The 136577-nt window shown below is 30.4% G+C and overlaps 9 protein-coding genes and 1 pseudogene across 9 annotated transcripts; 6 read left to right on the top strand and 4 right to left on the bottom strand.

Moving 5' to 3' along the window:
• The first annotated feature begins 1768 nt into the window (after positions 1–1768).
• LOC133030158 (alanine--tRNA ligase) lies at positions 1769–17836 on the top strand. The gene is made up of 23 exons (XM_061102416.1): positions 1769–2204; positions 2344–2582; positions 3114–3254; positions 3626–3772; positions 4058–4210; positions 4398–4527; positions 5268–5364; positions 5727–5847; positions 6330–6389; positions 6593–6643; positions 6714–6809; positions 6950–7051; positions 7207–7329; positions 14855–14998; positions 15124–15195; positions 15280–15355; positions 15540–15682; positions 15765–15873; positions 15998–16185; positions 16669–16758; positions 16863–17045; positions 17180–17359; positions 17492–17836. Exons 1-23 carry the CDS (start codon positions 1898–1900, stop codon positions 17561–17563), a joined length of 3024 nt encoding a protein of 1007 aa, XP_060958399.1. The 5' UTR covers positions 1769–1897; the 3' UTR covers positions 17564–17836.
• Positions 17837–22704: 4868 nt separating this feature from the next.
• On the top strand, positions 22705–26835 carry LOC133030409 (uncharacterized). Its single transcript, XM_061103146.1, has one exon. The coding sequence runs from the start codon at positions 22705–22707 to the stop codon at positions 26833–26835; it is 4131 nt and encodes a 1376-aa protein (XP_060959129.1).
• Positions 26836–28683: 1848 nt separating this feature from the next.
• On the bottom strand, positions 28684–30908 carry LOC133030159 (elongation factor 1-delta-like). The gene is made up of 8 exons (XM_061102417.1): positions 30705–30908; positions 30119–30233; positions 29892–30008; positions 29660–29753; positions 29447–29567; positions 29228–29341; positions 28976–29137; positions 28684–28865 (listed from the first exon to the last, which is right to left on the bottom strand). Coding segments are annotated over exons 2-8 (696 nt in total). The 5' UTR covers positions 30205–30233; positions 30705–30908; the 3' UTR covers positions 28684–28863.
• Positions 30909–32115: 1207 nt separating this feature from the next.
• Positions 32116–33507, bottom strand: LOC133030410 (vegetative cell wall protein gp1-like). Its single transcript, XM_061103147.1, has one exon. The coding sequence runs from the start codon at positions 33505–33507 to the stop codon at positions 32116–32118; it is 1392 nt and encodes a 463-aa protein (XP_060959130.1).
• Positions 33508–56701: 23194 nt separating this feature from the next.
• On the top strand, positions 56702–83076 carry LOC115698087 (staphylococcal-like nuclease CAN1). Its single transcript, XM_061102419.1, has 4 exons — positions 56702–56942; positions 57034–57208; positions 57300–57365; positions 82941–83076. The coding sequence occupies exons 1-4, from the start codon at positions 56737–56739 to the stop codon at positions 82941–82943; spliced, it is 450 nt and encodes a 149-aa protein (XP_060958402.1). The 5' UTR covers positions 56702–56736; the 3' UTR covers positions 82944–83076.
• Positions 83077–83764: 688 nt separating this feature from the next.
• Positions 83765–86339, bottom strand: LOC133030411 (eukaryotic initiation factor 4A-III homolog A-like). Its single transcript, XM_061103148.1, has 8 exons — positions 86304–86339; positions 86166–86222; positions 85835–86098; positions 85652–85733; positions 85496–85602; positions 85322–85399; positions 84738–84836; positions 83765–84321 (listed from the first exon to the last, which is right to left on the bottom strand). The coding sequence occupies exons 1-8, from the start codon at positions 86337–86339 to the stop codon at positions 84208–84210; spliced, it is 837 nt and encodes a 278-aa protein (XP_060959131.1). The 3' UTR covers positions 83765–84207.
• Positions 86261–87941, top strand: LOC133030160 (vegetative cell wall protein gp1-like). The gene has a single exon (XM_061102418.1). The coding sequence runs from the start codon at positions 86523–86525 to the stop codon at positions 87846–87848; it is 1326 nt and encodes a 441-aa protein (XP_060958401.1). The 5' UTR covers positions 86261–86522; the 3' UTR covers positions 87849–87941.
• Positions 87942–97516: 9575 nt separating this feature from the next.
• Positions 97517–97882, top strand: LOC133030412 (ESCRT-related protein CHMP1A-like). The gene has a single exon (XM_061103149.1). It carries the CDS (start codon positions 97517–97519, stop codon positions 97880–97882), a length of 366 nt encoding a protein of 121 aa, XP_060959132.1.
• A 10017-nt stretch (positions 97883–107899) lies between these two features.
• On the bottom strand, positions 107900–110673 carry LOC115696232 (eukaryotic initiation factor 4A-III homolog B-like; annotated as a pseudogene).
• Positions 110674–110758: 85 nt separating this feature from the next.
• Positions 110759–112318, top strand: LOC133030162 (vegetative cell wall protein gp1-like). Its single transcript, XM_061102420.1, has one exon. The coding sequence runs from the start codon at positions 110847–110849 to the stop codon at positions 112173–112175; it is 1329 nt and encodes a 442-aa protein (XP_060958403.1). The 5' UTR covers positions 110759–110846; the 3' UTR covers positions 112176–112318.
• Positions 112319–136577: the final 24259 nt, after the last annotated feature.

Consider the following 136577-nt stretch of genomic DNA (forward strand, 5'->3'; position numbering starts at 1 on the left):
ACCACCTCCGACCACCCGCACCAAATCACCCAAACGCCGCACCACCACCTCCGACCCAACCCCCTCTCTCGGACCACCCAAACGCCGCACTAAATCACCGCACCACCACCTCCGACCCAGCCCCCTCTCTCAGACCACCCAAACGCACCACCACGGCTCACCTCCACCACCTCCGACCACCTCCGACCCAGCCCCCCTCTCTCGGACCCAGCCCCTCTCTCTCTTCGTCTCTCTGAAATTGAAAAGAAAAAAAAAGCCCAGGTCTGATGGTCGGACCATGGGGTCCGACCAATCGGACCCATCGGATCCCATGGTCCGACCATCGGACCCCCCCCCCCCCCCTCTCTTCGTCTTTCTCAAACTGAAAGGAAAAAAAAAATCGGACCCCATGGTCCGACCATCGGACCTGGGGTTGTGGGATGCCGAGATAGAGAGAGAAAGAGAGATGCAGGGAGAGTTTGAGGGGTATTTATGAGGTTTTGAAAAAAATGTCATATTTCTTTTTAGTTTAAAATGCATTGGTTTAAGAATAAAATATTTTAGTTTTTTAAGTATAGAAAATCAAATTTCCCTTTACTTATTGTCTCAAATTACTACAATATAACAGATAAAAAAATAGACTAAAAAATTCTCTTCAATGATAAAACAGATTGGAGTGTATTAGAATAATCCTTTTAAGGGACCTCAACTTAGACATGGATCTCAACCTAAACCCTTAACTTGCACTCAAATCTCACTCCCAACCCTTAACCCATTTTGTCTTAGCTAACTTAAAAAAAAAAAAAAAATTTACGAGACATTTATATGGATTTTTTTTATATAAAAAATTGAAAAATAAAAAAAGTTACGGAACACATTTTTATTTTTTAAAATAAAAAAACTAAAAGAGTGTTTAACTATATCACTTAAATATTATTTTCACTTTTAAAAAATAAAAATTATTTCTAAAAGCCAATAGGCAGAGTTTGACCAATTATTTTGAAAATTAAGTTATTTTTTTAATTAAAAAGCAATTTTTTTGATACTTTCTTTCACATACTCGAGCCCAGGATGAGGTCATGTCCAAAGTCTGAGTTCGGGGTCCAAATCCAGGTTCATGTCCATGGTTGATGCCTAAGGGTCAACACTGTGGTCAGGGTTCAAGTCTAGGTCCTTGTCCGGTTTCGAGATGGGTTTGGGATTGAGACCAAATTCAAATCCATACCAGGGTTAGGGTAGGATTGAATTCGTGTCGAAGTGTGTAATATTAAAATTTTTTATAAAGTAAAAAAAATTAAAAATAATTTTTAGAAAACATTAACCAAACATATAATTGCATTTTGAAAACTACAAAAATTATTTTCTAATAACAAAAAATAAAAAAATAATGCCAAAACTCCTAAAATTCTATTTTGGCTAAGCACATCAATATAACGTTTTTGCTTCAAGTCTCTATTGAGCCTCATACTAGCTCTATAGACCAATAAATTTCTAGGGTATTTTGTCCTCACTAGCACACTTTTTTCCAAGAAATCATCTATCTTGAAATTACCCCAGATCAAGCACACTTAACCGTAAAGTTATTTTAAAACAAGATGTTGATATAGGTAGTACCAATACCTCTTCAACTATACAATTCTATATCTACACAATTTTAAATATGAAATTGCACAACTCCTAATCTTTCCCTTTGCGAATCACGAAGTCTAACAGTCACAATTAAGTATTTATTTATGACACAAATTTCTCATTTAGAAAATCCCTAAAAAAACCTCCATTTAGGAGACATATTAAATTGTGTAGTTGATGAGATAATATTCGTGTGAGGTGTGACATAATAGGGGCATAAATCCAAAGAACGAAGTTTAGCGTTGAAGTTAAAAACAAAACAAATAAGAAAGAAAGGAAGAATGAATGAATGAATGAGGTGGTGAGACGAGGATTTCGTGGAATAGCCATAGCCATAGCTAACCCTTCTTCTTTGCCGCCGCCGCCTTTCTCACTCTTCTTCTCATCCTCCTCTTCTTCACTTCTCTCATCTTCCCCCTCGCTTCACCCTCCCATGGGGTCCCAACTCCCTGGCCTCGATTCCCAGGTCGCTGACTGGCCTGCCAACCGCGTCAGGGACACCTTCATCAGCTTCTTTCAGGCCAAGGATCACGTTTTCTGGAAGTCCAGTCCTGTTGTTCCTCACAACGATCCAACCCTCCTGTTCGCCAATGCCGGTCAGTTCAATTTATTTCGATGATTGGAAGTTTGATTTATTTTGCTCGGAACATTTGGTTATTGGGAAAATGAGGGAAAGTGTTGTTTTTTTTATTGGTTTATTAATCGTCTTGTTTGACGGAAGAATTGAAATGGCAGGGATGAATCAATACAAGCCGATATTTTTGGGGACTGCTGATCCCAATACTGCCTTGAGTAAGCTGACTCGAGCTTGCAATACTCAGAAATGTATTCGAGCTGGTGGGAAACACAATGACCTCGACGACGTAGGGAAAGACACTTACCACCACACCTTCTTTGAGATGCTTGGAAATTGGTCTTTTGGGGATTATTTTAAGAAAGAAGCTATTGGTTGGGCTTGGGAACTTCTTACTGAGGCAAGTGCATCTGCTTACACAACCACTTACTTTTTGTTACTAAAGAAAATTGATGAAATTTGTCAGTTTGGATAACTGAATTTAGACTAGTTAAATAATACTGTTGTTCTTCAACATATGAAGGCATAATATTGATTACTCATGCTGTATAAGTTTGTGTTGTTTCAATCATTAACTGGACTGTATTGTATGAATATAAAAGTAAGAATATAAACCTCACTCAATAAACTTTCGCTGGAAGAATGGTAGGGAGTAGTAGAGACCGCTTCATATCGAACAACTTCGACCTTGCAGCCATAGATGGATCTAAAGAGACCAGCATGTACAATTACATGTTGCCAAAATAACTTACAAAAGCTTGTACAAAGCACGAAAACGTTGATAACAAACTCGTATTGAATTCAAGACCAATAACTGCTTAGATTCCTGCTTTTATTGGCTTTAAACTTGCACTACCCTTTTGTTGCTTAATAATGAAAATGGGAATTTAAATATATTTTTGAAAACAATAATTTTTTCTTATACTTACAGGTTTATAAACTTCCTACTGAACGGATTTATGCTACCTATTTTGGTGGTGATGAGAAAGCTGGTCTAGCCCCTGACAACGAAGCCAGAGATATATGGCTCCAATTTTTACCATCTGAACGTGTTCTACCATTTGGCTGTAAAGTATGCTATTATACATATAATGTTTCTTGCATTTTAAGAAGAGAAGAGCCTTTTCACATGCATTGCAATAGATTCTTGATAGCATTTTGCAACTTCAGAATATATGTTTATTTCATTGCTTTCTGAATTAAAACATTAAAGAGCCAAAAGAAAGAGAAATATTAAATCATAAAGGATTAGGCTATGCTCAAGCTTGTTCCAACTCATGGATCTATAAATAGAAAGGGAAAGGACAGCCTCCTTTTTTAGTTATATCATCAATAATGTGTAATTGTCTTTGTCTCCTCTAACTAATGATGAAGGAGCACATTAATTTGAAACTAGTGCCGCAATTTATTTCTATTTGATTCTCAAATCTTTTCACTTGATAGGACAATTTCTGGGAGATGGGTGACACTGGTCCATGCGGACCATGCACTGAGATACACTATGATAGAATTGGTAATCGTGATGCCGCCTCCCTAGTTAACAACGATGATCCTACATGCATTGAGATTTGGAACCTTGTCTTTATACAGGTATATTGGTGATATTTGTTTTGAAGGCGACTTTATTTTTTTTGGTATAAATTACGATTTCTGGTTTAGTAGAATTCAGCAATTAAATATTTGAGCTGTTTTTGAAAGCTTATACAAATGAAGTTATGTTTCATTTTTCTTCTGATGATACTTTGTGAGTCTGTGCACGATTTGCTGAAATAGCATTGCATTTTTTTTTTACTGCGTGATTGATTATATTTCGAGGCATTGTACAGAAAAAACCAATTGATTTGTTTTTTCTTTTGTTTTGTCATTCTTCAATAGTTCAATCGGGAAAGTGATGGCTCACTAAAGCCTTTGCCTGCTAAGCATGTTGATACTGGGATGGGTTTTGAGAGATTGACTTCTATACTCCAAAACAAGATGAGCAATTATGATACTGATGTTTTCTTACCCATATTTGATGCCATTCAAAAGGTAAAATCTATTATGTTTTCTTCTATTATTTTGTAGCATTTTATTTTTCCTTCTCTTCAGGTTCATTTGTGGTTTATGGTAAAGTTTGTTTTTCAACAGCTACATCATATATACATGGTGTAAGTTGGAATGTTACATTTATTCATGTGTATTTGAATACACTATTTTCCTTTCTACTTATTTGTAGACAACTGGGGCTCGACCATATAGTGGGAAAGTTGGAGCAGAAGATGTAGACAAAATTGACATGGCATACAGAGTTGTGGCGGATCACATAAGAACACTTTCTTTTGCCATAGCTGATGGCTCTTGCCCTGGTACAACAAATCTTATTTGCTCATTGTATTTTTAATTTTACATTTGAGATCACATATCTTAAACCTTAATATTAGATGTGGTTGTGCATTTTATTAGTTGCTTATTTATACACCTATTCAATTTTATTGTCCTTCTCTATCGATTTACTTTGGATGACCAGTGCAGAAGGGGATATGAAAGTTAAGATAAGTAATTATATAAAAATCAATGAAGAGAAAATTTAAAAAGAAAGGAAAATAAAGTTTTTAAAAACCAATATTATGTATATCATAGATAGTGGGAAAAAAACATAAAAACTACTAGGGGAGGATCCTGTCTAAGACAAGAGGATCTCTTCTCTTTTTTTCAAAAAAAAAAAAAACATAAAAACTACTAAACAAATTCTATTGTAAACATCTTTCCAGTCCACTTAAACTATTCTTTCTACGGAATATTTTGTTTCTTATGTTGGCATTGTTTCCTAGAGAAATAAAAAGGAAAGATTTAGTTAATGTCAATTTCAAATGAAAGTTGATGTATGAATTTGCCAGTTAAAATACGTTTTTTTTTTTGGTTTGCTATCCGTTTTTCCCTTTCATAGAGTAAATTCTTCACTACATGCCGTCTCTTGTTCTTTAGTCATTTGAGCTATTTTTACTTCTCATGATATTCAAATAACATTCATCAATTTAGAGTGTTCTTAGGCAATGATTTCTGATTGATTTCTAGTTTTGACATGGGACATTTTACTTACTACCAGGCAATGAGGGTCGTGAATATGTTCTTAGGCGTATTCTTCGACGAGCTGTTCGTTATGGAAGTGAGGTTCTCAAAGCGCAAGAAGGATTTTTTCATGGGTAAAAACCGATACTTCTCGCTTCACTAAGAATAAGATGACTACCATTATTTCCCAAGTAGCTATCTAGAGTATCCTGTCACCCAGAGATTTTGGGTTCAGTGTGAAGAATCTATTATTAAAATCCTTTGCTTTATGCAGTTGATTGAATTTTTGTGTATGGGGGAGTCTTTGTTGTGTTGTATTTTTTTGTGTTCCGCTATTGTTTGTAGTTTATTCATTTGAAGGACCATTTTCCTAAGATTACTGCTATTTTTTTATGCTCTTTTTCTATTTCTATCTCTTCAACATGCCATACGAGATATGAATTTTTTCTTCTACCTTTCAAATTTGCTTTGTTGTTAACATGATTTTTGATTGCAGGCTTGTAGACATTCTTGTGAAAGTAATGGGTGATGTATTTCCAGAGCTAAAACAACATGAAGTGCGCATTAGGGAGATCATTGCTGACGAGGAAGCTAGTTTTGGGAAGACCTTACTTAAGGTGAGCATTTTTATTATCTTTATACTAGAGGCCAAACATCTGAAAAGGAAAAAAAATGCTTAAATTTTGGTTTTTGTCTTTCAAATAAACAAGAACTGAAGTTTTCCATCAAAAACTCAATGGTTGTTGCTCCTCTTAATTAGTGGTTGATCAGTCTTTTGGGCTGTTGCTATAGTAATTCTAGTCACTTTTGTTGCAAGCTATACACTTCACTGATTAATGCTATATGCAAACTACTATGATCTCTTTGTGTGAGGCATTATAATTATTTTCAGAGTCTACTTTTATTTGCTGTCTATTACATCATCTGAAGCTTGGAAACAATTCCATATAGGTTGTATTTATGTGAGGTGGCATCTTGAGGGGATTAAATAAATGATGGTTTTTCTTGATTTTCTTTCTAGAGTTCATACCATATCCACCATAGTAACATTTTTTTTATGTGCAACAAAGCTAATTCAATCACCCACTTGTCTTTTTAGGGAATTGAGAAGTTTAAGAAAGCTGCTCAGGATGTAGAAGGGAAGACATTAAGTGGACAGGCAAGTAATATCCAAAAAAAAGTTCTTATTTTCTTTTTGTTACAAATTGTTTCTTACAAGGAAACAATTACGGGAGAAATAATTCTCTCTTATTTTCTTTTGCTTACAAAGTTTGTTTCTTACTGCAACAAAAGTCATGTGGCTTTTACTTATCCTTCATTTTGTTCATTGTTGTATTAACTCTGTTATTGTTCGTGGTGTAGGATGCTTTTGTCTTGTGGGACACATTTGGTTTCCCACTAGATTTGACTCAGGTACACGGAGTTCATAATTGTTTTCTGGTGAGTGTTTTAAGTATCATATCCTGATAACTTTGTCTTGCAGTTAATGGCAGAAGAAAGGGGCTTACAAGTTAATGTTGATGGTTTTAATAAAGCCATGGATGAGGCAAGGGAAAGATCAAGAAATGCTCAAAATAAGGTATTATTTCTTCCCCGTGTTCTCTGTAATACATCCAATTAACATAATTTTTGTTTGTCATTAAATACTTCAAATTTCAAGAATTTTGGTGAATGGAGTAGAGTAGTTCTTTTAAGAATTTTGTAATGATATTTTTGCAGCAATCTGGTGGTGCTATAGTTATGGATGCTGATGCTACTGCAGCGTTGCATCACAGGGGGATTGCAGCAACAGATGATAGCTTCAAATTTACTTGGTTCAAGGTTAATGCCACTGATTGTTACTATTTTCTTATGTATATATAGCTGATATCTTTAGATATTTGACTACTGTTACACCACTGGCAAGCATTAGTTTTACTTCTAGTGCACAAGAGTAACAAATGTTGTTTACACTGGTTCTGTGCCCATCATTTCAGGACCACAAGACTACAGTAAAAGCAATTTATACGGGTTCTGAATTTGTTGATAGTGTTTCTGCGGATGTCGAAGTTGGTATAGTTTTAAGCTCGACAAGTTTCTATGCCGAGCAAGGTGGTCAGGTAATATAGTCCTGTTTTTATTTTTTTTTCTATTGGTACTACACTAATTAAGTATGATAAATTTTTTTCCTGTTATTAATTGTTTATAAGAAAAAAGACTCAATTGTTTTCATTTAGGATAAAAAAATGCTCTCTTCTCTCTCCTACTTTTGAGAGAACTCATGCACGTACGATCCTTCAATGGCCTTCCTGGCCATGACAAGTATTGGTCGTCCCGGCACTGTGGCCCCACTGGTCATGGGAAGAAAACATCCATGACCCCACTGGTTTTGGAGGTGAGAAGTGTTCTGAGTCTGTTAGTCCAAGGCCACATAGGTATTGGAGCTTCAGAACTGAACACAAAGTGTTCATGCTAACATTATCCAATGATGGTGGAATGGTGAGAATTTGCGAGAGGACTAGAATAGCAGGATTCGAGATAGCTGTAACAATTGATGCAGCTGCTTGGATTCTGGAAAATTTGGAGGAGATACAGAAAAAAGATGGAAGGCAGCGGAACTCATTCAAAAGATCCTTTCGGAACTATACAATCAGCTGCTTCTTGGAGGTCTTCCAGAATACGAAGGGTGTATTTCTTAAGATCTCTGTACTGAGAAACAACATGGTAAAGATGGTGATCGTACCTGAAGAAAAGGAGGCGAGAGGCTGGAGGGAGTTCGAAGATTGTCTTAGCAGCTTATTGAGAAGAAAGCCCATGGGGCGAATAGAAGATATCCCTGTGGCAAGCAATAAAGCTTCATGGGCTAATGTGGTAAAACAGTCAGTGGATAAAGAGGTAGCACCACAAAAATATGGAAGCAAAGCCAGGGAAGAGAGTGGACGACACCAGAAGCAACAGAGGAATATGAAATATGGCAATCTTGGTGAATGGGATTTTTTACCATCCTTCAAGCCAGGATTTTGGTTTAAAAATAATTTTCCAGCAAAGCGGCTCAACCAGAAAAATTTCACAGAATATTTAAGTGCTAAACAATGCACTAAAGACTGGAAGTTGGCGGTTATTATGTTCAGAGACAACAGTGAAAGTTCTTGGAGTTGTATTTTCTTTAATTTATCTATGGAATTGGGGAAAAAACTCGAAGTAAGTCAGTTGTTTGATGATAGGACAATTATATGGTGCAAGGATGAAAATGAAAAGGAGGAATTGCTGAAGTTAAAACAGAAGAAAGTGGCAGGTGCGTGTGCAGTAGTGACCTTTGTCAATTGGTCGCTCGAAAAACAGAGCAAAGATGTGAAGATTGATTGTAGGGGATCTTGGATTGGGATCGAAGGTTCTCCCATAAGCCTTTGGAGGATGAAAACGATGAGGAAGATTGGTGCTCTATGCGGAGGCCTATTAGACGTTGATAAGGAGACGGCTGAAATGAATTTTTTGCCCCACTTAAGATTGAAATCGGAGGGACACTCCGATGGTTTTATTCCTGAGATCTTAGCAGTAACAATTGACAATCTTCATCTGGTTTTGAAATTTTTCAAACTCAACTATAGAAACTACAGATTTAATGGAGGGTTCAGCACCCTCTGGTTTCAAGATACGGCTATGTGTCGGTTGATTGAAAATGATGATGAGGGGTTTGAAGAGGGTCTGACTGAGGGAACGACGAGGGAAGATGCAGGAGCTGATCGATATACGGAGGTAATGAAGGACGGTGAGGCCATTAATGTTCAGAACGAAGATGGTGCTCAGATGTCGGAGAACCAGACGTCGGTGGAGTCCAACTACATTGAGAAAGAAGCCGAGAAGACGGTGGGGGCAGACAATTGATGTCACATCAGTTCTCGAGGTGGATAGCTGCTGTAATCTTAACGCATTTAATGAGAGTTCGACTCCCGAGGCAGGCGAAGTCGAAAAGTCATTTAGTGTGCAGAGAAAAGCTGCTGTGGAGGCCGTAGGACACGAACAAGGACATTTAAGTCGTACGGCTGAGAGTTTTGAGGAGGAGTGCCGTTCGGTCTTCATTGATGTGCCTTGTGTTGGAAAAGCCAAAAAGAAAGAAGAAGTGACTCTTAAGAGAATTTTTGGTCGGTTATTTCAAAATTTATGTGGTAAGTATGTGGATAAAGCACCAGTTGTGATGATTCTTCTCCACCCTTATGACACGTGGATTAATGGTGTTAGTGGGACAAACCCTCTATGTGTCCCAAAGAGGTTGTTGGGCCTGGATTCAATTGGATTTAATCAATTAATGATTAAGTCATTTAATAAAAGGGGCCAAATATTAATGATTTTAATGATTTTAATGGAGATGGGCCGTATATGTGTTAGGGAGTGGCCAAATATTAATTATTTGGAGTGTTTGGGGCCAAAGGTTAGTATGGGCCAGATTTTAAGTGGGTCAGTGAGGGAAATTGTCCCTTTAATGGGATTGGAGGTGATGAGAAGTGACATGGGCCAATTTAATTACAAACACTTGGGCCCTTTTACTATTTTACTGGACCAAAAGCAAGTTCGGGTGCCTTCTTCAAGACAAGTAAAAGCTACTATGGATAATATAAACATCATTTTTGAAGGTATTCTCAAGATAGTTAGACCGAAGAGAAGAGAAGAGTTTAGAAGTGCAGATATTAATTTATGGGAAGACTTCAATGCTAGAGGAAGAATAAGGTCGAACTCAGTGATACAAGAATCGGAACAAGTTCTACTTGAGGAGGAAGCCATCAGTGAAAGAAAGCTGAAAGTATACCTTAGGAAAAGAAAATCCATTTCTTTTGACAGCGAGGTAGTATTTGAGCCTATAGTCGGGGAAGATCATTTTGAGGAATTGGAGAAGGATGAAGACCCAAGTGTGGAAGGAATTAATGAATTCAGTTCAGCAGAGGATGATTCGGAAGAAGAAGATGATTCTTGTACAGAAGAAGATGAAAAAATTGAAGATATTGTATGTCATATCAAGGAGCTTTGGCCAGAGGATGATAGTCTTAAAAGAGGCTCAGAACCCCGTGAGCTTGCTGCTAAGACTGCAAGAGTGGATTTGGCCGACCCAGAAGAGAGAGAGACTTTGTTATTTTCTGAAATAGATTTAGTTAAATCCATGGCAGATTTGGGCATGAATCTAATACTTAATGAGAATGTAGAGAAACATAAAATTCAGTGCCTCAAGAGTGGAAGGAAGAGCAATAGAGAACTCAAAAACTTGACTTTTAATATAAATTATGAGAAAGGTCAGAAAAAAGAAGGGCTTCCAAAAAGATCAATATGAGAATCCTAACTTGGAATGTTAGAGGAAGTGGAGACAAGATGAAGAGAAAGGCGATCAAGGCTACAATCAGTAAGGTGAATCCGGATTTGGTGGTGTTACAAGAAGTGAAGAAGACAGCTGTTGACAGGAAGTTCATTGGCAGTATTTGGAGATCCCGTTTTAAAGCGTGGATTTTGATGCCTGCCATAGGAAGATCAGGAGGTACGTTGTTAGTATGGGATACTAGACGTATCAAGGTTTTGGAGTCCATGGTCGGCGAATTTTCAATTTCAGTATTGATTGAAGCCGAAGATCGAAGACCGTGGTGGTTCTCTGGGGTCTATGGTCCATGTTCATACAAAGATAGGTTAGCTTTTTGGGATGAGATGGCTGGCCTAAGTGCAATTTGTGGTGATATGTGGTGTTTAGGAGGGGATTTTAATGTGGTTAGGAGGCTGCAAGAGAAACTAAATAGTAACTCTTGGACTAAGAGTATGAAGATGTTCGATCAATTGGTGCGAGAATTGAAGCTAATGGACCCAAATTTGAATAATGGAAAGTTTACTTGGTCGAACTTTCGAAGTAAGCCGATCTGTTGTAGGCTGGACAGATTCCTTTTCACCAACAATTGGAGCAATGCGTTCACTTTTGTGAGACAAGAGATGTTGGTTAGGATTGTATCGGATCATAGTCCAGTTGTACTCGACTCCAACCCCCCTTCTTGGGGTCCTAGTCCTTTTCGTTTTGATAATCAATGGCTAGAGCATAATATGTTCTCCAGGAGTTTTGAGAGTTGGTGGCAGAAGACTGAAGGATCCGGTTGGGAGGGCACTAAGTTTATGAGTAAATTGAGGGAAGTCAAAGGAAAAATTAAGGAATGGAGCAAAAAGACATTCGGCAACAAACACTTGATAAAAACTGCTATGGAAAGAAGACTAATGTATTTAGACAGTTTGGAAGCTTCTGATGAGTGGAACCATTCATTAATGGAGGAAAGAAGGGCAATCAAAAAAGAATGGCAGCAATTGGTCTTTGAAGAGGAAAGGGGTGTATGGCTGAAATCAAAGTGCAAATGGGCTAAGGAAGGCGATGCAAATTCAAGGTTCTTTCATAATCTGTTGAATGCAAGGAAATCCAGGAACACAATATCAAGAATTGAAAGAGAAGATGGATCAATTATTGAGGAGAAGGAGGAAATAGTCAAGGAGATAACTTCTTTCTTCTCAAGCCTGTACACTTCTGAAAGAAGGGTGGGTAGGAGTGTTGAAGGAATTGACTGGCACGCAATACCAGATGACTCCGCTAGGCACTTAGAAAGACCGTTTGATGAGAGCGAAGTCAGAGAGGCAGTTTTCAGCTGTGAAGGCAGTAAAGCCCCGGGACCAGATGGCTTCAGTTTGGCCTTGTTTCAGTCTCAATGGGAGGTAATCAAAGAAGATTTGATGAAAGTTGTTAAGTCGTTTGAAAAAGATGGCATAATTCAAGGAAGCATCAACGAAACATTTATTTGCCTAATTCCTAAGAAGCTTAGCAGTTGTAGGGTTAGAGACTACAGACCAATCAGCCTTATAACAAGTGTTTATAAGATTATTGCTAAGATGCTCTCAATCAGACTCAGGGATGTTTTGGGTGAGACTATCCTTGAAACTCAGTCGGCCTTTGTTGAAGGTCGACAAATATTGGATTCAGTTCTCATTGCTAATGAGACAGTAGAAGACTATAGAAGCAGAGGCAGAAGCGGCTTGGTTTTCAAAATTGACTTTGAAAAAGCTTATGACCGAGTCGAATGGGAATTCGTGGACTTAGTTTTGTGCAAGAAAGGATTTGGGGAAACTTGGAGAAAATGGATCAAAGGTTGTATATCATCTACCTCTTTCTCAGTCTTTGTCAATGGCGCACCTAGGGGAAAGTTTTCTGGGTCGCGAGGACTCAGACAAGGTGACCCACTTTCGCCCTTTCTATTTACCCTGGTGGCAGATGTGCTGGGGAGAATGACGAATAAGGCTGTTAGCTCAGGTAATATTTCTGGATTTTTGGTAGGAAAGGAGAGAGTCCAAGTTAGTCACCTTCAATTTGCAGATGATACGTTATTTTTTATCGATAATGAGCAATCATTACACAAGTTGTTGAGGCTAGTAGAAGCATTTTGTGCTATATCTGGACTAAAGATTAATATGAGCAAAAGTCAATTGTTGGGAATATGTACGGATGAGGAGATTGTTTCAAGGCTTGCAAGGAGGATTGGATGTGAAATAGGAAGTTGGCCATTGCAATATCTAGGATTGCCCTTGGGGGGTTCGCCTAGGAAATGGAGTTTCTGGGAACCAGTGCTGGACAAGTGTGCCAAAAGACTCGATGGATGGAAATGTGCATTTTTATCGAAAGGGGGTAGGTTGACTCTCATTCAGTCAGTCCTATCCTCTCTTCCCTTATATTTCCTATCATTATTTAAAGCACCTAAGTCAGTAACTAAAGCATTGGAGAAGATGATGAGAGATTTTTTCTGGGAAGGTAGTGAGTCTACAAGTGGGGATCATCTAGTGGCTTGGGACGAGGTTTGTAGGCCTCGACATGAGGGAGGCTTAGGCATTGGGAGGTTAGATTTAAGGAACAAAAGTTTGCTTATGAAGTGGTTGTGGAGATTTCCCTTAGAGCAGAATTTGTTGTGGCATAGGGTGGTGGTCAGTAGATATGGTAAGGCTGATAATTTCTGGGACTCTAAGAAAGGAAGTCGTCTGTCTCCTAAAGGTCCGTGGAGAGATATCTCAGATTTGTATGACGAGTTTCTGGGTTTGGTACATTTTAAAATTGGAAGAGGGGATAGAATTCGGTTTTGGGAAGACGTCTGGATTGACGATTATCCTTTGGTCACTGCATTCCCTGATTTAGCAGTGATTTCAAAGGGGAGGAACACCCCTATAAATGAAATGATAGTTGACGAGGGGTTACCAGGTGGATGGGTGGAGAGTTGGAACTTCAAATTCAGAAGGCACTTAATGGATAGAGAGTTACCAAGCCTTATTTCATTGATGCAAAAGGTGGAACATGTAAAAGTGTTGAGTATCTCGGAGGATAGCCGTATTTGGAAACCAGATCCATCTGGAGTTTTCACTTGTAAATCAGCTTTCTCCTGGCTGACATCAAATCCATCAACTAGGGGTTTGGATTGGACAAAAACCCTTTGGAAAAGTTGTGTTCCTTCAAAGGTTAAAGTGTTTGGTTGGCTTGTGGCTTTGGACAAAGTAAATGTCCATGACAAGGTGCAAAAAAGGAAGCCTTTTCTTTACATTTCCCCGGGGTGGTGCGTTTGCTGCAAAGGCAGCGGAGAAGATGTTGGCCACCTGTTCTTGGATTGCAAATATATCCGACGATTATGGAGATATGTGTTGGCAGAGTTTGAATTGTCCTGGGTTATGCCAGGGTCTGTTTCACAATTGATAGCGTCCAAGCTAACCGGAGGCAAACGCAGATTAAAGCTTTGGAAAACAGTGATCTTAGCAACAATCTGGGCCGTATGGTTAGAAAGAAATGCCAGAATCTTTGAAGGGACTACTAAATCAGAAGCGGATGTGTGGGAGCAAGTTAAATTTTGGACAGCTACTTGGGTCTTTAGAACCAAACATTTTGAGGATTTATCATTTTTAGATTTATGTAGAGAATGGAAGACAATTATTTAGGGGCTGTAGGTGGTTTTGTTTAGCTTTTCCCTTTTCTGAGGCAAAGCAGGGGAGTACTATTGCCTTAGAATTTCTGTTTTGTTATTAATTGTAACCATGGTTTTCCTCCACCACAAGTGAGGCTTTTAATATATATCGGGGAGGATCCTGTCTAAGACAAGAGGATCTCTTCTCTTTTTCAAAAAAAAAAAAATTGTTTATAAGAAAAAGAAGCAGCAAAGTAATTATTAGAAGGAAACAAGGAAAGTTCCAAACAACAGAGGTACAAATCCACCTACAAAGAAAAAACAGACAATTGGGAAAGGCAAATAGCATATTTTATAAGCTATACATGCAGATCCGAAACTACTACGAAGAAGAATTCAAAACTATTCATGTAGAATGATCAAATGCTATCACTGTTCAATGATATTAAATGGGCTTTTAGCAATTCAGATTATTAGCTATTGTGTATTTGTAGTCACCAAAGATGGTTATTTTTAGCTAAATGAAGGGAAAGTTGTCTGAGTGTACTCATGCACATGTATGCGCTCGTAGTATTATATTTTGCTACATCAAAAAAACTAGAAAGGCAGAGTCGCTAGAAGTTGGAATATGTAACTTGAATATGAGTATTGTAAGCAATCTTCGTTTTTGTATGCTGCATCTTACTTTGCTGTTCTGCTGTAGATTTTTGATACTGGAGTACTTGAAGGTTCCTTTGGGTCATTTCAAGTTGTTAATGTTCAAATATTTGGAGGATTCATCCTTCATATTGGTTATTGCTCTGGAAAGAATGGCAGATTGTCTGTAGGGGACGAATCAATTTGCAAGGTAATTCTGTTTTTGTGATGTGTATCTAGTAGTTATTATCGCTAGTAAATCACTGTCTGTGATACAATGAGTTGTATTTTGATACAATTATGGGTGTGCTAATTATTTTCTATTCTCTGTTACAGGTTGACTATGAAAGACGTAAGTTAATAGCTCCAAATCATACCTGCACACACATGCTGAACTTTGCATTGAGGGTAATACTGAAATATTTTTCATTGCTACAAAGAGTTGATTTTCTTTTAGAAGTGTTCTCAAATTATTATGTAATGTGACTGCAGGAAGTACTTGGGAATCATGTTGACCAGAAGGGTTCTATTGTTCTTCCCGAAAAGCTTAGGTTTGATTTTTCTCATGGTAAGATTGGCCTTCTCTATTGCTATTGATAGAACTTCTATTTTCAGGTTCCTCAGCATTTGTTATGTCTTATTCTTGCTTTTCGTTAAGAATCAAACAATCTTCAAGAATGCTATTTAGATTGATGTGTATATCTTAGGTTATCTGTTGCCTACTTCTTAAATACTCTGCTTGAACTTTTCAGGGAAGCCAGTAGATCCTAATGATTTGAGAAAAATTGAGAATATTGTGAATGAACAAATTGAAGCAAAATTAGATGTCTTTTCAAAGGAGGTTAATCTGGCAGATGCTAAGCGCATCAATAGTTTGCGAGCAGTTTTTGGAGAAGTAAGTTGATTATGTCGACACTTTTTTTTCCTTTTCTTTTGACGTGTTCTGTGCAGTCTTGCTAAAAATAGTATATTTGTAGGTCTACCCAGATCCAGTTAGAGTGGTTGCCATTGGGAAGAAAGTTGATGACCTTCTGGCTGACCCAGAAAATGATGAATGGTCCTCAATTTCTGCAGAACTTTGTGGAGGTTAATATCTGGCTTTTTATTTTATATATGAGTGTGTGTATGTATATTATATTAGTTTTTCTGCAGCGATATAATCCTCCATGGAGTTATCGGTGTTAAGGTTTACTCGTTTGGTTATGTCTAGGGACCCATATATCAAATACAAAAGAAGCCAAGGCTTTTGCACTTCTATCTGAGGAGGGAATTGCTAAAGGGATCAGAAGAATAACTGCTGTTACAACTGATATGGCTTCTGAAGCAAGAGACTTAGCCAACTCACTTGAGAAGGAAGTAGATGATGCATCCAGGGAAGAAGGCAGCTCGCTGGAAAAGGTACTATTTTCCCTATCCGATTATGTACTATAATTTTATATAGGGATACTTATGTCATGAAAAATGTTATATAGGCCAAGAAGTGTCAAAATAGCCCGTTTTAACCGCTCCAATTCAAACTTTCCTCTCAGTGTGTTTCGAAACTTCAGAAATAAAACCCACACCATAATTAGTTAAGGAGTTTGCTTTGAACCATCATTGGAAAACATAAGCAATGTTTTTTCTTTCTTCCAGTCTTGTACTTGGGGAAAAAGGTATCTTCAAATCTCAATTGAAATATTTTGAGTTTTCGACTGTCTTATCTGAGATTGTTCAAGTTTTAAGACAAGACTCTTCTTCAATAATGACTATATTACTTTACATCATAAAACACTTTTCTGTGTTGGTAATGTCTATAAGTATATTGACATCAAAATGAAGGTATGATTCATCAGATCTTGCAATATCTAGTCGTGAATTTATGCATTTATTTTATATTTGCAGGTAGTGGCATCTTTGAAAAATCGTGTGGATTCTGCACCGATCCCAGCTGCTAAGAAAGCTGATATTAGGACCAAGATTGCCCTGCTTCAGGTATTTCCAACTAGGCTTATCATTGTATTCCCTTTTTGTCTATTTATTTATTCATAATCTTTCTTCATTGTTCTTGTTTAAATAAATTTGCTCTGTTGCTGTAGAGTCAAGTGAGAAAAGCACAGAAGAAGATCGCTGAACAAAATTTACAGAAAGCTATCGAGGTTACGATTATGTTTGCTGAGAATGCATTGTCAGAGGGAAAGACATACTGTATATGCAATGTCGATGTTGGCTTGGATGTAACTGCAGTTCGTGAAGCAGTCTCAAAAGTTATGAAGGACAAGGTTATTGGCAAAGTTTTCACTTTTTATTTTCTGTGGATTATTCTTAACTTAGGTAGACAACTTAAAAACTTGACGAGCGAACTTTAGTTTAAGACTCGGTAAATTCTAAAACAATAATGATGGATGTACAACAGGGGATATCTGCAATGGTATTCAGCACAGATGAAACCACAAATAAAGCTGTGGTGTGCGCGGGAGTTCCCGAGAAAGGAGACAAAAGTAAGCTATTGGAGGTGACAGACTGGTTGGCGGCAGCTTTGGAGCCCCTTAAAGGAAGGTGCGGCAAGGGAAAAGGTGGTCTTGCTACTGGCCAGGTTAGTTAATTAGTTATCTTTGGACGACATAATCGCTTAAAGTTAAGTCTCTCTCTTTATAAAAGTGAATCAAGAAGTCTGATTGTGATGTCCGTACATCTTATGGTATACATTTGTTTTTTGAATTTTCAGGGAACAGATGCATCACATGTACAAGAGGCCATGTCTCTTGCAGCATCATTTGCAGGGATGAAATTGAAATGAGGAACGCCATGGCACACGACCTTTTTCTTTTCGGAACAAACAATAGGGGGTTGTCTCTAGGCTGGACTGGCCTATAGGAATTGGTGAGGAAATTCCCATGATAATTTATTTGAGAAGCATTGTCTTCAATTGACATAGGTGTTTTTTTGTTGAAGTACAACAATAATATTAGAGATACAAGAGCTATTTCATTGTTAAATTTATAAATTATACCATTATTGAACAAAATGTAACTTATTTACATAATGATGATGGTCTGTTGATTTTCTCTAAGCTTGTCTAACTGCTTATGGGTTGAACACTTCAACTACTACCATGTAGTGTATTTATATTTATATATATATATATACTAGGTGAATGTACGTGCCGAGCCACGTATTGCTAGTTTTATTTAAGATTTTGGTATTTTTAAGATTTTGAATGTATTTTATTTTTAAAGATTACAAATTTTTTGTTTGAAAAAATTAAATATTTATATTTGAAATATTATTTAATAATGTATTAAAAATAATATTAGTGTAATTATAAAATTGTAAATAAATTTATTATTGGAGTAGTAGATTATTCTATTTAGTTCTTTTTTTAACATAGCATTGTAATGTAAGTTTATATTTATAAATATTCTGTAAAGTGTTAATATTATATGAACATCTCTATTTATAAAGCTAAAAAGTGGGTCAATGACAGAAGTGGTATATCTGCAATCACACAAAGATAGAAGTGGTATTTCTGCTTCCTATGCTTATCCAGAGAAAATATTAGATAACGTAATGTTAACTTTAATATATAAAGATTTTTCTTTTTTAAAAAATAAATAAAAAAAAATATTAATATTCTCTCAAAATAGGTTTGTTAGAGAGATATGTGGGTAAAATGATTTTTTTCATTTAAAAAAAGATTATTAATATTTAAAAGATTGTTTAATTTTTTGGGTTTAATTATTGGGTTTATTTGTTAACGGGAGATCAAACCTAATCGTTAAATTTAACAGAATATTCTTTTTATTTTTAAGAATATTCTGTTAAACCAAGAATTGCCGTTAGATAGGCACTTATATGGGTATGTGGGTATTATCCATGTATGGGTATTTTATTCTTGACCATTGGATCAAATATCTAATGGTTAATATTTATAATCATTAATTAAATATTAAAAAAATTAATATTTCCTATTTTGTTATTCTCTATATTCCTAAAATAGATAAAACTATTAATATAAATAAAAAATTTATAAATGGAATTGTTATTTAAAAAATAAAACACACTAAAAAAATTAACAAACTATTTTTTTTAATAAAAATTATTTTAAAGATTAAAAAGAAAAAAAGTGTATATTTATCTTTTTATAAAATTTCTTCATACTAGAATTCTAAATTGCATTACTGAAAATAAAAAAATAATAATTTTAAGCTTTAAACTGTAATACACTATAAGATTTTTTTTAAAACCTAAAATCTTGAATTTTATAATAATTAACAATTATTTATATGTTTTTGTTTTTGTTTTTTTTTTTTTAAAATACTTGAGCTTACCAAATCTATAAGAACAAAACCAATGAAGAAAATTTTAACAAAAAAAAAATGAAGGAAGAAAAAAGTGTCATAAATATTATTGAATAATGGCAATTGCCAACACAAGAATTTCAGCACAAAAAATTATATTTGACCCCTAGACAAGATTATCATCTTCCAATCCTAAAAATATAAATAATGAACAACACCTCATTAGTTATTCTAGGAGAATGATTCATGGTAATATCAAAAAAATCATTGGATGGTAATAATATTTTTCTAACAATGATAGCCTAAGTAAGAACTAAGAAGTATTGTAGCGTTTTATTTTTAAGAATATGAATAAATTGGATTCCACAATCAAGCTCTTATTCTTCTAAAAAAAAAACACATTAATATATATGTAAATAATTTTTAGTTTTACAATAATAAATTGTTAATAAACTCATAATTTCATAAAATAATAAAATAGTAATTTTAATTAATTTTTAAAAATAATTTATAATTTTTTTTTTCAAATTATTAGTTGTAATTATTTTTCCAATTTCATAAAAAATAAATATAATTTTTTTTTAAAAAAAATAATTTTTAGAAACTTGCCATAAAAAGGTTATTAGATTATTACCTTATTAATTTTTTTAGTTCCCATCAATGGGTATTACCCATTAAAAAGTGTTCCATATATATATATAATTGAATATATATAAATAGGGACAACATGCATGTTGCGGAAATTTTGCAATGATAAAATTAGGAAGAGCAGATTGAACAACCAAAACCACACATTTACTATAATAGATTGAACATAGTATGACTTTGTTATTTTAATAACACAACCCTATATAATTAATTAATTTTCAGTATTTTGTTAGAATATAAATGACATGATTATCAAAATAATACTATACATCCAAAAAAAATATGAATATTCATATCTAGCCAAACAAGTTGTTAATCCGTCCGAATAGCATGCGCAACTAATTTATGAGCAACACAGATTAGGGACACTCTTGAAAATTTAGATAACAAACTTGTAAAAACTCTAACAATGATCTTAAAATCATTAGCGTAGAAAACTCTGAAAGTAAAACAATAACAGTTGTAAGATCTTGGTAATAGACTGCAATCCAATGTCATCATTAACGTTAAGCAATTTGTTTTGAAAACTCGCTATCATTTCTCTAAAAGCTTGAAGGGACAATAGCGTTTAAACTGCAAATAAATAAAATATACATTAGTGAGATGAAAAATAAAATAATAAATAAATAAATATTATTGTAAATTTATAATTTATTTTCCCAATAAATAAACAAAAAAATATCAATAAATAGAAATTATAGAGAAAACTAACAATATAAACAATATTAAGAAAATATTTGCTACATGAAAAAATATAAAAAAAAAAATATAAAAAGACTTATCTTGTTAATCGTAATTAAAGTCGGAAGAACCATAGCACTAATTCAACCATTTAAATAACTATTATAACTACAATAACTAATAACTTTAAATTGTTTAATAATAAAAATAATAAAATAATAGCTACCTCATGTTGTAACAATACAAAATATATTTTAATTAGATAATTTATGAAAAAATATATCATGTAATATTATTAAACAAATAAGGATTAAACTAGGTCGAAAGAAAAATAATTAAAAGAGCGTCTGCCCATGTTCATGCTCTGTGGCAGTTTTCAACGGTTTATTTGTATTTGTGCGGTTTCTGCTCATGTTCTTCGTGGTTTAGGGGTCTTTCTTCCTGCTTGATTACATTAGATTTGATAAGTTTTATCCTTTTCTTTCAATCTCATGGATCCTTTTATACATAAGATGAAGGGGGCTATCTCTTTAACTGAAAAAGAAAGTGATGTTCTTGCTATTACTGATGATAGCACAGACATTGGGGAGTCTCAAGAATTTATTCTGGTTGCTCGGATCCTTACGAACAAGAAAGTGTGGCTACATACTTTTCAAAACCAGATGGCCGAGCATTGGGATGGTCGATTTAAGGTAAATATTAAGGAACACCATTCGGGTCTATTTCTTCTCTGTTTTGGCTGTGAAGGAGATCAATTACGTGCGCTGGAAAAGGAACCATGGCATTTTCAGAATCATCATATTGTGCTTCTTCAACCAACTCTGTTACTGAATGTTACCCCAGATATTATGATCTATACTCCTTTTTGGGTGCAAGCATACAGGCTGCCTTTCTTAAGCAAATCGAAAGCACTGGCCAAGGCTTTGGCCTCTATTCTGGGTGAATTTGTGGCAGTACATGAGGACTCTTTGAATGAAGGATGGGGTCCTTTTTTGAGATTTAGAGTTCGACTTGATATTACCAGGCCCCTCTTGAGAGGTAGAATGGTTACTCTACCTAGAATTAAGGATGAGTTTTGGGTGGAATTTCGCTATGAACGATTGCCGGATTATTGTATGGAATGTGGTATCATTGGTCATCTCTATCAGAAATGCCCAATCTTTTTGGAAAAACTTGATTTAGGGGTGGAACCGGAATTGGCTTATGGTCCATCTTTGAAGGGTTCTCGACTTCCAACATCATCCTATGACCGTTACAGAACAGATTTTGCCAAAGGAAATGCATGGCCATTACTTACGAGACTTGCAAGGAGATCGATGACTGATACTATCCCAAAATTGAAGACACAAAGTCTGCCTCAACCTTCAGTTTTGTTAACGGGAGAATCATCTAAACAGGGCCAACAAAGCATAACTGCTTCTCAATTCAATTTGCAACATTCTGTATATCTTGATGTCTCTACTCCACCACTGACTTACTCTCACAACAATGTTCCACTTGGTCCTGCTTTGAATTTTAATCCACCAGTTCTTAATGATGTTTCCTTTCCACAAGGGGTCCATAATAAATCAATTCCACAACTAAAGATTGATAATGACTCTTTTGATTCTCATCATTCAAAGGGAAAGAAAGCGTTAGGAGTTTTTGAGGCAAAGGAAGGAATTTTTGCAACATATCCGCCCTTAATTTCTCCAATTTCTGCGGGATATCCACACCAGCCGGTCACTTCGAATTTGAACCCCTTCTCATATTCCTCCACTGTTGATTCAACCAACTGCTCAATAAAAAGATCGTTTCTCACTACTGATTTGAATGAGACTCAAATCAATATTCCGAAAAAGGCACCCTCAAACAAAGATGTAGGTGATACTCTTCAGAGTATGCAGTCTACTGTCCAATCTCCAATTACTCTGATGGCTGCTGGTTCTTCTTCCAGAGTTAACACTCCTCTGCATGACATGACAGTCAGTTTAAATTCATTAAAGACTACTTCAATCACTGGACCGGTTGCTGGTATGAGTTCTTTGAAGACTTTTTCTGCTCCTGGGGTGTCTGTTGGTGTGAAAAGGGAGAAGGATAATATATCTCCTTCAGTCAAGGAAAATGCTAATCCTAATCGTGTTTTCAAGCGTCAAATTGATCCTAATTCCATGAGGGAAACACTGAAGAGATGTCGTGCAACAAACACTGAAGTTGCTTCAGCTATGTCAACTGAAGTTCACTTGGATCATTCGGTTTCTGCAAAGGTTATGGATTCCAATGATCAGATTGACAATTCTGCGGAGATTGCTATGCAATCCCGCAAGTCCTCATGAAAATCATTAGTTGGAATGCACGGGGTTTGGGGAACCCGAGGGCATTCCGTCGATTACGTTTGCTTGTTCAAGAGCAAATTCCTCATGTGTTGTTTCTCATGGAAACAAAAGTTCTGGTTAATTCTCTTTCTCGTTTTAAGCAATCTTTAAATTTTAATAATGGACTTGAAGTCCCTCGTGTTGGATTAAAAGGAGGAATTATGTTGTTGTGGAAAGATGATGTAAATGTAACCCTTCTTTCAATGAATACAAATCACTTTGATTGTTACTTGTTGTTTGACAATGGACCAAGATGGCATTTTTCTGCGGTTTATGGTTTTCCTGAATCTGAAAATAAAAAACTGACTTGGGCACTTATTAAGAGACTTGCGGATGTCGCTCCACAAGATCCTTGGTTGTTAGTTGGAGATCTCAATGAAATTTTTTCAAATGAGCATAAAAATGGTGGACCGTTGAGGAATGAAGCTCATATGAGAGACTTTCGTACAACAATGGACAAATGTTTTTTAAATGAATTACCATATACTGGGGAGGATTATACATGGGCCAAAAACAAGAAAAATAATGCTGCTTTAAAGGAGAGACTCGATTGGTGTCTAATTAATAATGTGTGGAAGGATCATCTTCCACTTCCAACTATCACTCATTTAGATTACTTTGGGTCAGACCACAGAGCTATCTCAGTGGATGTTCTCCTCAATGATCAGTACTCAACACAGGACACAAATAAGAGAAGATCAAGGTTTAGATTTGAACAAATATGGTTGAAGGAACCCGACTGTACTGACATTATTTCTGCTAATTGGTTTGTAGCTGATGGCATGGATCCTTCTCAAAATCTAAAGACTTGTTTAGATCAATGTGCTGTTAATCTTCAACAATGGCATGTTAAGAAGTTTGGTAGCATGAAGAAGGACATAAAAAAAGCACAAAAGACAGTAACAATATTGAATAATTCGGCTGCAACTGACTCTGCTCACTGTCAAAAAGTAGTCTCGGCTGAGATGATATTGGATGAGTTATTAGCAACTGAGGAGCAATATTGGAAGCAGCGATCAAGGATTGATTGGATGAAATCTGGTGATCGAAATACAAAGTTTTTTCATGCAAAAGCATCAGCCAGGAAGTCCAACAACTCAATTAAACAATTGCAAGATGCTAATGGAACTATGGTTGCAAATAAGGATGGCATTTGTAATATTGTTACATCATATTTTCAAGAACTTTTCACTGCTGCCGATGAAGACCACTGGGCACTTTCTCATGTCCTTTCAACGATTCCAACAACCATTACATCAGCTCATAATGACTTCCTTCTACAGGAATTTCGAAGTGATGAAGTATTTCAGGCCTTGAAGACAATGGGGAGTGATAAAAGTCCTGGGATTGATGGAATGTCAGCAATGTTTTACCAACATAATTGGAATATAGTTGGTGATTTGGTTTCAAAAGTGGTTCTTGATGTGTTGAACAATGGTTCTACCCCAGAGGCTTTTAATCAAACTTTGATCACCTTGATTCCTAAGATCAAAAAGCCCACTTCAATGAAGGATTTTAGACCTATAAGCTTGTGTAATGTTGTATACAAGTTGGTTTCTAAAATGTTAGCTCTACGTTTGAAGGAGGTTCTACCATGTGTTATTTCAGAAACACAGAGTGCCTTTCTCCCAAGTAGGCAAATTACGGATAATATTCTAGTGGCTTTTGAGCTTATTCACAGTATTAAGCATAGGAAAAGGGGTTCTAAGGGTTTTGCGGCACTTAAATTAGACATGAGTAAGGCGTTTGATCGTGTGGAATGGTCCTATTTAGCTGCTGTAATGGGTAAGATGGGATTTAATATCAGATGGATCACACTCGTTATGAATTGTTTGCATTCTAACACGTTCTCCTTTATAATTAATGGCTCTGTCACTGGTTCTGTTATCCCTCAACGCGGGCTTAGACAAGGGGATCCTCTCTCGCCTTATTTATTTTTAATCTGTTCGGAGGGGCTTTCTCGACTTTTGCAATATGAGGAAGCTGTTGGTCGGCTCAAGGGGTTGGCCATTTCAAGATCTGCTCCAACGGTTTCTCATCTACTCTTTGCTGACGATAGTTTGCTATTCTGTCAAGCAAATGATAGATCTTGTGGTGCCATCAAAAGGGCTTTGGATATTTATCATCGCGCTTCAGGACAACTTTTGAATGAAGATAAATCGGTTATGTCTTTCTCTCCAAATACACCTCAAAATGTGAAAAACTCTTTTTCTCAAATATTAGGTATGCCTATTAGTGAGTGTCATGAAAAATACTTGGGCCTTCCTGCTTATTCTGAGCAAAATAAGAGTCAATTATTCTCTGAGATTAAAGATCGTATTTGGAAATTGTTACATGCTTGGAATGATAAGCTTTTCTCAATTGGAGGAAAAGAAGTATTGCTCAAAGCTGTAGTTCAATCGATACCTACTTATGCTATGAGCTGTTTCAAATTATCAGCTAAGTTTTGTAAAGAGTTAGATGCTATGATGGCTCAGTTTTGGTGGGGTTCAACTCATGATAAGAAACGAACTCATTGGAAAAAATGGAAATTTCTTTGTACATCAAAAATGGAAGGGGGAATGGGATTTCGTTCTTATGTACACTTCAATCAAGCTTTGCTAGCTAAGCAAGCTTGGCGTATTCTACAAAATCCTGATTCTCTTCTTGCTCGGGTTTTAAAGGCAAGGTACTTCAGAACTCATGACTTCTTGACAGCCTCCTCGGCTGGGGTATCATCTCTCACTTGGCAAGGTATTTGTTTTGGCAAAGAATTACTGATTAAAGGTTTAAGACTCCATGTTGGAAATGGTATGCACATTAGATGTGGAAGTGATCCTTGGATACCTGCTCAAACTCGTTTCACACCAGTTTTTTTCTCTGGTTTGGAGGGTAATATAGTGGCTGACTATATTTCTGCTGATCACCAGTGGGATATTGATAAACTAACATCTGATTTTTCAGCACTTGATGTGGAAAATATACTCAAAATCCCTCTTTCACACAATGCTGGTACTGATTCTTGGGTGTGGCACTATACGGATGCTGAGTCTTACACAGTAAATTCAGGATATCATTTGGCCTGTTCTATGGCTTCTCAGGAAGATTCATCTTGTTCAAGTGCCTCTTCTACTTGGTGGAAGCAATTTTGGAATTTGAATTTGCCTTCAAAAGTCAAAATTTTTGCGTGGAGGGTGATGCACAATGCTTTACCTTCTGCATCAAACTTGCATCACAGGAGAATAATCAATTCTAGCACTTGCAGTTTATGCACAAATGCGTGGGAATCGATAGGGCATGCTTTGTTTAGTTGTAAGCATGCTAAAGCAGTTTGGAGGTGCTCAGATTTTTCATTTGATTTTACTGCTGCTAGCCGAATGTTTGAGGGCGACTTTCTAATCCAACTGTCTCAATTACATACCAAATCTGATCTTGAAATGATTATATGCACTATGTGGTTTATTTGGTCGGACAGGAATAATATTATTCACCAAAAGCAACACAAGAAACCAGCTGATCTTTTGGCAAGTTCGAAGGCTTATTACTGCAATTTTCTGCAGCAAAGTGCCATTACTGCCTCCTTGAAGCAGGTTGATCCTGCAGTTGCTGCACATTGCCCTTGGACACCACCAACAGAGGGGAAGATTAAACTAAATGTAGATGCAGCTGTTCTTTCTTCTCAAAATAAATTGGGTTACGGGGCTTTAATTCGAGACTCTACAGGGACTGTTTTGGCTGCTTGTTCCTCACCAGCGAATGGCAATTTCAAGTCAAAACATATGGAGGCCAAGGCTTTATTTCATGCATTACGATGGGCAAATCAACTTAATTATCAAGTGAACAATGTAGAAACAGATTCCTTGGTGCTGGTTAATGCCATCCATGCCTCTTCATTGAGTGATTTGTCTTATCGTGACTTAATTCTCGATGTTAAAAATCAATTATCCTACTTCCCTAATGTTTGTGTATCTCATGTTCGTAGAGATGCAAACCAAGCTGCTCACGGTTTGGCTAAACAAGCTTTAGCGATGGATTTTGATTCTGTTTGGATAGGAGAGATTCCTCCTCCTATATTTTCTGTTATTGTAAATGACTCTTTGAATTTATAATAGCAGAACTTATTCTCAAAAAAAAAAAAAAGGATTAAACTAATATTTTTTAAAGACTAATAATTAAAGCAAATTATAAGCATTTTGTGGTAACAACCGCACAACATATTAGTTTTTATCATGAAATGAGAAAAAGATAATATTATTATTCCATCAAAATACAAAAAATGTGATGATATGATATAATATTATAAAATAATTGCTCAAAAATAAATAAAATTATAATAATAATTAATATTATAAAAACTAAGCAACAAAAACTAAAAAATTTAAAATAAATAAATAAAATAACTGCTGCAAATCAACAGATCAAAATCACCTATACACCAACCACGACACCACCATAAATTCCACAACCTCCAATGACCACCACAAAACCACCAACTACACCAGATCTGAAACCAACACACCACCACAATGCCTAAATCTGAAAAACTCAACCACCACCACTAACCCCAAACCCACACACCATCACAATGCCCATATCAAAAGATTAAGGGATCCAAATATAATATATATATTTATATATAAATTTGATTGTATAAAAATTAAATAAAAATACTTATGCCAAAATTTTTGCAACAAAAAAACTTTGGCGTGAAATTCGCACACCACCACTACTATTGCATTGCTGCCTGAAACGCGCTACCTCACTCAGCCATGACCGTCTTGTATCACTGTCTTCAACTAGGATGGACCGAACAAAATCTACCTTAGATGGGAGAAAATTGATTGGACTAAGAACCGAAAGAAAACATTCCAGTTTGTGATCGGAATGTAAGAAAAGAACAAGACACATACTATAGATATAGAACATAAAACCAAATCATCTGTATAAACACATAAAGAAACTAAACAAACTGCCATTAAAAATCATCTCTAAAACTCTAAGAAATCAAAACTTTTATTAATGTAATTTGAAAAGGAAAAAAAGAAAAAGAACAAGAAAAGAACAACTTACAAATCGAAGCTTCAAAAAATATTAATAGTAGCAAAAAAAAGTTTGAAAAAGAGAGATATGGCTTGATCAAGAGGGAAATAAATCTGAAGTGTCTCTCTTTCTCCCTAGACCACAACATAGAAGGTTGAGTAGAAATTTTACATGACATCGAGGGGCTGTGGACGAGAGAGTTGGAGACGAAAGAGGTTTGATGCGAGATGGAAATGGTGGAGGTGGTTGTCTTTTGAGGTGGATCTGTGTGAATAGGAAGAAGAAGAAGAAATAGTGTTAACTGTATAATAAGAAAAGTTATGTATCCCTCACTAAAAGATAATACACAAAAACTAAACATGTCACAGTTGATTATGTTAAGTGATATAAAGCTTATTAATTTTTATGTAGTGGTCACGTATATTATAGCTTGTACATTTACCTTATCTTCGTCCCCCGATGAATCGAACATTTTAGTTTCGAAAAATTAATTGAAGAACATCATTGTTGCTCACGACCGTTCCCCAAATAATTCTTCAATCTATTGACGCCATCATTGTATTGTATGCTTCTCTATCTAAGAATATACTCACTCAAGAAAGACAGCTGAGAGATCTGGGAAGCTCTTGCAAGATCTACCAGTTCGGCATCAATGGCTCGTGTATCTAAACTACGAATACTATTGCAGATTCTCAAGAAAGTTGGACTCTCTATTTGTGACTATATTCTCAAGCTCAAATTATTGTTTAATATGTTTTTCATTCTGACCATCAGATTTATTTACTAAATTTCCAAATTGCATGTTAGGGAATTAGTTTGCATACATTAGCCATTTTTCTTACCACCTAGCACAAAGTTAATAGCTAATGCAAATTATGAAATTGTAATGGTACAGAGGTCATTAGAAAACAAGTAGATCACAACAAAGGCATATGCAAATCCTCATTTCTAGGACTGTAGATCCAAAATTTGACAAGATACCATCATATCCAAAAAAACCAAAATAGGAATATGAAAATTTGAAGCATAGGCACAATAAATAAAGATCTTCAACCCCGATGACAAACTCTCTGCAATCAAATCACAACGGGCTTAGATCCTGAAATAGGCAAACATAACAAATCAACAAAGGGGATATGATCACCAGAAACATTATAAGCATCAACATAATTTTGTACACTTTAGAACAAACTGCACTAATAGACTTACATATTTTGTTGAAGGCCACAATATCACAACTCTGGACATACTCATTAATTGGTTCAACGGTAAGACGTTCCTCAATGAGCGAGTCAACAGAGACCAGATCGTCCACAATGGTGAGCATTATCTGCAATTTCTTGATACCATACCCAACAGCTACAAGTTTGGCTGTGACACAAGAAGATGTAACCAAATAAGAAACATAACTCACTTATAGAATTTTGAAAAATATCTACAGAGCTAAAAATGTTGGCATACATGCTCCCCAAAATAAACCCTCCATCTCGACACTTCTAACTGCCTCTTCAAGCTTTTTCATGTCTGTCTCATCGTCCCATGGCTTCACATCCAACAGAACTGATGACTTTCCGGCTGATTTAACACAAGAAGTATATCTTCCAATGAGAAACAATTGAAAGGGCACATTTGAATTCGAATTTCAACGCATCTAAATGTAACCAAAACAAACAAACTCACACTCTTTCTTTTTTGTCGATGCCTTCATGGAGGCTGCACGCTCTTCAGAAGCCTTCTTCTCCTCTTCGGTTTCTTCTCCGAACAAATCAATATCATCATCGTCGTCCTCAGCAGCAGATGCCTGGAAGTTTCATAATGTTAATAGTCACTAAATACAAGATTCTGAACACTCATCTACCGAATTTTCAACCAAATGAAGGTTTCTGTACTTACCTTCGAGTCACCTGCTGGTGGGGTAGCAACTGCCTCCTCAGTGATGGGAGCAAATCCCTCCACAACGACACCGGCACCATCACCAGCCACACCACTGAAGAGCAATACAAAACAGAATAAGAAAAATTGTAATCATAAAAGAACAATCCAAGCTAGGCAGCAAGGCATAAATACATGGAAGATGATGAACCCAAACTTATAAAGAACAAATCTAAAAGTTGAAAACCCTCACGAGATCCTCAAAAGAGCCTCAATATGGTTGTACCAACGAGACACATTCACGTAGTCCTCTGATGGAGCTTTTGAAATAGCAGCATGAACAGTGATATCATCCTTGGAAGCCTGATACCTGTGATTACCGTAGAAATTTCAATTAGATCAGAAAAGGAAAACAAAACTACTGTATAAAACACTACGTAACAATACTAATCTAGATTCTTAGCAAAATACAGTACTAACCCAGAAATGTAACTGCGACTTAAAAGGTACTCATCAAGTTTCTTTAGGCCAGCAGCAGAGCCAAGGTCGTAGAATGTGACTGCCATTGATATCTGCTAGTGTGTTGAACTTGATCCTAAGCGCAAACAAAACTCTTTCATCAATCTCAACCCAAAACACAAAATTGCAAAATCAAACACAAAATACAAAGCTATAATACAAGCATATTACCAATATCAATGAATTCAGTTTCTGAAAAGCAAATATACCAAGTAAATCTAAAGCCTTAAAACCTCAATACTCAATAAATACCCAAATTAAGATTCAAACAAAATTGCACCAAACTAAATCACATCAAACCAACTTAAAAATTAAATAGTAATAATAACCAACACTTACAGTATATAAGACAGATCTTATGAAAATAACACAAACATATATAAAATTGAAGATTTTCAGGCAATTTAGTTAAAAAGTGAAAGGAGAATATAAGGAAAAGGGTGTAGAGTTTCACTTGATTGCAAGATGTTGTGTGTTTTATCAATTCATAATTCCATTGAGCAAACAAAAGGTAAAGAAAAAAGCTTGGCCCGTGGTTACTGTTTACCTCCGGAGCTTAGCAGAGCAGAGGAGAGCAGCCTTTGCCTGATTTTCGTCCACTGGAACTTGAGAATGGGTGCGTCTGGGAGAGAAGGTAGAGGGAGAGGGAGAGGGATAGGGAGAGGGAGTATATAAGACAGAGAGAGTGTTTAGGGCTAGGGAATCAAACTAGCAGGCCCAAACATGTCTTTTAAAGCCCAAATTATTTTATGAGCTATTTTTTTTTTTTTAAAAAAAGATAAATTTAGATATATATTAAGGCTGGGCTGTTCATTCCATTACGCAGTCAAACAACATCCAATTCGCACTAAGTTCGGATTATAAATTTTGGATTCACATGACAGTTTAAAACCAATCTAATTTTAAATCAGTTGTTTTGTATCTATTACTTTTTTTTTAATATTAAATTATTTAATATTTCATTAAATTACAAAAGAAAAAAAATACACACAACAATAGTAGCACAACCAGAATTTAACAAACACTAGAAACAAAATTAAGAAAAAAAACTCTTGTTTCTTAATCTTCAACTCCAACAACACATTACACTAACAGTAAAAAAAACCAAGCATCTTTCATATTCCGAATCCAACAACTGAACAACCCACAATAAAAAAACACAAACAGTAAGAATAAGAACTAACTAAAAACATGTTATTATTATCCAAAAAAAAAAAATACATGTTCCAAATCTATTTCAAAAAGAAAAATGTTCCAAATCCAAATCCAATACCCGATGTTTCAAATCCAATGCTTCATAGATTTTCTCAAATTAGGATTACACGCCCTTTTTGCCTATATTAACACATATAACAACAAAGTTGACACAAAACTTCTAACAATCTAGTTTCCAGAACAATCAAGGTACGGGTTGAGAAGGGAGATTAAAGTTAGATAAGCATTGAATGGGGAATATAGTCAATATACCATTAATAATAATAAAAAACCCACATCTCTAATGCACATAACAAATACTATGAAACTGCAATGTAAAATTCAATTTCTGCTATGACTCTAAACAACCGGTTAGGTTCTAAAATATATCTTTTGAATTTGAAGGATCAAGCAATCATTATTTTTGTTACAAATTCCCAAAAATTATATATCAAAATATAAGAGAATAATACATTTTACATAATGCAATTCTTAATAATAAAAACAAATTTTTCTCTAAAGAACAACTTCATATATAATTAAATAAAACAAAAAAATCCATAAATTACTAAATAAATAAATAATATAAGTAAACAGAAAATTGATAACGAAATCAAAACTCTCGTTTTGATGGAAGAACTAAACTAATAAGTAATGAAAAAAAGAAGAAAAAAAAAACTCTCTAATGTGCAAAATAAAAATTTCCTAACAAAATAAAATAACTAAATATGATAAGAAAACTAAAAAAGGGGTTAATATTGTAGCTAATAGTGTCGTGCACAATATTGTCTGACGAAATATGGATAGCCGTAACCAAAACGATGGCTAGGATGGTTGAAACAAAGCTTGTCGAGTTTGTTGATGGCCTCACAACAATCTTGACCAATTTCAATTTTGTTGTGGAAAAAACCTGAAATAGCTTCTGGCCTACAAATTGTTTTTGCTTGAATTATTGCTGAAATACAAGTAATCTTCTTATCATCTCTTTTCGAAGAAGGTGGTGACGGTACTTGGTGGTGATGATGGTGATGGTGATGGTGATGTTTGGGAGATGGGTTTGGAGTTTTTGATGATGGTGGTGAGGGAGGCACTGTTGGTGGGGATGATAACTTTGGTGATGACCCAAGCACCGGTGGTGGTGATGATGGTGTTGTTGGATGAGGCGATACTGATGGTGATGATGGTACTGGAGACACTATTGGTTTTGTTGGAGGTGATGGTGCTGTAGGGGAAGGCATAGCTACTGATGGTGTTGGAGGCATAAGTACTGTTGGTTCTGTTGGAGGCGATGGTGATGCAGCATGGAATAATGGGGGAGGTACAGACACCGATGGTGGTGGTGATGTAGTATCTGACGATGGGGGAGGCATAGATACTGATGGTGATGATGTTGGAGACACTGGCACTGATGGTGTTGGAGGAGGTATAGACACTGATGGTGATGGTGGTGGTGACACTGGCATCGATGGTGTTGGATGAGGTATAGACATTGACGGTGATGGTGGTGGTGGTGGTGACACTGTCACCGATGGTGCTGGAGGAGGTATAGACACTGACGGTGGTGGTGACACTGGCATTGATGGTGCTGGATGAGGTATAGACACTGACGGTGATGGTGGTGGTGACACTGGCATCGATGGTGTTGGATGAGGTATAGACACTGACGGTGATGGTGGTGGTGACACTGGCATCGATGGTGCTGGATGAGGTATAGACACTGACGGTGATGGTGGTGGTGACACTGTCACCGATGGTGCTGGATGAGGTTTAGACACTGACGATGATGGTGGTGGTGATGGCATTGGTGCTGGAGTATCCAATGATGGAGGAGGCATAGATACCGATGGTGATGGTGGCACTGACACCGATGGTGATGGAATACGAGGAGTGGTTGGGGGAGTAGTACCAAGGTTTTGACATTGTTTTCTAAAGTTAGGTAGCCATTGTGCAGACTTGATGCTATTAGAACAATTAACCATATTAAGAATGGTAATGCAGCATTGTGGTGTAACAACATAGTGTGTTGTAACATCATTAGCTCTTTGTGGAAGGCATGGTTGTAAATCTCGAAAGGTTACATGACATTGACTGAAGGCTAAAGAAGAAATTGATAATAGTAAAGTAACTACCATCAAACTTGAATTGAACTTCCTCATTATTATTTTTCTTTTCTGAGTCGATCAAATAGTATGTGAAGTAAATTAATCTCGATTGAGTACTTATATAGTCAATACAATACATCAGGTTTTAAATTTTGATTTTATTTTAAATATGTAGTCTTTTCTTTTTATCATAATATCTACTAGATATTTATGTTTCTGATTTTTTTTAATTTTTTTTTGATAAAGATTTTAAATTTTATGATACAAATAAAATTTATTTTTCTAGCCATAAATCTATATATCTATTAATTTATGAGACAGTGACATGGCGTTTTAAAATCACTTCATTCTACTTTATTTTTTTCTCATTTTTTCACATTAATTAATTTTAAAAAAAACTAATAAAAAAAATCTAATACACTAATTTATACGCAGTTACACATTATTATCATATTAATTAATTTTTTTAAAAAAAAACTAATAAAAAAATCTAATCACTAAGTCATAGTTTCATACGGCTACAGTCTAAAATTTTTCAAAAAAAAAAAAAATCTACAACAATTAATTAATCACTCCAAAATATCTATAATAACTAATAATTTTTAAAACCTAATTAACAAAACTAAAGTATCTATATATCTATATAAAGGAAAGTTTATTAGAGTTTATGTGGCAACTTAGTTGAGTTTCTTAATCATTTCTTTATTTTCTCAAATTTTCACATTTAAATATATTTTAATCAATTTTTTTAATATAGATAAATGTTGACCATTTAATGATTTAAATGATGACCTTTCAATTATTTAGCAAATTAAAACCACTTTTAATATAATGTAAGTTATATCACATTTAAACTATATGAATATATAGATATTAAAAAGAAAAAAAACGTAGGTAACTTATCATATTTATTTTTGAATTTCAGTTTTTCATTAATTACTAAAATAAAAACTTTATGGTTAATAATTATTATTATAAATAATATATCAGTTTTAACCACTTTTAATATAATGTAAGTTATATCACATTTAAACTATATGAATATATAGATATTAAAAAGAAAAAAAACGTAGGTAACTTATCATATTTATTTTTGAATTTCAGTTTTTCATTAATTACTAAAATAAAAACTTTATGGTTAATAATTATTATTATAAATAATATATCAGTTTTAATTTTATGAATTTCTTTAATTTCATTGGTTTTTACTATAAATAATTGTTAGACAAAGAAGAAATGTTGTCCATAAAACTAATGTGAGCAAAAAATAATTACTTAAGTGCTTTGAAGAAGCAAAATAGACATATGAAGAAGGACTAAAGTGAAGGTGGAGGCTTCTTGAGTTGATGTGCAAAGATACCATTACTGGTGTAAGAGATGTTAAGAAATATATCATTTTTCTTTCTTAATTTTATAAAGTATTTTGATTAGTATTACCAAAATTCATAAAAGTTATATTATAGTATTTACCAAAAGTTATATTGTTCCAATACTTCTTTAAAGTTTATGTCATATATTCACGTAATACATATTATTTGACACGGTATTTTTATATTTTCAAGAATCTGAAGTTCACTCACAAAAAAATCTTAAAAGCCTTCACTAATCTTCATGAATCTTTTTAAAACAAAGACATTATTATATATCATTTATTATCATTTTTTGATTAGTGTTTACACTTGCAATCGTTTGTCATTTTTTTTATACTCCATTAGAATTTTTTTATTGTTGTAATTATAAATTTCTTATAAAGAATAATATATTTTGGATGCAAAATAAATTTAATCTTATGTGAGCTTTTTAATGGCATACTCTCTTTCCAATCATCTATTTTTTTTTTTTTAATTTATGGTTTGTTTTTTCTTTCCAATCTTTTTATATTATTTTCTAAATTTTATTTTATATTATTTAATACAACAAAGACACCCCTATAACACCAATATAATTTGTTAAGACACCCCTATAATACCCATATAATTTGTTATCAAAAAAATAAAAAAGATAGCTTTTTTTGTTTGTTGTTATTGTATACATATATGGTTTTTGGAATATAAAAATTATTTTGTAGTGTCATTAATGTTCTTGCATTTATTTATTTATTTATTTATTTTATAATGGTTAACTTATAATGATATTTGCTGTCTCAATGTGTAATTGTCAATTTTAACATTTTCATTCTCTTTCTTATACATTGCCTTTATATTAGCAGAATTTATAAAAAATTATATAAGCTTTTACTTTATGATGTACTTCAAGATATAAATACTGATTTTAGGTTGCTTTTGGTTGGAGGTAATATAATATAATAGAATAAAAATAAAATAATTTTTATTTCATTTTTTTATTTAGTTGCATATTAAATTAAAGTATTGAAATGACCTTTCCACTATTTTGGTACAATGACTATTCAATTCTTTTATTCTATTTCATTCCTACTTTTATTTATTAAACTGATAGAATATTAAATATTTATTATATCATATTTAACCAATTATATATGCAAATCATAAATATAAAATATATTTGACAATAAAGAGCATTTGATTAAAGTACCATTTCATTATTTCTGGCCATTGAAGTGTAAATTCTCATAAGTTAAACATCATTTTTTGATCATATTTGTTTTCCTAAATAATAATAATATTGAATATAGACTTACGTAATTCATAAATAATTATTTTCCTTTTCAGTTTGGTACATGAGATAAATTGGTAATTTTTAAATTATTCAATTTTATCTTATTTTTATTATTATTTATTTTCGTACTTTATTATGTTCATTTTATTTCCACTTTCAAATAATTATATTAATTAATTTAAACTAATAATAAACTATTTAACATAGGTTTTTTAAGTGATATAATTAATAAATTTATTCATAAAAATAATTAATTATTTAATTGGTATAACATTTTAGATTTGAACCGAAGAATAACGAAATCCATTAAAAAATAAAATTTTATTAGTTACACATTTTTAATATGATATGCTAATTAAAGAATATTCTTTTTCAAAGCCTAATTAAAAAAAAAATTAGTAAACAATATTATGTAAAAAAATTAAGTGATGTAGTTATATCTAATATATAAATTTTACGCTAATAATTAGGGGTGTGCATAAATCGATCCAATCCAATGAGAACCGACCGATCCAATTACAACCGACCGCCAAATATTGGATATCCAATTGTGATCGGATCGGATTGGATGTTATTTTTAAATATCCAATTGGATCGGATCGGATGGTGGATGGGGTGTCTAAAAATCCAATATATCCAACATCCAATCGAACTAATTAGTATTTTCATTTAGTTTGGATGAATAATTAGATTTTATATTGTTATACGTCAAATCTATATGTATATATGAAAATTAACATTAAAGTTTTATTTTTCTTTTCTTGGATTGGATGGATCCAGTCCAATCCAATACATACTGGATCTAAAATATTGGATGGGTCCGATCCAATCCAAAAAATACTAGGTTTAAAATATTAGATAAACCCAAATTAAACAAAAAAATATATATGAAATACATCCAATGGATAGAACCGATTCAATCCAACATCCAATGGATGTTGGATCGATTGGATGACGAAATTAATTGGATCGGATCGGATGGTAAAATTTAACATCCAATATATGATTGGATCGGATCTGGATAGGCCTAAAAACATTGGATGTCATCCAATGAACACCCCTACTAATAATTGCACATGCAAAATATGGATTGAACTTTTGACATGATACGAAATCGATACGAGCCCAAAAGATACAAGCACGATTAGACATGAGAAATACAAGCTTCCAAGCTCCGGAGACACATTTTCGAAAAATCCCAAAGGCAACACTATAAAATATTAAATAAATTTGTATTGCAAATATTTTATATAGTTGTTCAATGTTAAATTTACGTAGGTCTAACTGTGAATTTCATGTGTTTATAATAATCAATTTAGAAAAATTGTATCTATATTATTCTAATTTTTTTTCTTCAAAAAATCCTTTCAAAGTTTAAATTTTATTATTTGTATATTTCAGTAATATCTTTTAGTAAGTATTTATGTAAAAGTCTCAATTTAGAAAGAAATATGCAATATATAAAATATTTTAAGTTTCTGTATCCATTAATATATATATATATAAATATTTATGTAAAGAAAATTACAAAGGAATATAAGGTACATCCTAAAATATTTTTTTATCTATTTTATTAGAATTTTAGTAAATTTATTTCATTTGACTCTAAAAATATTTTTCTTTGCGAAAATTCTATAATGAACAATTATTTATAACTTGATATTACCAATTAGTTATAATTTTATTTATTTATTTATTTGAATCATATTAAATTTATATCATTATTTGATATAACTATATATATAATTTTAAAAAGTGGACTATAATATTATTTTTAATAGTATATCTATATTGTTATTTAGTAATTTATTAATTTTTAATATTTGTTTTGTCACGATTTTTAATATTTGTTCTAAAATAATAATTTTTTTTATATATTTTAAAAATAAAAATATATTTTCAATTATAATAATACCAGTTTGTTTATAATACAGAATGAATACAAATATATATATATATAAAGATTACAAAAATTGGTCAACACCGCGCGAAGCGCGGCTAAGTTCTCTAGTTTATATATAAACTTAATTCTAAACCTAATTATATTTTACCATTCTCTTCCATTTTTTTTCCCTATCTCTATTATTTTGTTACTATTTTCAAGATATTTTTGTATGGGAAAAATTATTTTTTACTTCCATATTATTTTTATTTTCAAAGCACTTTAGTTAGAATTAATTAATTTTGTTTTTTTTTTTTGTTTACATGCACGTGATGATGTTTTTATATTGTATTGGTTTGTGTTGATAATGTATTCACTTGTGTTTATATAACTTTTTATATGCTAATAATTTTTTTTCTCTAGGCCCATCCATAAAGGCAATCTCGTTAATTTAATGCAACAAGTCTACTCCCCAAAGATATAAATAAGAATTCTACCTTTATTTATTTCGAGCAACTAGATTTTACTTTCTTTAATGTTATCTCTCTGATTTCTATAAATAAAGAAGCAGTAATTTCAATTTAAATGGATTACTTTCTTAGCAAGAAGAGGTAGTTTCTATTTTAAATATTTTAATTTTCTTCATGACAAATAATATTATTTAAATTTTGATATTTATGTTGTATATTGTTAATATTTTCTAACAATTCATGATCAAGGAAAGTAAATTTTGCATGGAGGTGGCTTTCAACTAAATCAACAATAAAATAATTAAACTAGCACTTAAAAAGAGAGAAAAGAAGAAGAAGAAGCTACCACTCAAAGTACAAGATTTGCCACAAAATACAAGTTTGCTTCAACTTAGTTTTAACAATATTTGAACAAATAATTATGTGATTAAAATTCACACTTAAAATTATTTTTATGGTAAGTTTATGAATTTTTATTTGAAAATTTTATTTTCTTTATGTGTTTTCTATATATTTATTAAGGAAAATTTTATTTATAATGTTTTTGCACATGTGAAATATATATATTTTATGTGAAGTGTTAGTTCACTTTTTCATTATATTTTTTAACATATATTAAACAATTTTTTTTTGTATAAAATATATAATTATCACAACAAACTATTGATTTGTTAATTATTTTAAAATAAATCTATTAATATTTTTTATTATGTATATATATTTTATGTGATTTTTAATTTTTCGGTAAAATTATTTTAAATTTTTTGTAGTTAGTCAGCTATATATCTAATAAGAAAATATTAATATTAATATTATAATAAGAAATTTTAAAAAAAAAATTCAAACGGTATGAAAATAATATAATAGTTATTATTTTTGAGTATTTAATAAAAAGAGTATTGTTATTTTTAATTTATTTTAATATTATTCGATTGGAACATTTTGAATTATTGTAATACACTTTTGTAGCAAAAAAAAAAAAACTATTCAAAATTTGTACATTGTTTGTTATGATAAAAAAAAAGCCTTCTTTTATTTTTTTTCTTTCCAAATTCATCTATTATTAATTTTTTTATAAAAAGATGCTTATAATTTCAATATTATAAATATCCTAACTAGCTAATCTATTATTAATTTTTTTAAGAAAAAAATAAAAATCCTTATAATTTCAAAAAAAAAATATATAATAGTATTGATAATTAATTAATGTTTTTAAAAAACTTTATCATTTATTTTGATAATTTATTATATTTATATTCTATTAGCAAATATAGCATTTTATTTATTGAAACTTGAAAGATAATAACAGTTACAATAGTTAGATGTAGTGGCAACTACAAATGAGAATACTGCGATTTTGAAATTATATAATGAGTTTTCTATAAATTTATATTCAAACTTATTAGGAAAAAAATCGGTAACGAAAAGTGAGATACAATATTGATGATAATGACTTTGAATGTAATAACAACAAGTGTGATAAGATAATGTCATCAATTTTGAAATGGCACAATAAATTTTCTATGAATTTATATCAATTGTTATATATATTTTTTTTAATTTCAATTTAATTTATTTAAACGATACATACTTTAAAAACTAATTTATATCATAATATGTCTATAATAAATTAATTAAAAAAGTAAACACATAAAAATATTCAAAAAGAAATACAAGTTTAGTAAATTCATTTATTCATTTTATAGCAAAAATATTATAAAAAAATATAAATTTTTTGAATGTAATATAATTTTATAACTCAATTATCATTACATAAAATACAACCGCATGCGAAGCGCGGTATATTTCCTAGTTTATCTATTATATGTTTCAAAAAAAAAATTACCTATTATAATAAAATAATATTTATAATATAGGGGGCTAGCAATTTATAGTCTTTATTTAATCTAAGGCCAACTCCAATGGGCATGCAAAAACCTAATAATATAGTGTTATATTACACAAAATAGTCAAAAACCTAATAATATAGTGTTATATGTAACCTCAATTTTGGGTTTGTCTACAGTGTCTCACCATATTTAGGTGGGCACTGTAGACAACACTAATTTTTTTATTTTACTTTTTAATAATTAAATAATAATTAAAAAAATTAAATAATTATAAATAAATATTAATCAAAACTTTTATAAATGTATTTGGTTGTATTTTTATATTTTTAAGTGTGCTAAAAAAATATTAGGAGTGTTCGCGGTGCAGGTAGTGCGATTTTTGACTATTTTTTTTTAAACCAATCCACACATGCGGTTTTTCCAATTTTTCAAACCGCACCCACACTGCGAAACTAAAAAACTGCAGGAACCGCGCCGCAAAATAAAATAATATTAACTAATATAATTTATTGGATTTAACAAATATTTAGTATTAAAATATTCTTATTCTATTAATAAAATAATAGAATAATAAAGAATATAATATTTGGTGTAATTTTTAGTGTTGAGGTTGGAATTGAAAAAAAAAATTAGTGTTGAAATAGTAGTTTTTTGGTGTTGATTTAACACCAAATTTGGGTTTCTCCATTGGAGATGCCCTAATACTCAAATTAACCTTGAAAATTACACCATAATTAATACATATTTTTTTTATTTATAATTAATCTGAATGTTATTTTTTTCGAATAAAAATCATAAGATCTATTAATTAATAAATTCGTTCAAAACAATAAAACGCACTTCAGATGAACAGTCGCATACGACCTGTAGAGAAACAAGAGTCTCTTGCCTGAGCCAACTTATTAATTATAGGTTCAATTAACAAACTCCAAATCTAATTTTAAACCTATTTTTTTAATGTCTATTCTAAATTTAGTTCTAATTATATATATATTTTTAATTTCGAATTTATATAGAAAAATATTTTAATTAAATTTATTTTAAAGCAATAATTGTACTTATAAAAAATTATAACATATTCAACTTATAATAATTTTATAATAATCACTTCTAAAATAATTAAAATGTCACGAGTTCAATCCTTTAGAAGTAATATTTTCTTTTCTTTTCTTTACTTATATTTAATTTAAGATTTCAATTAATTAAATAATTTCAAAATTCTATCATATTATATTAATTAATTTTATTTTTCATATTTTATTGTTCATTGTTATAATTTATGTAATACAACCGTCAACCACAATAATTACAAACTTTATAATTTTTATAGTATACGAATTGTTCTATATTAGTAAATATTAAAGAAATTTAAATTATTATTTAGAAAAAAAAATTGAAATTATTAAATTAATTTAAAAGCTTAAATTAAAAAAAAACCCATGTTTTTCTTAAAGGATTGAGCTCATGTCATTGGACTTGACATAAAATAATTTTACCACTTACACATGATTATATTATTGGTTGTATTGATTATTGTAGGATTAAATAATTTGAATATTTTGTACTTAATTTTCTAACTACAATTATTATGTTAAGTAGAAAATAAAAAATTAATTAAAAATAAATATATAAATTTAAAATTAAAAAAGTAATTAATTGAAAATTATAAATATTCATAAGGTGAGTAAGTAAAAAATATTAGAGTTTTGTTAGTTATAGCTAATTAATAATATTTAAAATTAATTTTCATGAGTACATTTTGGTGGCAATTCTCTGTTCATAAGAAACCAATTTATTGGATGAGTTGGAAAAGATTGTGGAAGCATAAACAGAGTGGAGGTATGGGTTTTCGGGATCTTAGAGATTATAACTTGGCTCTCTTTGAAAAGCAAGACTGGCAGCTATTAACAAAAGATGACAACCTTGTTAGTTAGTAAGGTCTTTAAGGCCAGAAGTGTAATATCCAGTTTAAAATAGTATTTAATTTTTCGTTTGGATATTAATTGTGCGAGGATAATTAATTCATTTATTTGTGTTGTTAGTGAGTTGATATTATTGCTTAGAGTAGTTGTACCATTTTTTTTTTTTAAAAAAGAAAGTTAAAGTTGTATTAACTACGAAAGTAAAATATTATGATATTTTCATAAGTAGGTAATCGTTTAATTAAAGCCCGATATGAAAGTCCATTAGGTTTTTATAATATATTTATTAGATTTAATTAATTGTATAAGTGGTATTAAATAATATTATTATTTGATTAATGTTAGAAAAATCGTAAGTTTAGAGAAATTTACAGGTTTAGAAACTGTTTTATGAAAATGACCATATCTGGAGTTTTATAACTCCGATTGAGGTGATTCCAGTGGCGTTGGAAAGATAATTCAAAGATCTATAAATTTTGTAGAAATAACCATATCATAATTCGTAATTTTTTAGGTAAAAACTAAGCCCTAAAGTTACGAGATTTAGAGGTTACAATTTAAATTTAAAAGTAAGATATTTGTTTATTTAATAATTTATCATATTGTTATTGCTATTATGTTAATATTATTATTATTCATAAAACTAAACATAATAAGAGTCAGAATAGTATAGGTTTTATTAACCCTAAAATTATATCGTTCTATTCTCCCCACCTATCTGAGCAAGACTAACCCTAAAATTTTCAAATCATCTTTCCATTACATCCTTAGCCAAATCTATACCACTCTTCACTCTCATCTTTGATCACCATCATCTTATGTCTATCGATCCAAGCAGCTCAATATATTTGAGGTAAGAAACTCTACATTTACTTATTTATTGATCACAATAGGAGAATATTCGTAGGTCTCCTTTTCTTATTTTTCAGAATGAAACATGTCTCAGTAAAACTGTTATATCTCTTTAAATACTCATCCGATTCTCGCAATCTTGGTGCCTATAGAAATCTTATTGAATTTCCCATAATTCTTATGAAGAAAGGTTTTACTGAATCGAAATTTATTTATATCAAAAATTAGTATTTCTACGCTGTTTGTTGTAAATCGTTTTTTTATATTTTCTATATAAGTTGTCTTAGTAAAATTCAAATATCTCTTAGAATAATGATCTGATTCTAGCGATCTTGGTACCGTTGAAAAGATAATTTAATTTTCTAAATGTTTTATGAAGAAACCATTCACTAATTATTGATTATTCTAAGTGAAAATTATTGTTTTATTGCTGTAGTTCGAAATCCATTTGTTTCAGGATTTCTAGAAAACTGTTTCGGTATAATATCTATATCTCTTACGTTATAACTCCGATTTTAAAGATTTTAGTTACATTAGAAAGGCAATTCGATTTTCTAAAACTTTTATGAAGAGAGTATTCTCTCATTTGGAATATTTCAGTATCAAAACTTTGGATTTCCGATGTCTATTGTGATTCGTTACTCCATATTCCTTCTCAGAAATAGTTTCAGTAAAACTATCATAACTCCCTCAGTTTTAATCCATTTTTAGTGATCTTTATATCATTGGAAAGATAATTGAAATTCTTATAATTTTTATGAAATAAACTTCCACTGAATTCGTGTAGTTATTGGTCAAAAATAGTATTCTTTTTGATGTACTGTAAGAGTGCGAATTTTAATGTTAGGGCCTTGACGCATGTGTTATTATAGGTAGTAGTGACGAGATAATAAGTTTAAGCAGCAGGATTTGAGGTAAGGAAATTAGATAGTTTTGTTTGTGTTTATTTGCATAAATTTAAATTCTTTATGTATTGGAATATGGTTTATGCTTTGTTATTATGAATATGTATGTGGTACTGAGAATGTGTGGTATGGACACAATATGAGTTTATGAATTGATATATTGATTAGGGTTGTTTTGACTTGTATATGTTGTATGTTGCATTCATATATTGTGTGTTGTCTGCTGCAAGTTGTATGCTAACGTCTCAGGTAAAGTGAGGGACCATGGTGGGGTATGATACGGGGTAAGGCCGTTGAATGTAGAGATACCATACCCTGAATTTTATGAGTCGTGTATGATATTATTATGGTGGGGTATGATACGGGATAAGGCCGTTGAATGTAGAGATACCCTACCCTACATTTATTCGATTTGTGTATGACATTATTATGGTAAGGTATGATACAGCGACAATGCTGTTGAATATAGAGATACCTTATTCCATAGCAACGGTAGGGCTAAATGTGCACATGTTATTGTAGGGCCAGTTAAGCCCAGGTTGTGTATGGAGTGGCTATGATACGCCACATTATGGTAAAGACATGATATGATTGAAATAATTACTATATGTTATTGCTATGAGTATGATGTCAGGGTTGTGATCCCTACATATATGTAATGGTTTCGTTTAGTACAAATATATGGTATTAATGGGTTTTATGCCCTAAATAAAACTCATTTCAATATAATCTGATTTACTTATTAATATAGATCAGAAATAATGTACATAATGTACATAATGTACATAATGTATTTATGTGCAAGTGGGAGTTTGTTCACATGATTTATTTCATGATTATATGTACATAATGTATAAATTCATCTGAAACCCTTTTCACATACTTGATCCTGTTTATTGTGCCGTCAACACATTGGAAAGTAAACATGACTATGTGAATAAAGTTTCCTAGATTTATCAGACATAGGGTTTTACTGATATGATAATCTACAACAGAGTTTACTTGCATTTGGAGAAGTGCTATGTTCTTTCCGGAGCATTGGTTAAAGTAAAGCTCAGGTTGGATGCATGGAGTATGCATCGGAAGGGACCGATATTGAACTTTGACTTAGATTTATTAAACTTACCGTAATATCTATTCAAGTCAATATCGCCTAGTTAATCCTAGATCAAATGTTCTTAATCTTGTTATGATTAGGCTCAATCTTGAAAGGCTATTCGTGTTCTTTGATTTGTTAGTTAAGCCTACTTTTAGGTCAGGGTGATACGTACATTTTGGGAACACGGTAGTGCAATTGAGTGGGAGCGCTATCATAAACATGGAATCTATAGCTTCTATCTGGTGAATAGTAAGCAAAGGATGATCTCCTTCGAGCTTGACCAAACGAACATAAATGGTGGAGTACTCATTTCACATAAGGTGAAATATCATTTATACGGGGTCAAGTGTTTTAAGGAATAAATACATTGTAGGGTGTAACGGTAATTTAATCCCTTTACAGTGTAGATCATTCATATAGAGGATCAGTGATCAAATTAGGATTATAACAATGGATAACTAATGATGTGTCTATATGGTGGAACATATAGAGCATTCTATATAACTGAGAGTGCAATTCTAAGTTCTATGCGTAGATTCAACGAAGAATTAATAAGTTAGTGAATTTTAGTGCTAAATTCTTGATCTACTTATTGGAAGCTCGGTTATATAGACCCATGGTCCCCCCACTAGTTGAGATAATATTGCTTGTAAGACTCATATAATTGGTTTTGATTAATCAATTATAATTCTCAAATTAGACTATGTCTATTTGTGAATTTTTCACTAAGTAAGGGTGAAATTGTAAAGAAAGAGTTTTCGGGCATATTTGTTAATTATGATACTTTGTATGGTTCAATTAATAAATATGATAAATGACAATATTATTTAATAATATTTATACTTATTAAATAGTTAGAATTGGCATTTAAATGGTTGAATTAGAAAATTGGCATTTTTGAGAAAATGAGATGCAGAAAAGATAAAACTGCAAAATTGCAAAAAGTGAGGCCCAAATCCACTAGTATAGGGCAGGCCACTTTTATAGGAATTTACCTCTGATATTTTTATTATTTTAATGCCAAATAATTCAAACATAACCCTAGTGGAATGCTATAAATAGATAGTGAAGGCTTAAGGAAAATTACACTTAAATTTCTACACTTTTGATTCAGAAAAAAAACTGAGCCTTCTCTCTCCCTATCTGGCTGACCACTCCCTCTCTTCTTTTCTTCTTCAATATTTCGAAATTCTTAGTGTATGAGTAGTGCCCACACACAGCAAGTGATACCTCAATCATAGTGAGGAAGATCGTGAAGAAAGACTTTCAGCAAGAAGGAGTTTCAGCATCAAAGATTCAGAGAAAGAGATCCAGGTTCAGATATTGATAATGCTCTGCTACAAAAAGGAATCAAGGGCTAGATATCTGAACGGAAGGAGTCATATTATTCCGCTGCACCCAATGTAAGGTTTCCTAAACTTTATATGTGTTTAATTTCATCGTTTTAGAAAGTTCATATTTAGGGTGTTAATCAACATACTTGTGAGTAGATCTAAGATCCTGGTAAAATAAATTCCAACAGGTATATGATATAGCTTTCCATATCTGGAGTTATTTAAGTTACAATTATGAGCTAAGGTATATAATATTGTTAAGACTGGATACGTTAATATTATAAAGAATCGTATTATTGTGAATTTTAAGATATATTTAGTGTATTGAATGCTATTGTATGTTAAGCATTTCCTTACTGGGCTTTTAGCTCACCCCCTTACTTTCCCTCTACAGGCAATAGACAGGGAATATTGAATGTAAGTTTGATGAGTTGGGTCAGTTCTGGTATGTATACTGCGAGGGGCTATGGACGAGCAAACGGTCTAGAACGCCGGTGGAGCCTTGGTTTTGTTTTTTTTTATATAGTAAAGTAATCTCAACTCAGTGGGGTGTTACAATTTTTTTTTTTGCACTCAACTACTTATTTTTTTTTTAATATGAATGATCATTCACCTTTTTGCATATTTATTGTAAAACCCACTGTGTATTTCCAAACAGCTTTGAATCTTTTTAATTAATGCATCAAAATTAGTATTTTGTAAAATAAGGCAAAATATTGGGGCGTTACAGTTGGTATCAGAGCCGATCGTTCCTTAGCCCGAAGGATACTCACAGTATACATACAGAAGACTGAAAAGATCCCTCTCACTATAACGTAAGTGTTAGTTTTAATATGCTTAGTATTGCTATTAATAGTTTTATATGTGATACATAGATTTTTGTTAAAATATGTTTCCTAGAATTAGAGCCTCATCTGTAGTGGGTGCTTAGAGAAATTAAGAGTATATTACCTCTTATGATTGATTACACATTTTACGAAGAAGATGAATAGGTTTTATATTTCTTTATTGCCTTGAATTGAAACTAGGAAGGACATTGTTCCTTTCTTGAAAATTTAGAATAAATTATATTAGGAATTCATAAGACTTTGTTTGATAAATAGAATATTACTAGTTAAGCTTGACAACATTAAGTTTAGATATGTTCATGGAATCTTCTCTCCCTATAATTGAACTCTTTTGTTTCTATTAAATCAACATTTCTTGTAAGAGCTCACACATGCAACTAGAAGATCAGTTAGAATCAATTTGAAAGGAACGACCAGTAGAGGTGAGGGCTAAGGATGTGTGTTCCGCTGACCCACAAATGGTTGATGTTCCAGATCGAACCCAATAGTAGTTAAGGCTAACGATCTAATAGAGGCATTGGAAGGAATGTGAGCATGACTAAGACGATTTGTTGAAGAGTTTTCACAGGCTCAGCGCAATAGATCACCAACACTAGTAGTGGAACTTGAAGCACATAATAAAAGGTACCAATAGCCAACTAAGTATCGATGCATAGAATTGCACCTGTCTACAAGTGGTTAAAGATGAAGTCTCTACACCTAGTTATGAAAGGAAGCCCAACCTATAGGGAGTAGGGAATGATTTAAGATAGTGAATGCTATACTAGACTAGATAGGGTATTTTATGAAACTCACTTATTAAGAAAGATGAAAGAATAGACCTATAAGGAGCAAGTACTGTCTTGATGGATATTCTATGGATACACACCCCTAAGTTAGATGGTAAGAAGTATGAATATTGTATATGAAGACTTTAGAGAAAAGTCTATTATACAAATTAGTCCAAAGAGGACTATGCCATCACGTAGAAAGGAGTGTAGCGTACTGAACAGAATCTAGAATAAGAAGTTAGAAAGAAACCTGATAATTTTTTTTTAAAGTAATGACTTATGAAGGTATCTTGAACACCAGGAGATAAGTAGAGCATCAACAAATACTAGATTACCGAAGGAAAATTGTAAGCTTCAAACTCAAGGTCAGCTACTTTGTGAGGAGACAATAAAGTAAAATGCGCATGGTTTCGATAAAGACAATTTCAAAGGAGGAAGAAAAAGAAGATTTAGACACGGCTAACAATTTGGGTACAACATGAATGAGAGGCAACACAGAGGACAACTATACAGAACAATTCAAACTGGACAACTTGGAGATCATAGATATAGCTTCGTAAAGGATGAAAAAAAAAATAAACAACTATAGAAAGTAGATCATAAATTCAAGACTTGAGGAAGAGGGGAAATTAATATTCAAGGGTGACATCCCTAGAGTCTAAATACCCATCGATACAACAACGGTGTAGATCATAACTCAAGGAGAAGAGGTTAGGAAAGCCTCACTCAAAGGCAAGAGACAAGTGAGACACAACTAGGACTAAACTGATACATCTAGAAGAATTTCATGGAACGACAAGGACCATACGAGTTTTTGGTGAAGTGTTGAGATTATAAAATGATCAAGCAACATAAAAGGCACAGAGTATGCAAATGATACTACAATCCACTCATGATTTTCTTTGTGGACAATAGTATGAGTATGTTTAAGTGAATAGAAGCAAATAAGAAAAAAAAACTTACAAAAGTGTTAATTTTGGTCAAGAGAGGTGGCATTTATATGCTATTTATATGCTATATATGCTATATATGACATCAGATCTGCCAAAAGTTAAAGTTGTCAAGAGCTAAGAATTCAGACAAATATTTGAAACTTTCTCGACCCAGAGGGCTAGTAATGGAGCAATATCCTAGAGGAACATGCTAAGATGGAATAAGACAATAGCCATTATTTGGAAAATAACTAAAGTTTATCTAATTGGAAGTGAGGAACTTATAAGGAAAGAGAAAAGGATGTATATATTGATAACATGATTGCATTCAGATATGGAATGAAGATGCTTAAGTGAAGTATGGACTTATTTTTAAAGGTAGTTTAGGAAGTACGAGTCAAAGAGCCCTGGCTAAATAATTATAAAAAGTGAGTCTCTAGTAGCAAATCAGATACAAGTGGGGTGTAGGAGGTATAGTAACGATGAACAGAGTAAGGTCTGTTCGGCATGATTTGCCAATTATGTATATAGTATCCTTACCCCGACAACTTGGTTGATTGATATATTATGAGATTACATGATTAACCTATGGTTAAATAGTAAATGATAAATAAATAATTGGGCTACCTAACCTATGTTAAGGTTGAACTCGTTTTAAAGGGTTACTAATGCACTTACGATATTTTAGCATATATGATCTTACTTAACTATAAGTAGATGGTCTGTACTCGAATGTAAGCTGGTTTTAGATTTTGGAGGTCTTAACAGTGCAATTAAGAAGTTGGGATTTATTTTGTGAACTATAGAGGTCTACAATATGTAAGACATAAATATGGTTAGAAAAATATATGGTATTATAAATATGAAAGTGATGTGATACCCAGAAGGTTAGTATAATAGAAGAAACAATCATTGAACACAATTACACAAATCTATCAGCATTGCAGATTTAGACTTCATCAGTATAGCAATGTAACACCACCTAATGAAATGTGGAGGAAAGTAGGACAAATGGCCGATACTACTGGAAGGATTCTTCTTTGGATAATAGGTACTGTAACTGGTGTTTTGGTGATCGGTTTACTTGGTATTTTCTTTTATGGTTCATATTCTGGATTAGGTTCATCTCTTAGTTAATATTTAGTTAATAAATGATAAAATGAAATTTAGATGCTTATGGGCGATATCTAATGAAACTGTCGCTGGAATTGAGATCTCATTCAAAGAGAAGGATACCAAATATCTGGAGTTTCTTTTTGTATATTATATGGATGATCTGATCCGCAAGGACCGTGATTGGGAATTGTTTGATCGTCTTTCTCCGAGGAAGAGGTGAAACATAATCAACTTGAGTTCGACATAGCTATTTGAAATCTTAGTGAAAGACTCAATTTGTTATCTCATGTTCGCCTAGCAGACAAAAGTTAATGGGGAAAACTAGATAATCTCATAATCAAGTCAACTTGATTGAAAGGAGTAATGGAGGACCAAGCACCATAGGAGAGATTAGCGAAGAAAATACAATAGAGTGATACAAGAAAGTGACTAAAAAAGAAACCAACAGCAGTTACCTAGGAAAATGGGAAGGCGTGACAAGTGCAATGAATACATGGATAAAGGATATCAAGAAGTGAATGTTAGACAAAAAAGTGGTCGAAATGGATCATTAAAATATTTATATATAGAAGACTTTTTTTAAGAGCTTACATGTTTATTTCCAAGTGTCATGGAACAAGTGTCTATCGATGAGTGAGTAACATCTATGAAATTGAAAGAATGACACTGTAGCCTTACAGTAGAAAATCAAGTAGAGAAGTAAGATTTTTATACGTAATAACATTTAACTAAAGAGTGGGAATGATTAAAGAGAAGTTTGCATAAGGTCTTCTACCCTACTCCTTGTGTTTATTATTTTGTATTGTATAATGTGTTCTCAAGTGACATGTAAGGATGTTCATTTAGAGAATATATAGTTTTACTCTTAATGGCATGTAAGGATGCTCATAGAAGAATAAATAGTTTCACTCTTAATGTCATGTAAGGATGGTCATAAGAGAAGAATTTTTTTTATAATATTACGAGCATGCTATTGCAAAACTTATGTATTTAAAGCATGTATATGTAATTTATTATGATAGAGTACGTTTTGATATTTAAGTAATGTATAGAGAAATAATAATGCTTAATTAATAAGTTATTTGTATTATATGTGTTATGGATTGATCGACAAGATATAGGTTAAACGCATATTTGTTGGCTCCATATAGTAGATAAGGAGGTAATGCGGTAAGTGGTGAAAGACATGAAGACTCAATACCCCGAGTGTTGGTAAGTTAAATTTCGAGGACGAAATTTCTTTTAAGGAGGGTAGAATGTAATATCCAGTTTAAAATAGTATTTAATTTTTCGTTTGGATATTAATTGTGCGAGTATAATTAATTCATTTATTTGTGTTGTTAGTGAGTTGATATTATTGCTTAGAGTAGTTGTACCATTTTTTTTAAAAAAGAAAGTTAAAGTTGTATTAACTACGAAAGTAAAATATTATGATATTTTCATAAGTAGGTAATCGTTTAATCAAAGCCCGATATGAAAGTCCATTAGGTTTTTATAATATATTTATTAGATTTAATTAATTGTATAAGTGGTATTAAATAATATTATTATTTGATTAATGTTAGAAAAATCGTAAGTTTAGAGAAATTCACAGGTTTAGAAACTGTTTTATGAAAATGACCATATCTGGAGTTTTATAACTCCGATTGAGGTGATTCTAGTGGCGTTGGAAAGATAATTCAAAGATCTATAAATTTTGTAGAAATAACCATATCATAATTCGTAATTTTTTTAGGTAAAAACTAAGCCCTAAAGTTACGAGATTTAGAGGTTACAATTTAAATTTAAAAGTAAGATATTTGTTTATTTAATAATTTATCATATTGTTATTGCTATTATGTTAATATTATTATTATTCATAAAACTAAACCTAATAAGAGTCAGAATAGTATAGGTTTTATTAACCCTAAAATTATATCGTTCTATTCTCCCCACCTATCTGAGCAAGACTAACCCTAAAATTTTCAAATCATCTTTCCATTACATCCTTAGCCAAATCTATACCACTCTTCACTCTCATCTTTGATCACCATCATCTTATGTCTATCGATCCAAGCAGCTCGATATATTTGAGGTAAGAAACTCTACATTTACTTATTTATTGATCACAATAGGAGAATATTCGTAGGTCTCCTTTTCTTATTTTTTAGAATGAAACATGTCTCAGTAAAACTGTCATATCTCTTTAAATACTCATCCGATTCTCGCAATCTTAGTGCCTATAGAAAGCTTATTGAATTTCCCATAATTCTTATGAAGAAAGGTTTTACTGAATCGAAATTTATCTATATCAAAAATTAGTATTTCTACGCTGTTTGTTGTAAATCGTTTTTTTATATTTTCTATATAAGTTGTCTCAGTAAAATTCAAATATCTCTCAGAATAATGATCTAATTCTAGTGATCTTGGTACCATTGAAAAGATAATTTAATTTTCTAAATGTTTTATGAAGAAACCATTCACTAATTATTGATTAATCTAAGTGAAAATTATTGTTTTATTGCTATAGTTCGAAATCCATTTGTTTCAGGATTTCTAGAAAACTGTTTCGGTATAATATCTATATCTCTTACATTATAACTCCGATTTTAAAGATTTTAGTTTCATTAGAAAGGCAATTCGATTTTCTAAAACTTTTATGAAGAGAGTATTCTCTCATTTGGAATATTTCAGTATCAAAACTTTAGATTTTTGATGTCTATTGTGATTCGTTACTCCATATTCCTTCTCAGAAATAGTTTCAGTAAAACTATCATAACTCCCTCAGTTTTAATCTATTTTTAGTGATCTTTATATCATTGGAAAGATAATTGAATTTCTTATAATTTTTATGAAAGAAACTTCCACTGAATTCGTGTAGTTATTGGTCAAAAATAGTATTCTTTCTGATGTACTGTAAGAGTGCGAATTTTAATGTTAGGGCATTGACCCATGTGTTATTATAGGTAGTAGTGACGAGATAACAAGTTTAAGCAGCATGATTTGAGGTAAGGAAATTAGATAGTTTTGTTTGTGTTTATTTGCATAAATTTAAATTCTTTATGTATTGGAATATGGTTTATGCTTTGTTATTATGAATATGTATGTGGTACTGAGAATGTGTGGTATGGACACAATATGAGTTTATGAATTGATATATTGATTAGGGTTGTTTTGACTTGTATATGTTGTATGTTGCATTCATATATTGTGTGTTGTCTGCTGCAAGTTGTATGCTAACGTCTCAGGTAAAGTGAGGGACCATGGTGGGGTATGATACGGGGTAAGGCCGTTGAATGTAGAGATACCCTACCCTGAATTTTATGAGTCGTGTATGATATTATTATGGTGGGGTATGATACGGGATAAGGCCGTTGAATGTAGAGATACCCTACCCTACATTTATCCGATTTGTGTATGACATTATTATGGTAAGGTATGATACAGCGACAATGCTGTTGAATATAGAGATACCTTATTCCATAGCAATGGTAGGGCTAAATGTGCCCATGTTATTGTATTGCCAGTTAAGCCCAGGTTGTGTATGGAGTGGCTACACATTATGGTAAAGACATGATATGATTGAAATAATTACAATATGTTATTGCTATGAGTATGATGTTAGGGTTGTGATCCCTACATATATGTAATTGTTTCGTTTAGTACAAATATATGGTATATGATATAGCTTTCCATATCTGGAGTTATTTAAGTTACAATTATGAGCTAAGGTATATAATATTGTTAAGACTGGATACGTTAATATTATAAAGAATCGTATTATTGTGAATTTTAAGATATATTTAGTGTATTGAATGCTATTGTATGTTAAGCATTTCCTTACTGGGCTTTTAGCTCACCCCCTTACTTTCCCCCTACAGGCAATAGACAGGGAACATTGAATGTAAGTTTGATGAGTTGGGTCAGTTCTGGTATGTATACTGCGAGGGGCTATGGACGAGCAAATGGTCTAGAACGCCGGTGGAGCCTTGGTTTTGTTTTGTTTTTTTTTTTTTCATATAGTAAAGTAATCTCAGCTCAGTGGGGTGTTACAAATTTTTCTTTTTTTTTTGCACTCAACTACTTATTTTGTTTTTAATATGAATGATCATTCACCTTTTTGCATATTTATTGTAAAACCCACTGTGTATTTCCAAATAGCTTTGAATTTTTTTAATTAATGCATCAAAATTAGTATTTTGTAAAATAAGGCAAAATATTGGGGCGTTACAAGAAGATATTATCCTAGACAAACTTATCTTTATTAGAAATAATCCAAGTTTCATTTGGCGAAGTGTTCATGAAGAGCAAGATCTGGTTAAAGCAGGTGCAAGAAGAGTTGTGGGGTCAGAAAAGTACATTAATATTTTAAGAGAACCTTAGTTACATGATGAAACCAACTAGCTTTGTTGGTAAACATGTTTCTTCTGTCATGTTGGTAGGAAAAAGAGAATGGGATACTGAGATTATTTCAGACATGTTTAATGACAGAGACAAAGCTCAGATACTTAATATCCCTTTGCGCTATAATAGCGTGGACTAGCTCTGGTTCATTTTCTGTTAAAAGTGCATATCAGTTTCTTGAGCATGAGAAAAAAAGATGGCAGCCTGATAACAATTCTGATTTTTGGAGGAAGTTATGGTAGTTGAAAATTCCTCCAAAAGTTAAAAAATTTATGTGAAGAGTTTTTGAAAATTAAACATGTGCCAATTAGTTAGAGTTGTCCAATGTGTAAGGTGGCTATCGAATCAGCTCTCCATTTGATTAGAGCTATGGTTTGTTAGGCCATCTGGAATGAACTGGTTTGGAAGTCAAAAACATCTTCTGCTGAGGAGATATGATCAATGATCAATCACAATCTTCACCATAGTTTCTGATATCAATAAGAATATTTGGTGATTACATCCTTGACTAAATCGGTGTTTATTAAGAGTTATTAATAAATCATATTTAAGGCATCAATTTTTTATTCACACATTAGCTTCAAATAACTATTTATTATAGATTAAATATAAAATTTTCAGCAATTAATTCTATATTAATATTTTTATATTATTTTATGGTATACAAAACTGACAATCTAAATAAATTAGTAATAAGAAAGTGTTTGAAAATTATGGTAGTATCTGGTTTGTGTCAAGGGGGGTTCTATTCATCATTCTTATAAGTTTAATGAATTTGTTGTTCTTTAAAAAAAAATATATATTATGAAAAATTCTAAATTTAATGAAAGTTTTATTCTTCCAGAAAAAAAACCAATTTAACAACCAAAAATACATTTTGGAAATAAATAAAGGATATATAGGACAAAACAACGTTAAATTATTAGATTTTCGACTATTTGATGTTATTGTTCACTCGAGAAAACCTTGTCCCATATTGATAGGGAGAAAATTGGTGTATCCTAAATAACAATATTAAAAGAGACTAGAATTAAGAAGCCATAATAATTCATATATAACCCCTTAAAACTACCAGAAATACCGGACATTAATTAACTATACACTTCAAATATTAATTTTAACGTTAATTTTCTCTTATATCATTTGATTTACTTTCAAACATTATATCAAAATCGAAAACAAAACAAACAGTAAAATTCATTATAAATTCACTTTCCGTGAAGAAAAAGAGTTTTTTGGTGGAGATATGTTCAAAAAAAAATGGTGATATAAAGTTTTATGTTATTTATAAAAAATCATTTAAAAATCAATTCAATACCGTTAAAACACATTAATTACTATATAAATACCCGATAATGATATATGTTTTACCCTAAAACTAATGCTTGCAAATTATTCACAAAATCTCCTATCTTTTCAAACACCTAACTAGACTGGACAAACCTATAGAGATAGCAAGGTAATTCTTTTGGGGCCACTAATATATTTTCATATCAATTATATTAAAATTTAACCACTATTAGTATTATATACATATTAATCTCTCATAACACACATGTTTAACACAAAAAAAAAAAAATACAAGGAAGATTAAGACGATGAGCTCCATCATTAATTTTCACAAATAATAAAAAATATAAAATTGTAAAATTTCATTTGCTTCTACATTAATTAAATGTGTAAATTGAATATTGTAAGTGCAACTATTTTTGTTTATGACTTAACTGCTACGTTAGGTTAATTTTTTCAAGTTTTATTTCATTGAATTATGATACAGAAATGCACATAAACAAATCAATAAAAAATTTAGATCATGAAGATACTATGAATACCACTTTTTTTTAGAAAAAAAAAACAAAATAATGTTGTTATTCACTCCATTTATTTTTGTGATTTGATGATGAATGTTTATATATTAATTATTCTTTTTTTTTCTTTAAAACTTCTTTTATATATATTTTTTTTTATAAAATCACACTAAATATAATATTTATTTCATTATCAAAAAACCCTATTATGACTTTTTTCATATTAGATTTGCAAGTGAATTGTGGTTCTATATTTATTTTGGAATATTGTAAATTTGTATCCAATTCTAACTTTGCACTATTTTTTTACATATATAAATATGAAATATACAATATATATTTGCACTAATCATATAATGATATAAAATGGTCACTTATATGTATTTTTATTTTTATATGGTAAATATTCTTAGAATAACTTTTTTTTTATTAATTTAACATTAGATAACTCTTCAATTATTTGATTATCTTCATCATGACAAAGCAAAATGAAAATTTTATTATAAATTCACTTCCTGTGAAAGAAGAAGACATTTTGGATGGTGATACGCTGTTGATATACATTGATTCGAAAAAATCAATTAACATACCAAACTATTACAACAAAACCAAGTATAGAACTTATATTTCTCACAAACTTAATATCACTATCAGAGCTCAAAGTCTTAAAATTCGTTTAAAGTAAGTAATAATTTTATTATAGTTCTATCTTTATTCTATGTCATTATTTCTAGAACATTAATCTTAATTATAAAATTATTATTTTTTTTAGAGGGATAGATGCACCTGAACACGGCATGCCATTTTCAGAGGAGCCCAAAAATAAACTAAAAAAATTGGTAATAGGAAAATGCTTGAAGATTATAACATATGGAATTGACAATTTTATTAAATCCGGTCAAAACCGTATCGTTGGAGATATATACTGCAATGGTATTTTTGTACAGGTAGAAACAATATCCTTATACATACATCTTTGATAAATCATATTTGATAATCTATTTCTACTCATTTAATTATTATTATTATTATGTGTAGGAAATATTATTGAAAGAAGGATACGTATGGCACCACCCACTTGAAGATAGGAAGAAATTTGATACGGTATATACTTTAGTTTATAAAATATTTCTTAAAGTTTAATTAATTTATTTATAAACTAAAGAATAATAACTAATAATTTTTTGTATAATCTATTCTATATAAAGTGTGCCTATATAACTAAATTCTTGGTTTATGAGAAATTCATGGGAGACTTTTTATTTATATTAAAAATAAAATGATTTATTATTAAAAATAAAATAGTTTATGAGAAATTCATGGGTGACTTTTTATTTATATTAAAAATAAAATAGTTTATTATTAAAAATAAAATAATTTATAAGAAATTCATGAGTCACTTTTTATTTATTTATAATAAAATAAATAAAATAAATCCCATTAAATCTAAAAAAATACGATTGGGTTTTTGCTGTTGTACATCTATGATTTTTCTCTTCTTCTCTTCTTCTCTTCTAGAATTACCATTTTCTTATAAAAACACTCATTAAAGAAAAAGTTATATTTTAGCACATACAGTATAATTAAGAAGTCATAAATTTATAATTTCGTCTTCTGTTAAATAAAAATAATAGCAACTTAAAGCATTATTATAATTATGCTGCTTTGTACATGCTGCGACAAAAAGGAATGTCAATCTTATTAATTTCTCCATGTTCTAGCTATTAATGCAAACCAGAAGAAGAAAAACATTTACTAAAACCCACCAAAACTTATCATAATTAAACATGAGGCATTAGATGCAAAAAAAAAGAAAAAAAAACAAATCAGAGAGTACATTACAGCATTATTTTTGATCATGTGCTCATAAATTAGAAGCACAATTAAATATATTAGCGAAATATATTAGAATATTTCTAATTAAGGAAATAAAATAATATTATTGATTCTGATAAATGAATATTTTATATTCATTGAATCTGGACAGAATCAATTACGTAATATTCTATATATGGTCAGATTTCTATATTCATTACCTGATTTGATTTCCTGAATTAATTGTCAAAATATTCTGACAATTAATGTGGCACAGATACTGATGGAGTATCTCACCTATAAATATAGGGTCTCGGTCCCCGAGCTCCTCACTCATTCTGTTCATAACAGCAAAATCCATCTAAAGAGAGTTGAGAGAGAGAGGAAGACCGATTACCCACATCAACCAGTTTCCCTTGCAGATCAAAGCTTATGTGGGTTTGAAGCTCAAGAATCAATGGCTGGAGGTATTTCGATCCTTAAATTATAGTGCATATATGATTTATTAATTCCGCACTTTATTCATAATCATGTATGTTTTAGTCTATACAAATAAATGTCTAACAGTTGGTATCAGAGCGGATTATATATCTCTGCCTTGATTTAGTTTGAGTTTAATATATATATACGTATATACGGTGTTCATATATATATATATATTATATATTCGTTTTCGGGTTCATATATACATTCATATTATATATATTCATATTATATATATACATTTTCATATGTATATACTTATATACATTCAGTTTATATATATATATTCATATACATTCTGTTTATATATACATTCAGTTTATATATATATTCATATATAGTTTATACATATATATAGATATTTTCTTCATTTCATTAGGTATATATATTGTATATATATGTTCATATATTCATTATATCATATTATTTATATACCTAAATGCTATATATAAATATATACATATATACATTTCATGTTTATATATATATATACATACGGTACATTATTTTATTTTCTGTATATATATATGTATATGTTTATATATACATTATACATTCTGAATCAATACATTCAAATATTAATATAGATTGTTCTAATGCATGAAAACTCATTTTGAAAAACAAAGAAATCTCCAAAAAAAAAAAAAAAATTTGGACCCGAAATTTTTGGTGATTTTAAAGTCTTTGTTTTACGTGTTTTCGATGCATGAAATCTATATGAATGGCTTAATTTTTTCATTTAGATCATTTTGGAATTGATTTCATAAATTTTGGTCATCGGTGTCGTTTTTCAAGGCAGTGCTTTTTTCCAAAAGAAAAAAAAAAAGGAAATATTCCGAATTTTTTATAAATTTTTTATTTATTTGGAATATTAATTAGTTTCCTATTTTGTGTTAATTTAGTCCATAAATTGCATTTAGTCAATTTTCTATTTTTGTTTAATACATATATCTAGTATAAATTGAAAATAGAAATTTGTTTTAATTTGGTAATTAATTACATGATTTATTTAGGCATGTAATAATTGTGCAATTGGTATAATTGTGCATCTAATTATTTATTACTAAATTTATGCAATTTATTGTTTAAATTAATAAAATTTGAAAAATCTGTCATTAAGTACATTCTTTAATTTTGCATTTAATTCATTTCATATAATTAATTGTACTAATTTGTATATTTACCTTATTTATACAAATTAATTATTAGTGCAAATATTTAAGATATTATATGGTCATAAATGCATAATTAATTATATATTATGGAATTAAGCATTTAATTCTTATCATACAATAATTGTATTAATTTGTATTTATTTGGCAAATTTATGTTTAATGCAATTAATTTAGATTTGTATGATTTAAATGCTATACATAAATTCCTTTTATAGTGCTAGATATATTTAGAAATATTCAAACATTAAGATAGGTTGAATATTTTATATAGCACATTAAGTTTCATAAAACTTCATAAAATTATTCATAAAATATTCATAAAACTTCCTAAAATGAATAAAATATGAATAAAATGTAAGTAATTTTGTGGTTTGACATAAGAAAACATGAATTTGGGACAAATGCTCATATCTAGAACGGTTTTTAATGATCTTCGGACGACCACACTAGGAGCATTAATCTCAGTGATTGTCTACTATGTTAATAACGAAATTACTTTTAGGTAGAGCCCAATACCTAATGTCAAAGTGAAAATATAATTTTATATAATTAGGGAGTAGCCACAGCATCCTTACTTGTATAAAATTATATTAATTAAAATTCACCTTAATGGACATAACTTGTTATTAATTATATAGGTATAATAATTTTACCCCACAGGGATTTTATTATATTTGTATAATTAATTAGGATAATATGTTAAATTAAGTTCTCTTAATTTACCCCACATGGAGTTATGGGGATTTAATTTAATAGTGTTATCACAAATTTAATTAAAGATAGATAATAAACCTTCATTTTCCAAAACTAATTGTTTGATTAAATCTATCATAAAGTTCATCTAATTTTATTAAATTTAAAATTTAGCCCACATGCAATTTTGGATTTAGTAAAATTTTAATCTTCAGTTTATACTTTGGTGTCTAGTGAACCACATAATTTTAAATAATTAGGGAGTAGCCACATCATCCTTAATTATATAAAATTATATATATTAAGTGGATTAAGATCACATAATGGACATGAATTATGTGAACATAATAATCTTACCCTACAGGGATTTTATTATATTCACATGATTAATATGTTAAATTAAATTCTCTTTATTTATCCCACAGGAAATTATGTAGATTTAATTTAATAATTTTATCATAAAGTATAAAATTTTGAAACATTTATAAATAATTAAGTGTTTCATACCTTTCATTAAGATAGAAATATTAAACTTTAAGTTTTTCATAAATTGTGTAAATCTATCATAATCTACATCTAAATCTAATCTTATTAAATTAAAAATTTAGCCCACAGGCAATTTTTGTTTAATAAGATTTCATATTTAAGCATGTTTATTCATTGGTAAAAACATGATTCATTTAAACCTCAAAACTATATATGTAATTTTATTACATCACTATTCATAAATTTCTTCCATACTAGTAGAAAATTTCTTCCATAACAGTAGAAATTTTCAAAATTTATTCTGATAACTTCATCTAGCATATACAATTTTTACTGTATAATTAAGAAAAATAAATCACACTTTATTATCACCAATAAATTTTAATTTATTGTGTATGAATTCATTCTAATATAGTTAATGTGATTATTAACACATAGTGGATTATTTTAGATTGTAATTCCACATTCATAATTTCTTGCAAGGTTCACAAATAAACCTAAGAAAGTCAGTAACTGTGAGCAAATCTTATCCACAGACAAGATAAGTTCTCACATTTAGAAGTTTAAGGAACAAGCAATATAGTAGTGGCTTTGTTTTAAAATTGTGTAATATCCAGATTAAAATAGTATTTAAATTTTTTTTTTTTTTTGGATATTAATTGAGCGAGGATAATTATCTTGTTTCTTTGTGTTGTTAGTGAGTTGATATTATTGCTTAGAGTAGTTGTACCAATTTTCTAGAGAGAGTTAAAGTTGTATTAACTACGAAAGTAAAATATTATGGTATTTTTACAGAGTAAGTAATCGTTTAATTAAAGCCCAATATGAAGGTCCATTAGGGTTTTATAATATATTTAGTGAGTTTAATTAATTAATGTTAAAAATTCGTAGGTTTGGATAAATTCGCAGGATTAAAAACTGTTTTACTAAAATGATCATATCTGGAGTTCTAGAGCTCGGATTAAGGTGATTTCAGTGGCGTTGGAAAGATAATTTAAAGATCTATAAATTTTGTAGAAATAACTATATCAGAATTCGTAATTTTTCTAGGTCAAAACTAAGCCCCTAAAGTTACGAGATTGAGAGCTTACAATTTAAATTTAAAAGTTAGATATTTGTTTATTTAATAATTTATCATATTATTATTGTTATTATGTTAATATTATTATTATTCATAAAACTAAAGCTAATAAGAGTCAGAATAGTATAGGTTTCATTAACCCTAAAATTATATCGTTCTATTCTTCCCACCTATCTGAGCAAGACTAACCCTAAAAATTTTCAAGTCATCTTTCCATTACATCCTTAGCCAAATCTATACCACTCTTCACTTTCATCTTTGATCACCATCATCTTATGTCTATCGATCCAAGTAGCTTGATGTATTTGAGGTAAGAAACTCTACATTTACTTATTTATTGATCACAATAGGAGAATTTTCGTAGGTCTCCTTTTCTTATTTTTCAGAATGAAACATGTCTCAGTAAAACTGTCATATCTCTTTAAATACTCATCTGATTCTCGCAATCTTGGTGTCTATAGAAAGCTTATTAAATTTTCTATAATTCTTATGAAGAAAAGTTTTACTGAATCGAAATTTATCTATGTCAAAAATTAGTATTTTTACGCTGTTTGTTGTAAATCGTTTTTCATATTTTCTATATAAGTTGTTTCAGTAAAATCCAAATATCTCTCTGAATAATGATCCGATTCTAGCAATCTTGGTACTGTTGAAGAGATAATTCAATTTTCCAAATGTTTTATGAAGAAACCATTCACTAATTATTGATTATTCTAAGTCAAAATTATTGTTTTATTGCTGTAGTTCGAAATCCATTTGTTTCAGGATTTCTAGAAAACTGTTTCGGTATAATATCTATATCTCTTACGTTATAACTCCGATTTTAAAGATTTTAGTGTCATTAGAAAGGGAATTTGATTTTCTAAAACTTTTATGAAGAGAGTATTCTCTGATTTGGAATATTTTAGTATCAAAACTTTGTATTTCCGATGTCTCCTGTGATTCGTTACTCCATATTCCTTCTCAGAAATAGTTTCAGTAAAACTATCATAACTCCCTCAGTTTTAATCCATTTTTAATGATCTATATATCGTTGGAAAGATAATTGAATTTCCTATAATTTTTATGAAGGAAACTTTTACTGAATTCGTGTAGTTATTGGTCAAAAATAGTATTCTTTCTGCTGTACTGTAAGAGTGTGAATTTTAATGTTAGGGCCTTGACCCATGTGTTATTATAGGTAGTAGTGACGAGATAACAACTCTTAAGCAGCGGGATTTGAGGTAAGGAAATTAGATAGTTTTGTATGTGTTTATCTACATAAATTTAAATTCTTTATGTATTGAAATATGACTTATGATTTGTTTTTATGAATATGTATATGGTGCGAGAATGTGTGGTATGGACACGATATGAGTTTGTGAATTGATACATAGATTATGGTTGTATGACTTGTATATGTTGTATGTTTGTATGTTGTGTATTGTATGTTGTATGGTGTATGGTTTATGTTGTATGTTATATGTTGTATGCTAACGTCTCGGGTAAAGTGAGGGACCATGGTGGGGTATGATACGGGATAAGGCGGATTGAATGTAGAGATACCCTACCCTACATTTCTTGAGTCGTGTATGGGGTGTTATGGTGGGTATGATACGGTGATATTCTTGTTGAATATAGAGATACCCTATCCTATAACAATGGTAAGGCTGCATAGGCCCATGTTATTATATGGGCAGATTAGGCCCAGGATATTGTAGGGTCAGGCTAGGCCCGGGTTATGTAAGTAATGGCTATGATATGCCAATGTTGTGATAATGTTATTATTATCTATAGTATTGATATGATTATGTTATGAGTATGATATTGGAGTTATGATCTCTGTATATGTGTACGGTGTGAACAAATAATATAGACTTGTATGATAAAGGTTTCCATATGTACAGTTATTTGGTTATAGTTATAAAAGAGCATGTATGATATTGCTAAAACTTAATAAATACATTAATGGTATGTGTGATATTATATGGTATTGTTTGATAAGCATTTCCTTACTGAGCTTTTAGCTCACCCCCCTTACTTTCCCCCTACAGGTATTAGACAGGGAAGTATGTATAGTGAGCGAGTCGATTCGGTACGTATGTTTGTGAGCGGCTACGGGCGGACAAACGATCTAGAACGCCAGTGGTGCCTTAGTTTTATTTTAAGAAGTTGATAAATCTAACACAGTGGAAATGCATTATTTAAAATTATTTACTTACTGTATCTTGTTTTACAAATGAAGGATCCTTCTCTGTTGCATTTTGATTTTTTTTAAAATCTACTGTTGTATTTAAATTATTTTTTTTATCTTTTCAAATTATGCATGAAAATAGTATTTTTGTAAAATAAGGCAAAATATCGGGGCGTTACAAATTGGCAAAGATCTTTATGTTCCAAGATTCTATTGAAACTTGATTTAGACACATTTAGAGGTCTTTACTACAAATGATGTCACTCATAAAGATATGCAAGTTCAATCTGACAATAAGAAATGTGTTATTAATAAGAATTCTTCTACATTATATCACCAAAAATTATGGAACATATCTCCATAAATAGAATAAATGTTAGTAAATGGTGGGGATCTTCATTACACTTGATTTTACTAACTTTATTTAGAACTTGTGTGAATTTCATTAAGAATATGTATTCTAACAAGTCAAAAATCGGTGCATACTAGAATTCTATCATATTAGAAATCATACAAGTCAATTAATTTTGAAGACATGGACTCAAATTTTGCATCTCCTTTTTAACGATTACTCACATAAATAATTTTTCTACAAAAGTATAGATTTATATGTTTCAAAGACATTTAAATCTTAAGTAGAGAAATGGTGCATTTTGCATATTAAGATAGTGAGATCAAATATAAAATGGAGAATACTACATTAAAATTCGTGAGTATGGATAAACTCCCAGTCTATTTGTAAAGTTTATTTAAAAGCATGGGTTCATTGCCCGATACATATGCTTGGTACACCCAAATTATAGTGTGTAACAGATTTAAGAAATTAAGCATTTTTTGGACATGGGGTGGAGCCTACATAGCAAACTCCAATCTTTCTTAAATCTTTGTCTATTGATACTCAACAATGGGGTGTACATATCGAATCGTGTTCTAACCAAAGTTGTTTCTCAAACATATTTTGAGTTGTGATAAGGTTGAAAACCGACTTGATGACATGTACACATTTTATAAATACCCATATATAGTTAGAGTACAATTGTCAAAGAAAAGATCTGGGCCCTAAACCATAAATGAGCATATTTCATTTGAAAAGCTATAAGGTTTAAGGGTTACATATTTTATTATTTATCTCACAACACTAGAATTGTGGAATTAAGAATTGACTTGATCAGTGGGAGTGATCAATCTAGGAACCTAGTTTCCGAGAAAGATCATTCATATTTTCTCAAACTTCCACCTCAAGTGTTAGATTAATTATGATTCACAACAACCCTTAAGATTAATGGTTATTGAGAATTCATAACTAATCATTAATAATATACAAGTCATTGGTAAAATTCTAATAAGTTATGTTATTTAGTAATTGCTTACAATTTCTAAAATAACATGTTATTGAACCATTTGCTCTTTTAAGAGTTTGTTGGTCCATCCTTAAGATGACTTATTAGAACAGTAAGATCAATATTTTCTAGTGATTACATTTTGTACAATAAGAGTTCAACTACAATATTAATTTGAGACACAAATTAAATTATAGAATGATAAAGAATTGAAGTTGTAGTACAACATGGCATGAATGAAGAAATGAATATCTTAAAGAGCAATAAAGTTTATCTTTAGTAAAGTTGCCTAATGGGTGGAGAACATTAATTAAGCATAAGTTTTTTCACCAATAATATTCATTAGGCAACATTGAGAAACATAAAAATATAAAAGAATATTCATTGCTAAAAAGTTCATTTTGAACTAAGAATCAATAACAAAAGAGATTTACATTCTCACTTGTTTTTATAAATGATTCTATTATAGACCTTGGCATTTGTTGCTCGTTTCAATTCATTAATCAGTTCCAAACAGTGAACTAGAGGAGAATATACAGATTGCCATAAAGATTTTCCTCTAATAGTGGTGAACATATGCAAGCTTAAGGTGTCTACCTATAGATTAAAACAAACATCTCACAAATTGGTATTATATCATCTTTTCATTTAGACTTGAAAAGAGAATTATGGAAATAATTATATACCAGAAGGTTAGTGGGAGTAATATTTGTTTTATACGTACACAATATGTTACTTGCAAATGATGATAAAAGTTTTCTATATGAGGTGAAATAATTCATATCTCAAATTATTATTTTGAGATAATGAATATAAATAACATGTATAATTTTAATTAATTAGAGAGTAGCCACATCATCTCTGATTAAATAAAATTATGTATTATTCATTTGATATAACTTTTATCTTTAAGTGTGATAAATTCAACTCAAACCGACATCTGAAAAATGATTTAGAATGAGAATAAATTAAGAACATTCATTTGCTTCTATTTTAGAAGCCTAATGTATGCCTAAGAGTCTGAATAAGACTTTGCATTACATTTGTTTCAGGATCGTTAAGTAGTATCAGAATAACTAAAGTTAAGACCACTTTATTTTTCATACAAAGTGATGAGGTATCTTTAAGATACTAAAAATTATATTCGTACATATTTTAAGATGAATTGACCATCTGGAAATATAGTTAACCAATTAGATTCTAACATACTTCACTGGTTGTATTGATTCACGTAAATCAATATTTTATTACGTCCTTAAGATTACCAGTAAGTTATATTGTAGAGAATCTTGATTGTTATTTCCACTATAGAAGTCAGATTCATTTATTGTTTTGAGGATACATCTCGTATGATGTATTATAGAGTTTCATAGTAGGCCTAGAGTTCAGAATTACAGTTTCATTAGGCCATTAAGAAAATTTTGCGATAAATTTAGCTACAATATTTATGGCTAATAACTCTAAGAGTACTGGTCGAAGCTAGCATATCGACATTAAGTATTTAGCCATAAAAAGGCGTGATAAGTGGTCATTAATCACGCAAACTGAATTGGGTGATCGCATAGATCCTTGACTAAAGGCATGCCGCAACACAAATTCAAGGATCATAAAGTAAATATGGGATTCAGTTAACCCATATGCAGTTTTTTTATTTGTACAACCAAAAATTATTTAATGAAACTCTAATTTCGATATTTTCTCATATTTATGTGCACCTTAATTTCATCTGAGAAAATTATCGTAAGAGGACGTGAATAAACATAAGGGTTAGGGTTTATTCACTTAAGTACATTGCCACATAAAGTACATTGTTATATAATAAATATATCGTAATACATGGAAGATAATACTCGACTTATATTGAGGACATGTCGCTATGATTCGTATGTTTATTATATAATGAGGAACGTTTGGGTTTGAATGTTTTAGTTTAAATGCTGACCAAGTGGGAGAATATTAGAATATTTCTAATTAAGGAAATAAAATAATATTATTGATTCTGATAAATGAATATTTTCTATTCATTGAATCTGGAAAGAATCAATTACGTAATATTCTATATATGGTCAAATTTCTATATTCATTACCTGATTTGATTTCCTGAATTAATTGTCAAAATATTCTGACAATTAATGTGGCACAGATACTGATGGAGTATCTCACCTATAAATATAGGGTCTCGGTCCCCGAGCTCCTCACTCATTCTGTTCATAACAGCAAAATCCATCTAAAGAGAGTTGAGAGAGCGAGGAAGCCCGATTACCCACATCAACCAGTTTCCCTTGCAGATCAAAGCTTATGTGGGTTTGAAGCTCAAGAATCAATGGCTGGAGGTATTTCGATCCTTAAATTATAGTGCATATATGATTTATTAATTCCGCACTTTATTCATAATCATGTATGTTTTAGTCTATACAAATAAATGTCTGACAAAATAGTGACTAACATCCAAATTTCAGAGTTGATGAAAAATCTGCAACTGAATGAGGTAAAGACTACTACAATATTTACTTTATAAAACTTTTGTTTCAATATCTTACTATTATTAACACCATTTAATTTGGATGTAGAAAAATTATTTTTGGATTGAGGCGGCAATAAAAATAACTGATACTGTCCAGAGTTTTTATTACATGTCATGTGACGCATGTCATAAAAAAATAGATTTATACAATTGCAATGAAAAAATTATATGTGACAAGCCATCATGCAGCCAGGAAGGATTTCTTACACCACGATATATTACAAAAAATATATGATGTTATTGAAATTAAGTTAAAATAATAATAATAAAAAAAAGATACTAACAATCTTATTATTTTACAGTGCTATAGCATATGTTGAACTTGATGACAATACAAAAAGCCTATCTGCTGTCATGTTCGCAAATATTATGGAAAAAATATTTTCGTGTACTGTTGCCCAACTAATGAAATATACTGCAAAGGTGTAATTTTAAAAAAATAAAATAGTTTTACATGCCTTTCATAAGTTGATTTTTTTAATTAAATAAGCTATGCACACCATGTCTAATCATTTTAAATGAAAATACATCACGATTTGTAGGAACACCGCTGCTTTGTCGACACTACCATATTTAATTTATCAATGAAAAAATGGACAATCCAGATATATGCAGACCCGGCTAGAATGAAAAGTGCAAAATACAAAAATTACACTATTGTCTCTATCGAAGCAAATGAAAATTGAAATCCACCAATGACTATCATTAGTTTTCTTATCTACAATTTTTAGACAAATGCTATCTTCAATTATCAACAATTTAGAGATTGATTTTTAATTTTCTTTTTATCTTACACTCATTTAAGTAATGTTTCTTTAAGTATTTGGAACATCACCTTTTAATTTATTTTTGGATTAACTTAGAACATATTTAAATCATCAAGATTTCTTAAACACTAATATATTACATTCGGTATTCACTTTTAATTGACAATATTATAAACTATAATATTTAAATACACATAATAATAATCTTACCTAATAACTAATAATATTTTTTCTTTAATTTTTAATTGTATCATTTTCAAATAACATAGAAAAAAAACTAGCATAAAATTTAGTATACGTGCCTCGCACGTAATTTTTGCTAGTCTATATATCTTTATATATTAAAAGTTCCTATCTAACGGCAATTCTTGGTTTAACGATTCTTGGTTTAACGATTCTTTTTTATTTAGCCTTACACGATTAACTTAACAGACTGTTAACGTTAAACGTTAACAAATAAATAAACCCAATAATCAAATCCAAAAAATTAAACAATCTTTTTTTAAATTAAAAAAATATCTTACCCACATATCTCTCCAACAAATCCTACCATTTTTGAAATTTTTTTACACGGCTAAATTCAAATTTCAAAAAATAAACCCAATAATTAAACCCAAAAAAATTAAATAATATTTACGATTAACTTACATATCTCTCTAACAAATTTCAAAAAATAAACTCAATAATTTTGATAAGTTGATTTTCAAATTTTTTTACACTGCTTCATTCAAATTTCAAAAAATAAACTCAATAATTAAACCCAAAAAATTAAACAATCTTTACGATTAACCCATTCATCACCCATACAGGCAAACACAACAAAAGCCTCTCTCTCTCAATTTCACCTACTGAAACAGAATGCAATCATCAGTTGTTAATTCTCATTACTTTTGGTAAAATTTACACCTTTAATACTTTTTTGTTACTTTTGTTGTGCTATTTTGAGTGAAGGTGGCTTTATAATGAGCAGATGAAATTTTAATACTTCTTTGTTACTTTATAATCGAGACTTTGAGAATTGAGGGTTCCTTCTTTGTCTAATTTACACACGCTTTGCTTATTCTTAATTTTGTAATATTTGTTTTTCCAGGTCAAAGATGTTCTTGCTGCTATTATTTTAAGAACTGGAACAAATGCAACATATATTATAAGCTTATTATTATTGTTTCCAATATGTTTTTACTGGACATAAAAGTTTAATTTAAATTTATTATTCAAATCTCTCTAAATTAAATATTATTTATTTTTTATTCATTTATTTCCTTACGAACTCATAATATAATACTTAATATAAAACATAGCATACGTGCATCGCACGTAACAATAAACTAGTATATATAAATGAGAAGTATGAGGCGATGACGTGGCGGTCTAAAATTCTTCTAAACACCTCTAACTATTTTCTTATTTTTTTTTAATTTTTTATTCATACTCTTTTAAAATTATTAATTAATAATATTAATAATTTAAAAATCTAAAATTATTAATTATTAAAAATAATAATAATTTAAAAATCTATATTTCAAAATCACGTATAAATATATATATTGATATTCTATTTTGAAATCATCATATATTTTTTTTAAAAAATATCTATATATAAATATAATAACTCTCCACTATATCCTAATTAAACTTAAACCTAACCATATTTAACAAAACTCCCACTTTTTTTTTGCAACCACCTCTCTCTCACGTTTCTTTTTTTTCTGTTTTTTTTTTTTGACAAAACTCCTACTCACTTATTTGGTGCTCTAGAGCAAGATTACTAATCATGCATATTTATGTGATTATTAGGTAATTGTTATATTATTCATAAGATTAATTATGATGGTTTTATATGTTGTTATTTTCTTAGATAATTAATCATGTATATTTCAATATTGTTATTGTTGTTGCAATAATTACTAAAAAGTTGAAGAGATATATATCTTTGAATTTATGCAATTATATAATTTTGTGTGTATGTATAGTTTATGGCAATTTGATTTATGGCTAAAAAAGTTTGTTTGTGATATAATCAATTTTAAATTCTAGAGATAGTATGCAATGTTTCTCTTTCTAATTTATATATTTTGCCAAAAAGTGTGAAATGAGTTTTTGTATGTGACATCTCTCTAAATCTCATAATCATAGTTTATTATTATTATTTATTTTTTTTCAACAATCATCTTTACTCTTACTCACTTCATGTTCTTACCAACTAATTGGAATTTATATCTTATAGAATTTTCAATAAGAAGATATTAAAAAATTTAAATTTGATACATAAAAATTAAAATACTGCATCCAAAATTACCATTGTTAATTTGAAATATCGTGCTAATAAAATTTTTGTTGCAATATTCTCATAAATTAATATAACTAATTTTTGTTATTTTTGTTGCAATATTCTCATAAATTAATATAACTAATTTTTGTTATTTTTTTTTATCAATTTATTCTGAATTTTATTTTCTATATAAACCTAATAAAAGATACACATATTTTTTACATACTCTTTTATTTTCAATTTTATATTATTATAATCCTTGAATTAATTTTTTATTTTGTATATATCGAAAAGATGTACATGTTGGAAGTGTGTTAGTTGGCTTTTTATTATAATTTTTTAAGCATATATACATTATATTTTTTTATAAAAAATATTTAATTACAAACTAATAACAAAATTAATTGTTAGTTATTTTAAAATAAATCTTTTAATATGATTTTATTATGTATAGATATTTGTTAATTCCATTTTTGGCATATTTAATTGACAAAAATATTTTATTATTCTTTATATATTTCGGCTGGCATTTATTTATATGGTTTCCATATTTGTGTAAATCTAAACTTGGAAGGAAAGTTGACTAGCTTTCCTATTTATAGAAATTGAGGTAAAAATGGTAAGTTTTGATTACACATTGATTCTTTGCTAACCAGCTGTTATTCTGATCTTGTGTTGAGTTTCCCATTTTCTAAGATCAGGTTTCTTGAAGAGAAAACCGGAGCTAAACTTTCCTTTTCTATAAAAGGAAAGTTGTAGTTACTGCCCACGATTCTGTAGGTACAGAAATGGAAATTCCTGGACTGATTGAAGAATTATTTTAGGGAAGTTTCTAGTGGGTTGAGGTCTTGTTCAGACCGAATGTAAGCTGTCTATGAGATGTATATTCATTATAAATACATCTTATAGTAGCTAGGTTTTGCATCTCTTTCACACACTTAGAATTATATTCATATCTTAAGGAAAGAGTGTCTTTGTTATGTTAACTCTTTTATTCACTTTCATATCATAAGAAAAGAGTGTCTTTGTTTTGTAGAGAAGAGTTGTTCTACTCTTACTCTGTTTATTTGTTGTTTGTATTGTCTTGAGTCTGTATTCAAGTCTACAACGAAGAAGAACATCAGTGCACCTTCGGGAGAAGGGTATTTACAAGCTTTCGGGAGATTGCTTTTGAAGTCTTGCATCGGGAGGATACAAGCACACAACCTTCGGGAGATGGTTGTATAAGCTTTCGGGAGATAGCCTTTAAGCCTTGAATCGGGAGGATTCAAGCACTCTTCAAGGTGATCGAAGGGAGTTCAAGCTCTTGGAGTTTTATCAAGATTCGGTTAGTAGGTGGAATACATCAAGCTTGCGGCATACAATAAGAGGGAGTCTATTTATGCATAAGTCAATTACTTTGTATTTTTGATACCGATCTAATGAATCTTATCTCTGGGCGTGGCCCCGTGGACTAGTAACAATCTGAAAGGATTGTTGAAACCACGTACAAAAATCTTGTGTGTTTTTACTTTTATGCACTGTTTGTTTTTCTGGGTTTCTCTGGAGTTACAGAGTTGCATTCTGTAACTACAGAAAATTGTTTTCAGTACCAGTTTTATTATTCCGCATTTAATTAAATAATCAAAATGGGAATATTAAAATACGGAATTTCAATTGGTATCAGAGGAAGTCACTAAATTCTTAGTGAGATCTTGAGGTTATTCTGTTTAACTTGTTTTGTGTGAGATGTCTTTGTTTGCAGAAGGAAGCTCTATCTCTAGACCTCCTCTATTAAATGAGTCGAATTATCCTTATTGGAAGGTCAGGATGAGAGCATTCATCAAATCGCAAGATGAGAAGGCATGGAGAGCTATTCTTACAGGTTGGTCTCAACCTACTGAAAATGATGAAAAAGGTAATATTCAGGTAAAATCTGAACTCAGTTGGACCACTGAAGATGAAAAACTGTCTGGTTATAATAATAAGGCTTTACATGTTATTTTTAATGGTGTTGGTGAAGGCTTTATTAAATTGATCTCATCTTGTGAATCTGCAAAGGAAGCATGGGAAATCCTTCAAATTCAATTTGAAGGTACTGCTGATGTAAAAAGATCACGATTTACCATGCTGCAAACTAGATTTGATGAATTGAGAATGTCAGATACTGAAACTTTAAATGATTTTTATGAAAGATTATCTGATATTTCTAATGAGTTTTTTGCCTTGGGAGAAAAACTAGATGAATCTGTCTTGGTTCGAAAAATTGTTCGAGTCCTTCCTGACAAGTTTGACACAAAATTCCTTGCAATGGAAGAGGCAAAGGATTTTGGCAAAATGAAGGTTGAGGAACTCATGGGATCTTTAAGAACCTTTGAGTTGAATCAACAAATCAAGAAAAAGAGTAAGCAAAGCCTCTCGAATGAGAAAAGTAAAGGTATTGCCTTTAATGCTTCTGAAAATATTGTTTCTGATGATGAAAATGAGGATGAAATGGTTCTATTGGCAAAAAATTTCCAAAAATTCATGAAATCTGTAGGAAATAAAAAGTTCTTTTCAAAGAACCCAAAAGGTAACATTTCTGGTAATATTCCCTCTAAACCTTTTTCATCTAACAATAAAAAGGAATTAAATGTTACTTGGAGTGATGATTCTGAGAGTAGTGAGGATGAAAAAGAAAAAGTTGTCCTAACAAGTGTTTTGTCAAGAAATTCGCAGGAAAAAGGAAAAAGCATTTGCTTGTACAATATCCTGATCAATGACAATAAGGAAGAATCCAGATCCGAATCAGATGAGTCAGAAATTGATGAGGATTCCATGGTTGAATCCTACAAGGTAATGTTTGGTAAGTGGTTGGAAACTTGTGCTGAAAATCGCTCCCTGGTTAAAGATAATAAAATTTTGTGTAATAACATTAATGAGTTGGAAGATAAACTCAAAAGTTGTGAATCTGAATTGTCTTTAAAAGAGTCAAAGATTATTTCTTTAACCAAGGAAATTGATAACATTAAAAAGAATGTTAAAATGCTAAATCCATGTTCCACCATCTTTGAAAAAATTCAAAAATCTGGCCAAACCAATCATGCTGGGCTGGGTTATGTTCCAAATCAACCTGTTTCTAATACTACTAATAGTTTTGTTTCTGGAAGAACTATTTCTACCTCGCAGGTTTCTGTCTATACAGCAAAGCACTCTGCTGTTCCAGGAAAGAAGCAGCACGGTAAGTTTGACAATTTCAAAGGGACTGGAAGACGTTTCATTCCTATTTGCCATTTTTGTGGAGTAAAAGGTCACATTCGACCTAAATGCATAACCATGCATAACATGTTTAAATCTAATTACATTGGAAATAAACATGTTTTACAAAAACAAAAATGGATTGTCAAAAACAAATGCTTGGTAGGTTCTACTTGTTTTAAAACTGTTGCTTCTAACATGTGGTATTTTGATAGTGGTTGTTCTAGACACATGACAGGTGAAAAAGAATTTCTTGTGAACATAAGACCAATGCACTGTGGAGAAGTTACATTTGGTAACGGTCTTACTGGTAAAGTCATAGGAATGGGAACTCTCAAGTTCGAAGGGCTTCCTAAACTAAAGAATGTCATGTTGGTTGAAGGACTGAAAGCCAATCTTCTTAGCATTAGTCAGATTTGTGATCAGGGTTATACTGTGAGCTTTGATAGCAATCATTGCTATGTATATAATATTCTTGATGAAATTGTGTTACAAGGGCTGCGATCTAGTGATAATTGTTATACTCTCACTACGCATGCCACTTGTCATTCTGTCATCGAAAATGTTACTGACCTATGGCATGAAAAACTTGGTCACATCCATTTTGAAAATCTAAAAAAATTATCTGTTTCAGGGATTGTTCGAGGATTACCTAAATTAGGTAAAGAGTCATTGGGAAAATGTGGACCATGCCAGTTAGGTAAGCAACTGAAAATTTCTCACAAGAGTGTCCCGGATGTGAATACTTCTAGAGTTCTCGAACTCTTGCACATGGACTTAATGGGTCCAATCCAGGTAGAAAGCTTAAATGGTAAGAGGTATATCTTTGTTTGTGTTGATGATTTTTCTCGATTTTCATGGGTGGATTTTTTGAGAGAAAAATCTGATACTTTTGAAGCTTTCCAATCTTTGTGTTTGAAATTACGAGTTGAAAAAGATTGTAACATTGGAAAAATTGTTAGGATTAGGAGTGATCATGGTAAGGAATTTGAAAATACCATATATGATGAATTTTGTAAAGCTAATGGTATTTATCATGAATTTTCTGCTCCTAAAACTCCTCAACAGAATGGAGTGGTTGAAAGAAAGAATCGTACTCTAACAGAAATGGCTAGAGTAATGTTGAATAGCAAGAAGCTCACAAAGCGCCTTTGGGCCGAAGCCATTAACACTGCTTGCTATACCATCAACAGAGTATTCTTACGTCCAGGTACTCACAAAACACCATATGAAATCTGGAAAGGTAAGAAACCAAATGTAAGTCACTTTCATGTGTTTGGATGTGTGTGTTATATTTTACGAGATCGTGATTACATTGGTAAATTTGATTCTAAAAGTGATGAAGGTGTTTTCCTAGGATATTCCACAAATAGTAGGGCATATCGTGTGTATAACATGAGAACCCAAACTGTTATGGAATCTGCTAATGTTGTTGTTGATGATCTAAAAGATTTTTCAGAGTTTTCCACAGAAGAACAGATTGAAGATTTGCTTGAAAAGCCTGCTGCTGAGGAAAAGGAACCTGACGAAGCTTCAGAAGCAGTCGTCGAGGCTACTGTGCAGGAATCTGTTGCTACAGAAAAACCAACAACAAAAGAATCTGAGTATCCTTTAAATTCAATCACTGATCCAATACAGAGGGAACCATCCTCCAGGGTTAAAAAGAATCATCCTTCAGATCTCATCCTCGGAAACTTGGATGAGAGCATGGTTACAAGAAGAAAATATGCCAATATAATTCAATTTTTATGTTTTATTTCTTCTTTAGAACCTAAATCTGTAAAAGAAGCTTTAATGGATGAAGATTGGTTTTTAGCTATGCAGGATGAGCTTCATCAGTTTGTTCGAAACAAAGTCTGGAAAATGATTCCAAGACCACCGTTTGTGAACATCATTGGAACCAAGTGGATCTTCAAAAACAAGAGTGATGAGTTTGGCACTATCATTCGAAACAAGGCAAGGTTGGTTGCCCAAGGATACACTCAAGTTGAGGGTGTTGACTTTGATGAAACATTTGCTCCAGTAGCTAGACTGGAATCGATCAGGTTACTTCTTTCGATAGCTTGCATTCTTGGTATTAAATTGTATCAAATGGATGTCAAATCCGCTTTTTTGAATGGGCTATTAAAAGAAGAGGTGTATGTGGAACAACCTAAAGGTTTTGAGGATCCTCATTTTCCTGATCATGTTTATAAGTTAGACAAGGCTTTGTATGGTCTAAAACAAGCACCACGTGCTTGGTATGAGCGTCTAACTGAATTCTTGCTTTCTCATGATTACAAGAGAGGAAATGTTGATAAAACACTTTTCATCAAAAACATTAATTCTGATGTGATTGTTGCTCAAATATATGTTGATGATATTGTGTTTGGCTCTACCTCTAACTCTGAAGTGCAGGTTTTTGTTTCCCAAATGCAAAAGGAGTTCGAAATGAGTATGGTAGGTGAACTCACTTATTTTCTCGGTCTTCAAGTGAAGCAATCAGATGAGGGAACTTTTGTCACTCAAAGCAAGTATGCAAAGAACTTGGTGAAAAAGTTTGGTCTTGAGAAAGCCAAACATACCAACACTCCCATGAGCACAACTTTGAAATTAAGCAAAGATGAACAAGGAGTAAAGGTAGATCAAACTTTGTATCGAAGTATGATAGGTAGTTTGCTTTATCTTACTGCTAGTCGTCCTGACATTTGTTATAGTGTTGGTGTTTGTGCACGATATCAGGCAAATCCCATGGAATCCCATCTTTCTGCTGTGAAAAGAATAATTCGCTATGTAAATAGCACTATTGATTTTGGGATTTGGTTTTCAAAAGACACTAATTCTAACCTTGTTTGCTTTAGTGATGCTGATTGGGCAGGTAATGCAGATGATAGAAAAAGTACTAGTGGTGGATGTTTCTATCTTGGAAACAATCTGGTTTCATGGCATAGCAAGAAGCAAAACTCAATCTCTCTGTCCACAGCGGAGGCTGAGTACATTGCTGCGGGTAGTTGTTGTACCCAATTGTTATGGATGAAACAAATGATGGCAGATTATGGGTTTGAAAACTTTAACCATCTTTTGTGATAACACTAGTGCTATAAACATTTCTAAGAATCATGTTCAACACTCTCGCACAAAGCACATAGACATTCGTCATCACTTTATTAGAGAGCTTGTGAAAAATAAAATTCTTGTCTTAGAATATGTTGAAACTAGCAAACAAATTGCAGATATTTTTACTAAAGCTCTTGACTCGGTCCGATTTAATTCTCTAAGGAAATCCTTAGGGGTTTGTACTGTTTAATGCTTTTATTTGTTCATAATCCTTGATATTTGAGTTGTCTTAGAGTTCATAATGTCTTGTCCTTGTCCTAGAAGAAAATTTCAACCTTATAAGAATTTCAGTCATTATTTTATTGCTAATGTTGTAATATTATGATGTCATACAGGTTTGTCAGGAAAATTGTTCACTCCTCACAGGAATATTCAGGTTCATCAAACAGTGTTATGTAAGCTACCATTTTCGAATAATGTGTTCAAAAACTGTGTGTTCAAGCTCCATTGGATGAATAGAGCTACCTATCTCAATGTGTGAAAGCCATCTCTGAGTAAGTTGGAACTATGTAATTGGGAGTTATGTAGAAGATACGCTACCATTGAAAAGGGCTACCATTGAGGTAGTGTGACAGCGTCTCCTATGGGTACAATTTATCAGAAAAAGTCTTTTTGACAAATTGGGCAATGTTCCCTGCTTACACTTTCACACACTAATGCTTGACACAGTTTGTGGTAAAATTTGTTTATTCTCGAAAATGGTGTTATAAAGCTGTTACATACTGTTTGATGTGCTTTAATATTCTTGGTGATGGAGTCAATTTTTCCTGTGAACCGGTATGACCTCATTCTATTACTTCATTAGTTTGATAAAATAATTTCTGATTATTCTTATGAGGTTGATTTTTTCATCAGGGACAAAGACAAATGGACATTGTGAATTCTAGTTGCAAAAATATCAAGGTTATCTTATTTTTCTGTCATTTAATCAAAAAATTAAAAAAAAAAAAGGTTCGTGATCGAGTTGTCAAGTGAGCTTTGTTAAAATTTTTGTTATTTTTTTGTTATGTTTCATTATGTTCTTAGACACAATTTTTGCTCTTAAGTGGTCATTAGTGCTTTTTGTGTCTTGGTGTGTTCTTTTGTTCTTTATTTGCAATTTTTCTTTGGGGGGCATTTTTTGAAAAAATAAAAGAAAAAGGGGGGCATATTTTCTTTCTTTTTGAATTTTTTTTTTTCGAATCCTTGTACATTTTTTTTTTCTTTTAGTTTTTCATTTTATGGAAACATGTGTTAATTGTATACTCTATTTTGTGTTTCCTTTATTTGTGGAGATTTGGTCTAATTCTAGGAAACTTGTTCTTAAATATTTAATTATTTTTGGTTTCCTTTTTGGTGGCAATTTCGGATTTGGTGGGGTTTTTATTTCTTAGATTTTGTGGGAATAATTGGTTTCCTTTTTTCATTTAAGGAAACATTGACTATACTTGAAAAACCTTTTTTGGTTTCCTCTTTTTTCTTTCCACACGTGGGTCAAAGGTAAGGAAGTTACCTTCCCTTTTCAGTTTTTTTTTTTTTTGGGTATTTAAAATTGAAATGTTATATATTCTCAACTACCCATAAACCCACGATCACCACTCTCTCTTCTCCTTCTATTTTTTTTTTCTCAAAGGTCTAACATTGTTCAAAGTGTAAGAGGGTTTGTGTTCTAGGGTTTCAAAGAAAAATGGCCAAAACTAAGAATGCCCAACCATCCAAGAAGCCCACTCGTGGATCTGCTTCTGCTTCTCTGGTGACTCCTCCTGCGCCGCCTGCACCAGCAACCGGAGCTTCTTGTTCGTCTTCTGCTCCGACGAAGTCTGCCAAGAAATCGAAGACCCAAGCTCGAAAATCAATGGCAAATTTCTCATCTCCTCTTGTTGGTGCCTCTCCTATTGCTTCTCCAACACCTGGGTTGGGTGATCATGATGAATCCCATTCATCCGATCACACATTGTTGAAATCCTCTTCTTCGAATGGTGTTCCTAATGTCGATCAAGCTTTGGTGACCTTGCCCACGGTGAGTTCTCGAACAAGGTCCAAGGTTTCCACTCCTAAAAAGCCTGAAGTGGTTAAACCTAAAATTGCATCCAAAGGGAAAAAGGTGGTTTCTTCATCTTCAAAGGGTAAAAATCTCAAGGAGAATCCCCCTTCGGTCTCTTCCTCGGATTCTGAACCAGAAGAAAGTGAGGAGGATCATGATTCAGAGGGCTTGTCCGATTCAAGTGAAGAATTTGTGTCCAAAGATCTTCCTGTTGTTGATGATTCTGGATCCGAGAGTGAAGAACCAGAAACTGAGCCTGTCACTACAGAATCTGTTCCAGTCCCTCCTGCTGTTCCAAAGAAGGACAAAGGAAAAAGGCCCATTGTCTCTACAAATTCTGTTCTTCCACAGAAAAGAAAGAGGCCCTCTGGTATTTCTCTTGATAACTTCAAGCCCCACTCTCATTATTTTTGTTATAATGATCATGCTAGAGATATGAAATTCTATGAGAATAGGAATTTTACTGTGGAGAAAATTTTTAATGTTATTGCTCATAAGCCTTTTGGAGTGTATAACATGTTGAAAGAAAGACAATGGGTAGATACCTTGATCGGTTTTGATGGGTATGTGGATAGAATTGTGAAGGAATTTTATGCTAACATCACTGATGAGTTTCTCGATGAGGACTCTTTCATGTTTGGCAAAGTTTTTGTCAGAGGACACTGGTATTCCTTTACTGTGAAGGATGTTGCTGAGGCTCTCAATTTGCCTATGGGAATTGAGCCAACTGATGTGGAGTTTGATCGTCAAAAGGTGTTCGGTTATCTCTCTGGTGATAATGAAATTGAACTCTCCGACACCATGCATATGTCTCAACTCACCTATCAACATGCTGCTCTCATGAGGTTTGCCCTATCCAATTGGTTTTCTTGCTCCAATCCGGTAAATGTTTCAAATGAACTTGCTTTCTTTTTGTATAAAGTTTCAATTGGTGCTAAAATTGATTTGGCTGACATGATTTGGGAGCAAATTGTCTCTCTTCGAAAGGGTAAGAAACCTAGGCTCAATCTCATTTTTCCTCACTTGATCTATAAAATTTTATCTGATCAAGAGGAATTGATTCTTGAGAATGAATCAATTGAGATGCCTGCTGTTGGAACCACTTTCAAAATTCCTGAGAAGCCTCCTCAAGGAAAAGCTGCTCAAAGAAAGGCTCGGCCCGCTTCCCGGTCTTACAAATGATCCCGCTGTGGATGCTTCCACTTCTGCTCCTACAGAAATGGTAGAATTCAACTTGCGTTTGGGAAGAATGGAGACAAGTCAGGCCTTGCTTCTTAGGAAGATGGACAGCATCATGAAATACTTCTGACCCAATGATGATGAATAAGTGGTTCAATCTTTTATCTTTTGCTTTTTGTTAATGTTTATTTGAACTTATGACTTTGTCCATGTTTGTTTTTGTTATCTTTGGCTCCTTGATAGACAAAAAGGGGGAGTAGTATTATTTTTTGGATTCATTGAACTCTTTGTTACAACTCTGGACCCTTGGTTTTAGGGGGAGTTGCTTGTTTGTGGTTTAACACTTTTCCGTTTAAAAAGTTGTGTCCTTCGGTTTGTAAGCTTTTCCGTCCAAAAAAAGTTCTTTGTTTTATGTGTTAGAGAGCTTTCATGCAGGGGGAGTATTTTCTATACTCTTGTATCTTTAAAAAGCTATTTGCTTTAGTTTCTAACACTTGATGCAGGTTTTCTCATAATAAAATGTTTTGTCAATCAAAGTGCCAAAGGGGGAGATTGTTAATTCCATTTTTGGCATATTTAATTGACAAAAATATTTTATTATTCTTTATATATTTCGACTGGCATTTATTGATATGGTTTCCATATTTGTGTAAATCTAAACTTGGAAGGAAAGTTGACTAGCTTTCCTATTAATGGAAATTGAGGTAAAAATGGTAAGTTTTGATTACACATTGATTCTTTGCTAACCAGCTGTTATTCTGATCTTGTGTTGAGTTTCCCATTTTCTAAGATCAGGTTTCTTGAAGAGAAAACCGGAGCTAAACTTTCCTTTTCTATAAAAGGAAAGTTGTAGTTACTGCCCACGATTCTGTAGGTACAGAAATGGAAATTCCTGGACTGATTGAAGAATTATTTTAGAGAAGTTTCTAGTGGGTTGAGGTCTTGTTCAGACCGAACGTAAGCTGTCTATGAGATGTATATTCATTATAAATACATCTTATAGTAGCTAGGTTTGGCATCTCTTTCACACACTTAGAATTATATTCATATCTTAAGGAAAGAGTGTCTTTGTTATGTTAACTCTTTTATTCACTTTCATATCATAAGAAAAGAGTGTCTTTGTTTTGTAGAGAAGAGTTGTTCTACTCTTACTCTGTTTATTTGTTGTTTGTATTGTCTTGAGTCTGTATTCAAGTCTACAACGAAGAAGAACATCAGTGTACCTTCGGGAGAAGGGTATTTACAAGCTTTCGGGAGATTGCTTTTGAAGTCTTGCATCGGGAGGATACAAGCACACAACTTTCGGGAGATGGTTGTATAGGCTTTCGGGAGATAGCCTTTAAGCCTTGAATCGGGAGGATTCAAGCACTCTTCAAGGTGATCGAAGGGAGTTCGAGATCTTGGAGTTTTATCAAGATTCGGTTAGTAGGTGGAATACATCAAGCTTGCGGCATACAATAAGAGGGAGTCTATTTATGCATAAGTCAATTACTTTGTATTTTTGATACCGATCTAATGAATCTTATCTCTGGGCGTGGCCCCGTGGACTAGTAACAATCTGAAAGGATTGTTGAAACCACGTATAAAAATCTTGTGTGTTTTTACTTTTATGCACTGTTTGTTTTTCTGGGTTTCTCTGGAGTTACAGAGTTGCATTCTGTAACTACAGAAAATTGTTTTCAGTACCAGTTTTATTATTCCGCATTTAATTAATCATTTAATTAAATAATCAAACTGGGAATATTAAAATACGGAATTTCAATATTTAATGTAATTTTTTAATTTTCGATTAGTTATATTTTTTAATAAAAAAGTGTATGAAATTTTTAGTAGTTAGTTAGCTATATGTTCTAATAAAAAATATTAATATTATAACTATAAATCTTAATATATGTTATTCAATCATGCCCTCTAATCATTAGTTATGTTATAATTTGAGAAGTATAGTTTGTTATATATCCATTGTGAATATTTTATTATAGTTATCATATATATTCTTTAAATATGAACTTGAGAATTGAATTTTTACTTGAAGGTTTTTGAAATCTATCTCACACAAACTCAAACATTAGAACCCCAGTAAAACACTAAAACTCAAACATTAAAAACACACACAATAAAATTCAAACTCAGAATTTAACAAACGCATCAAAATAAAAATTAAACCATAAATGAGGATTTATGTTATTTATTAGCAATAAATTTAATATTTTAAGTATTTATGTCACAAATTTTTTAATAGTAAAGTTAAGTAATTATTATTAATTAAAATACATAATTTATTTTTTATATATAATTTAAAATATTTTATATATCCGCCGCGAAGCGCGGGATGTTTACTAGTTTTATATATTAGTGACAATTAAAGGCTAGGAGAGGTGGATTGGGGATATGGTCATTACCCTATGCTGAGAAACCATGGGAGTGGAAAAGTAAACAAAAAAGAATTCCTTCATATACTTAGTTAATACTTAATAGTGTGTACTCTTTCCCTCTAACTATATATAGTGTTAGAGGGTTTTAACGAGGCACACTTGTCTTCAATGTTGTTGTTGTAATAGACGAAATTAAGGTGGGTTTAGCACATGATAGTGAGTACTTAGTTGGATGCCAACCTAGCTTGGATCTTTTTAAGTCTCAATAATGCTATTACTTAACGTGCCTATTATGTATACAAATATTTATGGAGTTAAATTGACTTTGGACTTTTTTTTTGAAAATAAGTTAAAGTATCTCCTTAAGAGCTTTTAACTTTAATGATGTAAAATATTAAATTTAGCACAAAAAATATAATAAATCAAATTTTAATCCACAATAAATATTACTTTTTTAATTATCCCTTTGTCACTCATTAATACTATTCATTAATAAAAAAAAATTATATTTATAAGATATTAAAAGAATATAAATAAAGAATATTTTGTGCATATTTTCAATGAGTATTAATGGTAATATTAAATTTTATAACTAATTTACACTTTCTACTTTGGAGTACAAACTCAAAATTAGGCTAGGCTAAATATAAGTTTATGGTATATTTTTAACTAAATTGAGCCCAAAATATACACTATCAAGATGGTCTTATATTGTTTGGCAAGAATAAATGACACCCAAATCAGCTAATTGATTTATATTATGTTAAATAAGATATTCGTTTCCATTTATAATGGTAATAGAAAATGACCAACACAAAATTAAGAATTTGTATTAACCTTAAATTAACACACCATCCACACTAATAGAGGACATTATGAAAAATTCCTCAATCACAAAAACATTTCAAAACGTTAATAGTACAGTCCAGACTGGTCATAATACAAGGTTTTTTTTTTTTTTTAAGAAAAAAAAGTCAGAATTAAATACAGCCATGGATGGAACACAAAATCTTATCAACAAAGATAATCTATTCTAATTTTTCGGTCAGCATTAAAAGGCAAAAACAAGAACAAAAAAATTAATAGAGTTTTGTTTTCTTCTTTTTCTCAGTTTAACTCCTACAGTGGATGATGCCATCTCATAATATCGAAAAAATAAACAGTTGCAAGTACTGCACACAAGATCCCTCATCCAAATCACAAGAAACCAATTCACTCGCACACGCACACAATATTGCCAAGCATGTCTCATATTAGATCAGCAACATTCATCGGCATTTCGTCAATCTGAGTACTATAGTACTGTTCAATGTCTCTCAAAATCTTAATATCATCGCTTTTAACGAAGTTGATTGCAACACCCTGCATGAAAATAAAACCATAATTATAACTAGAAAAATAAACAAACAAGTACTTCAAAACACAACCAATCCAAACACTAAAATAGAAACATATTTGGTATTCTTGACTTGTCACAACTTTAATCACGCCCAGTAGCTCGTAACCCCCATTTCTTAAAATTAAATGTTCATCAAAATCGTTTTATTTAATAGTTTTTGTTGGCAAACATCATCGTTTCATTGCCAAGAACAAGTTGTGCCCTTATCAAGATATCATCAGTTCCAATTACAAATCCTAATTTGAAGTTCAACGGTGTTTTATTCTGATCATAGATGCAAGCTAGAAACTTAAAGATGTGTCTTCTGCCTAGAATTTGGCAAAAATCCACACTAAGAAATCCAACACCAAAAGATAATATTAAGGAACTAGATAAATACCTTGCGTCCAAACCGACCAGAACGACCAATGCGATGAATGTAGAGCTCTCGATTGTTGGGAAGGTCATAATTGATCACCAAGGAAACCTGAAAGAAAAATAAATAACATGATTAGGAAAACCTTAGTTTCAAGAGAAATATTTTAGCAACAATTTTAGAAGATTTAAAAGACAAATGAAAATTATCAGCTGAGTTATAAAAAATGGCTGAACTGCCAACCAAATAAAATTGACAGTACTTAGCACAAGCTAAAACAAATATTCATATCATACCCAATTAAAATTTCTATCAAGAGTGTTATCTCAACTTTCTATGGGAGGAAAAATAAAAGCTACAAAATTGCATGGAAACCTAATTTTTCTGCAGGCACAATCTAATAGAGGGAAGCTCACGAGAACCAAAAAACTTTGCAGAGCACTCGTCAAGTGCCAAATATCATTCGTCTTTTCATTTCATTTACTTATATTTTACACTATTCAAATCTCTGCTCAGACTCTTGTGTATAAATACAGTATTTCGCTGCTGGTAATATATTTGTTCAACACTCACAAGTCACAAACATGCATCTTCATCTAAGTAAAAACAATCCTATCGTAAAGATCACATAGAGTATCGAATTTCCACTCTTCCCTTTCAACAGCTACAAAAAATTGTTTGATACCCTATCGTAAAAAAAGAACAGTTATAACAAATTACACTAAACAATATAGGCATTGACTCGAACTAACTAAAACATCATCTAAAATATAGGAACTTACCTCCAATGTCAATTCATCACGTTTAACGAGAATCCTCACAGGGTCAGTCATAAACTTGCTTGTCATCTCAAGGATCTCATGTGGGAGGGTAGCAGAAATCAAGCAGACCTACATCAATAATTAAGAAGTTAGCCATAAACATTTCATCAGATTCATCCTGAAGTTCTGGAGGAAGATAACGGTACACATCATAAATCTGATCCTTGAACCCTCTGCTCAACATTTCATCAGATTCATCCTGGTGACAAGTAACCAAAATATTCGTCTATGTCAATAACAGAGCAGGAAATTAACACTATAAACTCGGAAACTAAAGGCACCAGTCATGACTAAACTCACAAGAATTAATAATTTAATGGCTCTGGTGCGCAGTGTCCTCCTCTTTATCATGTCACATACTCTTCCAGGAGTTCCAGACACTACATGAACTCCGTATTCTAGTTGCCTAATATCCTCACCAACACTTTTTCCACCAATGCACGAATGGGCTTGGATATTAATGAAACTACCAATTGCCAGTATTACTTTCTCAGTTTGAGATGCCAATTCCCTTGTCGGTGACAAAATCAACGCCTGAACCCTAAAAGGAAAAGTAAACCAAATCTAAAAATAAGATAGAAAACTGGAAAACAGAGACTATCTAAAAGAGCATCCTGAAGCTCTAACACACTCGAGTCCACACATCCTGTTTGTACTCGCGATTTCCTTCAGCTTCAAGACCCTTTCCCTACCACACGATATATCCCCCAAATTCTCCCAATTGACAAAACAATGTATCACATAGCCGAAGGCTTTTCAAATCCGCAACCGTAGATTCCTCTAAGCAAATCGTCCTTAATATCATAAAATTTAAAAAAAAAAATCAGAAACATAAATATCTCGTAGATATTATGATAAAAAGATTAGACTACATATTTAAAATAAAATCAAAATTTAAATATTAGTATTGACTATATAAATAATCATCGACATTAATTTATTTCACATACGATTTGATCTGACTCCGAAAACAAAAAGAAAAATAATAATGAGGAAGTTCAATTCAATTTTGATGGTAGTTACTTTACTATTATCAATTTCTTCTTTAGCCTTCAGTCAATGTCATGTAACCTTTCGAGATTTACAACCATGCCTTCCACAAAGAGCTAATGATGTTACAACACACTATGTTGTTACACCACAATGCTGCATTACCATTCTTAATATGGTTAATTGTTCTAATAGCATCAAGTCTGCACAATGGCTACCTAACTTTAGAAAACAATGTCAAAACCTTGGTACTACTCCCCCAACCACTCCTCGTATTCCATCACCATCGGTGTCAGTGCCACCATCACCATCGGTATCTATGCCTCCTCCATCATTGGATACTCCAGCACCGATGCCATCACCACCACCATCACCGTCAGTGTCTAAACCTCATCCAACACCATCGATGCCAGTGTCACCACCACCACCACCACCACCGTCAGTGTCTATACCTCATCCAGCACCATCGATGCCAGTGTCACCACCACCATCACCGTCAGTGTCTATACCTCATCCAGCACCATCGGTGACAGTGTCACCACCACCACCACCACCGTCAGTGTCTATACCTCATCCAGCACCATCGATGCCAGTGTCACCACCACCATCACCATCAGTATCTATGCCTCCTCCATCATCTAATACTCCAAAAACACCACCGTTGTCAAAGTCTCCATCACCAACAAAACCGGTGTCTCCAACATCATCACCATCAGTATCTATGCCTCCCCCACCGTCAGATACTACATCACCACCACCATCGGTGTCTGTACCTCCCCCATTATTCCATGCTGCATCGCCATCGCCTCCAACAGAACCAACAGTACTTGTGCCTCCAACACCATCAGTAGCTATGCCTTCCCCTACAGCACCATCACCTCCAACAAAACCAATAGTGTCTCCAGTACCATCATCACCATCAACATCTGTGCCTCATCCAACAACACCATCATCACCACCACCGGTGCTTGGGTCATCACCAAAGTTATCATCCCCACCAACGGTGCCTCCCTCACCACCATCATCAAAAACTCCAAACACATCTCCCAAACATCACCATCACCATCATCACCACCAAGTACCGTCACCACCTTCTTCGAAAAGAGATGATAAGAAGATTACTTGTATTTCATCAATAATTCAAGCAAAAACAATTTGTAGGCCAGAAGCTATTTCAGGTTTTTTCCACAAAAAAATTGAAATTGGTCAAGATTGTTGTGAGGCCATCAACAAACTCGATAAGCTTTGTTTCAACCATCCTAGCCATCGTTTTGGTTACGGCTATCCATATTTTGTCAGACAATATTGTGCACGACACTATTAGCTACAATATTAACCTTTTTTTTTTAGTTTTCTTATCATATTTAGTTATTTTATTTTGTTAGGAAATTTTTGTTTTGCACATTAGAGATTTTTTTTTTTTTTTTTCATTACTTATTAGTTTAGTTCTCCCATGAAAACGAGAGTTTTGATTTCGTTATCAATTTTCTGTTTACTTATATTATTTATTTATTTAGTAATTTATATTGTATAAATATAAATTAAGAATATTATAGATTTTTTTGTTTTATTTAATTATATATGAAGTTGTTTTTAGAGAAAAATTTGTTTTTATTATTAAGAATTGCATTATGGATTATATTTTGATATACATAATTTTTGGGAATTTATAACAAAAATAAATCATCAAAATACAAAAATTAATAATTCTATACACACTCTGATTGTGACTTTTTGCGTTTATTTGATTTTAAATAACAAAAATATCTATCTAACATAGGGCAGGGCGCAGGGAGCCAAAAATATATTTATTTTTAATATTAAAATTAAAAACAATTTTTTCTAATTTATTTAATCAACTTTAAATTCTCTTTTTGATTCTTTCATTTTTTTTTTTTATAATTAACATATATTAAAAATTATAAAAATCAATCAATAGTCATATCTGTCAAAAAGAATTTAATTTATTAATAAACTAATAATTCGTAACTAACCATAACCTTAAATCTAAGCACTACCACCTCCTCCTAATAATTTTCTCAAGCCGCTCTCTTCACTCCATATCTATCTCTCTTCCTTTTGTCAACATTTACATCTATATACAATTTAATTAAGCTATGCATAGTTTACACACCAATTTTATACGTACAAATATGTATATGTCTATGTATGTTAAATAATATATATTTCCTTCCTCTTTCAATGCAGAATAATTAATAAATAATAGTAGTTCAACACAAAGAGGTTTTTTAGCTAATTGGTAGAGTTAATAATCATCTATCAAATATCATATGATAAGGTATGATTTATTTTTTATTGCTTATATATGACGGTAATAACATTACAATCTAAAATTACTTTAAATATTTTGTGATCAACATATTCTTTATTAATTTTGGTGGCTCGCACACAGATTTTTGCATATGATATTTATTTTGTATTGTTGTATTTGAGTACTTTTGATCATGTTTAACGTATGTTCAATATTTTGTACATTGATATATTTATACATTCACTGTAAATAATTTTTTTCTTTCTTTCTTAATTGTGTGTATATGAAGACAATTTTTTTTCTTTAAACATGTATATGAAGACGATTTGGCCGGGGTCGACAAGTAGCATGAAATATTTTTAAAATAATCTCATATATTTATGAAAGTCTCATCTTTTTTTTGTATTTTTTTTTATATCTATTAAGATTGTTAATTATTATCGAATTACCATCTTAAAACTTCCTCTGCATCTATATATTGCATATATACATCATATTATAAGACCCTTTTAATTAAGGTTCTTTCAAAAAAAGATAATACTTTTTATGTGATTAATTTTTATAATTAGGATTTCATTCTTAATTTATTTTAATATTAAATTCATAATACCCAATTATTATTTAAAAATTATTGAAAACCTCTATAAATTATTATTCAATTTATTTAATTTTCTTAATTTTTATTATATTTTAATAATTTATACTTATTAGTTAATTAAGTTTAAATCTTTCACTATATTATTTTTCACGTTCATATTTGAATTTTAATTTCGTTAGATATTTTCTTATTTGTATTCTATTTTTCTTCTTCATTATTATTATTATTATTTATTAACCTTAATATTTCTTTTGTAAGTTTTCGTTAGTTTTAAATTTCGATATTTTCTAAGTTTTTATTGATATTTTTTTTAATTTATTAGTATTAATTAAGTTTATTGTTAGTGAAATTCCGTATTTTAATATTCCCAGTTTGATTATTTAATTAAATGATTAATTAAATGCAAAATAATAAAACTGGTACTGAAAACAGTTTTCTGTAGTTACAGAATGCAACTCTGTAACTCCAGAGAAACCCAGAAAAACAAACAGTGCATAAAAGTAAAAACACACAAGATTTTTGTACGTGGTTTCAACAATCCTTTCAGATTGTTACTAGTCCACGGGGCCACGCCCAGAGATAAGATTCATTAGATCGGTATCAAAAATACAAAGTAATTGACTTATGCATAAATAGACTCCCTCTTATTGTATGCCGCAAGCTTGATGTATTCCACCTACTAACCGAATCTTGATAAAACTCCAAGAGCTCGAACTCCCTTCGATCACCTTGAAGAGTGCTTGAATCCTCCCGATTCAAGGCTTAAAGGCTATCTCCCGAAAGCCTATACAACCATCTCCCGAAGGTTGTGTGCTTGTATCATCCCGATGCAAGACTTCAAAAGCAATCTCCCGAAAGCTTGTAAAAACCCTTCTCCCGAAGGTGTGCTTGTATCCTCCCGATGCAAGACTTCAAAAGCAATCTCCCGAAAGCTTGTAAATACCTTCTCCCGAAGGTGCACTGATGTTCTTCTTCGTTGTAGACTTGAATACAGACTCAAGACAATACAAACAACAAATAAACAGAGTAAGAGTAGAACAACTCTTCTCTACAAAACAAAGACACTCTTTTCTTATGATATGAAAGTGAATAAAAGAGTTAACATAACAAAGACACTCTTTCCTTAAGATATGAATATAATTCTAAGTGTGTGAAAGAGATGCAAAACCTAGCAGCTATAGGATGTATTTATAATGAATATACATCTCATAGACAGCTTACATTCGGTCTGAACAAGACATCAACCCACTAGAAACTTCCCTAAAATAATTCTTCAATCAGTCCAGGAATTTCTGTTTCTGTACATACAGAATCGTGGGCAGTAACTACAACTTTCCTTTTATAGAAAAGGAAAGTTTAGCTCCGGTTTTCTCTTCAAGAAACCTGATCTAAGAAAATGGGAAACTCAACACAAGATCAGATTACACAGCTGGTTAGATAAAAACGAAATGGGTAACCAAACTTACCATTTTTACCTTTTTTCCAAAAATAGGAAAGCTAGACAACTTTCCTTTCAAGTTTGATTTACACAAATATGGAAACCATATCAATATATGCCAGCCGAAATATACATTAAATAATAAAATATTTTTGTCAATTAAATATGCCAAAAATGGAATTAACAGTTAGTTTGAAATTGTTATTATAAAAACGAATAAAAGCTGAGAGAGAGACAAAAATAAGTATCTATTTATATATCAATATCTATACTAGTTTGAAGTTACGTGCCGAGGCACGTAAATATTAGTTTTATTTGAAGTTTAATTATTTATTTTTATTTAGATTTCTATAACTAAATGTATAATTATGAAAATGATTTATTATATTAAAGTAATATTTGTACTACTATTATATTTGGTTAGTAAAATATAATTGTGTATATATAAGTCATAACAAAATAATATTTATTATTTACTTATAGAATATTTAGTGAACAAAGATATAAGTTTTGCATAATTTAAAGCAAATATTATGTAACAAAAATTAAAAAAATGGTGCAAGACACGTATACTTAGTTTCATTTTAAGTTATTTATAAAAGAAATGACAAGTTAAAAATAAATAATATATCCCCATCCAAAGACATAATAGTCATGTTTCTAAACTAACATTTTTAAGCAATAAAAGTGCACACTACCATTCTAAGTGAGCATGTTTAATTTAGTGTAATGGGAATTGTAATGGAATCATTATTACCATACCATTGTTTGCTTTCATTTTTAAAGCTTTGTAATGCCTTTATATTGTAATGGTCCTTACAGTATGTATTGTAATCCCCATTACATTATAAAACCAATATAATGATGATTACATTGTTAGAAAATATTTCTTTTGTCTTTTTTTGTTACTTTAATTTAAATTTTAAATATTAAAAATAATAAAACTAAAAATATTTTTGTCAATATAAGACTTATTTTATTTGAATACAATGTTCATTAATTACAAGGTTAAACCAATCATCAAAATACCATTTTTATTACAATTCTTATTCCATTATATTACCATTCATATTACAATTACCATTCCCATTACATTATATTACATTAAAACAAACACCACCATACTATAAAGGAAACTTAAAAGAAAAAAAGAATTAATTTTTTTTTTTATTATGAATCAAGAATACATAGTTAGTATTTATACTTAATGGAAAAACCAGCTAGAGCCAATGAGCCACTGAGGTACAAAGAGTTACAATTAATATCATACTGTATTTGACTCTAGTTTAACAATCATAACAAACTCAAACCTTTCTCTGCAATAATTTTTTTATAACCAGAGCTCAATCCACCCTGAAAACAAAATAAAGCAAATAGTCGGTAAATATAAATCACCAAATTAAATATAACTATGTGTATAAATATATATATACAAATATTTTTTATATCTATTCTATATAAGGTGTGCTTATATAACTAAAACTCTTGGTTTATGAGAAATTTGGGTGACTTTTTATTTTTATTTAATAAAATAATAAAATATTATTTATATATAATAAAATAATAATAAAATAAATTCTATTAATATTTGAACTGATATTTAACATATTTCAACTCTATATATAATCACAACTATAACTCTAGAAATTAAAAATATACAGTAGAACCTCTATCCAAGAATACACTTGGGACTAAGAAAATAATATTCTAATTGAGAGGTTATAACTAAATAGAGTTACACTTGAAAAAAAAAAAATCAAAATATCAAAAAATGTCAATGTAACAAAAATACCAATAAACAATTCTTAATACTATATTATATTAAAATTATTTTCGAGTACATATAATATTTATGTATGTACTATTTGAAATAAAATTATTAATTCTACATAAGTAAATTTATAAAATATATGTATATATTTTTTTAAGATGTAATTATTCTTATATAGAGGTATATTTTATTAATACGGGACTTAAAAAATGTATAACTAATTACAATATAGAGGTTATTCTTATTTATAACTGGCCCGAATTGGGACTTCATTTTTTTATAACAAATTAGAGGTTATTCTTGAATAGAGTATTCTTAAATAGAGGTTCTACTGTATATAAAATAAATTGAACCTTAAACCGCATATACAATTAGTTTGTTGAGAGAGATCAGGAAAAGAAGGAATTATAAATGGATTTTTCTTTTACCAAATCGTCCCCCAATTTCAGGTTCTGATCTTCTTTTTATTTGTAAATAATCATCCCCCAATTTTTAAGATTAATTTTTCATTTTCTAACATTTTGGGATTTTTGTCTCCTTATTGAATCTTTTCAAATCTGCATTGTTTCTATCAAAATTAATGAGGCTCACATCGTTGTTGTGTTATACGGAGACTAAACTATGCCATTTGTTATGTTTAACCTTCACATCAAAAAACATGTTGTTATATTCTATATTTGGATTATGTTAAAAATTTGATCTTATAAAGAATACGTTTAATTAGCTTAATGTGTTTTACTATACAGTATATTCATATACAGTCCTTTTTCTTTTCTATCTTCGAAAGGATAGTTAATAAATATAATATATAGTTTTTTTTTTGAAATAATATATAGCTTTTTTTCACTCTCTCTAATATGAAATAACAAAAAAAAAAAACTGAATTATCCATGCGCGTTGGGTCCACATGAGTCAAAAAAATTATAAAATTATCCTTTACAAAAATATACACTGATATTTTTTAAAACTTTTTTTGATGATCTTATAAAATATTATAAAAATAATATCAAAACAAAAAAAATTACTTACCCTAATTTTGTTTGATCTTAAGAAAAAAGAAAATTAATTTTCTAATTATTTTTTTTTCACTGGAAAAAATATTTTCGTGTACTGGTGTCCAATTAATGGATTATACTGCAGAGGTGTAGTTTTAAAGAAATAAAATAACTTTACTTGTCTTTCATAAGTAAATTTTTTTAATTAAATTAATTATGTACACCATGTCTAATCATCTTAAATGAAAATAAATAACTATTTGCAGGAACATCGCCGCTTTGTTGACACTACCATATTCGATTTATACACAAAAAAAATGGACAATCCAGTTATATGCAGACTCGGTTAGAATGAAAAGTGCAAAATAAAAAATTATACTATTGTCTCTGTCGAAGCAAATGTTATCTTCAATTATCAATAATTTAGAGATTAATTTTTAATTTTCTTTTTATCTTACAAATATTGTGTTTCCTTAAGTATTTGAACATTAATTTTTAGTTGATTTTTGGATTAACCTAAGAACATCTTAAATTATCAAGCTTTTTTAAACACTAATATACTGCATTCGTTATTTACTTTTTATTTATATTAAAAATAAAATGGTTTATTATTAAAAATAAAATAGTTTATGAGAAATCCATGGGTCACTTCTCATTTATATATAATAAAATAAATCTTATTAAATCCAAAAAAAAAAATAGGATTGGGTTTTTGCTGTTGTACATCTACGATTAGGTTTTCTTTAATTATTTATTGTATTCTTTTTTCTATTACAATTTGGACATTCCCATGGGATCACACATAATATTCCAATCCGCACTTTTCTTTTTTCTTCTTCACAACTTAATAACAAAATATATAAGTAATAATAATAATAAAAAAGAAGCGTGACTTTTATCAAAGTTCGCAAAACCAAGCATCAATGGCGAAAAAAACCCAACAAAGTTTACAGCTAATAAATGATTCTAAGTGCTCGGCATATGCATTAGTTTCCAGGAGCAAAGTTTTTTAAAGTTACGTAATAATTTACATATATGTTGCAAACACAATATACAAAAAATAAAGAAGAATATGGAAGAAAGAAGAGACCATTATTCACATCTAGAAAGGCAGTGGAGATAATAATAGAAACTTTTCATTTTTTTTATCATTTTTTTTTCTTTTTCAGTAAAGATAAATATGAAATATTAATCTCATAAAGTTTTATTTTAATAAAATATAGTATTTTAAAATAATTTAATAGTATTTTGTTATAGAATACTATCACTTTTTGTTAAACATGATTTTCACTTTTTGTCGACACTACCATATTCAATTTATCAACGAAAAAATGGAAGTGCAAAATACAAAAATTACACTATTGTCTCTATCGAAGCAAATGAAAATTAAAATCCACCAATGACTATCATTAGTTTTCTTATCTACAATTTTTAGACAAATGCTATCTTCAATTATCAGTAATTTAGAGATTGATTTTTAATTTTCTTTTTATCTTACACCCATTTAAGTAATGTTTCTTTAAGTATTGGAACATCAATTTTTAATTTATTTTTGGATTAACTTAAGAACATATTTAAATCATCAAGCTTTCTTAAACACTAATATATTGCATTCAGTATTCACTTTTAATTGACAACATTATAAAATATAATATTTAGATACACATAATACTAATTTCACCTAATAATTAATAATATTTTTTCTTTAATTTTTAATTGTATCACTTTCAAATAACATAAAAAAAAAACTAGCATAAATTTAGTATACGTGCCTCGCACGTAGTTTTTTGCTAGTATATACAAATATACATACACTACATTTTTCTTTTTTCTCATGCTAAAAACAAAAGAGCATCTGTATCCTATTGTATTTTAAGCACCACCATAGGCTGAAAAAGAGCAATAAACTGGGGTGGCTCTTTATCTTGAAATATCTGACCCTGCAACATACACTGTTACGTTCAAGTCTTAAATTCATAAATTGTTTTGTATACCTTTACCTCTTTAACTATATTTGTTTAAAAATTATCTAAACTGTTGCATCATTATGTTAATAAATTAAAATTATACTTGAGTAATCTTATATTAGGTTGTTTAAACCGTTGAGTAAATTGTTAAATTAAGTGAAATTAGTTGTGTGTCAACTGTTAACAGGACATAATTGCCACTATTCTCTGTCAAGTCATATTTAAAATGTGCATCATAAGTTCATTTTATTTGAAAATGGTATTTCATTTACTTAATTGGCTGTAGACCAATTATAAAATATTCTTTAGAGAAATTATAAAAGAGTTTGCAAATTACCTGTGAGAGATTTATCAGTATAATCCACCTCTTGGTTATGCTCATCATCAAAAATGGCAATCTCAACCACTGAAGAATCATAATACAAACATAACATCAATTTCATGTCATTCACCTAAATTAATTAAGATAAACAAAAGTGAGGAGATAATATATTTTCATTCTTTTTTACTAATGTAATTTCTACAAATAAACTTACAATAAAAATAATTAATCAAACATGAAATTTGCTATTCAATTAATATATATATATATATATATTTTAGGACAAAACTCTATATTTCATAGAAGGATAAATTCTATCTATTCTTCATGTTATTACATTCATTCTAACCATTAATAGGCCAGTTCAAAACTAATGAAAGAGAAAAGGAAAAACAAAATTAAAACATCAAATTAAATTGCATCATATCTTCACCTCTACTCCCTTGTTCGTTTTTTCTTTTCCACTGCTGTTTTTATGGAACTACAAAAAAAAAATGGTTTAAATGATAATGGTGACACAACCATCGTACCAATAAAACTAATACGAATTTACAAAAATTCAATTACTATAAATAATAAAGATAACTATACAATAGCTATAAATAACAAAGATATAGCTATGCAAAATCTGATAATTATAAAATGCATCAACTAAATACCAATCACGCATTTGAAAATAAAAATGATTAGATGAGCACAAATCCAAACACTTAAAGATCTTAAAGGATTGACATTGTAAAAGTAAGGTTATATAATATAAAGAGAACTATTATGCATGAAACTATTAATAGTACTCTAAATATCTAAGAATCCCATATATAACAAATAGAAAAGTTAAATCTTAATGTAAATCTAATTAAGATGTAGAAGCATACTCTGGCAATAAACCAGACAGAGTAATACACTTAAATCTGTAGATTTAAAATTAGTTAAACTTAATCATATAAGAAGTACTACTTTGAAACTTTATGTACAAATAAATAATTAAAAGAGCTAACAATTCTCATATCAATTTCCTTATGCATATAAAAAAAATATGAATTTTGTGTGTCATATAAAATATAATGCAAGACCAGTAGCTGTAATCAAATGATATAAAAGCTATGATTCTCTCAAAGCATAGTTTAAAGACTGAAAGTACACCTGGAAGAACCAATAGCCAATCCCCTGATTTTTTTTTTTATAAATTGCTCTTCGGTCACATCATAAGGTATATTTGTCATTGTATCAAATTTCAGTCAGATGATATTTATCCCTAAATTAGAACCAAACAATAAATAGAAAAACCCTTACTATAAACTATAGGAATTGAAAAGCTTAGAAATTTCAAAATTGAAATTGCCACTAAGATTTCAGTCAAAAGTTTTTAAAGAAAGAGAAAGACAAAGTAATCTTCTCGATACCTAAAAAAAGAGAACAAAAATGAACAAAAACTACCAAGAGAAAAAACTCATCATAATAACATCCAAATAAAAAGCTAAAAAATTGTTATACAATTATTTTTAAAATATCCTACGGACGTTGCTTATCTAAAGAAAAAAAAAAGAAGGATCTCATACCATCTCTGTGATTTCATTCTGCCCGAAAAAACCCTAGAATCCCAATTTGAAATTATCTGAAGTGATCGCCATGGGGAACATCAAGAAGCTGCTTAATCAGATCATGGAGTTGAATTTCACAGCCAAATTGTTGCAACGCCAGGCCCGAAAATGCGAGAAAGAAGAGGAGTCGGAGAAGCTCAAGATCAAGAAGGCCATGGAAAAAGGCAACATCGACGGCACTCGAATATACACCGAAAATGCCATTCGTAAACGAACCGAGCAAATGAATTATCTCCGGATGTCTTCGCGCCTCGATGCCGTCGTGGCTCGCCTAGACACCCAAGCCAAGATGACCACCATTAACAAGTCCTTTACATTCTGCAACTTGAAAGAAAAAGGGTTACAAATTGTACATAATAAGATTATTAAACCTAAAGCTTACTCATTTTCATAGTGAAGTTTGACATGTTAATTTTTTTTTTTCTGTATCTTATCATTTACTAATTCTTAACATTCCTAAATTAAATCCCAAAATAATCCTTTGGTCAATCCAAAAAGCATCCACAAAGTCTAAAATAATACCATGAATATATATATATATAAACTATTATGCCCTTAAAGTTGAAAAATCAGATTTCAGAGTATAAAGATAATAATATCTATCAATCCAGTTCGTAAAATTGAAAACCTGCTAACGAAACTAACCAAGTGATTTTGAGGTTGAGATGGACCGACGATGAGACGAGAAAGAGAGCGGCATTGGAGTTCAAGGTGGATGAAATGAGGGCTGAAACGAAATGGGCACCGGAGTTCAGAGAGAGAGAGCGGTGCCAGAGTTCTCATGAATGAATATCGACAGAGCCAGAAAATTGATTTCTTTCTAAAATTTTCGATCGAGCAGGCTGCCATTGATCAATCAAAGGTGAAGATTTTTTATCAAATAAAAAAGCCCAAAAAATTACGATTTTTGACAGATTAGTGGTAAAATTAGATCAGTACCTGGCACCAATATCAGTCACTAACTTTCACTTACAATTGAACCCGTATTGTTGATTTTGATCTTGATCTTCTTTTCAAAAGCTTCCTGTGAAAATGAAAAAATGTTAGATCGAAAATACGAATTCAAGCAGAAATAATCGATGGCTTGGGAGAGTACTTGTCTTGGGTAGTTCATGGCTTGAAAGAGTTAGGGTTTTAAAGGGTTCAATTTATATTTTATAAAACTGACGATAGAACAACCCAGAAAATAATTTTGCATTTAGTTTACCTCTTTTGCATTCAATCGCAGCAATGGAAGTGAAAAATAATATAAAATTGCATTTTACCATAATTTTTGAAAAATTAGTTACAATAAATCTTGTGAGTATTTATATGGGTGAAATTAATGAGATATAATTAATAGTTTTTTAATTAGGATATTCTGTTAAATAATAGAATATTCTGTTAAAATTTAAAACGTTAAACCAAGAATTGCCGTTAGATAGGCACTTTTAATATATAAAGATATCTATCTAAAATATTTGTTTAGTTTATTAGTATTTTTTTTTCTCTTAAGTTTGTCACTAATTTAGTTTTAGTCACAACAAGTATTGTGACTAAAAATATATTTAGACAAATTGTAATTTTTGTGACTAATACTTTTAGCCGCGAACCTTTTAGTCACAACATAAGAATAATAATTTATAATTAGTCACAATTTTTTCACTTTTAGTCATAAGTTTTGTTGTGACTAAAAGTAAGATTTTTTGTAGTGAAATGAGATACGGTGATGACATCGATTTTGAATGACAACGGTTTAAAAATCATATGATGAGTTTTCTATATATTTATCAATTAATTTTTGTAAATCTCTATTTTATGTGAGGATTTTCTAACTTCTATTTTTTTTTATTTTACTATAACGTTTGAAAATATCTTTTTGTTGCTTTCTTTTTTAGATAAGAAATTGTATGATAAATTTTTTTACCATATTAATTTATTTTTCTGTATAAAAAATATTAAAATTTTTAGTAGAATAATTATTCATACTATTAAAAAAAATATCAACTTTATTAATATATTTTTATAACTTAATTATCAATAAACAAAATATAACCGCACGCGAAGCGCGGGATATTTACTAGTATATATATAATTAAAATAATTTTTATATTTAATAAAATTTAACACTTAACTAGAGGAGATCATAAATCTCAACTTCTACTAGAAAAAAATAATAATTAACAAGCAATTGTCTTATTTTATTTACCTTTTACTCATAAATTTAATTTTATGTTAATTTACTTTTTTAAAAAATTCAATTTCTATTTTATTTTTAATAAATTAAGCACTTAATTTATATCATATATATTACTAGTTGTCTATGCTTTATTTTTATATATTATATATATTAGTTAGTATGTATTTTTATTTATAGGGCTAGCAATTTATAGTCTTTATTTAATTTAAGGCCAACTCCAGTGGACATGCAAAAACCTAATAATAGTGTTATATTACACAAAAAACAAGTCCAACCGCACGGTATATGTAACCTCAATTTTGGGTTTGTCTACAGTGTCCCACCATATTTAGGTGGGCACCGTAGACAACACTAAATTTCTTTTCTTTTTTTTTTTTAAATTTTTAATAATTAAATAATACTTAAAAAAAACTAAATAATTATAATAAATATTAATCAAAACTTTTATAAATGTATTTGTTTGTATTTTTATATTTTTAAGTGTGCTAAAAAAATATTAGGAGTGTTCGTGGTGCGAGTAGTGCGGTGTTTTACTATTTTTTTTTAAACCAACCGACACATGCGGTTTTTCCAATTTTCCAAACCGCACCCGCACCGCGAAACTAAAAAATCGCAGGAACCGTGCCGCAAAATAAAATAATATTAACTAATATAATTTATTGGATTTAACAAATATTTAGTATTAAAATATTCTTATTCTATTAATAAAATAATAGAATAATAAAGAATATAATCATTGGTGTAATTTTTAGTGTTGTGGTTGGAATTGAAAAAAAAAAATTAGTGTTGAAATAGTAGTTTTTTGGTGTTGATTTAACACCAAATTTGAGTTTCTCCATTAGAGATGCCCTAATGACTCAAATTAACCTTGAAAATTACACCATAACTAATACATATTTTTTTATTTATAATTAATCTGAATGTTATTTTTTTTGAATAAAAATCATAAGATCTATTAATTAATAAATTCGTTCAAAACAATAGAACGCACTTCAGAGGAACAGTCGCATACGACCTGTAGAGAAACAAGAGTCTCTTGCCTGAGCCAACTTATTAATTATAGGTTCAATTAACAAACTCCAAATCTAATTTTAAACCTATTTTTTTAATGTCTATTCTAAATTTAGTTCTAATTATGTATATATATATATTTTTAATTTCGAATTTATATAGAAAAATATTTTAATTAAATTTATTTTAAAGCAATAATTGTACTTATAAAAAATTATAACATATTCGACTTATAATATTTTTATAATAATCACTTCTAAAATAATTAAAATGCCACGAGTTCAATCCTTTAGAAGTAATATTTTCTTTTCTTTTCTTTACTTATATTTAATTTAAGATTTCAATTAATTTAATAATGTCAAAATTCTATCATATTATATTAATTAATTTTATTTTTCATATTTTATTGTTCACTATTATAATTTATGTAATACAACCGTCAACCACAATAATTACAAACTTTATAATTTTTACAGTATACGAATTGTTCTGTATTAGTAAATATTAAAGAAATTTAAATTATTATTTAGAAAAAATAAAAAAAAATTGAAATTATTAAATTAATTTAAAAGCTTAAATTAAAAAAAAAAAAAAAACCCATGTTTTTCTTAAAGGATTGAGCTCATCTCATTGGACTGGACATAAAATAATTTTACCACTTACACCATGATTATATTATTGGTTGTATTGATTATTGTAAAATTAAATAACTTGAATGTTTTGTACTTAATTTTCTAACTACAATTATTATGTTAAGTAGAAAATAAAAAATTAATTAAAAATAAATATATAAATTTAAAATTAAAAAAGTAATCAATTGAAAATTATAAATAGTCATAAGCTGAATAAGTAAAAAAAATTAGAGTTTTGTTAGTTATAGCTAATTAATAATATTTAAAATTAATTTTCATGAGTATATTTTGGTGGCAATTCTCTGTTTATAAGAAACCAATTTATTGGATGAGTTGGAAAAGATTGTGGAAGCATAAACACAGTGGAGGTATGGGTTTTCGGGATCTTAGAGATTATAACTTGGCTCTCTTTGAAAAGCAAGACTGGCAGCTATTAACAAAAGATGACAACCTTGTTAGTTAGTAAGGTCTTTAAGGCCAGATATTATCCTAGACAAACTTATCTTTATTAGAAATAATCCAAGTTTCATTTGGCGAAGTGTTCATGAAGAGCAAGATCTGGTTAAAGCAGGTGCAAGAAGAGTTGTGGGGTCAGAAAAGTACATTAATATTTTAAGAGAACCTTAGTTACATGATGAAACCAACTGGCTTAGTTGGTAAACATGTTTCTTCTCTCATGTTGGTAGGAAAAAGAGAATGGGATACTGAGATTATTTCAGACATGTTTAATGACAGAGACAAAGCTCAGATACTTAATATCCCTTTGAGCTATAATAGCGTGGACTAGCTCTGGTTCATTTTCTGTTAAAAGTGCATATCAGTTTCTTGAGCATGAGAAAAAAAGATGGCAGCTTGATAACAATTCTGGTTTTTGGAGGAAGTTATGGTAGTTGAAAATTCCTCCAAAAGTTAAAAAATTTATGTGAAGAGTTTTTGAAAATTAAACATGTGCCAATTGATTAGAGTTGTCCAATGTGTAAGGTGGCTATCGAATCAGCTCTCCATTTGATTAGAGCTATGGTTTGTTAGGCCATCTGGCAGCAAAGGAATGAACTGGTTTGGAAGTTAAAAACATCTTCTGCTGAGGAGATATGATCAATGATCAATCACAATCTTCACCATAGTTTCTTATATCAATAAGAATATTTGGTGATTACATCCTTGACTAAATCGGTGTTTATTAAGAGTTATTAATAAATCATATTTAAGACATCAATTTTTTATTCACACATTAGCTTCAAATAACTATTTATTATAGATTAAATATAAAATTTTCAGCAATTAATTCTATATTAATATTTTTATATTATTTTATGGTATACAAAACGGACAATCTAAATAAATTAGTAATAAGAAAGTGTTTGAAAATTATGGTAGTATCTGGTTTGTGTCAAGGGGGGTTCCATTCATCATTCTTATAAGTTTAATGAATTTGTTGTTCTTTCAAAAAAATATATATATATATTATGAAAAATTCTAAATTTAATGAAAGTTTTATTCTTCCAGAAAAAAAAAAAACCAATTTAACAACCAAAAATACATTTTGGAAATAAATAAAGGATATATAGGACAAAACAACGTTAAATTATTAGATTTTCGACTATTTGATGTTATTGTTCACTCGAGAAAATCTTGTCCCATATTTATAGGGAGAAAATTGGTGTATTCTAAATAAATATATTAAAAGAGACTAGAATTAAGAAGCCATAATAATTCATATCTAACCCCTTAAAACTACCAGAAATACCGGACCTTAATTAACTATACACTTCAAACATTAATTTTAACGTTAATTTTCTCTTATATCATTTGATTTACTTTCAAACATTATATCAAAATCGAAAACAAAACAAACAGTAAAATTTATTATAAATTCACTTTCCGTGAAGGAAAAGAGTTTTTTGGTGGAGATATGTTCAAAAAAAAATGGTGATATAAAGTTTTATGTTATTTATAAAAAATTATTTAAAAATCAATTCAATACCGTTAAAACACATTAATTACTATATAAATACCCGATAATGATATATGTTTTACCCTAAAACTAATGCTTGCAAATTATTCACAAAATCTCCTATCTTTTCAAACACCTAACTAGACTGGACAAACCTATAGAGATAGCAAGGTAATTCTTTTGGGGCCACTAATATATTTTCATATCAATTATATTAAAGTTTAACCACTATTAGTATTATATACATATTAATCTCTCATAACACACATGTTTAACACATAAAAAAAATATACAAGGAAGATTAAGACGATGAGCTCCATCATTAATTTTCACAAATAATAAAAAATATAAAATTGTAAAATTTCATTTGCTTCTACATTAATTGAATGTGTAAATTGAATATTGTAAGTGCAACTACTTTTGTTTATGACTTAACTGCTACGTTAGGTTAATTTTTTCAAGTTTTATTTCATTGAATTATGATACAGAAATGCACATAAACAAATCAATAAAAAAATTAGATCATGAAGATACTATGAATACCACTTTTTTTTTTTAGAAAAAAAAAAAACAAAATAATGTTGTTATTCACTCCATTTATTTTTGTGATTTGATGATGAATGTTTATATATTAATTATTCTTTTTTTTTTCTTTAAAACTTCTTTTATATTTTTTTTATAAAATCACACCAAATATAATATTTATTTCATTATCAAAAAACCCTATTATGACTTTTTTCATATTAGATTTGCAAGTGAATTGTGGTTCTATATTTATTTTGGAATATTGTAAATTTGTATCCAATTCTAACTTTGCACTATTTTTTTACATATATAAATATGAAATATACAATATATATTTGCACTAATCATATAATCATATAAAATGGTCACTTATAGGTATTTTTATTTTTATATGGTAAATATTCTTAGAATAACCTTTTTTTTTTATTATTAATTTAACATTAGATAACTCTTCAATTATTTGATTATCTTCATCATGACAAAGCAAATTGAAAATTTTATTATAAATTCACTTCCTGTGAAAGAAGAAGACATTTTGGATGGTGATACGCTGTTGATATACATTGATTCGAAAAAATCAATTAACATACCAAACTATTACAACAAAATCAAGTATAGAACTTATATTTCTCACAAACTTAATATCACTATCAGAGCTCAAAGTTTTAAAATTCGTTTAAAGTAAGTAATAATTTTATTATAGTTCTATCTTTATTCTATGTCATTATTTCTATATTTATAGAACATTAATCTTAATTATAAAATTATTATTTTTTTAGAGGGATAGATGCACCTGAACACGGCATGCCATTTTCAGAGGAGCCCAAAAATAAACTCAAAAAATTTGTAATAGGAAAATGCTTAAAGATTATAACATATGGAATTGACAATTTTATTAAATCCGGTCAAAACCGTATCGTTGGAGATATGTACTGTAATGGTATTTTTGTACAGGTAGAAACAATATTCTTATACATACATCTTTGATAAATCATATTTGATAATCTATTTCTACTCATTTAATTATTATTATTATTATTATTATTATTATGTGTAGAAAATATTACTGATAGAAGGATACGTATGGCACCACCCACTTGAAGATAGGAAGAAATTTGATACGGTATATACTTTAGTTTATAAAATATTTCTTAAAGTTTAATTAATCTATATATAATATAAAGGAAAGCACAAAATAAATTTAGGAGGCATCTTAGATTTTTTTTATTCTATTTTGTAAATTTTGTAAATTTTTTTTATTTTGTTTAGAAAATAATTACAAAAATACATGAAACTAAATGTCGCACATTGTTTATAAATGATGTTGGCATTATCCATGTAGCTTATAAATATTGTTCATTTTATGCCATAGTAATTCATCCAAAAGTATTTTTATTTATGGGTGGTTGATTTATTTCTTACCCTATAAGTTTTTATTATTTTATTTTTAATGTCTTATAATTTTTTATTTTTCATCTAATATATATTTCAATATTTATATTTTTAAAAGTAATTCTTTAATAAATATTTATTTTATACGTTTTTTTATATTTGATGCAATATATAATAATAATAATAATAATAATAATAATAATAATAATATACAATATATATAATTCTATATTTTTATTAGCCCAAAAAAAATTCAAAATAAATTATTTTAAATGAAATTAAATATTATTTTTTTTCTCAATATATAAAGAAAATGGTAAATACCATTTTGGACTCTGTGTTTTGCAAAAGTTATTAATTGGACCCTCTGTTTTGTTAAATGATAAAATGGACTCTGTATTTTCTAAAATGGTACAAATAGGACCCTTAATTGATTTTTTGTCAAAATAAAATTTAATTATAATTTGATCTAAAAGTGTTATGACAAAATTATTTACATTTTCTGTATCTGTTTGTATTAGGAATTGTTTTCAAGTTGATTATATTAAAAAAAAAAATTGTCAAAAATTAAGCTCAAGGTCCTATTTTTACTATTTTAGAAAATACAGGGTCCATTTTATCATTTAACAAAACATAGGGTCCAATCGGTAACTTTTGCAAAACACAGGGTCCAAAATGGTATTTACCCTAAAGAAAAAATATAAATCAAATGAGATGTCATGAACATTTTCTTACTATTTATCTATTAATATTTTATCTATTTTATAATATGTCTTCTAAGTAATACATATACTTTGTAAGAGTTTCACATTGTTTACAAACTATGTGAGTATTATACTTATTAATTACAAGTAAACACAATATATATTATATTTCATTAAAAAATGCTACAAGTAAAATATTTCTTCATTCACACCGATTTGTCCAAAAATTAATATTGTTTCTCTTTGTAGAGACAATTGAATATACCTCACCCAATTAATTTTATATATTTATAAATATATAAATATATATATTCAATTGATTAACTTTATATAAATATCCAAAAATTAATTTTTATTCTATAAATTTGATTATTTTTTTCTATTTACTTATAATATTTGTAATTTTTTTATTTCATAATTACTTTGAATATCCATCTTAATTAGTTTATGTATATATACATCTTAATTGAGTTTAAGAAATGTGGCACTAAGAAAGAGAAGAAACAAAAATATTCATCAATTAAAATAATAATATTAGTCTAACTTAAAAAATTGATACAAACAATTAATATTATAAATAATAATAGTAATCAAAAAAGATAACAAATCATGATTCATTAATTTAATGAATTGTTGCAACAAAAAATTAATAAATAATATTTTAAAATATCTACCTCTTATTCAATAAAAACGTTAAAAATTTACAATGTTTAAATTATTAATACTTAAATTAATATTGTTATATAAATAAAAAAACTATAAAAATATTTAATTTAAATATATGAACAAAAAATTAAGTTTTGCTATAAATGAATAAATAAAAAATTGATAATTTTTAGTTACAGAAAAATTTATACCATTATAACATTTGATTCATTTAAAAAAAATTATATTTTTAATAGCTTTTAATTATTATAAATAACTTTATTCGAAATGTGCTTTTATTTTTATTGTATTATGATTAATATTTGTGCTAATCACAAATAAAAGAAATTTTACATAAATATATTATATAATTTTATATTATTCATTAAAAATATAAAATAGTATTAAGCTGAATTGAGATTTTATTCGTAACTAAAAATTAATTTCTTTAATGTAAAATTTTAAAAAAATTATTAAAACCGCGCGAAGCGCGAATCTATTCCCTAGTTTATTTATAAACTAGAGAATAATAACTAATAATTTTTTGTATAATTTTATATATTAGTGGCAATTAAAGGCTAGGAGAGGTGGATTGGGGATATAGCCATGGGAGTGGAAAAGTAAACAAAAAAGAATTCCTTCATATACTTAGTTAATACTTAATAGTGTGTACTCTTTCCCTCTAACTATATATAATGTTAGAGGGTTTTAACGAGGCACACTTGTCTTTAATGTTGTTGTTGTAATGGACGAAATTAAGGTGGGTTTAGCACATGATAGTGAGTACTTAGTTGGATGCCAACCTAGCTTGGATCTTTCTAAGTCTCAATGATGCTATTACTTAACGTGCCTATTATGTATACAAACATTTATGGAGTTAAATTGACTTTGGACTTTTTTTTTAAAAATAAGTTAAAGTATCTCCTTAAGAGCTTTTAACTTTAATGATGTAAAATGTTAAATTTAGCACAAAAGATATAATAAATCAAATTTTAACCGACAATAAATATCACTTTTTTAATTATCTTTTCGTCACTCATTAATACTATTCATTAATAAAAAAAAAATTATATTTATAAGATATTAAAGGAATATAAATAAACAATATTTTGTGCATATTTTCAATGAGTATTAATGGTAATATTAAATTTTATAACTAATTTACACTTTCTACTTTGGAGTACAAACTCAAAATTAGGCTAGGCTAAATATAAGTTTATGGTATATTTTTAACTAAATTGAACCCAAAATATACACTATCAAGATGGTCTTATATTGTTTGGCAAGAATAAATGACACCCACATCAGCTAATTGATTTATATTATGTTAAATAAGATATTCGTTTCCATTTATAATGGTAATAGAAAATGACCAAACACAAAATTAAGAATTTGTATTAACCTTAAATTAACACACCATCCACACTAATAGAGGACATTATGAAAAATTCCTCAATCACAAAAACATTTCAAAACGTTAATAGTACAGTCCAGACTGGTCATAATGCAAGGTTTTTTTTTTTTTTTTAAGAAAAAAAAGTCAGAATTAAATACAGCCATGGATGGAACACAAAATCTTATCAACAAAGATAATCTATTCTAATTTTTCGGTCAGCATTAAAAGGCAAAAACAAGAACAAAAAAATTAATAGAGTTTTGTTTTCTTCTTTTTCTCAGTTTAACTCCTACAGTGGATGATGCCATCTCATAATATCGAAAAAATAAACAGTTGCAAGTACTGCACACAAGATCCCTCATCCAAATCACAAGAAACCAATTCACTCGCACACGCACACAATATTGCCAAGCATGTCTCATATTAGATCAGCAACATTCATCGGCATTTCGTCAATCTGAGTACTATAGTACTGTTCAATGTCTCTCAAAATCTTAATATCATCGCTTTTAACAAAGTTGATTGCAACACCCTGCATGAAAATAAAACCATAATTATCACTAGAAAAATAAACAAACAAGTACATCAAAACGCAACCAATCCAAACACTAAAATAGAAACATATTTGGTATTCTTGAGTTGCCACAACTTTAATCACGCCTAGAAGCTCGTTGCCCACATTTCTTAAATTTTTTTGTTCATCAAAATCGTTTTATTTAATAGTTTTTGTTGGCAAACATCATCGTTTCATTGCCAAGAACAAGTTGTGCCCTTATCAAGATATCATCAGATCCAATTACAAATCCTTATTTGAAGTTCAACGGTGTTTTATTCTGATCATAAATGCAAGCTAGAAACTTAAAGACGTGTCTTCTGCCTAGAATTTGGCAAAAATCTACTCTAAGAAATCCAACATCAAAAGATAATATTAAGGAACTAGATAAATACCTTGCGTCCAAACCGACCAGAACGACCAATGCGATGAATGTAGAGCTCTCGATTGTTGGGAAGGTCATAATTGATCACCAAGGAAACCTGAAAGAAAAATAAATAACATGATTAGGAAAACCTTAGTTTCAAGAGAAATATTTTAGCAACAATTTTAGAAGATTTAAAAGACAAATGAAAATTATCAGCTGAGGCAATAAAAGACGGCTGAACTGCCAACCAAATAAAATTGACAGTACTTAGCACAAGCTAAAACAAATATTCATATCATACCCAATTAAAATTTCTATCAAGAGTGTTATTTCAACTTTCTATGGGAGGAAAAATAAAAGCTACAAAATTGCATGGAAACCTAATTTTGCTGCAGGCACAATCTAATAGAGGGAAGCTCACGAGAACCAAAAAACTTTGCAGAGCACTCGTCAAGTGCCAAATATCATTCGTCTTTTCATTTCATTTACTTATATTTTACACTATTCAAATCTCTGCTCAGACTCTTGTGTATAAATACAGTATTTCGCTGCTGGTAATATATTTGTTCAACCCTCACAAGTCACAAACATGCATCTTCATCTAAGTAAAAACAATCCTAGTCCTGAAATATCCTTTTACACTAAAGGAAACAAGCATTTCTCATCAAATATTCCAAAGTGAGCAACAAAATAAAAGAGAAAGCTAGAATTGTTCTTAAAACCCATTATATAATACATTAAATCTCCAACCAATTTCAATCAATAACATCTTTAAGAGAGCAAGGCAATAAAGGTTAGTTGCTTGACAATTAGATAGGCTTTCACAGTAATAGCAGAGCATTTCAGCAGAATAGAAAAACAAATACCTGTTGAACATCAAGGCCACGAGCCCAAACATCTGTTGTAATCAAGACACGGGTTGTACCATCACGGAACTCTCCCATAATTGCATCTCTTTCCTTTTGAGGCATGTCTCCATGCATCGCTGAGACAGTAAAGTTATTGCTACGCATCTTTTCAGTGAGCCAATCCACCTATCAAATTGAAAAACAAATACTAATATTCATCAATCAGCTAAAAATGGGTACATGTACCAAGCAGCAGTAATCCAGAATCAAGAATTATGAATACAATGATAGTTTCACATTTTTTAAATGATAAGCAACAAAGAATGCACCTTTCTTTTTGTGTTGCAGAAGATAACGGCTTGGGTAATTGTAAGGGTGTCATAAAGATCACATAGAGTATCGAATTTTCACTCTTCCCTTTCAACAGCTACAAAAAATTGTTTGATACCCTATCGTAAAAAAAGAACAGTTATAACAAATTACACTAAACAATATAGGCATTGACTCGAACTAACTAAAACATCATCTAAAATATAGGAACTTACCTCCAATGTCAATTCATCACGTTTAACGAGAATCCTCACAGGGTCAGTCATAAACTTGCTTGTCATCTCAAGGATCTCATGTGGGAGGGTAGCAGAAATCAAGCAGACCTACATCAATAATTAAGAAGTTAGCCATAAACATTTCATCAGATTCATCCTGAAGTTCTGGAGGAAGATAACGGTACACATCATAAATCTGATCCTTGAACCCTCTGCTCAACATTTCATCAGATTCATCCTGGTGACAAGTAACCAAAATATTCGTCTATGTCAATAACAGAGCAGGAAATTAACACTATAAACTCGGAAACTAAAGGCACCAGTCATGACTAAACTCACAAGAATTAATAATTTAATGGCTCTGGATAGCCGAAGGCTTTTTAAATCCATAACCGTAGATTCCTCTAACCAAATCGTCCTTAATATCATAAAATTTAAAAAAAAAAAATCAGAAACATAAATATCTAGATATTATGATAAAAATAAAAGACTACATATTTAAAATAAAATCAAAATTTAAAACTATTGACTATATAAATAATCAATCGACATTACTTAACTTCACATACGATTTGATCTGACTCAGAAAACAAAAAGAAAAATAATAATGAGGAAGTTCAATTCCATTTTGATGGTAGTTACTTTACTATTATCAATTTCTTCTTTAGCCTTCAGTCAATGTCATGTAACCTTTCGAGATTTACAACCATGCCTTCCACAAAGAGCTAATGATGTTACAACACACTATGTTGTTACACCACAATGTTGCATTACCATTCTTAATATGGTTAATTGTTCTAATAGCATCAAGTCTGCACAATGGCTACCTAACTTTAGAAAACAATGTCAAAACCTTGGTACTACTCCCCCAACCACTCCTCGTAATCCATCACCACCGGTGTCAGTGCCACCATCACCATCGGTATCTATGCCTCCTCCATCATTGGATACTCCAGCACCGATGCCATCACCACCACCATCACCGTCAGTGTCTAAACCTCATCCAACACCATCGATGCCAGTGTCACCACCACCACCACCGTCAGTGTCTATACCTCATCCAGCACCATCGATGCCAGTGTCACCACCACCATCACCGTCAGTGTCTATACCTCATCCAGCACCATCGGTGACAGTGTCACCACCACCACCACCATCACCATCAGTGTCTATACCTCATCCAGCACCATCGATGCCAGTGTCACCACCACCATCATTATCAGTATCTATGCCTCCTCCATCATATAATACTCCAAAAACACCACCGTTATCAAAGTCTCCATCACCAACAAAACTGGTGTCTCCAACATCATCACCATCAGTATCTATGCCTCCCCCATCGTCAGATACTACATCACCACCACCATCAGTGTCTGTACCTCCCCCATTATTCCATGCTGCATCGCCATCGCCTCCAACAGAACCAACAGTACTTGTGCCTCCAACACCATCAGTAGCTATGCCTTCCCCTACAGCACCATCACCTCCAACAAAACCAATAGTGTCTCCAGTACCATCATCACCATCAGTATCTGCGCCTCATCCAACAACACCATCATCACCACCACCGGTGCTTGGGTCATCACCAAAGTTATCATCTCCACCAACGGTGCCTCCCTCACCACCATCATCAAAGACTCCAAACCCATCTCCCAAACATTACCATCACCATCACCATCATCACCACCAAGTACCGTCACCACCTTCTTCGAAAAGAGATGATAAGAAGATTACTTGTATTTCATCAATAATTCAAGCAAAAACAATTTGTAGGCCAGAAGCTATTTCAGGTTTTTTCCACAAAAAAATTGAAATTGGTCAAGATTGTTGTGAGGCCATCAACAAACTCGACAAGCTTTGTTTCAACCATCCTAGCCATCGTTTTGGTTACGGCTATCCATATTTTGTCAGACAATATTGTGCACGACACTATTAGCTACAATATTAACTTTTTTTTAGTTTTCTTATCATATTTAGTTATTTTATTTTGTTAGGAAATTTTTGTTTTGCACATTAGAGAGTTTTTTTTTCTTTTTCTTTTTTTCATTACTTATTAGTTTAGTTCTCCCATGAAAACGAGAGTTTTGATTTCGTTATCAATTTTCTGTTTACTTATATTATTTATTTATTTAGTAATTTATATTGTATAAATATAAATTAAGTAAGAATATTATGGATTTTTTTGTTTTATTTAATTATATATGAAGTTGTTTTTAGAAAAAAAATTGTTTTTATTATTAAGAATTGCATTATGGATTATATTTTGATATACATAATTTTTGGGAATTTATAACAAAAATAAATCATCAAAATACAAAAATTAATAATTCTATATACACTCTGATTGTGACTTTTTGCGTTTATTTGATTTTAAATAACAAAAATATTTATCTAACATAGGGCAGGGCGCAGGGAGCCAAAAATATATTTATTTTCAATATTAAAATTAAAAACAATTTTTTTGTATGTAAAAAATTATTTATAAAAAATATCAAAATAGAATAAAAAGTATTCTATATTATCAAATTAAAAATATTAATGTACTTTTAATTAAAATATATCCTAAATTATAAATTTGGTAAATATTTTTTAAAAATCTATATCTATATCTATTCTATATAAAGTGTGTCTATATAACTAAAATTCTTGGTTTTTGAGAAATTTATGGGTGACTTTTAATTTTTATTTAATAAAATAATAAAATATTATTTATATATAATAAAATAATAATAAAACAAATCTCATTAATATTTGAACTGATATTTGGGTGACTTTTAATTTTTATTTAATAAAATAATAAAATATTATTTATATATAATAAAATAATAATAAAACAAATTCCATTAATATTTGAACTGATATTTGATGCTAAATATTCGAGAATCACAACACATTTAAAAAAAAAAAAAACAACTGGGATTTGATACTCTGAGACTCTCAATTAAAAAAAAAAAAAGTAATATGCTCATCAAATTTGTATTTATTTTTAAACATGGTGAAAAAATGAATTATCTTTCATATTATTCAACAGAGTAAAACAAGTTTTATATTGGTTTACTATTCAACAACCTTGTCAAGAATTCTTGTAAGTTGTAACCACAAAATTGCCAGGTCAAACCAACACTTTCATTGCAATATTCACAGACTAACTACAAAATTATTTCATAGCATTTACAGAACCGCACACCCCCAATCATCTTTAATATGGACGTATCAGAAGCCAGATCATTAACCTAAATTGGTTAGTTCTATTATGTTTTGGAACAAATCGTCTATATATAATATAAAAAACCCATCATACTTGTATCTTGAAACATTCTTCAGGAACCAAGATTTTAAAACACAATTGTTACCTCCTTAAGGTCAACCCACTCCCAAGTCTCATTTGTTGTATTTATATCATAGACCAAAGCATGCCGGCCCTGTAAATAATAAGAAAATCAAACGTGGTTTAAATCTCAAGGCAATAGAGCCTTTTCCGTTAAATCTCAAAGATACATAAATATACAAGATAAAAAAGCCAATCTAAGAAGTGGGTGCCACGTTAAAGCTAAGGAAACATTAAGCAACTGTTAGGCTTGTTTTACAATTTATGGTGTTTTAAAAGAACATATCGAAACAGAAACACATAAAAAAACCTCCACATCATTTAATTTTTTTTAAGGTAGTGTTCAACTAGGAGATCTAACGAGTTTCGCCCCTTCGTTAATGGCTTCTAAGAGTTCAAATTCCAGTATTGTATAAATCTTCAATTTGTTCTATTTCTTATATTAAATGAAATTTTGCTACTTTTTTTTTTAATTTACAACTTTATTGTTTATATATTATTAGGGACATTCATGGAAATTAGGGTTTCTTTGAAATATACAATTAATGAGCATTACTTTTTGATCATAGTGTGTTTTCCATGGCTGAAAACCTCAATAATCTCTATCATTTTATATCAAATAAAATAAAATTATCATGATGTATACATTATGGTTATTTAATGAGTAATTAGTGTGTTGAAATTGTCAAGCTGATATTTAGAATTGTTTCTTTGTCAAAATTAATATTAAGTATATTTACATATTTATAAGTTTATCTATTTTCTCTTAGATCAATTATGCTCATATAGCAATAGAATCATACTCATATAGACATGTTATTTTTATTTTGTAATTTAGATCTTCTTAGTCATTATTTAGTTCACTTAAACCTTTTTCGATTATGCTAACTGAAGTTTTGTTTCTTTTAGGTACTTCATTACAAAGATCTGTATTACATATATTGTTTATTTTTGACTATGAGGAGGTGGATTTCTTTATTGGGAAGCATATGGCGTGACAAATTATTGTTCATATATTTAATAATTCTTTTTGATTAATGAGATTCATATATATAAATGTGTATATTGAATTCTTTATAATGAAGCATTCATGGACCTGATGAATAGAGTATTCAAGGACTTCCTCGATATCTGTGTGATTGTGTTTATCGACGACATCCTCGTGTACTCTCAATCAGATGAGGAGCATGAGTTACATCTTCAGATGGTACTGCAACGACTTCGAGAACATAAGCTTTATGCCAAGTTCAAGAAATGTGAGTTCTGGCTATCTCAAGTGTCCTTCCTAGGGCACATTGTGAGTATTCATGGACCTGATCCACTGATAATGTTGTTCAAGTTAGGGAGCAGCTAGGGCTGGATTTTCTTGGTGACTTTTTATTTATATTTAATAAAATAATAAAATATTATTTATATATAATAAAATAATAAAATAAAAATAAAACAAATCTCATTAATATTTGAACTGATATTTGATGCTAATCATTTATCTGTTTTTATTTTTTAAAAAATACTTGAGTTTACCAAAATCTATAAGAACAAAATCAATGAAGAAAATTTTTACAAAAAAAAAATGAACGAAGAAAAAAAGTGTCATAAACATTATTGAATAATGGCAATTGCCAACACAAGAATTTCAGCATAAAAAATTATACTTGATCCCTAGACAAGATTATCATTTTCCAATCCTAATAATATAAATAATGAACAACACCTCATTAGTTATTCTAGAAAAATGATGCATGGTAATGTCAAAAAAAATCATTAGATGATAATAATATTTCTCTAACAATGATACCCTAAGTAAGAACTAAGAAGTATTATTGTTGCATTTTATTTTTAAGAGCATGAATAATATTAAGACAATTGGATTCCACAATCAAGCTCTTATTCTTCTATTAAAAAAAACACATTAATATTCATGTAAGTGATTCTTAGTTTTACAATAATAAATTATTAATAAACTCACAATTTCATAAAATTATAAAGTAGTAATTTCAATTAATTTTTAAAAATAATTTATAATTTTTTCAAAGTATCGGTTATAATTATTATTTCTAATATTATAAAAAATAAGTATAATTTTTTTTTAAAAAAATAATTATTAGAAACTTGACATAAAAGGTTATTAGATTGTTACCTTATTAATTTTTTTTAGTGCCCATCAATGGGTATTACCCATTTAGAAGTGTTCCATATATATATATATAAAAAGTATTTTAACTAAAACATTTCACATTATAATTTGTGAAAAAGAGATTTTTTATCTACAACTTTTTTAGATAAATGTTATCTTCAATTATCAATAATTTAGAGATTGATTTTTAATTTTTTTTTTATTTCACACACATTTAAGTTGTGTTTTCTTTAGTATTTGAACATGAATTTTTAGTTTATTTTTGGATTATCTTAAGAACATATTACATTTAAATTATCAAGTTTTTTTAAACACTATAATATATTACATCCAGTATTTACTTTTAATTGTCAAAATTATAAATTACATTATTTAGATATACATAATAATAATCTCACCTAATAAGTAATAATATTTTTTCTTTAATTGTTAATTATATCTTTTAAATAAAGTAAAAAATACTTAACATAAAATTAGTATACGAGCCTCACACGTAACTTTTTACTAGTATATATATATAGGGCAAGACTATGGTAGGACCTAGCAAAAGTTCCCTATCAGTAGGGTACTTTTTTTAACCATTGATTTTAGATCGAGTAGTTATTATGATATAAGATGTATACTCTTACGATAAGACTGTTTGTATACAATTAAAACTTTATACATTATAATAATATTTAATGATATATTTATTTTTAAAAACTAAAATAATATTAGTAATTTATAAAAAATATTAATTTTTAATTTAAATTATTATTATTTTTTAAAAAATTAGTTTAATTTCTTTTATACAATTAAAATTTTAATATAAAAAATAGTAATTAAAAAAAATATAATAATACACATATATTTCAAAATCTAATAAAGAGATAGAATTAATTATTAATAATTTGAAACTCTATGAAACCAAAAAAAGAAAATCTTAAATCTAGAATGCATCTTCTACATTTAGAAATTATAGTTATTTTATTCAACATAAATTAATTAAAGCTCTTTTATATATGTATTTTTTAGTTGTAATTAATAGCGTAGAAAGATCCAATTGTGTTTTGAATTATATTAGTTTAAGAATACAATTTATATAATTACATCTCTTTCTTATAAAGTTGTTTATTTGATATTCTATTTTTTATTAATAATTTTATTAATTTTAATTCTTTTTTAATTGTCATTAGTTTCTATTGTATGTCTTAAATATTTAATTTTAATTGATTTTTTTTTTTTAATGAATATGACAAAATCAATTTATTATTCAGCCGCTATATTATTATAGAGCTACATCAATACTAAAAAAAAATATATTTTGTCTCATTCATTTTATAAATTTAAAGTTGTATTAATTTTATTAATATTCTGTTAAATTATAGAATCAATTAATAAAAGATATATAATATTTTTATAAAATGCTTATAATAGGAGAACAAAATATGGAATTCTAATTTAAATTCAAAACGTTAAGTTTTATAAATTATATGATGCTATTATTTTTTTTTTTTTAACCGTATTATGCTATATTTTTTTTTTTTTTAAATCGTATAGTAATTTTTTTTATTGCTATTAGATGTGTATTATCACGTTTTCATTTAATTTATTTAAGTATATAATATCATATACTTCTATAGTTTAATTTAAGATTATGATATTATCAATTACAAATACAAAATACTAATGTGTAATAGATAAATGAATTATTTTTCGTATAATATTTTATATTAGTCTTTAAATTAATTATTTGTGGTGTAAATATTTAAATTTAATTATCGGTTACAGATTTTTTTTTTACGGTTTCAATAGTTAAGTTATATTTATGAACTTCTATTGGAACCTGACCATTAATTGTTAAGTCATTATTCACATAATTTATTATTGGTATAATAACTTTGACTAATCAAGGACGTGACTATTAACATAACACTTAACGGTCAGGTACCTAAGGATTATTACCGTCAAAAATTAAATTTAAATATTTATTTATAATTGAGAGCTAAATTTAAATATTTATACCGCAAATTACTTATTTTACAAATTAATAATAAAAATATAATAATAAAATGATAAAATAACATTATTACTTATCAAAGCCAAAGTCCAAATATCAAGTCACTTGGATGAGCCCCTGTGCCAATGTCCTAGGCGTGAACTATCAGCTGAACACTCAATTAATGAAACAATATAATAAAGTTTCAAATAATCCTCTACACTTTTTTAATAAAAGTTATGTGCACCTTTTATTTTCTAAGTTCAGATTAGTTAAAATAACTACCCTATAGCATAGGTGTAATATACTAAGTCCTACAGTATAAATACCCTATATATATATATAAAAGAAGTACAATATAAAATAAAGATAGAAAAAATACATTAATATATTAGAAGGCTTCTATATATCGATAACTTATTGACGGTAAGAGTAGTAAGAATAGAAGATTTATGCAATAAACCTATTCTATCACCATATCTTCAACCTTATTACATCATAATATTGTGACTTTTTTCTTCTGAGACATTAAGCCTATTCAAATCATGAAACAATAATTTTATGAGTGAGATAAATAATGATTAAGAATTTGCATATTAAAAAGAAAAAAAACATGAAGAAGAAAAAGAGGAGTGTGACTAAGAGAAAAAAAAAAAAGATATATGTTTTTAGGTTTAGGGTCAAATATTTTAGGCTAATTTATAGCAATATATAATAATATATGATACGTTTGTTTAGATTTAGACATTTAGTTATTTTTTATAAAAAATAATAAAAAAGAGAAATCTTTAGTTTACCGTTAATACATATATAAAAAAATTATTTTAAAAGTTATTGAATACATATACAATTATTATTTTTTTTATATAATTTATTATATAACTTAGATAGAGATATTTTGTTTTAAAAATAATTCTTTTTATATATAATTGTTATTTTTTTTATGTATTTATTATGTAGCTTAGATAGAGAGATTTTGTGTTAACGCAGATTTTTATTTACCAGATATGAGCTTAAACGGTAATAAACTTGCACAGGAAAAAAAAATAAAGAAAAGAGTATCAACACAAAGATTTTTTACGTGGTTTTGCAGTCAAAATTCTGCATAGTCCACGACTCAATTTTATTAGATTTCTAATACTGTTTTAGGGCTTTTTTCTCTTATGAATTTTTCGTCCATTTTTCAGTCTTAATGTAACACCCTAACTAATCTAGGCGTATTACGTGATTTTCAAACATACTGTGCAGCTCGTTGCTAATCAACGAGGTTTATGGAAAAACGTGATTAATTAAAATTTTGCTTTTTAATTAAACTTATAAAACGGTTTTACAAAAGACTCGGGATCCCGATTATAAAAATATTTACAAAAAGTTTAACTTTTTAACTGTTACATAAAATAAAGGTCGTCTAACGACCAGTTACAAAAATCAGCCTTGATGTCCCGAGGATCGTACGCTCCAGGCCTAACCGCCCCGACATGTACAATCTCATAAGCTCGCTCACGGTCCATCAGCTATAGCCTTGCCTTTACCTACACATAAACGTAAACTGTGAGTCGACAGACTCAGTAAGAAAAGCATAATAATATCATACATAATTCTAACTGCCGTGTCCAACACGATACTGAGTCCCGCTACTGCCATGTCCAACATGGTACTGAGTTTTGAACGTTCATAGGGACGGTACTATTGACACGTAACAACCTGATCGGTCGAACCGGTCATACTCCGGCTGCTGGTCATACTCCAGTCTGTACCAACGTGTTACTATATCCTCCTGATCGGTCGAACCGGTCATACTCCGGCTGCTGGTCATACTCCGGCTGTCACAGAGCGTGACGGGGGTTGGATGGTTCGAAGCCAACATACATATCTAATGTAATCTAATAGGCTTCCTACATGCACGCTAAACATGTAATCTACATATGCATACTGTTATACTAATCTTACCTGGATTCCGAATTCAGGTGTGCCGGTCAACCTGACTGGAACTGAAGCTGAGCGGCGGATTACTGGCTCCTAAACCATAAAAATCACAACGCTATAAGTGACACGCTAAATCACTTCCCGGGGACTAAAACTAGGAACTAAAAGTTTCCCTATCGATAAAAAGCATGGCAATACCCCTAAAAACATAAAAACGAGGAAAGCTAGGGTTTCTGAAAATTCCCCAACCGGTAGACCGGTTGACCAACCGGAATTCCGATTCTGGGAAATTCAGGACACCCATCTGGAATTCCGGATGCACAACCGGAATTCCGGTTCCTCGCAGGCAGCAACATCAAATTTCATAACTTGCACAATTCAACCCCAAATCACTTCAAACTTTCCAGACCTGTTCTATACCTTCCCTAGAACATTTCTAAGGCCTCAAAACAACCCAGAACACACAGAAACAAAAATCACCATTGGAGCTCAAGCTTTGAGTTCTAAACTCAAACTTGAGCAAATCTAAACAACATGCATACCAAGCAGCTTAATTCTACTTAAACATGCTTAAAATAGCTTCTGAAATCAAATAAAAACATCAACAACAACCCAGCAACAGATTCAATCAATTCTCTTTGAAAATCATATTTTGAGCTAAAACTTCCAAATTTGAGCAAAGCAATTTAACATTCATTACTAACAACCTAAATAATCACAAATCAACATACTTAAATCTCAGGAACAACAACAATATTTCAGCAGCAACAAAATCAAAGAATCAAGCATGCATCACATTAGAACTCATCCAAAATTTCAAAGAACATGTAAAGAAGCTAGAGCAAGGTTTACCTTGTCTAGGATTACTTAGATTTTGCTAAAATAACTTGAATTCACCAAGAAAATCCAGCCCTAGTTGCTCCCTAAGCTTGGCCGAAAATGAGAGGAAAGAAAGAGAGAGAAAGCTTTGAAAATTCTATTTTTCCTTTACTTAGTAATTTTGTAAAATTTTGAGAATAAAACAAAGCCATATATCTCATTTACTTCAGCCAAATAACAATTAAAATAAACATTTAATTTTCAAATGAAAGTCACTAAAAGACAAAAGTCATTGGGGCAAAAAGACCATTTTGCCCCTCCATACTAAAATCACATAAAACACACTAAAGGGGGTATTTTTGAGAATTCTAAATTCCCGGCCATTCCCGACATTCCCAATGTCTAAAACCCGTCCCCAAACTACTAACATACTAAGTTGTGATTTCTACTGAGCCAAACGCCGAGTTCCAAAATACCGGACACCGGAAATGCAAAATATGCAAGCTACTGAATAACATAAATATGCATTTCTGAATTCCATAAATAACAGCATAATAAATTATTTAAATAGCTATAAATAATTTCATAATTAATCATAAACAACTGTTAATTTCCAAATTAACTAAGCGGGCTTTACAACTATCCCCCCCTTAAAAGGATTTCGTCCCCGAAATCTAACCTGAATAACTCTGGATATTGAGCTCTCATATCAGACTCAAGCTCCCAGGTGGCTTCCTCCACCTTGCTGTTTCTCCAGAGTACCTTGACCAATGCTATGGTCTTATTCCGAAGGACTTTATCCTTTCTATCCAGGATCTGCACTGGTTGTTCCTCATATGTCATGTCTGGCTGAAGCTGAAGACTCTCATAACTGAGTATATGAGAGGGGTCTGAAACGTATTTTCTCAACATTGAGACATGGAATACGTTGTGAACTGCTGATAAGGCTGGAGGCAATGCTAACCGATATGCCACTTGACCTATCTTCTCGAGAATCTCAAAAGGTCCTGTAAATCTAGGGCATAACTTGCCTCTTTTCCCGAAACGTTTAATCCCCTTCATCGGAGATACCCATAAAAACACATGTTCCCCTACTCGGAACTCAACATCTTTGCGTTTCGGATCTGCGTAACTCTTCTGTCTGCTCTGTGAGGCAAGCATTCTAGCTTTTATCTTTTCTATTGCCTCATTGGTCCGCTATACTGATTCAGGACCTAGGTATTTCCTCTCCCCTGTCTCATCCCAGTGGATAGGGGATCTACATTTCCTACCGTACAACAGTTCATAGGGAGCCATCCCTATCGTACTCTGATAACTGTTGTTGTACGAAAATTCTATCAACGGTAGATATTTATTCCATGAGCCTTTAAAGTCCATAACACAGGCTCTCAACATGTCCTCCAATATCTGAATCGTCCTTTCGGACTGACCACATGTCTGAGGATGGAATGCTGTACTGAATTTCAGCTTTGTACCCATTGCCCGTTGCAAACTCTGCCAAAATTTGGAGGTGAATTTCGGATCCCTGTCCGAAACTATAGACTTCGGTACCCCGTGAAGTCTCACTATCTCTCTGACGTACAGTTCTGCCAACTGATCCACTGATAATGTTGTTCTAACCGGCAGAAAATGAGCAGATTTCGTAAATCGGTCCACCACTACCCAGATGGAATCAAATAAACCCGTGGTCCTAGGTAACCCGACCACAAAATCCATCGTAATATCCTCCCATTTCCATTCTGGTAGGGTTAGAGGCTGCAACAACCCTGCTGGTCTCTGATGTTCAGCCTTAATCTGCTGACAAGTAAGGCATCTCGATACGAATTCTACCAAATTCTTCTTCATACCGTTCCACCAGAAGTACGGTTTCAAATATTGGTACATCTTAGTGGTGCCGGGATGCAGAGAATATGGGGTAGAATGAGCCTCCTCAAAGATCTCATTTCTAAGTTCCACACTGTTCGGAACACAAACCCTGACTTTATACAAAAGCATCCCACTGTCTGACACTGAAAAGTCCTTGGCTTGACCAGCCAATACCTCATCTCGGATTTTCACTAACTCCGGATCTGTCATCTGAGCGACTTTTATTCTTTCCAACAGATCAGATTGCAGCGTTAAGTTGTGAAGCTGACCTACCACAAGCTCAATGCTGGATCTAACCATATCCTCTGCTAGCTGAGGTGAGATCTGAATCATACTAGCTACTTGCCCGGGACCCTTTCTGCTCAGGGCATCTGCCACTACATTGGCTTTTCCGGGATGATAGAGGATCTCACAATCGTAATCCTTCACTAATTCCAACCAGCGCCTTTGTCTCATATTCAAATCTTTCTGAGTAAAGAAATACTTGAGACTTTTATGGTCGGTATAGATCTCACACTTCTCCCCATACAGGTAATGCCGCCAAATCTTCAGTGCAAAAACCACCGCGGCTAATTCTAAATCATGAGTCGGGTATCGCTGTTCATAATTCTTTAACTGACGGGAGGCATAAGCGATAACCCGATCGGCTTGCATCAATACACACCCCAAACCCTGTTTGGATGCGTCACAGTAGACTACGAACTTCTCCTTGTCCGAAGGCAAAGCTAGCACCGGAGCAGTAATCAACCTCTACTTTAGCTCCTGAAAGCTAGCTTCACATTTATCTGACCAGATAAACCGCTGATTCTTCTTTGTAAGCTCGGTTAGGGGCATTGAAATTTTGGAGAACCCCTCCACGAACCTACGGTAGTACTCGGCTAAACCCAATCCCTGACGGATTCAATCTTCCCGGGATCCACCTTGATCCCATCATTACTCACAATGTGCCCTAGGAAGGACACTTGAGATAGCCAGAACTCACATTTCTTGAACTTGGCATAAAGCTTATGTTCTCGAAGTCGTTGCAGTACCATCTGAAGATGTAACTCATGCTCCTCTTCTGATTGAGAGTACACGAGGATGTCGTCGATAAACACAATCACACAGATATCGAGGAAGTCCTTGAATACTCTATTCATCAGGTCCATGAATGCTGCAGAAGCATTCATCAGGTCCTCGCACGTAGTTTTTGCTAGTATCTATATATCTATCTACATATATATAAAGGCGGTGATGTGTCACTCTCAAATCACTCTAAATAGTTTTTTCTATTCTCTCCTTAATTCTCTCATTTTTTGCGCTGTAGAATTTCTCTAAGTAGCAATGTTAATTCTCTCATTTTTTTTTAATTTTTTATTAGATTTTTAAATATTAATGATTAATCAATAAAAAACAGTATTAAATTTATAAAATTGCATCGTATCTACTTACTTATTTTCTTTAATTTTTTATATTTTTTACCATCATTAATTATATTAAAAAATAAAAAATAATTATAAAATATCTATATAATACCCAAAAATAATTAATAGATTTGAAAATAAAACTAACCTATAATAATAATAATAATAATAATAATAATAATAATAATAATAATAATAATAATAATAATAATAATATCTCACCCGCAATCTATTTCTACATCTATATATATTTATAACCCTATAATATCTCAATCAAAACTAACTTCTACATCGATGTACCCTACTGAATATACTAATTCATCCTCTTCTCTTTTCCCACCATTCTTTTCTTTTCTTTCAGTTTATAACCAAATGCCGAAAGACTACATTTGGTGATGGCTCTTGAATAGAGGTATGATAGAATTTCTTTTTTAATTTTTATTTTGACATCATCATGTTTTGAAGCAAAAGAAAATGTGTCAATCCAAAATTATATTATTGTCAACTCAAAGTGTCTACAATTAATATAATTCATATATTTTTATTTTTAGTATATTATCATTACTTTAGAAATATTATGCTTTTTGTGTGTGTTATAATTACACTATTGTTTTTTTTTTTTTCCATATACGGGATTAAATGATTTATATATTTAATTTTCTAAAAATCATAATTACTCTCTTATAGATTCTTATTTATTTGCCTACTTATCTATTTTCTTTTATTATTTTATTTTCAAATAATTATAATAATTTGTATTTCAAATTCATAACTAAATATATATCTTAATTCAAATTTTGATAAGATTTTTATTATTAATATTTTTTCACAAAATGAAAGTTCTAATTTACCAAAGAAAAAAAATAAAATTTCTAATTATTGCTTATATAATCTGTTACACATAAACAAAAAAAAATGTATAAAAATAGTAGATATAGTTAACAGTATTTTTTTCTCCTAAATTTTTAAAAATTAGAGAAGCAAAATTAAAATTTAAAATAATATGGAGCATAATCCCCTATATGATAAATATCCTAACTAATTTATTTTTTATTTTGAAACTAACTAATCTATTTTTCTTTAAATACGTATAGTTTTAAAAGTAATATATATATATATATATATACTAGCTAGGAGTTACGTGCCGAGGCACGTAAATATTAGTTTTAAGTAAATAAATTATATATGTTCATTCAACATAGTATATAGCTTAATTCCATGTTCAACATTTGGTTAAACTTCATACATTTATGGTGTAACACATTTTGTAGTTTCTAAAAGCTTGCACATCTGTATCAATAAATAGGTATATATTTCACTACTTTTTGTACACTAATACCTGAGAAGATTAATCAAGACAACATCATTACAATAATATTGATCACTAACAAAAAAAGAAAAAAAAGAAACCGAAATGAGAAACATAAAAAGCCACACATAATTAAGACAACAAATATATATATATATATATACAGTCACAATCAGAAGAAAAAAAACATAAAGTGGGAAGTTCTAACAGTACACAAGCTTGATGAATTGAACTTGCATCTATACTATATCATATAACATATATACATGAACAATAAATAAACAAAAAACATGACCATAAACAGAATTACTGTGTACTTAAATTAGTAGAAGTTCTAAAATTATCTTAGTTTTTTCTATTAAATAATTAAACATAAATAAAGAAAACATATATTAATGAAGCTGAGAATTAACATAAGGTTACCAATCCATAGAAACAATAATAAAATCAGTATCAAAAGTTTAAGTCATTTTTTCTCAACGTCATCAGCGTCACACAATTTGCTTTAAAAATTTGTTATCCCTCCTCTAAAAGTTTGAAGAGACAATAGTCTTTTAATTGCTCATAAACAAACTTTACATTAGTGGGATGAAACACAAAATAAATAAATAAATATTATTATAAATTTATATTTTATTTTCACTACAATTAACCAAAATAAGCATATCAATGTTAGACTTTTATTTGGGCTTACATTAAGTTTTATTGGTTTTATTAAAACTTGGGTTGATTGGATAGTTCTTTGCTGTGTTAGCCCATGTTGTTGGTGATCAATTGTTAATGGGCTTAGCATCTGTGTGTAAAGTCTAGGTGAAGCAGAAGTGTGGGCTTTTCTAGTTAACTGAAGCCTTTGATGAGCAGGCCCAGTCCAACTAGGGTTTTGTAGCTAAGTCCCCTCCCTAACTCTATAAATACATATTGTCTCATCACAATTGTATACCTTTTGATAATCAGAGAAAATAAACTGCTTCTGATTTAGAGATCTAGGGAGGAAGACTTAGTTGATAGTATTGCACTATCAAATTGGAGTAACTGCTGTGGATCAATCAGAGATAATTGCTATGGATCAATCAGGTACACATACCTAATTATTATATCTTATTATTGTGTTCTATGTTATATACAAATAGATCTTGGGTTAATTGTTAATTTATCTAACATGTGGTATCAGATTGCCTATTGTATATGATTTAGAACCTATAATTAGTATAATTAATTTGTATATGTTAATTATCCATAATTTCATATCAATTTCGTTATTATTTTATGTGCAATTTTTTGTTTATAAATCTTAAAACTTTAGGGGTTTTATTGATCGTTAAATTCTCTTTCAATTGATATATTATATGCATAAAATCATTGTGTATATTAAGAGAATTTTAAATTTAAAGTTTTAGGGTTTATATGATTATAATATGAAATTATATTTTGTGTATTTTGATTTTATTGTTTTTGATCTACAATTGATAATAGATTTCTCATAATTAATTGTTTATCAATGTTCCTACATAATTAATTTCGGATATAACTAAGGTTAGCATTACAATTTTTTTTCTTTTGTGTTCTTCAATTTTCGGATTGCTTTTGTCATGAAATCTAGAGATTTAGCAATTAATACCCGAAATTAGTAGCTTAGATTGATTAGAAATTACATCCCGAGCAAAACCCATCGAAAATCCATTGTTTTCGTCGATTATTTGGCCGGAAAAACGTGCAGACCCGACTGGGGCCGACCGGGTCGCGCGACCCGCCTGGAAGATCCGCTGGAGCTTGAAGACAACTCCCAGCCGCGAAGCCCACTCGCGCAGGCGGCGCGTGGGGGCGCGTGGGGCCGGCTGGGAGGTCCGTTTTCGACGATTTTTTTTTCAGCGTTATCAGAATTTAATTTCTGATTTTTCTATGATTTTTAATTAATTTTTTGACTCCGTTTAATAATTATTATTATTTTAATGATAATTATGTAGTTAAAAAATTATTAAAAATAATTTTTGATAATTTTTCGAAATTTGTCAATCATAGAAAATTTTTTGGGTTTCTTCTCATTCCATAAGACATAGTCACTCTCTTATTTGATTTATATTGACTATGTAATCTCCACCAATATTTTTTGTTTCACATCTTTTAATTATTTGTTGTTCTAAAGTTATAAAACTTGATTGTTTGATACAAAAATAATGTGTTATGGTGGACACTTTATTTTTTGATTATCAATATAATAAAAGCAATTATATATCTCTTTTGGAAATTTGGTTGAAAATTATTCTTTTTCAATGATTGCTTTATCACCAAATTTCACATGTTGAAGAAAATATTATATCTTTTGGTTGACTATATGTGTAATTACTTGCCCAAAGGTAGTATTTACATATATTAGTTCACATTCCATGAAGTGAGTTAATATTAAATGTATATATTTTAATTATTTGCCCAAAGGTAATAATTTAAATATATAAATTTATTATTATTTTTGCTTGAATTAATACATATTTTTAAGAAATTTATTTGCCCAAAGGTAATAAAATTCTTAAATGATATGTATTTTTTTCTTTGTTGTTAACTTCATGAAGGTAGATCATGTGTGTGTTATATTCTCACCCCAAAGGGGAGTTTATAATGACCAGTTGATTCTACAATATTTTCTAATACATTGCTCATATTGCTTATTCAAGTTTTAATTTTTGAATTTTTCAGTCTCCTTTTCTGTGAACAACAATAATGCTTCCATTCATATTTTGAATGCTTCCAACTACAAGACATGGAAACGAGATGTGGAATTTACTTTAGGCATAATGGATATGGACTTGTGCCTACGAGAAAAAAAACCTGCTGAACTTACTGACTCCAGTACAGCTGCCGAGAGAACTCATCATGCACAATGGGAAAAGTCAAGTCGTCTCAGTCTTCTTACTATGAAAAGATCCATTCCTGAACATCTATTGAGTGGTTTGCCAGACACTACAAATGCCAAAGAGTTTTTCAATGCTGTAGAAAAATTATACGACACTGGTGAAAACGCTGAAGCTGGACATCTTATGGATGAAATGACAGCCATTAAGTATGATGAATTAAAAGGAGTGCGAGATTTTATTCTGAAATTGGTGAATGTTCAGTCCAAGTTAAAAGATCATAATATTCCTCTTCCTGACTCTTTCATTATTCATCGAGCTCTTCATGCTCTTCCTGCCTCTTTCAGCCTAATCAAGACAGCCTACAACACTTACAATCAAACATGGACTATCAGCGACCTAATTTCTCAGTGTGTAGCTGAAGAAAGCAAGCTTAAAAGGGAGAAGAATGAATCTGCTAACTATGTTTCTCACCTCAAGCCCAACAAAGGAAAAGGAAAATTCAAGAATAAAAATGATGGTGCTACAAAACAGAATGGTAATGGTAAGGAGCATAAGAATAAACAGAAGAATAACAACGGAAAGTCCAAATACTCTAATGTGAAGTGTTACTTTTGTGAAAAATTGGGGCATCGGAGAACAGACTGTCACAAATTTAAGACTTGGTTAGAAAAGAAGCAAGCACAATCAGGTAATCCATTGGCATGTGTTTGTTTTGAATCTAATCTAGTTGATGTTCCTATTGATTCTTGGTGGTTAGACGGTGGTGCTCTTTTGTTCATGTTTCTGCTTCCTTACAGGGGCTAAGGGATCTCAGGAAGCCAAGTGAGAGGGAGTCCAAGCTTAAAGTGGGCAATGATGTTGGAGTTGACGTTATCTATGTTGGAACATTTATTCTTGAATTACAGTCTCGTGATAAGATTATTCTGAACAATACTTTTTATGTTCCTACTTTTAAAAGGAATTTAGTTTCGCTTCCGCTTTTGGTTAAACAAGGATATTCTTTTCATTTTGCAAATGATAATGTTGACATTATGCTTGACTCTCGAATTATTGGAAATTGCTTTTATTCTGATGGTCTTTACAAGTTGTCATTGGCTCCTTTAGATTCCTCTTTTAATGTTGTGAATACTGTGGGTAAAAGACCTCATATTAAGGAAACATCCTTATTGTTATGGCACAAAAGATTGGGTCATATTTCCAGAGAAAGGGTTGATCGTTTAATTAAATCTGAAATACTTCCTCCTCTTGATGCTTCTGATTGGGATACTTGTGTTGATTGTACTCGTGGAAAATTGACTAAAACAAGAAAGAAGACTGCAAACCGCAGTCAATCTTTATTGGAAATTATCCACACAGACATCAGTGGTCCTTATTCAACCACATTGTGCAGAAATAAGTATTTTATCACTTTTATCGATGATTTTTCTCGTTATGGATTCACCTATTTAATTAAAGAAAAATCTGACGCCCTTGATAAACTCAAAATTTTTCGAAATGAGGTTGAGAAACAATTAGGAAGAGTCATCAAAGTTGTTCATTCTGATCGTGGAGGAGAATATTATGGTCGTTATACGAACTGGACAACACATGGGGCTTTTTGCGAGTACTTACAAGAAAATGGTATAGTTGCTCAATACACTTTATGCTGGTTCACCAGAGCAAAATGGCGTTCTTTGAAAGGAGAAATCGCACTCTCATGGATATGGTTAGAAGTATGATGAGTAGAACAAATCTTCCAGAGTTTTTATGGGGTGAAGCACTTATGACTGCAACTTATATTTTAAATCGTGTTCCCAGTAAATCTGTTCCCAAGACCCCTTTTGAGTTGTGGACTGGGCGGAAGCCTAGTCTAAATCATCTTCGAGTATGGGGTTGTCCAGCTGAAGTAAAGATTTATGATCCTAATTTGAAAAAGTTAGATCCGAGAACAAATCATTCCCATTATTTCATTGGTTATCCAATGCGCTCAAAAGGCTATCGCTTTTACTGTCCTACTCGTGGTACGCGAATTGTTGAATCTCAGACTGCTAAATTTCTGGAATTTGATGTTGCTGAAAAAATTCCTTCAACATCTCTTGAAATGGGGAGTCCTCTAAAGGAATTTGTATTCCTATGTCATTTTCAAGAGATGATAATAGTAGTCTTCATCCTACTCCAGTTGGTAATGCTCCCATTGTTGATGAATACATTGCTCCCGATATCGAAGATGATGAAGGTCCTATTATTGATGAAGGGCCTATTAATGATGAAGCTCCTATTGTTAATGAGAATCCTGTTATTGAAGAAATTCCAGTTGTGGAAGATGTTATTCAAAACAATGATCAACAAAGAGAAGTTATTCCAGAAGTACCTCCTCTAAGAAGATCTCAGAGACAAAAGAAGTCAACAAAGTGTCATGATAATTTTGTTTATCTTGGAGAAGGAGAATATGATATTGATCATTTTGTGGATCCTGTCACTTTTAGTGAAGCCCTTAATAGTCCACAATCTTCAAAATGGTTAGCAGCTACGGATGATGAGATCGACTCCATGAAGAAAAATGGTGTATGGGAGCTAGTTTTATTACCTGATGGTTTTAAACCAATAGGTTGTAAGTGGATTTTAAAGGCTAAAAGGGATAAAAAGGGACTAATTGAAAGGTTTAAAGCGCGTTTAGTGGCTAAAGGCTTTACTCAAAGAGAAGGTATTGATTACCCGAAACTTTCTCACTGTTTCCACTAAAGATTCATTCAGAATTATTATGGCCTTAGTTGCGCATTTTGATTTAGAGTTGCATCAAATGGATGTTAAAACTGCTTTTCTGAATGGAGAATTGAATGAGGAAGTCTATATGTCTCAACCTGAAGGCTACAAGGAGAATGGAAAAGAACACTTGGTTTGCAAGTTGAAACGATCCATTTATGGTCTCAAACAGGCATCTCGCCAGTGGTACTTGAAGTTTGACAAGGTTGTGACATCTTTTGGTTTCGTAGAGAACAAGTTTGATCAGTGTATTTATATGAAGATCAGTGGGAGTCGTTATATTTTTCTTGTTCTTTATGTAGATGACATTTTACTTGCCAGCAGTGATTTGTCACTCCTAAATGAGACCAAAAATTTTCTGTCTTCCAATTTTGATATGAAAGATCTTGGAGAGGCATCCTATGTTTTGGGGATTGAGATCCATCGTGACAGGAATCGAAAAGTTCTTGGCTTATCTCAAGAAGCTTACATTAATCGTGTGCTCAAAAGGTTCAACATGGATTTGTGTAAAGCTGGTTCTGTTCCTATTCTGAAAGGGGACAAGTTCACTAAGCAGCAATGTCCTAAGAACGACTTGGAAAGAGGAGCAATGAAGAACATCCCTTATGCAAGTGTAGTAGGGAGTTTGATGTATGCTCAGGTTTGCACTCGACCTGACATAGCTTTCGTAGTAAATGTTCTTGGGAGATATTTATCTGATCCTGGCCTCGATCATTGGGTTGCAGCCAAGAAAGTTTTGAGATATTTGCAAAGAACGAAGAGTTTTATGCTTGTGTATAAGCATGTTGACAATCTTCGAGTTGTTGGTTATTCAGATTCAGATTTTGGTGGTTGTGTAGATGATTTAAAGTCAACTTCTGGCTATATTTTCACCTTGGCAGGTGCTGCCATTTCTTGGAAGAGTGTCAAACAGACTTTGATCACATCATCTACTATGTATGCTGAGTTTGTTGCATGTTATGGGGCATCTTTGCAAGCTTTGTGGCTGAAAAATTTTATTTCGGAGATACGAGTGGTTGATTCTATTTCCACACCTATGCTAATCTTTTGTGATAATGATGCTGCTGTTTTCTTTTCAAAGAATAACAAGATTAGTAGTGCTTCTAAACATATGGAAATAAAGTATCTCACTGTCAGAGACTTGGTCAAAAAAGGAGACATTGTTATTGAAAATTGCAAGACCGAGTCGATGTTAGCTGATCCTCTAACCAAAGGGTTAAGTGCCGTGCTGTTTAATAAACATGTTGTTAATATGGGCATTTTAGAATCTTTTGATCTTTTGGGTTAGTGGGAGTTTTGTTTTCTGTTTGTTTTTAGAAATTATTATTTATAATTTTCTGAATAAAGTTATGAACTACATTTTATGTTTCAATATTTTTTTTATTATTGAATGGATATGTTTTCAATTATGTTTTGTTATATTCTCGAGAATGATTGAATTGAAAGCATGTGGTTCATATTGTTGTGATCATTGTCTATTAAATTTATTTGCTTATTGACAATGATATGTTGTTGGCTTAATTATTTAAGCAAGTTTAGTGACACTAACTTATTTTAAGTGGTGTATGATGAATTTCACTGGCTTATTTAATTAAGCATCACGGTATCAGTGAAATTGAGGACTGATAAGGATATTATGTTATTTTAAATTGATCACATGTTGAACATAATTCCTTACCACACTACTAGACTTATTGACCATGTCGATTTAATACTTTGGTATTTGTGATTATGAATGTCTTTTGTTGAGTTAAAAACAATATGACTGTCATAGTTCATTATCAAAGGTTAAATTGGACCGGTATGTTGAGATGCTATCAGAGAACTATCATTTTTTTAAAGTGGCCACAAATGTTTTCCTGTTGTTCAACCCATGAGTCGTTTTCAAATAAAATTATTTTGATATATAATATATATGTATTAAAATCAATGTAGCCCAAGTGGGAGAATGTTAGACTTTTATTTGGGCTTACATTAAGTTTTATTGGTTTTATTAAAACTTGGGTTGATTGGATAGTTCTTTGCTGTGTTAGCCCATGTTGTTGGTGATCAATTGTTAATGGGCTTAGCATCTGTGTGTAAAGTCTAGGTGAAGCAGAAGTGTGGGCTTTTCTAGTTAACTGAAGCCTTTGATGAGCAGGCCCAGTCCAACTAGGGTTTTGTAGCTAAGTCCCCTCCCTAACTCTATAAATACATATTGTCTCATCACAATTGTATACCTTTTGATAATCAGAGAAAATAAACTGCTTCTGATTTAGAGATCTAGGGAGGAAGACTTAGTTGATAGTATTGCACTATCAAATTGGAGTAACTGCTGTGGATCAATCAGAGATAATTGCTATGGATCAATCAGGTACACATACCTAATTATTATATCTTATTATTGTGTTCTATGTTATATACAAATAGATCTTGGGTTAATTGTTAATTTATCTAACAATCAATACATAAGAAATTATAGAAAATAATACAAAAGTTACTATAAAAAAATATTTTCAACCGAAAAAAACTAAAAATAAATGTAAAATGACTTATCTTGTCAAATATAATTAGTGTCGATAAAAGATCCACGAGCATTTATTCAATAATTTAAATAACTATTATAACTTGAATAACATTAATAACTTCCTAACTTAAATAACCATACATTAACTTAAATAATATTAATTCAAAATTTCTGTATTTTAAAAAAATTGAAAAAACTACAATAATAATAATAATAATAATAATAATAATAATAATAATAATAATAATTGCTCAAAAATCAAATAACTGGTTAACACTTCTAAAAATATATATATATATAAAAATAATGATATTAGCAATTTAAATTTAATTTTTAAATAAATAAAAGAAAATAATATAACACATAAAAAAATTGACATATTCAAAACTACCAATATAACTGCTATCCCAATATCCCACAATTAACCCCTAAGAACGATCATTTAAATGGCCATGGCTACCGCTAACTTTGTTTTAGAAAACATAAAAATACTTGAAACCAAAGAAAATTTTAAACATAATGAACAAAGAAATGTAAATACAATGATCAATTTATTAACAAACATATATGTTTATTCAAATCCTAAACCATATAAAAAGAAATCGTATAAATAAAATGAGAAAACTTATCATCTTGAAGCTTTCGCAAAAACCAAAAGCACATCATTGACTCCACTTCTAGAAAATTGCCGGTCAGAGAAGAGATCAATTTGCTTTCACGTTTTGTTGATAAAAAGAATACTATTGCAATCAATTCACAAGTGAAAACTAAAAAAGTGAAACAAAATTCTATATTAATGTTCGTCATATTTACCAAAAAAGGTTAAATAAAAAACAAAATAATAATAACAATAAATAAACAAATCAACACGGCAAAAAGAAAGTCTAAAAGAGATTGGAAAACTTATTAATTTGTAGAGATCCTACAACTGGTCAAAAATCCAACAAACATTTATCAAAATGGTTCACAACCGATGGGTCAAACTCAGGCAAGAGTGGTTCAAAGCCGATAGGTATTTTGAAATATAGTCATTTACTATAAAAGAGAAACGTGTATATAAAACACTTTTGTTTGTTAGAGAGATATATGGCTAAGATGATTTTTTTAATTTAAAAAGAGATTATTAATATTTAAAAGATTGTTTAATTTTTTGGGTTTAATTATTGGGTTTATTTGTTAACGGGAGATGAAACTTAATCGTTAAATTTAACAGAATATTCTTTTATTTTTAAAGTATATTCTGTTAAACCAAGAAATGCCGTTAGATAGACACTTTTAATATATAAAGATACTAGCAAAAAGCTACGTGCGAGGCACGTATACTAAATTTTATGCTAATTTTTTTTATGTTAGTTGAAAGTGATACAATTAAAAATTAAAGAAAAAATATTATTAGTTGTTAGGTGAGATTATTATTATGTGTATCTAAATATTATAGTTTATAATGTTGTCAATTAAAAGTTAATACCGAATGTAATATATTATTGTTTAAGAAAGCTTGATGATTTAAATATGTTCTTAAGTTAATCCAAAAATAAATTAAAAATTGATGTTCCAATACTTAAAGAAACATTACTTAAATGGGTGTAAGATAAAAAAAAAATTAAAAATCAATCTCTAAATTATTGATAATTGAAGATAACATTTGTCTAAAAATTGTAGATAAGAAAACTAATGATAGTCATTGGTGGATTTCAATCTTCATTTGCTTCGATAGAGACAATAGTGTAATTTTTGTATTTTGCACTTTTCATTCTAGCCGGGTCCGCATATATCTGGATTGTCCATTTTTTCGTTGATAAATTGAATATGGTAGTGTCGACAAAGCGGCGGTGTTCTTGCAAACCGTGATATATTTTCATTTAAGATGATTAGACATGGTATGCATAGCTTATTTAATTAAAAAAACCAACTTATGAAAGTTATGTAAAACTATTTTATTTTTTTAAAATTACACATTTGCAGTATATTTCATTAGTTGGGCATCAGTACACGAAAATATTTTTTCCACAATATCTGCGAACGTTGTATAAATCTATTTTTTTATGACATGCGTCACATGATATGCAATAAAAACTCTAGACAGTATCAGTTATTTTTATTGCCACCTCAATCTAAAAATATTTTTTTTGCATCCAAATCAAATTGTGTTTTATAAAGTAAATATTGTACTAGTTTTTACCTCATTCAGTTGTAGATTTTTCGTCAACTCTAAAATTTAGATATTAATCACTATTTCGCTAATATATTTAATTGTGCTTCTAATTTATGAGCACGTGATCAAAAATAGTGTTGTAATGTACTCTCTAATTTGTTTTTTTTTTTTTGCATCTAATGCATCATGTTTAATTATGATAAGTTTTGGTGGGTTTTAGTAAATGTTTTTCTTTTTTTTTGTTTGTATTAATAGCTAGAACATGGAGAAATTAATAAGATTGACATTTCTTTTTGTCGCAGCACGTACAAAGCAGCATAATTATAATAATGCTTTAAGTTGCTTTTATTTTTATATAACAGAAGATGAAATTATAATTTTATGGCTTCTTAATTATACTGTATGTATTAAAATATAATTTTTCTGAGTGTTTTTATAAGAAAATGGTAATTCTAGAAGAGAAAAAATAAAAAAAGTAAGTCGATCTTTATATGTTTCATGCATTAATTCCTCTAAATTATATAAAGTAGAATGAATTATGACCAAAACTTTTCATGAAATACACGACACATTCAGATTCTGACTGATCGATTGTGGAATTTTATGGATCATGCATGCCCAAACAACTCTCCCTTTTCCTTTTATAATAAGGTGTCATTTTTATTTATTCAAGATCTAAATTATGTTTTTTTTTATCATTGAAGGAATATAAACTATGTTTTCGTAAAACTAATTATTTATGAAACACTTTATGTATTTAAATTAATTTTCAAATAATTTATAGTATCAAAATTATAATTCATAAAAACTCTTATATATAAATCCACGCATGCATGCGTAGAACTAATTATTTATGAAACACTTTCAGCGATACCCTAAATCATATTGATAACTTTTCAAAATATGGTGTAGAATAGTTGGATTATGTAAGGATATTGTCAAGATTTATTTTATTTATTTTATTATATATAAATAAAGAGTGACCCATAAATTTCTCATAAACTATTTTATTTTTAATAATAAATAATTTTATTTTTAATATAAATAAAAAGTCACCCATGAATTTCTCATAACACTGAAATTCTGTTATATAGACACACTTTATATAAAATAGATATATTTAACTATCAAAATGTATAATTATGATCTCATATCCTATTTTTTGTGTTCTCTTATTCTCTTTCTTCATGCATTACTTTTTTAATTTTTTATTATTATTTTTTTTAAATTTAATTCCAATATTTTGGTATATATTATAATGTATTTAATTAACTCATTATTTGATTTATTTTATATACATGGCAAATACAGTGATAAAAA

The sequence above is a fragment of the Cannabis sativa genome, chromosome 8 (assembly GCF_029168945.1).
Source record: "Cannabis sativa cultivar Pink pepper isolate KNU-18-1 chromosome 8, ASM2916894v1, whole genome shotgun sequence".
NCBI lineage: Eukaryota > Viridiplantae > Streptophyta > Magnoliopsida > Rosales > Cannabaceae > Cannabis > Cannabis sativa.

Coding starts and splice junctions, on each gene's coding strand:
- LOC133030158 (XM_061102416.1), top strand. CDS start 1,898: ATGAATGAGGTGGTGAGACGAGGATTTCGTGGAATAGCCATAGCCATA. Junction 15,356..15,539: donor TAGGTTTGATTTTTCTCATG/GTAAGATTGGCC, acceptor TGAACTTTTCAG/GGAAGCCAGTAGATCCTAAT. Junction 17,360..17,491: donor GTGGTCTTGCTACTGGCCAG/GTTAGTTAATTA, acceptor TTGAATTTTCAG/GGAACAGATGCATCACATGT.
- LOC133030409 (XM_061103146.1), top strand. CDS start 22,705: ATGAAAATCATTAGTTGGAATGCACGGGGTTTGGGGAACCCGAGGGCA.
- LOC133030159 (XM_061102417.1), bottom strand. CDS start 30,204: ATGGCAGTCACATTCTACGACCTTGGCTCTGCTGCTGGCCTAAAGAAA. Junction 30,009..30,118: donor AGTCGCAGTTACATTTCTGG/GTTAGTACTGTA, acceptor CGGTAATCACAG/GTATCAGGCTTCCAAGGATG. Junction 29,342..29,446: donor ATCGACAAAAAAGAAAGAGT/GTGAGTTTGTTT, acceptor GTGTTAAATCAG/CCGGAAAGTCATCAGTTCTG.
- LOC133030410 (XM_061103147.1), bottom strand. CDS start 33,507: ATGAGGAAGTTCAATTCAAGTTTGATGGTAGTTACTTTACTATTATCA.
- LOC115698087 (XM_061102419.1), top strand. CDS start 56,737: ATGACAAAGCAAAATGAAAATTTTATTATAAATTCACTTCCTGTGAAA. Junction 56,943..57,033: donor AGTCTTAAAATTCGTTTAAA/GTAAGTAATAAT, acceptor TATTTTTTTTAG/AGGGATAGATGCACCTGAAC. Junction 57,209..57,299: donor GCAATGGTATTTTTGTACAG/GTAGAAACAATA, acceptor TATTATGTGTAG/GAAATATTATTGAAAGAAGG.
- LOC133030411 (XM_061103148.1), bottom strand. CDS start 86,339: ATGATATTAAGGACGATTTGCTTAGAGGAATCTACG. Junction 86,223..86,303: donor TTTGCTTAGAGGAATCTACG/GTTGCGGATTTG, acceptor ATCGTGTGGTAG/GGAAAGGGTCTTGAAGCTGA. Junction 84,837..85,321: donor GTGATCTTTACGATAGGATT/GTTTTTACTTAG, acceptor TCATGTTATTTA/TTTTTCTTTCAGGTTTCCTT.
- LOC133030160 (XM_061102418.1), top strand. CDS start 86,523: ATGAGGAAGTTCAATTCAATTTTGATGGTAGTTACTTTACTATTATCA.
- LOC133030412 (XM_061103149.1), top strand. CDS start 97,517: ATGGGGAACATCAAGAAGCTGCTTAATCAGATCATGGAGTTGAATTTC.
- LOC133030162 (XM_061102420.1), top strand. CDS start 110,847: ATGAGGAAGTTCAATTCCATTTTGATGGTAGTTACTTTACTATTATCA.